The 144179-nt window shown below is 44.5% G+C and overlaps 3 protein-coding genes across 4 annotated transcripts; 1 reads left to right on the top strand and 2 right to left on the bottom strand.

The window, feature by feature from the left end:
- Positions 1-2684: 2684 nt before the first annotated feature.
- RBM17 (RNA binding motif protein 17) lies at positions 2685-19666 on the bottom strand. Of its 2 annotated transcripts, none has more exons than XM_054178234.1 (12): positions 19596-19666; positions 17922-18062; positions 16428-16544; positions 15473-15639; positions 12955-13049; positions 11940-11996; positions 8417-8558; positions 6275-6426; positions 5423-5496; positions 4963-5061; positions 4581-4653; positions 2685-4432 (listed from the first exon to the last, which is right to left on the bottom strand). In XM_054178234.1, the coding sequence occupies exons 2-12, from the start codon at positions 18042-18044 to the stop codon at positions 4329-4331; spliced, it is 1203 nt and encodes a 400-aa protein (XP_054034209.1). In that variant the 5' UTR covers positions 18045-18062; positions 19596-19666; the 3' UTR covers positions 2685-4328. The 2 variants fall into 2 exon arrangements, with proteins under 2 accessions (XP_054034209.1, XP_054034208.1); XM_054178233.1 differs by having other exon boundaries at positions 2686-4432; positions 12955-13052.
- A 22875-nt stretch (positions 19667-42541) lies between these two features.
- LOC104300072 (interleukin-2 receptor subunit alpha) lies at positions 42542-59485 on the top strand. The gene is made up of 6 exons (XM_054178918.1): positions 42542-42602; positions 53769-53954; positions 54161-54292; positions 55171-55398; positions 58052-58099; positions 59442-59485. Exons 1-6 carry the CDS (start codon positions 42542-42544, stop codon positions 59483-59485), a joined length of 699 nt encoding a protein of 232 aa, XP_054034893.1.
- Positions 59486-71615: 12130 nt separating this feature from the next.
- On the bottom strand, positions 71616-76474 carry LOC104300011 (endonuclease domain-containing 1 protein). Its single transcript, XM_009900241.2, has 2 exons — positions 76058-76474; positions 71616-72356 (listed from the first exon to the last, which is right to left on the bottom strand). The coding sequence occupies exons 1-2, from the start codon at positions 76424-76426 to the stop codon at positions 71811-71813; spliced, it is 915 nt and encodes a 304-aa protein (XP_009898543.2). The 5' UTR covers positions 76427-76474; the 3' UTR covers positions 71616-71810.
- Between the last annotated feature and the right edge of the window lie 67705 nt (positions 76475-144179).

The raw sequence follows: 144179 nt of genomic DNA on the forward strand, positions 1-144179 counted from the left end.
ATAAAGATGAATTATTTCTAACCCCTTGTGGAGACTATGTAAGACTTTTAAAATGTCTCCTTAAGTTTACACTTAAAAAGGAAATTTCACAAATACTTGCTGATAGCAGGAGAGTTGATGAGACTCAGAGAAATGAGTCCATTCTGCATGCTTGAAGAGGACATGGGTGCCATGGACTGGTTTGGTTTTGATTACTCTCTCTGGCATTTCTGTTTCATCAGAGTTTTTGTCCTGACTTATTCTGATTTATCTTGATTTATTCTCAGCTTGTGTCCTTACCTCTTGACATTCATGTTTGATAATTTTCTTCTCTATTCCTTTTGTCTGCATCAGATGTCTTAGAAACTCCTAAGATTCCCAGCTAGTTAGGCTAGTAAATTCAGCAGTTCTGGGGAACCTTTACAGGCACAGGAACCCAATTATCTATAATACCCTGGCAATTTTAGCTGTCTCTAACAAACCTTGGGTAGAACCTGCACATATAGGCTTGTCATGAATGCAGCCATCCTTGTACTGAGTTGGTATGCTCATTCAAAAGTGCTACAATAATTCGGTGATCACTCACAGGTCATCAAGGAATTCCTATAACACGGTCCCAAACTTATTCAGCACATTAAAATTTTGACAATAATAATGTTAAAGATGTTCCTTGCAAGCTCCATCTCAGATTTCTTTAATCTGACACTGAGTAGGCAACTGGCATCTGAAATTCAACAAAGATTAAGTGCAGAACAGCACACAAAAGAAAAACACAGTCATAATCTAGGCACATAATGATGGGCTCTGAAATAGCTGTTAGCACGCAGAAATGAAATGGTGAGATTGTAACAGCTACAAAAGCATCAAGTCAGTACTTCCCTGCTGCAAAAATAGCAGCCAGTCTTAACGAGTTAGGAAGAGAACAAAGCTGCAAATCATAATGCCAGTATGCAAATCCCTGTTCTTAAGACTTCAGGGTTGATAATGGACAAGGGACACCTTGTTCAGCTGACACGTCCCACACGTCCCTCTCAGCTTGCTATTAACTTCAGGACACTGTCAAAATCTCTCTTAAGTAGGCACCTAATCTAGGTTCCCAGAAGTAATGAACAGTTCATTCTTAGCCTGAGAGGAGATTCAATTATTCAGCCCATTAGAGAATCAGAGTATTTACCTGGGTAGTTAAAACATGGAATTAAAGCCCGACTTTGGAAAATCAGGCCTGGACAAAACACCAAACACTTCAATATAACTAATACTGCCCTGCCAGTAAGGTGAATGGATCTTAACAGATCCTCTGCATTTTCTGTAAAATCATGCAATGGTTGGGTTGGGATGGACCTTAAAGGTCATCTAGTTCCAAACCCACTGCCATAGGCAGGGACACCTTCCATGAGACCAGGTTGCTCAAGGGCCTGTCCAACCTGGCCTTGAACAACCTCCCTGGGCAACCTGTTCCAGTGTCTCACCACCCTCACTGTAAAGAACTTCTTCCCAACAAATTTTTTAGTGATCATAGCCTTTCAGAGCACCACACAAAACCAAAAATATATTGTGTCAAATCACTGTTACAAGGAGGTATCTTAGAAAGAGATGGGTGCACAATTTCAAGATAAACAAACAGGTAAAACTTGTTTGCTGCAACTCCAGATCAAGTGCTGCTGACGAGCCTGTTGAGAGGGCCCTGACAAATCACAGAAGGAAAAAAACCTAAAAGGGATGTGTAAGCAGGAAGAGCTGAAGCTGCTAAAAGTAATTTGAGAAACCACTAGAAATAGGTCTAGAAATAGAAACAAGATGCCAGAGATAGGAAGTAGAGAAGTAAATTCAGAACCATATTTTCAAAGGCGTGCAAGATCCAGCCATAGCTGAGAAAGCCTGAGCCAATACATCAACACAGCCTGAGAGAAGAACCTGCACTTGCAAAGCTATGCTTCTTACTAACCACATTATCTGTGACAAGTAAAGTCTGAGTAAGGACCCGTCAGTGTGTCTTTTACAGATTTCCAGACCTGTACATGTGTTTGTGTTTACTCTGGCAGCATCCACAGGACAAGAGCTTACAAACCCGGTTCCAGTATTCGTGCAGCACCCAGCAAAGGGAGTACCCACAAAGAGTAAAATCAAGGCAATGTAGGTCTGCTGACACTTTAGTAGGATGGATGCTTATGCTGCCTTAGTGACCTCATAGTACAGAAAAACACTTTTAATTTATAGCACTGATCTCCATTTCCAGGGGTAAACCTTACCTGTAAGTCTTCAACCACAATAAGGATTTTTACAACTACATGGTAGAAACTTGACAGTAAATAATTCTCAGCCAATGGAAGGCCTCTGGCTCACCAAACTGGAAGCTGCTAGTACAGACAAACAGCATTGCAGCTCATTAGAAGACACAACCACCTGTCTGTGCACCTCAGGAAATGCTTACAGCTAGTCACAGAGAACAGTGGTGTTGGCAGAAGAGCCATAAATAAACCTTGGTGCTTAAAGCCAAGTCATATTTGCAGCTAAGTTCAGATCATGCTAAATCTGTTATCAGTGCTTAACCTTCTACAGCAAGCCACTCAAATTACTTGACTTCTTATAAGCAAATCCATGCTCAGAACAGGCTCTTTTTTTTTTTGCTTTACTACACACTAGCAAAGGCCTTCAAGCACCGCTCAGGGTTAAACAGAAAATGAACAGTGAGCAAACAACTGAATCTGGATTCTGTTATTGCCCCAAGTTGTGTGGTTTCCCGTTTCAATCAGGCCAGTTCTTCACCTCTGCCACAGCAAGGTCTTCTAATAGTGGGTCATAGTGACTGCCAACAGCAGCACATGTGGAGTACCAGCAACCACTCTGTGGGAAGGCCCTGTGCTACAGGAGAGGGCAGGAAGGAAGCCAACACACAGGAGGTAAAATACAAGGGTTTTTTTAAAAACTGTTTTGTGTTTTACAAGCAAGTGTTTGTACAGAGGTTGGTGGAACACAAGCAGACAAAATAAGCAAAACACAAGACCAAGGGTTTGTCATATAGATCTGCAGCCAACACTTAATGGGCAATTAACTGGAGATATTCACAGCGTTGAGCAACTACAGGTCTATACCCCCTCCCCCCAATACATGTGTAAAACAGGAAAAAGACAACCAGCATCAGCTTTCAAACAGCTAAAATGCCCTCAGAGCTCACTTCCATTTTAATACCTGCACAATTCTAGGTGCAATGGAGCATGGGGGCAATGCCATCAGTCCACAGCCACCTATTGCCAACTCTTTGTCACACACTGCTCCCAAACAAAAAGCAAACATGAAATCCAGAAGCAGAGTGCTATGTATTATTTTACATCAGGTAAAAAGGAGTTGTAGTGTTTAGTAGTTTAGTTTGTCAACTCTTCAGGTTCTCACAGGAAAATCTTTTCCCATCACCTCCTACTTTGGAAACTTCCACTGGCACTTGTTTGAATAAAAACCCCAAACACTCACCTAACCTTGATGGGAGCAAGGGTCAGGTTTCAATCAGTTAAACAAGATGTTAGTTACCTTTGTGGGATGTGACAGTCTGACAGCTGGCCAGACACAGGAAAGTTTCCCTCAGCTCTACCTAGAGCATTTCAGTAACGAGTTGTCATCAGTTAACCCTAGACACTTCTCACAAAGCCTGGCCTGACAGCACAGGGCTCCTGCTAACAGTCCCTTAATTCTGATTCAAATGGCTAAGTATTTTCAACTCCTTCCTCCTCCCATTTCCCTGGGTTAAATGTGGATTTTCTTTCTTTCTTTCTTTTTTATTTTGAAGGAAAGACTCATTCCTTGTTACTCCATTCTGGCACAGAAAGTATTGTCCTGGAGTCAGGAGAGAACGAACTATCTGCCAGCTGTCCAACAAACCCAGATCACACGGGCGTGCAGAGACTGAGGACTTGCAAGAGCAAGGCTGTAACTCTGAGAAAGACCATCAGGGAAGAGAAGTAAACAATACATAGTTCTTTTCCAAAGCTTCCAACTTATTGTGGATGCAGCACAGGGACTCCATGATGAAGCACCAGAACAAGGAAGGCAGGAATACAGACAAAGCATCTCCTCAACACCGGGTTTGAAAAGAACGAAGTCATCTGAAAGCTCAAAATAAACCGGGATCCCCAGAGCAGGAAGCAGAATTGTGCAATTCAAAACCACACAGACGTGAATTTTGCTTTCAAAGGGCTTTATATTACAAAAAATGTAAGTCACAACGAATGCGAAAAATCCATTCAATGAGGCTTGTTTCCAGTTTGCTAGGAAAGCTACTTTTCTCTTCTGTATTCCCAGCCTACTGCTGAAAACATGATTGCCAAACAGTGACACCTTGAGCTAGATTTTTAAAATCAAACTTGCTCTGCCAGATCCAGTACTCTGAACTTGTCCAGGTTGTAGAAACAAGCCTTCACCACTCTGCCTCCAAAGTATCTTCCATTTAGATCCACAACAGCTGGAATGGAAACCCAGAACAGGTCAGCAGGCAGCAACTCAGTAAAATAAATAAACCATTTCTTATGCTAAATAGTTTAACCAGTGAGAGTGTTTACCCTCTCTAGAGAAGCTAACTGAGGTTTACAGGACACAATTTAGCATCTTACCTTTGATGGCAGATTCAACCCGTTCAAACTCCAAAAATATTCTAACAGCTTCATCATCAGGGGCACCAGGAATCTGAAACCAAACCAAACCAAACCCTCCAAATCAGAAGTAATTAGAACAGAAGCAAACCCACTCTTTTCTATTGCTGTGAGGAGGACACAATAAAAAGGTCCCAGAAGCACAATACCCAGAGATTTTCACCCAGATTCCAATGTTAAAAGCTTGTGTCTTATAGACACGGAAAATCCAGAATCACGACAGAGCAAAATACCCTGTGAGACCTTCTACTCTATGTCACTTCTCTTGGGCAGTAACAAGCCAGTTGTGAGGGACGAGTGTCCAGTTTGCTTTCAGTGCAGCCAACAAGAGATTCTCTCTTACCTCAAAGATGACACATTTCCCAACCTTGCCATATTTCTCACATTCCTCCTTAGTTTCAACTTCAAGATCTTCATCCACCTCCCCAGCACCAACCATGTTCTGAAAGTTAAAAGAAGAAACCCAGCTCACTGTGTGCAGTCTGTACAGACAAATCACAGATGCATGCTATTGTGACCACAAATACTTTAAGCTTCAGCTTATCTGTCAGAAGCCACAGGAGAAGACAAGTTCTCTCATACCAAGACAAGGCAAATGTGTAATCTGAAGCACTGTTAAATCATAGCCACATCTTGTGTCTCAGGAAGACACATATTTTCTCCTCCACATAAAGGATCATGTGGGTGCAGGCTAGAGGTGTTTTAACTGTGCAGAGTCATTGTAAAAGGAAACTGGTTGAAGTATTGCAACCAGTTGTGTAGGCTGAAAACACGAAATACAAGTTCTCTGACTCCCAACTTACCCTTAGTAAGACCACTTTAGTTGGGCATTTCAGTATCTCTGTCAATGGATTAGAATCTGCTTTCTTGCCTGTTTCTGTTATGAAGACAGAAGAGTGAATCGTGAAATGATTGAAGATTAAAGCTCAATTAACCCTTATATGTTTTTTTAAATCAAAATCTTACTGTTATCAAACAATGGACTTCTTACTGGCAAAGAACTCAGAACTAGCTATTGGAAGGACAATAAGCAGAAAACCAACTTCTACAGAATGTGAATTAAGCTACAACACTGACAATGTGCAATTTTTTTGAAGGCTATCATTCATCAGTCCAGAGTCGTATCAGATTTCCTAAGAACTAAATAACAGATCTCCTGACTTCCAGTACTTGTGCTCATGCAGAGCTGCTGTTCTAGTAAGGCTAGGCATTGCCTCTAGATGAGACAACAGCAGGGGAAAATGAGAGCGGTACCTAAAGCAAATGGTAGAGAAAAAGCCAGCAGGAGCAGAACAGATTATCCCTTGAAGGGAAAATGCTTCCAAACACTAAAGGACAACTGAGAAGCAAAGATGAACGAAGATAATTAACAGAGGATCACTTGAAAAAAGAATAAAAAGATAGATTTCCACAATCATAGAATCAAAGAATGATTTGGGATGGAAAGGACCTTGAAGATATGTAGTTCCACACTGCCTGACACAGGCAAGGACACCTTCCTTTGCAACAGGTTGCTTAAGGAGGACCACAAATCATTTTTCCAACTCTAGCTAGAACTGTCTGCAAATCAAAAATCCAGGAGCTTCCATTGAACCTGAACTCCTATTTTTCCCTGATTGCATTTTAACAAATGTATTGGTGTAGGAGAAAATTACCTTTCTCTGTAGAATCACCAACAATGATCTTGCCACCTCTTTTGCTCGTTTTCTCTACTGACAGCGCTGTGCTCAGCCCCTGTTCATGCTTTCCCAGCCCTTGGCCCTCTCTGAAACCATACTTCTGCATGATTTTATGAGCTACTGTCCCTCTGCAAAGAGAAGTATCAGTTAGCAAAGGTTTCTTACAGAAAACATTGACACTCTATTTCTCTTGAGTGCTCAAATATTCTACCTCTTCAAATCTCATTACACAGACACTAAAAACATAAGAGCTGCTACATGGCTTTACAACCTAGCAATTCCATAGCACCCTGTGCAGTTAAAAATTGTTACCCTTTAATTATAGACAGAGGAGCTGGCAGAGGAGATGACTGAAAACTCTTCTTTTATACATAAAACCCACCTTCCATCAGCAGTGCATGTCAGCACCATACACTCCACAGAATGGTTTAGGTTGGAAGAGACCTTGAAAGATCAGCTAGTCCAGCCCTCCTGCCATGGACAGGGCCATCTTTCACTAGACCAGGTCTAATCAGATTAGACCAAGGTCTGTTTAGTCCAATTTCTTGTATTTGTCAGCATCTGGTATCAAAAGCTTAAGACAAAAGGCAGATACAGAGTATCTGCTTCCCACAGAACATACTCCACTATCTACTACTTCAAAACTAGCATAAGCTCCAAAGTACATGGCTCTGCTCCCCGTCTGTGTAACACACCTGGATATCCTCAGTATTAACCTTCTCATGTTTCCAAATCTTCAAGAACAATAGGCAATAAAGCCCCCAAGTTCTTTACCTCACAAAAAGCACCTCCACTGACAGGCTTTGAAGTTACCACTGAACAAATAGATAGAATCAAAATATACCTACATGTGTTGATATTTCTTTAGAGATCACAGTGACATAGGCCAAGGAACTAAAGACATGGAATCATAAAATGGTTTGGGTTGGAAGAGAGCTTAAAGATCATCTAGTTCCAGCTCCCTGCCATGGTCAGGGACACGTCCTATTAGACCAGCCTACTCAAGGTCCACCCACCCTGGCTTTGAACACTTGCAGTGGTAGGGCAGTTCACACCACAGCAAGTATTCTCTGCTTAATCATCCCCATTTTAGCAATGGGCCTCTAAGGCCACAAAGGATGCAGGATCAGTGACTACATGACTATTTTCTAAGCACACTTACACAAAACATACAAAGGCCCATTAAAACAGGTCAAAAAGTCTGGCTATGTAATGCTGAAAGGTTAAAACAGTAAGTCACAGAATTAACAGCAGCCAAATCTGTGGTCAAAGGAAGGCAGGGCTGGTCATATTTTTAGCACTTCCTTCAGTAAAGGTCCCAGGGTGTGGCTAACTAGAGGTGGCAACAACATATAAAACGGGTCTGGGAGCGCTGAATTTGGCTATGCCTTTTCTGGACAATATAAAAAAAGAATCTCCACCTAAAAAATGCACCCAAAACTGTCTCCAAAATGGAAATGCAGTGTAGTAATGTAGTGAACTGCACTTTGGAGCCTGTGTTCACAGAGTTTTGACTACATGCAGGCTGCATTTCTACAACACCCAATGTAATTAATGAGTACCACAGCTAACCACTACACTTTTCAAATTAAGTCTCTCATAAGCTGCTTTTAACTACAAATTTAGCTTGATGCCATTGTAGCAACACAAATATTACATGTGATGCTAATCCAAGGCAGGAAAGTAAACTGACAGATTTACAGCCATAGCTGCCATATTCATGCAAACAGCTTTGAACTGTAGAACAAATAAAGCAGAGCTAAAATGACTTCCCCACTGGTCAGTGGGAAAGAAGCCAGAAGGACTCACATGCCATCTGTGTTTTCCTGTATACTACATTAGCTTGGCTTGTACCAGTTATAAACACTTTTTAGTGGAGTGTGGCTCCAGAACTCGCTTAAAAGCACAGCCTTCAACACAACCACCTCAAACAATTTTCTCTCAACTGAGTAAATCCACTGGGTGTGCTATATCCTGCCAGTTAGGACTGCGTGCACACAGACTAACCACACACATGTAATAAGTTGTGTTCTCTCTACTGACAAACTATTTTAACTTTGGGTTTCCATCAGCTTCTAAGGCCTTTTTCCACAAAATGTGTGTAAGTCCATCACTTACCCCATGTTAGCAAGGAAAGAGTTGCTAGGTCCCGTGGGGGAACGAGGTCTTTCAGCCTCATCATACACTGGAGGAGGAATAGCTGCTTTGGAGGATGGTGCCCGAGGTCTTGACTCCTCTTCATATGGAAATGATGCGACAGCTGAAGAAGAGAGACATTTGTTTGTTCAATAAAATACTTTGCATGAGCTACCTGTTTGTTATGAACAGTGAAGTACTATGCTGTCAACATAACTCATTTACAGACAGCCCTTCAACTCCAAGTTGTAGTTTTTTCTGCTTTAATACTATTTTTTAAACAAGTCTTTCACATAAATCCAAATGAGGTGGATGTTTCCTTAGCACACAAATCTTTGAGAATCAAAGTTGGGTTGAAAGGGACCTTTAAAGGTCAACTAGTCTGAGCCCCCTGCACTGAGCAGGGACATAGGATCATAGGATCATAGGATGTTAGGGGTTGGAAGGGACCATTGAAGATCATCAAGTCCAACCCCGCTACCAGAGCAGGACCACAGAATCTAGCACAGGTCACACAGGAACACATCCAGATGGGTCCTGAAAGTCTCCAGAGAAGGAGACTCCACAACCTCTCTGGGCAGCCTGTTCCAGTTCTCTGTGACCCTCACAGTGAAGAAGTTCCTCCTTATGTTGAGGTGGAACCTCCTGTGCTGCAGTTTATATCCATTTCCCCTTGTCCTATCACAGGGTGCAAGTGAGCAGAGCCTCCCTCTTGACACCCAGCCCTCAGACATTTATAAACATTTATTAAATCCCCTCTTAGTCTTCTCCTCTCCAAACTAAAAAGCCCCAGGCTCTGAGCCCCTCCTCATAGGGCACATGCTTCAGTCCCTCAATCATCCTGGTGTTGTCTGCTGGTATCCAGGGGAAAATAATCACTCTTGCAGAACTTTTTTTTTGGTTAAAACTTGTTACCTTGATGTGAGAAGCACAGATTTTCCCACCAAGCAAAATGATAATTATGGAAAGATTTCATTTTATGAAGCATTGGTGGGTTTGTTCTTTTTGCATGGAGGCAAAGCAACCCATGAACTGCAGTTGTACATTATGAAAGATTCATGGAAAAGAAAGTTATTTTTAAATCCCCTCCTTTCACCACCACCTCCCCTTGCCCACCATATCTGCCCCTTTTCCACCCCACCTGCCCCATTTTCCCCTTCCCCCCCATTCCCCAAATCCCAGAGCACCTGGGCTCTCTTGGAGTCTCCTCCCACCCCAGGTGTGGCCACTTTGCCCTCCCCACCCACTCCCCTTTTTAATCCCCCCCAGGAAAGGCAGGATCCCCAAGCTGAGCCCATCTGGGCTGAGGGATCCTCCTCTCATCACTGGTGAGTGCCCATGGTGCACACTGGGTGATGGTGACAAAAAGGCCGGGGGGCCTGGTGGCCCCCTGGTTAGGTAGGAATAGGGTTGATGACTACTCCAGTATCATCCATGGGTGCTGGCTGGGCCTCCTCACTGGGGCTGAGTTCCTTTGTGTGGTATCTGGGCTGGTTGAGGGTCTTGGCCCTGGCTCTGGGATGGGTGCAAAAATGGTGGTGGTGGAGCAGGACCTGTTTAGGCAGGGTGGAGGATGGTGTAGAGAGAGCAGGAGCTGCTTTAGGAAGATGAAGGGTTGGGGGAGGGGAACAAAGGCCTGGTGGCCCCCAGGTTAGGTAGAAGAGCTTACTGAATAGAGAACTTATTGAATGGAGAAAAGAAACATTGAGAGGCCACCTGCACTAAAATGACTTTATCCAGAAGAGAACAAGCAAACTAAAAGCCAAGTATTTCACAATTTTAAGAGATCTCACTGACAGTTTCTGAATTGAAACTCTTCCTGGGGGATGGAGATATCTTTATTGAGACAGAGATACCTCAATCATTCTAATTAGATTATTATACTGCCTTCCCTTCATGAGTCAAATAAGAAAATGTGAAGGGGAAAAAAAGCCTACAAATCACTACAGAAAAATGCAAAACACTTTTGTACCTAAGGACTTTTAGAATGACTTAATTTTAGATTATTTTCTTGTGAATTAGTGCTTGTCTCCTACCAAATAACATCCACGAGTTTTGTTTGATATTTAACATAAGGAGGGGGGAAATCCCTATTTTAGCAGCAGATGGACTATCTGCCACCCTAGTATCTTCTCACTGTTTTCAGCCTACCTTTGAGCATCAAGTAACAAGTCATACAAAGGTTTCCTTGTGAGATCATGACACATTTTGAAAGCTCTTCCTCTCAGGATATTTCCACCATTTCCAGCCTGCATTTACTTTTTCTTGACACTGCTCAATTGCTCTTAATTATTTACTTAAAACAATCTCTTTCTGTTTTTCATGTCTGCACCCTACAACTGCTTTCACAATTCTAGCATTCACTTGCCCTGCCAAGCTTCATTGTTTTTAATTTGAATCCTCTCATAAATTAGATCAGGATTCTCAAGGCAAAATGGGTGCATAGGGTTCTTTTTGTCTCATTGTGTTGTGTACATTGGTAAAAAACACTGCTCATTATTACAACTGTCAAATGCAAAACCGTTAGACATGCCAAAAACCTCACGTTTTGCTCTTACAGCAGGACTACGCCATCTAGTGGACACCCACCATCTTCAACCTGTCTTCATGGAAGGAAACCCTCCAGCACACACATCTCTTTAGGAATCATAAAATAGTCTGTGTTAGAAGGGACCTTAAAGATCATCTAGTTGCAGTCCCCCTGCCATGGGCAGGGACACCTTCTACTAGACCAGGCTGCTTAAGGTCCCATCCAACTTGCCTTTAAGTACTTCCAAGGTTGGAGCCTCCACACCATCTCTGGGCAACTTGTTCCATTGCCTCATCACCCTCATGGTGAAGAATCTTTCTTATGTCTAATCTAAATTGAGCTTTTTCCAGTTTGAAGTAATCACCCCTGGTTGTACTGGTCTGTAAGCCCCTTTCAAATTCTGGAAGGCTGCCTAAGGACCCTCCTCTTCTCCAAGCTGAACAACCCAAACTGTCTTCACAGGAGAGGTGCTCCAGCCCTCTTTGTGGCCTCCTCTGTACCTGCTCTAACAGTTCCATATTCTTCTTGTGGTGGGGGCTCCAGAGCTAGACACACTGTATCCCTCAAAAACAAATTCTGCCTGCAGTGCATTGCCCCATTCAGGAAAGATGTTTATGAAGTACCTTCTAAAGCAAAGGGTAAAGGAAAACATTCCCTCTTCAAGTGGAAGTTTCTACCCAGAGAAACCTGTCTGCAACATTTCTTCTTCCGTATCAGAAGGGAGTAACTGAACATGATTGTAACAGATCAGCTTGTGAAACCACTTCTCTAGTAACACCAGAATACTAATTTGTAACAAGGATGTGAAATGCAGCAGTGTCACAGCCTCCCCACATCAAGGAAGAACATGAGAAAGTTCTTCTGCCACGAAGAACCACATGGGAAGAGCAGCAGGGTGAGTGAGGTGAATATAAGATTGAAAGAGAAATAAAAACCACTGGTAGGGTTTGGAAAACAGGATTTTTGTGTACTTACGTTCTTTGTCCTTCTCAACAAGGGAAGTGGGTGGTGCAATGGCAGCTCCTCCCATACCTGTGAGCAAAAGGGAAGACAGCACATTGGTTTGCTAAAGCTGTGCTGCTTGGAATAGCTTCATCGAATCTCAACACAGCTGCTGGCTCCTCACCAGCCTATTCTTACCATATATCTCTATCAACAGAGAAGTAGCAAGAGAACAGTCTGGGAAGGGTCAGCAGTGTTAAACTAGAAGTGAATGAAAGGCACATCAAGGGAGTCATCATCAAACTATGGTGATGTACCACACATGGTGTCCACTATAGATGTGCTTTGTAGTATTTCAACATTAGAGGCTGAAGTGAAACAAGTCTTCAGTTTTGAAACTGCTTGACCCAAATGAGAGGGATACTCTTAAAGATCAACTATGCTTTCATTACAGTAAAGCAGAAAGCCTCTTCCATACTTTAATGATCAATATTCTAACATAGTCCCACACTTCCAAGACAAAGTAAATATTTCAGATGTTCCTTGTCAGAAATCTTATTTTAAAAACAACAGATCTGAGTTACTTACTGTAACTTTGCTGCTGAAAGGGAATAAAGTTTAATTTTGTTTATGCAAAGGCCTCTGTCATCACAGAGCCACACCTTCTACCTACCTCTAAGGGGATGCAAGTAACAAACACACAATACTGAAGTAGTGATTCTCACACTGGGATTTTTATCTCATGCCTCACTCCTTTTCTGGAACCTACACCATGCAGGAACTGAAAACAGGTACCTAAAAACTGATGTAAATAGGGGTCTTTCCACCAATAATCTGGCTGCCATCTGCCTCTAAGGAAAGAATATGTTTTGTTTTACAACAATTATGGCATAGTAAAATATTCAGTTCATTCTAAAGGCTCAGGAATAGCAGTACAGTTCTGAGCTGAGAACAGAGAAATACAGAATCCATGGAACAGGATCAGAACTGTGAATTCCTCCCCCTTTTTCTCCTCTTTCCTCATCAAAAACGTGAACAACTCCCTTACTTCTTTTTCGTCTCTCCCTTTCATAATCTTCATCTTCGTCAGAATCCGGATCTGGTCGTCTTGAAAATCCACTGGCCTCATGCCTGTCTTTACGCCTTCTAGGAGACACAGTACAGTTAGGACACAAAGCCATCAAACTTAACCTTTTGCTCTCTCCTTTGTGATACCACCTTTACAGTTTGCATTTTACTGCTATGCTCTCATGTCTTCCATGAAAGTGTAAGTAAACCCCTTCACTTTTTGCTTCCCTGCTTTTATCTTCATGGAGTATTTTATGTAAAATGTAAGATGTAAGATGAATCTAAAGCAAGATAATTTTCCACTTGTGAGCCAGCCAATAAGCATGCATGGAAATGAAGTTTCTGAATAAATCCAGTCCAAACTGACTACAGTGACTACATGTCTGCAATGGAACAGGTGTTGCATGGAACCAACAGCAAGTAACAGAGACATTAATCACCCTGCTTTGAGGGGAAGCCCTCTTAAAGCCCTCCATGGTGGGCTACACAGAGTAATATAACTTACTTGGAGTAATATAATTTACTCAAAGTGATGTAATTTAATCAGTCCATTAAAAACAAAAAAAGTCACACTTAAAGATCAGATTATTGAGACACTAACTTGGCAATTACAGTAAGGTTCAGGGAAGTCTATTACAACGTTAACATTTAGCTGAGAAACGCTGCAAGAATCATTTGCACTTTAATTGTTACTTACTGTGATCATGAAATTACTCTTTTTAATACTTTAGGAAAAAGATTTTTCTCAAAAGGTTAAAAGCACAGCCTGGGCCATAAATCACATCTCATTCCCAGCACAGCCATCAAACCCACACTAAAATCAGCGCTATGTGGAACCAGACAGAGTTTTTCAATTTTGAAATAAAAGCATCTGGTGTTCAAACACTCCAGTTGCTGCACACATCTGAGGAAGGTTTAGCTGAGATTGTTTCTTAACTTTTAAATCAGAATGTATTCAGTATTTGTCACTTCTTTCTGATTTTATATACAAGGATGATTTTGTTGGCCCACATACAAGGATTCTGTGATTATACCAGTGCGGTGAGGGTTGGAAGGGACCTCTGGGGGTCATCTAGTCCAACCCCACTGCTAAATCAGGGTCACCTAGAGAAGGCTTTAGACTAAATCACAATCAACAGTGAAGCTGTGACAATGACAGCCCAGATTTTGGAGATCCTGCATGCTAATTGAAGTAAGAGCCTCAGGCACTCCTTCTCCTCCACTACAACAACAAAGATACACCTGAGAAAAGACAGAGAAGTCCAAATGACCAGAAATACTGACTTTCACAACCTAAGCAGGGTAAAAGAGTAGCTCATTTGTAATGCACAGACTTTAGATGACTCATAATATGATGAACTGGATTGTCAATTTAGAAGAAGCAAATATAATCTTACTGCCTGGCTGGCAGATGTTTCACCACCTATCTCAGCAGGATGCAGAATCTGCATTCAACTTCCTTATTATGATTGAGGAGATTTCTTATTCCAGGGAAAGGACATTAATTAAAAATAACTAGCATTTTCTTTTGTCCAAAGACAAAGGAGTACTAAACATACAATTAACTTAAACTGAATGCAAAACATTGAAAAAGTCAATGCAACTATGCCTCCCAAAGGCTGGACAAGCTACATCTCAGTACTACAAGCCAATATGTGAATATGTTTCAGCTTTGAATCAAAAAGGACAGTGTATCACTGACTGTTGAAAGGTATTTCTGTAGTCAGGTTGTAATGACAACTGCTCTAAAACTGCAGGGTTGAAGTCTGATAATGATGCATACACTATGCAAATACTGCTTCTGCTACTGAAATTTGGGGACTTGAGTATCTCTCTGATGAGGAAAGGCTGAGACACCTGGGGCTAGTAGCCTGGAGAAGAGCAGCCTGAGAGGTGACCTTCTCAGTGCTGACCAATAGCTAAAAGGCCAGGGCAAGAGGACGGGGCCAGACTCTAGTCAATGGTGCCCTGTGACAGGGCAAGGGGCAATGGGCACAAACTAAGCACTTAAGTTCCATATGAACATAGCAAAAAAAAAATTCTTTCCTATGAGAGCAATGGAGGACTGGAACAGGCTGCCCAAAGAGGTTGCAGAGTCTCCTCTGGAGATTCAAAACCTGCCTGGATGTGATTCTGTGTGACCTGCTCTGGGAAATCCTTAGCAGGAGGGTGGGACTAGCTGATCTCTAGAGGTCCCTTCCAATCCCTACCATTCCGTGTTTCTGTTATTGTGTGGAATAATGTAAGTGTAGAAAAACTTGACACAAGTCAATCAAAGATTGAGACATGATAAATCCTGTATGTTTTGCGCTATTAGTTGATTTTAGGGAGAACACTGAAACTTTTAAATTCAAACATTGCACTAGTTTCTACAAGCATACGGTGCTCTTCACGACACCTTTAAGCATTTCCCTGAAACTTTTAGAGGGATAAAACAAAGCAAATTGATTTTTCTGTTTTAACTGTCCATATGTCAGGAGTTTAAACAAAAGCCTTACTTTTCCCTTTCTTCAATCTCCTTTTGCCTCTCCAGCTCACGCTGCCTCTGTCGCTCCTCTCGCTGACGTTTTACCACTTTCTCGTAGTCATTTGGGAACATGGGATCATACTCGTCTGCCAAAGGAATCAACACATCTCCCGCAGAAAAACCACTAGGTACAGGATCCTTGGAGGGGGGGCGGAAAAGAAAAGAAAATCCAAATCCCATCAGTACTAAAATCAATCTTTGCTTTACTTCAAGCAAACATTTCACCTTGGCTCTCACTATCTCAATTTTCTCCATGAAGAAGGAATTACCCCACTCGCTCCCCCTGCCAAAACCAAAGCACATCAGCACAGACAAGGATTTTTCACAATCCATGAATTCATTATTAGAAGTATTACAGCATCTTGCTGTTAAAACTGTGAGAGGTCCTCCCACACAATCTCATCAGTCTTTTTCATCATCTGCTATTAAAGTAATCCAACAGAGGTGCACAGACTGTTCTTTTCTCCCCCAGAAGAACTATTTCAGAACCATCACCTTGGAAAAAGGTTCAGGGAGAAAGTGTCTTTTGATTCCTTACCACAAGAAATCCATTTTCAGAGGTTAGGTGACTTTTCTTTGTTTTTTTTAAGCTGATTGTTACCCAAGTCCAGTTCCATCCATTATTTACCTGACAAAACTGCTCTCTTGCAAAGTACTTTCAAGCTGTCCAGGAGAAATACACTAGGAGTAGTTTTACTTTAACCGCACATTAGCCTTGTTAATTCCATGTTGTATCACATGGAAGACTGCAGAAAGTTGAACACTCATTAGCTGAAGAACCCCAGTGGAATTAAGATTTGACAACACATTCACTTCTTTGACCACTAGGAAGTTCAGTATAAAACCCCCAAGATACACTGCAGTCAAAGAATTCCAATTCCAAAACAACTGTTAACAGCTGGATGTTTTAGCTGTCTTGACCTTACCTTTAACCCAGCTGCTACATGAGGTGGTGTGTCTACAATCTGTCTCTCATCAGAAGAGCTACCTCGTTTCAGGTCAATCACTGGAGCAAGGACTGTTGTTTGTTTCGTTCTTTGACTCTGAAAAATAAACAAACCACAAAATGCCTAAAAAATATAGCCAAAGAGTTTTCTAAAAAGCAGTTGCAGCTTGTATCTCTCTTCCCCTCCCCCCCGAGTGTGAAAAACACTGTCTCCAATTCTTCACAGAATCACAGTATGTTAGGGATTGGAAAGATCATCTAACCCAACCCACCCCCACCAGAGAAGGATCACTTAGAATATCCAGGTGGGTTTTGAGTATCTCCAGAGAGGGAGATTCCACAATCCCCCTGGACAGCCTGTTCCAGTGTTCCATCACCCTCATAGTGAAAAGATTTTTTTCCTTGTGTTTACATGGAATTTCCTATGCCTCAGCTTCTACCCATTGCCCTTTGTCCTGGCATTGGGCATCACTGCGAAGAGCCTGGCTCCATTCTTATGGCACTCACCCTCTACATATTTATAAAAACATTAATGAGGTCACCTCTTAGTCTCCTCTTCTCCAAGCTAAAGAGACTCAGCTCTCTCAGTGTCTCCTCATAAGTCAGTGAGAAGTTACTTTGCATGCTCTAGGACACAGAGTAGCTCTTGGTTTGGAACAGGGCCAGAAACACACATTAAAAATTCAGACAATCTCTTCAGATTAATTGAACTGGGTGTTTGGGTTTTTTTCCCAAGAAGAGGCTCAGATTTAATTCTGGAAATTTACTGTTCATCATGCTTTATCATTTGATAAAATGTATGAATCTATTTTGAACTCTGAATCTTCTAATTCTATTCCTCTATTACTCTATGCATACACTGCACCTCAGAAACGTAGACACTGTATCTAATATAGCTGCCATTTGATTTCATTCATGCAGTTTTTCCCACTTATCAGCCAAATCCTTCCCTCAACTACTTTTTTTTGGATGTAATCTCACTCTAGAAGCTGCAGACCACAGAGAATGTCCTGCCCTGAACCAAGATATCAACACTGCTTAAAGAAAGAAAAATGGCTCTATCGCATTTGGAGCTCAAGGAATTAGCTTGCACTACTTCTTCTTTTGATGTACTCTGGACATGCTTTCTGCTAAAAATTCTAATGCACAATTTGCACTTTTTAGAAAAAAACAAACCAAAAAAGTAATTTAATGATCCTTATATTTTAAGGTCATCTTCGGGCTTTACTAGTTAAAAGATCTGAGGTTTGCAGCACATGTATCAGGTCTTCATTCAACTTTAATTGTGCAAGACTCTAACAAACTTCAAGAAACGTGCATCTTACCTCCTCCCCAAGGTTTTGCTGCTTTCCTTGATACAAACTCAAATCTCATCAAAGTTACCACAAACCATATCCTAAGATCACAAACTCTCCTCAATGGTCCAAACACAGAAGTTTGAACAACAGAAAAGAAAAATAGAAAGGGGCTATACCTTGGCTTGTGTGAGAGCTGCTTTCTTCACCTGCAACTGAGACTGTAGTAGTTTGAAATTTTTGGACCAGCCTTCTGTTTTAGAATCGCTGGTCTCCACTCCCAAGTCATCGTAAAGTGACATTTTCTCTTCTATTTAAAACTGAAAGACAAAAGAAAAAAAAAATCCAGATGACATAACAAACCTGTGTCAAGGTTATTTACTACTTGATCTGTACACCATATTTTTTATACTTTTTTTTTTAAAAGCCAGAGAAAGTTCATGTAACACTTTTCTAGCAAGTAGCATTTACATGACTCCAGTAAGGCTGTATAAAAGTAACTGAAAGGTAATGAATACTGTTCAAATGTTATTGGGAATTTCCTAAAATGACTTTTGCAGCATTAGCTATCAATCATTTTAAGGTTGGAAGGAGTTATGCTGCAGCCCATACCGTTATTTTGAAGTCCATGAAGAAATTCAGTATTATGCATCACACAAACCTTAAGACTTCTGAATCAAACACAAAAGAATTATTGTCTGTGATGACTTTAAAATTGAGACAAACGTATCAACATTCCAATCATCTTCTTAAATGTCACTTTTTTTTTTCATCACTGTAAAGGACTACTTTTCTCATACTAAATATACTTGCCATAGTGTTATTAAGTAACTATTTCCAACACATTTAAAGGCCTCTCAAACACACAACATGCATACACACACAACTCACATATACGAAATCAGTTAGGTAACTACATCAATAAAATGACATGAAATGCATAACTTCATCTGATATTGCATCACCAAGATCTTGACCCCACACATTTGACAGATGCTTCTGTATGTCAGGCAGGTTTCCTCAAATATGATATAATTGTTGCCACAGGCATAACTTATATGCATTTAAACCTGTGGAAAAATCCTCAGATGCAATAGTCAGCAACTATATTAGAATTCCAAACTCAGCAAAAGTTTAAAAAAAAACAACAAAAAAACCCCACAACCACAATCACTTAATCCTGGAATACCAATAACCAGGGTTCAATGAACAGAGTTCACTACAGGAACGTGGAGGCTGGAGATTATATTAAACATAAAAGCACAGGAAATGAAACATACAGGGACACATTATAACGTATATTGGAACAAGAGCACAATATAATGTATATGGGGACAAGGTGAGGACAGGGCACTACAATTCCCACCTGTCACGGGGGAGAGTACAGGTCAGGCAGCAAGGGTGCTGCTATTCTGCCATTGATCTGTGATGTATTTGGGGTACTCGTATAGATACAGGGAGGGTGCTGCCCTCGCGATAAAGGGACTTTGTGCCTCCACGCCTGGAGGGGAGGGGGTGCACCACAGCCGGGTGGGTACAAGGGAGCAAAGCAGAAGGGCTGTAACCACGCCAAAAGAAAGAGAGAGCAGCTATTTCCGTCCCCCATACCGAGAGGGGGCCAAGGCCCGGGCCGCAGGCGGGCCGCGCAGGGGGGCTGAGGCGCCCTGATCTCCCCCACCACCCCCCCCGCTCCCAAAAGGGCCTAGACCCTTTAAAGGGAAGCTGCCGCACGGTCAATGCCGCTGAAAGAGGACAACAGCCCGCCTCCCGTTACGCCCCGCCTCTCCACACCCCTCCCGAAGCCCGGCACGGCCTCTCCGGGCAGGCCGTGCCCGGTAGGGCCCGCCGCTCACCCGTCACCGCGCCACCGCCGCCGCCATGAGCCGGCCGCTAAGGCAGCCGGGAAGGACCGCCCCGTGCGGCGGCCGCGCCTGCGCACTGCAGCCCCTCTCTGCCCGGAGGCGGCCGTGCACGTCCTGCTCGGCCAATGGGCACGGAGCGAGCTACGGCAGCGCCGCTGTTGTACCGCCCCCTGGCGGCGGGAGGCGGGCACGACAATCGCTGTCCCTTTCCTCTTTCCTTCCCGCTCCGTTTCGTGCGCGCTAGCATGGCATTGGGTGGGGAGACAGGCATCCTGTCTCTGGCCCATTGCTGGGAGCTGCGGGCTGGGGGAAAAGGTGGTCTGATCCCGAAAAGGATCAGAACTGCACTTGCAGCCCTAATTAGGGTACCAGACTAACAGGGGAGCCCCCTCTTGCCTTCCTGGTGCAATGGAAGCTGGTCCTTGCTTCACCTCAGGCTGTCCACACCTCCTCCTTCCTATATCTCAGTATTCCTACACCTCAGTCTTCCTAACACATTGTTTTGGAAGACAGGACAGGGCAGGATGTAGCAAAGTGGGGTATGAGGAGGAATTCTGCAAGGCCAGGAAGATGACAGCTAATGGTGAAATTTGGGCTCCCAGTTGCTTTTGTTTTTCACAGTGTATATCCATTGTAAACAGAATCACAGAATGTTGAGGGTTGGAATGGGCATCTGCAGATCATCTAGTCCAACCCTTCTGCTAAAGCAGATTCACCTACAGCAAGTTGCCTAGGAGCATGTCCAGGTGGGTTTGGAATATGTCCAGAGAAGGATATCACAACCTGTCTGAACATCCTGGTCTAGTGCTCCATCACCCTCAAAGTAAAGAAGTTCTTCCATATATTTAGGTGCAACTTCCAATGTTCACCTTTGTGCCTGTTGTCCCTTCTCCAGTCACTGGGCACGACCAAAAAGAATCTGGCCCAATCCTCTTGACACTCACATTTTAGACATAATATATATACAACATGACTTTGAGCTTATTTTTCCTTCTCCTTGTTGGCCTGCCAATGGGGTGAGACTGTGATGCTGGTGAGGGCTGGAGTCCTACCAAATCAAGATAACCCCAGACTTTTGAGTCCTGTGAAGTGGTGGGAGATTGCAGACTCACCCTGGAGGAGCTTCTGGTTGACTGAATGAGATGGGAGTCATTCGTCTCACAGTCTGCATATGATATTTGCCAGGTTTCTGTTATGATCCTGGCAATAACCCTGTTAAAGAAGGTACATAAAACCATGGAAATAGAGGCAACCATCAATAAACATGGAGTAAAGTTTATTTTGACAGGATAGTTTAATGTCAAACAGCAAATAATTGAATGTTCCATATAGCTCACATACAGAAATCTTCATCAAATCCTAGTGGCAACAGCAATACAAACCCCCACATTAATAGTGCACTCAGAATTTGAATGATCTTTAAGAGCCATGAGGGTTTTTCAGATTTAGGAGCCAGTATCACTGCTAAGAGGAGAAGAAATAATTATTACAGCTGAATTGTGAGAGTTTTTTAGGAAATGGAATACATCGTGAAGATAGGTGTGTCCCTGTAATATGATGAGCTGCCACTGACCCTTATTTAGTTGGAGCTATAGTGGAGTTTGAAGTAGATTTAGGAATTCAATTGGCAGAGAGCAGGGTTGTATTTAAACCCAGCACTGGGTTTTCTTTGTGTTATATCACAGTTTTCCCTGACTCCTTTAGAAATCAGTGGTAGCTAGTGCAGCTACTGTCCTTGGGCGTTCAGCATTTCCAATTACTTACCAAGTGCACCTTAATTTTTGGAGGAAAAAAAATAGGAACAATAGTATGAGACTCTTCTGAGTTTGAAAGCACAGCTGTAATAAAAAAAAATTGGGAAGAAAGAAAACTTATGCTCATTTTCTATCAAGTATATTTCAAGCATCCCTATGGACTTTTCAAGCATGCTTGTTACCATTTCACTATGCTATCACTCCTGCTAATAGTGAGGTCGCTGAGTAATCATGGGTTTGCAAACTATTTGGCTACTAAAGTATTTATTGCTTTATGACATCTGGGCCTGACATGGTCTGGATTGGTTGGTTTCTCTGATTGTCTAGCTGCAGAAATAATTTTTGTTTTCTAAAACAACTTCTAAAATCCTGAATCTCTCTCAGCCTGAAGTTTATACAGTCTCATATTTTCCATGTAGCTCACCCCAGAGTTTTGCACCAATTATTCAGAGTCTTCTTTCTGACATCAGCAGGAATGGATTTTCTTTTTAGCCTGTAGTGGGCAGGTATATCTCCAGCTTGTACTGGGCACATCAGGTCAGGTGAGTTGAGGTTTCTAATAATTATGGACACTCACACCACACAATAAAGTGGTGCAAATAAGCATGCAACACCATCTGCAAGGCAAAGCACAACCTCCAACCCCAAAGCAGACAGCATTGTCACTTTAACCTCAAAGTACTACGAGCACTAGCTATATTTTAACCAGAAAGTCCTTATCTCCAGCATTGCTGTCTACTGTGCTACTGTGCAGTTTATTTCCCTGTGGTTAGCTTTAAAAAAGGTGCTAGAATGTAAAGCTACTATTTTAAAAAGGTCTGATTTCAAGCCCTTCTAGTTGTGCTGCTTTCTACTAAGGCAATCTTTCTAGGCAGTGCATTTACAGCAGACTGTCCAGAGAATTGGTGGAGTCAACATCCCAGGAGGGATTTAAGAGATGTGTAGCTGTGGTGCTGAGAAACACTGTTTAGTGGCAGACTTAGCAGTGCTGGGTTAATAGCTGGACTCAATGATTTTAAAGGTCTTTCCAGTATAAATGATTCTATGATTCTATGACAGTGTTGACATCTTTCTAACTTTGTGGAAGAAAGAAAATCAACAGGACAGCTACTAATTTTACAGTGACAGATCCCATTGAAAAAAGAGCTGGTATCCTATGTGAAAAGAATGAATCAAGTAGTTAATTTCATCAAAAGGTACTGAGAGAAATCACTGTGGATTGAAATGCTGCAGAGCAGCATGACAGTCATTGGGAAAAACTGAAAAGAGATTGGAATCTGCAAAGGTGGAAAACACAATAGTAACAGAAGAATTCAGATCTTTCTAAGAACAAGTCACAACAGGAAGGGCAAAGGCTAAACTATTAGGCCCATAAATAACTACATATTAACGCAATGAATCAGATAATTCATGAGAAGCAGCTCTTGAATAAGTCTGGAAAGCATGTTAGGTGTGGATCAAAATGTATCCATCACTGTCTGTAATAATAACTACAGTATAATTGTACACACCCATATAGGAGCAGGGAAAAAACCAAAACACAAAACCCAAAAATTTATTCTCATTACATTCAGGAAAGCTGCAGACAGGCAGAAAAATGTCACCTAGCTGCCAAGCCTAAAGGTCCCAGACAGACTGGAAATGGAGTAGACATTTGCAGGGCCATCCCCAGCACTACAAATCATGACATGTGACAGTAACTGTCTGAAATATCTTTTTCATCACTGTCTGCAAAGGAGGGGGAAGCGTTGGTCAGCTCTGTGTGCTCCAACAGGCCTTGGATGATGCTGAAGACTGATCTTCCAACATTTACTTATTTTTTTCCTTCAGGGTTTGAAACCTTTCTGTGCTGGTGTTTTACTTTTTAAATTCCTCTAATGACTGCTGTCTCAGCAGTCCTACATCTCTACCTGCCTTTCTTATCTCATTTGGCTCTACACCTTTTCTTCCATCTCTTTATCCCAATTTAGCCATTTTCCCAGCAGTTTAAAATGAGCTTGATGCACCTGGGTATCCTGAACTCCGAGGAGAGGAAGAGGATTTAGGAGGTGGGGTTACAGGCAAGAACCAAAATACTGCAGGACCTCTTGATTTTCATGCTCTTGAGAAGTGCCACCAGCCTTGGCTTGGGACATACCTACAAGCAACCTGGAAAAGGTGAACAGCCAAGGTGATAAAATTTGCTACACATCTGGAATTATTCAGGATAATCAGCCAAAAGCTGAAAGGAAAATATTAAAGAAGGGTGGATTAATGCTGGCTGGGTGATGAGGTGGCAGATGGGCCCCAGTGTTAATGAATGCAAAGCAATGCACGCAAGAGAAAACAGCACTAACAAAACACACACAGCGGCAGGCTCTAAGTCAGCTGCTTCCATTAAGGAAGGAGATGCTGCATTCATTTTGGGTAATTCTCTAGAAATGCCTACTCAGTGCTCTGAAGGAGGCTAGGAAGCAAACAGGCTGCTAGGAAGCATTAAATTAAATAAATAATGAAAGAAGAAGAGGAGAAAACGTACTCACAAATCCGACATGCACCTTTGAGTGGCCATTTACACTCCAGGGCATCTCATCCTCTCCAAGAAGCCAACCTGCCATGCCAAAACTTTAAAAAAATCAGATAATTTGACTGATAATTTTAGCTGAAGTGGACCCTGAAAGCATCAAGCATCCAAAATGGTATAGAAAAGGTAAAATAGGTAATTGTCATTTTGCTCCCTGATGGTGATCTCTAAGAAGATGTAATATGAAGTGATGCTGGAGGAAAAAAGCAGCCTATAAATACCTCACTTCTTATAATTCCTCTTGAGATTTGATATCTGTTTTTGCTGGATGTGGACCATTTGTACTGTTACAGATCTCGACTGAGCATGAGCTTTGCTAATATACCAAAGTGGCATTAGAGGGCAGTGCATAGCAACCTAACTGGAGATCTTGGGGATGGAAATCGTGGTTGAAGGAAACACACACGCACCCCCCTCCGCCCCCCCCACCCCCCGCCCCACCGACAAAACTGCTGGAAAGTAGAGTGGTTCCCACCCACGCAGGTGGACGATGGTGGGGACCACAACATGGTACAAAACCAAAACATAAGGAACTGGGCAGAGAAGAACCGATTGGATTTAAAAGGTGGTTAAATCCCATCAGATGGTGGTTTTCAGTCGACTTTACAGGTCTTAAGCAGAAAACTGACCCCACTGCACTACAGGGTTTTTGTGGTGACCCTGGTAATATCTTCACATTTAAAGGTCATCTAGTTCAACTCCCTTGCAGTGTCCAGGGACGACATCATCTGGATGTTAGGAAGAAGTTCTTCCCAGAAAGAGTGATTGGCCATTGGAATGTGCTGCCCAGGGAGGTGGTGGAGTCACCATCACTGGAGGTGTTTAAAGAGCCTGGATGAGGCACTCAGTGCCATAGGTTAGTTGATTAGATGGTGTTGGGTGATAGGTTGGACGTGGTGATCTCAAAGGTCTTTTCCAACCTGGTTAATTCTATTCTATTCTAGATCAGGTTGCTCAGAGCCCCATATAACCTGAACTTGAATGTTTCAGCGTATGGGGCATCTACCACCTCTCCAGGAAACCTATTTCAGTGTTTCAGCACTTTCAGTGTAAAGGGTTTCTTCCTTAGATCTAGTCTAAACTGCCCTTGTCCTGTTGCAACAGGTCCTGCTAAAACGTTTGCCATAGGATCAGAGAATGGTTTGGGTTGCAAGAGACCCACAAAGGTCATCTAGTCCAACCCCCTTTAAGTACTGGAAGGCCACAATAAGATCTCTTCTCCTCAGGGATTTTCAGAAAATACCTGCTTGATTATCAATGCCATGGCAAAAGGAAATATGAAGAGTGAAGTACCAGGAGAAAATGTTTCCTGGCTTGGGAAGATTGACTTTGGACTACTTAAAGGCAGAACAATCTGAAAGAATTGAAAATAGTTGGAAAGGCATTTGAATTTTTTTTTCCCCTGATAAGGGAACAGCTGAAAATTCCACTGTGGAAGCAATGAAGAAATCAGTATTTTTTTGCCGTATGTAGAATGGTGGCTTTTCTTTATGTAGATGTTACTTACTTCACATTTGTACCTAATTTCATGTTTTGGCTGAGTTCCATAACCAAAACGAGTAAGAAGTGTCTCAGAGCAGAAATATGTCACCACAGATGAAGCTTCCAACACAAGTATTTCAATATTTTTGATCACAACCAAATAAAGCTCCGTTGCTATTGACACTGCAGAGTGGCGTGTTGTTGTTTGGCCAGTGACGGGGGAAAAAAATGCTATAAATGAGGAAATGACCATTTTGTCCTACCCTCACTGTCTCAAGCTTGTTTGAAGAACTGAGAAAACATGTTGAAAATGTAACAGTGAAAATATTGCACATGATGAGACTTGGTACAGATGGGATGTCTGCTGTCACTGAGAGAAAAAAAGGGGTTGTGCTGCTCTGCTGGAGGCAGGGTTTGGATAGGAAACTATTCAGATCCTCCTGGGTTCTTTGTGCCAAATTTGCAGGTTTCTGACATGCTTAAAATCCCACTTTCTGGGGCATCAATGAAATCAGAGGGATTTCAGGAGTTTTGTGTTTGCTAAGAGTTGGACTCAGTGATCATTGTGGGTCCCCTCCAACTTGAGATAATTCTGTGATTTTGTGGAAATGAATAAGGAGTAAAAAAAAGCGAAAGAGTTAAACCTCCGTTGCCTTTGTCATCAGCTTTGGAACTAATAGGTTTGAGAAAAATTTTGGAAGCCAAGGCAAACCATGAGGGAGGATTTGAAAGAGGAGGAGAAAATCAGCTTTACAAGCTGGCTTGTCTGTCTCCCCAACCATTACTCTGTGTGCCTGTATCAGAAGCCTTCTCCCTAGTCTTACCATCTCTCTTAGTTTTCTCTTGTATGAGAGACAAATCTTGGCTGAATCACTATAAAAAAAATAAATCATTAGAATCAGAGAATGCCTCACATAGAGTAGCTTGGGTTGGAAGGGGTCCTTAAAGATCATCTAGTCTAACCTCCCTGCAGTGAGCGGGAACATCTTTCACTAGATGAGGTTGCTTCTGCACCTTTTTAAAGACGAAGTAATCAGAATGGTCATTCATAGAATGGTTTGGGTTGGAAGGGACCTTTAAGATCATCTAGTTCCAACTCCCCTGCCACAGGCAGGGGCACCTTCTGCTAGTCCAGGTTGCTAAAGGTCCTGTCCAACCTGCCCTTGAACACCTCCTGGGACAAGGCATCCACAACTTCCCTGGGCAACCTGTTCCAGTGTCTCACCACCCTCACTGTGAATAATTTCTTCTTTGCCATTAGACTTGTCTCTAGGTTGAAAGGGTTTATGTCAGGAAAGACCACTGGTTAAATTCATGGAACCTTTCACTGTGGAAAAGTGCTGGTTCCCTGTTAGAATCATTTAGCTCCTATGCTTTTCAATCCTGAGATATTGCTTCAATCTGCTGCAGGTTTAATAGTAACACTAATGCATCTCCTACAGCTTTGAGAGTCCAGCCTGAGACCACTTGAGGGATTATGGGCATCTATTCCCTGCAAATGAAAATATCTCACGTCGAGTACTCAAAACCAGAAGGAGTCTCAGACAGCAATTTTCAACATCAGTTGAAACATTTAAATGAAAGCTCCCTCCAAGGTTACAGGTAGGTTTTTTGAACTGAAACACAGTTCTGAAATTGAGATGAAATTCTAAGAACTGTGGGTTGTTACCAAATGATATCACATTGCCCTGGAAATGCAGCTGTGTTGATGATTTGCAGATAGGTAAGGTTAACCTTCTGCTTGCTGCAGATTGATATCAAATTCTTGTGAACAACCATTTCCAGTCCAAAATAGCTGAGCCCAAGAACTTGAGGTTCAAACAGAATACTGTGAGCTCCTGTAGATGGCCATTACAACACTTTCAGCATAACCAAAACTATTTGGTGTAATTGCACATCAACGGGCACTAAGATACTCACAGATAGTAACCTCCTTGGAGGTTTCAAAGACCCAGCTGAATAAAGTCAATTGGATCTTGCAACCAATCAGGTTAAGCAGCAGGTTGGACCAGTCCTTTCCAATGTGAATTACTCTATGAGTCTGTGATTATTTCTGTGGCTTTGTTACTTGCTGTGATTTCACAGAGCTGAGACAAAGGAGTGGATTTAGAATCACAGAATGGTTTAGGTTGGAAGATCATCTAGTTCCAATCTCCCTGCCATAAGCATGCACACTCCCCTAGACCAGGTTGCTCAAAGCTCCATCCAACCTGGCCTTGAACACTTCCAGGGATGAAGCATCCATAACCCTTCTGGACAACCTCTTGCTGTGTTTTAGCACCCTTATGGTGGAGAAATTTTCCTTTCAATCTAATCTAAACCTTTCAGTTTGAAACCCTTACCCCTCATCCTCTCACTACGCTCCCTGAATAAAGAGTCTCTCCTCATCTTTCCTGTAGGCTCTCTTTAATTACTGGATAACTTTCCTCTGGAAGACTGGAAGACTTTCCTCAAAGAAGAGATGCTTCAGTCCTTTAATCATTGTTGTAGCCCTTTGCTGTACTTTCTCCAGCATGCCCATGCTCTTTAGGATGGATTCAGGTCTCCTTACGGAAGTGCTGGTCTCCAGTTATGGGCGGTATTATCCAAGCTGATAATTTCACCCTTCACCAGCTTTGTTGCCTTTCTCTAGACATGCTGCAGCACCTCAATGTCTTTCTTGTAGTGAGGGGCCCAAAAATGAACCCAGTATTCAAGGTGTGCTCACTTCCCTACCCCAGCTGGCCACACTATTGTTGATCCAAGCCAGGATGCTGGTGGTCTTGGCCACCTGAGCACACTTTTGGCTCATGCTCCTATGGCTGTCATCCAGCACCTCCAGGTCCTTTTCTGCTAGATGGCTTTCCAGCCACACTGTCCCAAGCCTGTAGCATTGCCTGAGGGTGTTGTGACCCAAGTGTAGGACCCCGCACTTGGCCAGTTAAACCTCATACAATTGACCTCTGCCCATCAATTCACCCTATCCAGATCTCTTTGCAGAGCATTTCTACCCTCAAGCAGACCAATTCTCCCACCCAATTCAGTATCATCCTCATCCTTGACACTGAGAATGGACCAGTCTTGTATAAACAGCATGAGTCTGCTTTAGGGTTCAGACCCTCATCAGGCACCTGGCAGCATTTTCTCCATCTTTTTAGCAATCACATTTCCAGTCCCAGAGTAGGACTGTGTATATTTGATATATGGACATATCAGATCACATAAGATGGTCTACAGTTGCAATATACTTAATTTTATCCAGTTTTAGCTATCTGGACCCCAAGAAGTCTTCAAGCATTGGTTATGGCCATGAGGTGAATCAGTGAATCATGTCTAGAAGACAGGTCATGGAACAATACTTTCTTAAGTTGCTGGGACAGTTTCTATGTTACCCCTCATGTCTCAGGATTTATTTTTGTTCATAGCTTGAAATTTACAAAAAGGTTTCTGTGTCTTAAGGTTTTTGGTAACTCTCCAATTCACAAGAGACTGCTGAGGTAAGAAACAAAGAGCTATATGTCTATTCTCTCATGCAATGACTGGAAGTTAAGACAAGATTAAGGACAAAGGCTGATTATTCTATATATTCCTAGGTAGAAGATATTATCCTGATGATTGGAAAAGAGCCTGATTCTGAACTATATTGATGGGGAATCTAGCCCAGCTTAGAAATTCTTAAGAAAAAGCACTGGAACCGGAGATAGAGTACCCTAGGGCTTTGAGGTGCTGGAGAGTGTCCAAAGAAGAGCAACTAAGTTGGTGAAGGGCCTTGAACACAAGTCTTACAAGGAATGGCTGGGGTTGTTTAGTCTTAAGAAGAAGAGGTTCGTTGTCCTCTACAACTACCTCAAAGGGGGCTGGAGCAAGGCAGAGATGTGGGGGTCAGTCTCTTCTCATATGCAACAAGTGACAGGACAAGAGAAAACAGGCTCAAGTTGTGCCAGGGGAGGCTCAGGTTAGATATTAGGAAAAATTTGTTCACAGAAAGGGTTATCAGGCATTGGAGCAGACTGCCCAAGGAGGTGGTAGAGTCACCATCCCTGGAGGTACTTAAAAGACATTTGGATATAGTGCTGAGGGACGTGGTTTAGTGGTAATAGCTTAGCATTAGGGATGGAGTTGTGGCCTCTGGGCAACCATTTGAACATGATGATCTCAAAGATCTCTTCCAACCTCAACACTTCTATGATTCTGTGATAAAGTCCTTGATGATCTGGTCCCTTGGCATCATGGAAGGCAGATGAAGAAAACTGAACACTAAGCTTCCATCTTCTGAAATATAAAAACGTTCACCACATCTCTTGTGTTTTCCTTCTACACTCTTTTCAGTTTCTGTAAAATCAAGACCTTAACCATAAGTGAGCACTGCCCAGGTGTGTGTGAACCTTGTCCATCTCTCTGTTCCTGAAAAACAAGGAAGATATCAGAAAAAATAAAATCATCACAGTCTCTTCAGGTAACAGCCTTGTAAACAGCATTATCTCCACCATCAGAGGAGACCACGTGTGCGTAAAGGATGTGTTATCAAAAAATATCTGTAATGGTGACCTTAAAAAAGTACAAGAAGTGCTAATGAATTTCTTGTTATTTTAGAAAGGGACTTTCTTCTCTCTTGGTGTGAAGAGCTTCCTGAAGCAAAAACAAATTGAGCTCTTCTGTCTTTCTCTTTAAATATAAGGTAGAAAACTTTTTGGCTAAGCTTCTGCTCAGTTGTTTCCTAGTTAGCCAGAATTAGGAGGTCATGGTCTGAATGAAGATTTTTTAAGTCTGTGCTCAAAGGCTGCATGATATTAAGCAGGAGAACATAAAGACATCTCTGTAGCTACCATCAAGATTATTATCAACAGCTTAGAGCTATTAGTCAGGGGAAAAGGCAGGGAAGTGGCTACCCAAAGCCACATTTGGAGTTAGTGGAGGAACCAAAATTAGGATGACGTGTTCTCAGCCGTCTCTGCTGGGCTCATCCTTCTCATGCTTGTTGTCTTAGGCAGCAGTTCCTTCTTATTAAGCTCTCTCTTAGCATATCTGGTTTCTCCAGTTTGTTTACCTTGATTTCCTATTGTAAAGCCCTGTGTTGGAGCTGCGTGTTTATGGGATGGAGCCTTTCAAGGGCAGAGCCACGTTATCCCATCATGAGGAGCTCATGGTAATGCTTGTAACCTTGTCAGTACCAGCACCTCTACTTCAACAATGACGCTTTATAGGGAGTGTGAAAAGCTCAGTTTTGGCTGGGCCTAGCTGTTTGGGATACCACAGCAACCAGAGTGCAAACTAAATTGCCTTACAACTGATGCAGATACCTCCTGCCTTCTGAAACCCCAAGGAGAAATTTTTTTCTGAGTTTCTCCTGCTAAAAATCATTCCATACGTTAATGCTGGCTGGCACTGCTGGCCACACTGAGCTGTGGTGAGAAGAGGGCACTGAGCTGAAGCAAGGTCTATCCTTGGTACTTGTCCAGTTTCACCGTGTTTTCTTCTCTCCCCTCCCTATATGGTTGATTTAGCAAATCTCTAGGGTAGTGCCTGCTGAAGGCACAGCAGAAAGACTCCAAGTGTGGACTCTGGCACACTGCAAAACTTAGCAAGGTGAAAAAATGAGCAAGATAAACATAACCATGTCTGGGACAAGAACTGGAAAATTAGCCATTCATTTTAGAATCATAGCATCTGGAGCACCTACCTCTTCTAATTTTAAATGAGCTGACAAAACACTCCAAATTGAGGAGGCTTAGTGTCTGGTTTTTATTAGTCACATCAGATATTTCAGGTTTTCCACTTGCTCACAATGAAAACAGCTAATGAGGTTATTTTTTTTGTTGAGTGTCACTTTTTGTACCATGCAGGTAACAGATGCAATGAAGGTGACCATGAGGATATTTGAGCAAGGGACAGTTAGAGTCTGACTAAAACAAAACAAATCAGCCTGGGCATTCTTGCTATCTCTTCATTGCTTCAACATGTATAACATGAAGCCATGTGAAGCCCTTCATCTCCCCCCAAATCATCATTTTCAGAGAATTCTTTCTTCTAATTTGAAAAAGGGGAAAAAAAAACAACAAAAGAAGGCAACACAGCAACCAAACCACAAAACTAAACCAAACCAAACCAACCAACAACAACAAATCAACATCAAAACCAACCAAAGAACAATTTGGAATAATTTCTACATTAAAAGGAAGTTGCAGTTACAAGTGAAACTCTCAAGACAAGGAAACATTGATCTCTGGGAATGAGAAATAAATTTATCAGCTTGGAGGACACACCTTAGGACAAAGCCTGCAATTATAAGCTTAATACTTTATAGAATTCTATTCTCCTGTATAGCTGTCTGTGACTGTCAGCATGCAGTGATCAAAATAGGTAGGACTTCAGAAGGGGTGAACCAGAGGTATCAACAGATAAGAGAGTGCATGTGTGTCCAGAAGAAAGACAAAAGGCTCCATACGTTGCTTTTCTATCCAATTTGTCACCTGCAGTGTTGCTGTATCCTTTGGAAGCATGAGACTGTCCCACACATGATGGCATTCAACTGGAAGAAAGTGGTCTTCAGCAAAATTCACACATTGCTTGTGCAGTTGGGAAATCAGGTTCAAAGCTCATTGCACTCACTGTCTAAGATTGGAGTCTCAGGGACATGGCCATCAAAACCTTTTTTCAATGCTGAATGCTCTCTACTTACAGAGAGATTTGTCCTAGCCTTGGGGAGAATGTTTGAGGTCATTTGCTGCACAACCTCCAAAGCCAACCATTGTGTTGTTCCCCCGATTGGATGGATGCAAGTGATGAAACAGGGTCTCACTATCATGTGTGGACAGTTCAATTAATGAGAGTCAGAGGAGAACTTCCTCAGGGGAAGTGTACTTCTGTTGAACAGCCTGATAAATAGCTACTATGTTTTTGGAAGAACAGCTACAGGGTATGAAATATGAACTGCTTTATGGAAATAACTCCTGCACTTCATTAGCATGTTTTGCAGTCAACTTGAGCCTTTCTAGGTCACCTTTCTCCTTCCTTCTCCTCCCAAGCACCAGAGAGGCACTGATCTTCAGAGGCCCTGAATAGCACAAGTGATTGGACTGGTGTGGGTATCTTGGACCTTTCAACATTACAAATTTGTCAGCTGCAGTTTTTTGCTTTCGCCTTCAATTGATTCAGCTCAGCCCCAAAACTTACTCTGCTCCAGTATTTATAACCTGTGCACAGCCACAGAGATAGAATCATAGAATAACAGAATTGTTTCATGTAGAAAAGACTTCTAAAATCATCAGGTCCAGCTGTTTACCTAACATTGCCATGTCTGCCACTAAACCATGTTCTTCAGCACCACAGCACCACAGCTTTTAAATACCTTCAGGGATGGGGACTCCATCATGTCCTGGCCTTGACAACCCTCATGCTAAAGACATTTTCCCTAATATCCAACCTATATCTCCCCTAGGACAGCTTGAGGCAGTTTCCTCTTGTCCTGTCATTTGTCATTTGAGAGAAGAGACCAACTTCCACCTCACCACAAGCTCATTTCAGGGAGTTGTAGAGAGCAAGAAGGTCCCTCCTGAACCTCCTTTTCAAGATAAACAACCCCAGTTGCCTCAGCTGCTCCTCCTAGAACTTGTGCTATAGACCCTTCACCAGCTTCATTGCCCTTCTTTCAACACACTTCAGCAACAAAATGTCCTTCTTGTAGTGAGGGGCCCAAATGATGGGATTGGTGATCAGGTCTGGATACAGGATTGTTCAAAGACATGATAGCTCATCTGAGTTTGTGACAGTCAAAAACCACGTGGGAATTTAAGTGAGGATCCTTAGACAAAATGCGATACCTGCATCTTTGGGACATTCGGCTTGTTTGTAGCCAGCACAGAGAAGCAGACATTTCTGTAGTGGAATTTATCTCACTCAAATGTAGACATCTAAAATAGGTCATCTGAGCTGTGCCTACTCCTCTCCATTGACTGTAATGGCAGACAGGTGACTAACCCGAAAGTCCGTGTCTCAACCGACATCTAATATTAAGTGAGAAAGGGTGAAAACCACCTTGTTGATCCCAAACTGGTTTCTTGTCTAGCAATCAAGCTTCCTTCTAGAGAAAATGATGAAGTGCTCTGAAATCCTCAATAGGTTTGTTGGGTTGCTCAGAACTTTGCACCTCAAACATCCATCATGTCATGGTCATTTATTAATCTCAGTGTCTCCATCCCAACTTCACCCTTCTGCATTGCACAAATGGTGCTCTAGTCTAGGGTAACAACAACAAAATTACTCATGGAAATCTAACCCAATGGAAAGGATACCTGCCAGTTAGCTTTTTATGTAGTATTTCACCCATAAGTTTGTCTCTTCAGGTGTCCAACTCTATTGACTTGCATCGGTGCTCTCTTGCTGGTCAGAGCAATGCATAAATTGTCCCCATTTTAGATAGCCTTAATCTACGGCCCCTGGAATGCTGGTGTCACTGCAGTGTTTATGAGCAGCTGAATGGGCATTAGAAAAGAACCCTACAGAGAAAGTCTTAGAGCAACCACAGGAAAATATGACTTTAAAATTATGTCTAGGATCGTGAGGTCTGACTTTTGTAGCATAGCCCAGCCTGAGTTACTCCAGCAATAATTTGAAGGATTACTCTTGATACTGTAAGAGGCTTGGGGACTCATCAAAAAGTAGTTAAAAGTAGTTAAAAGTCCTGAGGCATGAACCTTTATTCTGCAGAGAATAGAAGGGTCAACCTTAATAATTCATGCTCAAGGAGGAAAAACTCAAATTTATCATTTTTTATTTTTCTTTTTAGCTTGGATTATGCAAAATGCATCCCGATCTTTCTACACTCAGCTTTTCATTTTCTCACTCTCTACTTCCTTCCTGAGCACCACACCAATTTCCTCACTCATGCACTAACATTTCTTGGTTAGTGGTTACATTCAGAAACTTCCAGGTTAGTGTAGCTGAAGAACATCTCTGAATATTTTGTACCACTACTGTTTGCATTTACAGAATCATAGAATCACAGAATGGTAGTGGTTGGAAGAGACTTCCAGAGATCAACCCCCTAGTCCAACCCCTCCTGCTAAAGAAGGTTCACCTAGCTCAGATTGCACAGGAACACATCCACATGCGTTTGGAGCCTCCAGAGACTTCACAACGTCTCTGGGCAGCCTGTTCCAGTGCTCTGTCCTCCTCACATTCAAGAAGATTTTCCCTGAAACTTCTTTAGAAGCTCTTCCTTTTGCATTTCTGCAAGGAAGATTCCAAATCTGTACAGCTAAGAAGTCTTTCTAACTCCCATAGGAAAGACGCTAGATTCAGGTTATCTAAGAACTGAAGTGCAGCCGTTTTCATTTATTTCTGTGGCACGCAGTTTAGCCCCAGTTCTTGGAACATCTACAACACCTTCCTATAAGGTGGTAAATTCATATCTTACTCAGCAAAACTCATACAGCTGAGGTTAGCTCTGCCTTCACCGAACCAAACCAAGGCACTGAACTGTGCCTTCCTAAATAGAAGCATCTAACCCCTAGCTAATCTGGAAACATTCAAGCTCAGAGTGAATGGGGTTCTGAGTGACCTGATCTGGTTGAAGATGTCCTTGCTCACTGCAGGGGGGATTAGACTAGATGACCATTAAAACTCCTTTCCAACTCAAACCATTCTGTGAACCTGTTCATAAACACAAAGATGATGTAGAAAGATGCTTTGTGACAGAGAATTGTAGAATGATTTGGATTGGAAGATACCATTAAGATCCTTAAGTCCAAGTCTCAACCCAGCACTGCCAGATCACTGTTAAACCATTTGTCAACACCACATCTACAGATCTTTTGAATACCTTCAGCGATGGTGACTCCACCACGTCCCTGGAAAGCCTGTTCCAGGGCTTGACAACACTTCATGGGAAGATATTTTTCCTAATATCCAATTTACACCACCCCTGGTACAACTTGAGGCCATTTCCTGTTGTCCTGTCATTTGTTCTTTCAGGTACTTGCAGAAAGCAATCACCTGAACCTCTTTTTCTCCAGGCTCAACAACCCCAGTTCCCTCTGGCACCCCTCAGATGTCTTGTAGCCTAGACCCTTCACCAGCTTTGTTGTTCTTTGAACACACCCCAATAGCTCACTGTCTTTCTTGGAGTGAGTGGCCCAAAACTGAACACAGTATTCGAGCTGCAGTCTCACCATTACTGAGTACAGGGGCACAATCACTTCCCTAGTCCTGCTGACCACAATATTTCTGATACAGGCCATGATGCTCTTGGCCTTCTTAGCCACCTGGGCACACTGCTGCCTCATGTTCAGCTGTCTGTTTACCAACACCTTGTGCAGGAGGAAGATTTCTAATGGTGGTCTTCAGCTATGCTGGAGGTCAGGTGCATCTCCTCTGACTTTAGATGCCCATAACAACAGGTATCTATGTGTGAGTTTATCTCCTAGATCCTCTTTATTTTCAACAGTGTAAACCAAATACTTAGAGGACATGATCCGTCTGACCTATTTAAAGAACCTTTTTCTAGGGTACAACCCTGCTCTGGTTGAGTCTACTTGTCTTCATTGATGGTAAAAGGAGTCTGGACAGCCAGCTAGTGTTACGACTCCCACCTTTGGTATCTAGTATCAGAGAGTGAAGAAGGCCACCTTCTTGATTAGATAAAGGCATATATTACATATCCAGTGCACAAGATGGATGCTATGTAGAGTTTCTGTCTCATTTTTATAGCAGCAAGGCCACTCTGTTATGAAAATGTGCATCTGTTCATTTAGTCTTAGACCCCAGTTCAGTTACAGAACACTTTATAATTGAAAGGCTGCCTCTTTTCTGAGCTAAAGAAGGTATAATTGGTACAAAATCCAGTCAGATTCCAAGACTGCCTGGAGATGGATTAGATGGCAAAAAAATAGTTCTAAGTATAATGCAAAAGGATTTTCACTGACTCTAAATTACAGGGTCAGAGCACTGGTTGCAGCTTGCAGGGCTGTGAGTCTAGAAAGTGAACACAAAGAGCTCAATCCTTATCATACCCTAGGCTCTAGTGCTGGAAGAAAACTTGAAGGGTCATCTAATCCATGCCTAGGCACTATCATCTCCACCTTTATGGATGTGGTTATGCCATTCCTAAGGTCATGATTCTATGACCACCTCCACTGCTATGTTGTCCCTCTCTCCATCATCATTCCTCAGACAGTCTTTCCTTTTAGGAAATATGTTCTAGATCCCCTTGTCATTCTCACTGGCTTCCTCTGAGCTGTCTTCTGCTGGGCCATATTTTTCTCACTGTGTAGTGCCCACTGCTGGGCACGGCATCCTATCTATGGCTTTATTGTCACAGCAGAATGAAGGGGATTGCTTTGCTTGTGTTCTGCATTTCAGAATTAGATATACATATTTTATGTGTGACTTTACCAACTGGTCTTTTGCATCTAAGCCCTGGTTTATTTTCAGGAGACCATTCATCTAGTGAGTGATGCCACTACTCCACTTCACAGGGCGAGTGTATTGAGGTCACTTTGAATTTCCTTCCAGCTCTCTAATATATGCATAGTCTCTCCTGGCTTGGCATCTTCTGTAAATGCAGTAAACATTGTCTATAGTCGTCAAATAGATGACTGGAAAATGCTGAATAGCCTAAGACCCACAGTGTGACCTGGGGAGCACCTTTCAATACATCTTTCTGACAGTTAATCGGTGCCACTCAATATGCTGTTCTGTTTGACACTGCTTTGAACCGTTTAAAAGCACTTTCTTCTCAGGGATTTTGCAATCAATTTTGTACTCACCTTATAATCCACATAGGTTACATTTCCTTATCTTGACAGAGAGTGTAAAAATTCTTACTAAAGCAAACAGAGAGGGTGTCTTGGGTAAGGAGACCACTACAGAGACTGCTTTAAGAGTTAACACTTCACAGAATTAAGTGTACTTCATTAACTATAACTCAATGGTATTAAAAAGGACAAATATGATCCCACAATGTACTTCACTTATCCTACAATCATAAAATTGTTTTGGTTGGATAAGACTTTTAAGATCACCAAGTCCAGCCACTGCCTATCTCCACAAATGTCTGGTGCTAAATCCTGTCCCTCAGCACCACATCTCTGTGTCTTGAAACACCTCCAGGTGAGGGGATTCAACCACCTCCCTGGGGAGCCCACTTCAGTGTTTGAGAACCCTTTCAGTGAAGAGGTTTCTTCTAATATTCAGCCTAAATCTCCTGTAGTGCAACTTGAAGCCATTAGTGAGAAGGTTAATAAGCAAGCATTCTTGCTGTGTTTGAGTTCATATTTATGTAATTTAGAGTAAATTTCTCTTTTCTCATTACAGTCCTGGTGCATGGATGGTCCTCAGTAGTCAAAGGAGAGCAAGTCTAGAACAGACCATGCAGCATATGGTCAGTCTGGGTAGTTCAGTGCTACTGGAAATCATTGAGACATTGACTCCATCTAACAAGGACTTAATTCTATTCATTTCTTCTTGTCCTGTCACTTGTTACTAAGTTGAACAGATTGATTCCCACCTGACTGCAACCTCCTTTCAGGAAGTTGTAGAAAGTGAGAAGGTCTCCCCTGAGCCTTCTTTTCTCCAGACTAAACAACAGCAGTTTTGAAATCTTCCTGCTTAGGTCAGAGAAATGATGATTGCAAATAAGAACATCTACAGAAGAAAATTAACTGGGGAAGTATGAATGAGCCCAATCTAGGCATGGCTGGGTTAATGAAATGGTAGCAGTACTCACCACATGGAAACTAAATACATGAAGAGTTTTTCAAGTAAGCAGGAAGTTCAGCCAGACATTTAGTCTCAGGAGAATAATTTTTGAAACTAAGTTTCCTCCAGGTCTGCTTACGAGACAGTTTTACTGCAATAATAAAGTGTGTGGTGTTTGATTCCCACAGGGAAATGCTTGGGAATGTTTTGGTGGTTGAATAGAATAGAACAAACCAGGTTGGAAGAGACCTTCAAGATCATTGTGTCCAACCTATCACCCAACACCTAATCAACTAAACCATGCAAACAAGCACCCCATCAAGTCTCCTCCTGAACACCTCCAGTGATGGTGACTCCACCACCTCCCCGGGCAGCCCATTCCAATGGGCAGTCACTCTCTCTGTGTAGAACTTCTTCCTAACCTCCAGCCTAAACCTCCCCTGGTGCAGCTTGAGACTGTGTCCTCTTGTTCTGGTGCTGGTTGCCTGGGAGAAGAGACCAACCTCTGCCTGCCTACTCCCTCCCTTAAGGTAGTTGTGGAGAGCAATAAGGTCACCCCTGAGTCTCCTCTTCTTCAGGCCAAGCAATCCCAACTCCTTCACAGTTGCTACAGTTTACGTGAGAGCTCAAAAACTATGCATGGCACTTTTAAGTCCAAGTGTTAGCCCAGCACTGCCAAGTCCACCACTAAATCATGCCCATCCACATCATGTCCATATATCTTTTGAATTCCTCCAGGGATGGTGACTCTACCACTTCCCTGGGCAGCCTGTTCCAGTACTTGACAACTCTTTCAGAGAATTTTTTGCTAATATCCAACCTAAATCTTCCCCAGTGCAACTTGAGGACATTTCCTCTTGTTCTATCATTCATTACTTGGGAGAAGAGACTAATCCCAACCTTGCTACAACCTCCTTTCGGGTAGTTCTAGACAGCAAGGTCTCCCTCCAGTCTTCTTTTCTCTGGGCTAGACAACTCCAGTTTCCTCAGCTGCTCCTCACAAAATTTGTGCTCTAGAACACTCACCAGGTTTGTTGCTCTTCATTGGATGAGCTCCAGTACCTCAATGTCCTTCTTGTAGTGAGGCACCCAAAACTGAACACTGGTGAGTGCCAAGTACAGGATCATGATCACTTCCCTACTCCTGCTGGCCACACTGTTCCTGATACAGGCCAGGATATTGTTGGCCCTTTTGACCACCTGGCTACACTGCTGGCTCATCTTCAGCTGGCTGTTGGCCAATACCTTCAGGTCCTTTTCTGCTGATCAGCTTTACAGCCAGTCTTCCCCAAGCCTTTAGCATTGCAAGGGATTGTTGTGACTGAAATGAAGGACTTGGCTCTTGGCCTTATTTAACCTCATCTATTTGGCCTCAAGCCATCAATCCAGCCTATCCAGATATCCTTCTGTAGGGCCTCCATACCCTCAAGCAGATCAACACTGGATTTATAAAATAAGCAAACCAACCTGAAGTTATCTACAAACTTATTTTGGATGCCCTCAATCCCCTTGTCCAGATCATTGATAAGATACTCAACAGAACAGTTTAATAAGACCTGTAAAAAGAAAATGCTCCTATTTCCCTCCATTACTTTCCAGGTTTCCACTGAGTTTCCACAGCACCTCCCCTCCTTTACTGCCACACACCTCTGTTGCTAACATCTAATGTTAATCATGTACATTATAATGCTAATTATGTTTCTTTTCTCCTAAGTCCTTGTTTTCTGTGCCTAGATAACTTCCCCAATAACCTGTCCCTCTGTTCCCACTCTCCCCATCCCTTCCTTTCTCTGCTTTGGGTCAGTTGCTTGCAGAGGCAGCATGGGTTTTCCTGGCATCATTCAGCAAGCTGAGCTATTTCACAACACTGACCTAACTAATTACTCTCACAAGAGATAGCTGTTTTTTCCCTGACCTTTAAAAGGTCTCAGTGCCAAGTTATGGGTCTTTCTCATGCAAACCGTGGTTGTAGCAATTAGTCACCTGGAGTCACCCTCGCTTCCAGTACCAATGGTCTGCACACTGTGTGCTCTTGCTAGGATGAAAACTCACCATTTCTAATAAAATCTTGGTGGCTATTATCCACCTATGCTGAGATTTGCTGCTTGAAAGCAAACAGTTGCATGAAAGAGAGTGTGTGCCTCACCTGCTGAAAAAACAGACCTTTTTTCAGCAGAAGGAAAAATACATCTTGTGGACACTCTGTACTTGCAGCCCAAACTGCTGTTCTCTGCTCAGCTTTTGCTATCATTAATTGACTGACAGGACTCTGAATAGCTGAGAGAGGAAGACTGTGATGCAAGACTGCAGAAAAATCCCCTATCTCTGTCTCCATCATGCAAAGGATTAAATAGCTTGACCAGGCAAGAAATAGAAGGAGATATTGGGAAGTAAATCCCTGCACCTCCAAAGAACAAATTCCATGGTTAGTAGGGGAAGGACAAATTGTGATTAAAGGCCTGGGATTTCTTTCTGGGCAATGTAACAAATACATTTAACCAACCCATATGGCTGCAATTCCACATATGCCATGCATATATCCAAGTATCTTGGCTAAGAGTGAAGAATTGGAGTCTAGGACTTTCAGACAGATGTTTCAAGAAGAAATCTCTCTAACTGCTTCAGTGGGCTTTGGTATGAGTGATTCCTGTTATCCTATTAAAAAGGGATAACGATTTGGTACTAAAGTAAAGGCAGTAAACATCTGTGGAGCATGGGGCATTCCCTGGGAGCAGCTGCTCCAGAAATCTTGCTTGTTCTCTGTGCCCAGCTGCATTTGAGTTTGGGCAATAATCTCCTGACCAAAACCTCATTTCCAACAGACCCTTCAAAAGGACCTGTCATCTGCATCAGTGAAGCTGAACGAGAGCTTTCATGAAAAGGGAGGTCTATCAGGAGAGACTAGGAGCTGTAGCATCTCTTTTGTCTACTGCTGTCATGAGTGCTGCTTAGAGTCTTGTATGCTCCTTTCGACATGCTGGGGGAGAAGATGCACATTTTTGCAACTTCCCGGAGATAAAGCATCATTTGCCCCCCAGAAGGTCTTATTTGGGTCTCACTCAAAAGAAGCTCCTTTGTGTCAGCTGCCTTCACAGGACCATCATCCTTACAGGTAGGAGGAACACAGATAGTAATACAGCATCCTCTGCATCTGTGGCTACTAGTGATGGATGCAGCTGTCGCTGTAGGTATCACAGCTATTTTTTTGCATGCACGTCTATCCCAACTAATTTTAGAATAGAATAGAATAGAATAGAACAGAACAGAACAGAACAGAACAGAACAGAACAGAATAGAATAGATCAAGTCCAACCTATCACCCAACACCATCTAATCAACTAAACCATGGCACCAAGTGCCTCATCCAGTCTCTTCCTAAACACCTCCAGTGATGGTGACTCCACCACCTCCCTGGGCAGCACATTCCAATGACCAATCACTCTTTCTATGAAGAACTTCTTCCTAACATCCAGTCTGAACCTCCCCTAGCACAGCTTGAGACTGGGTCCTCTCCTTCTGTCACTGGTTGCCTGGGAGAAGAGATCAACCCCCACCTGGCTACAACCTCCCTTCAGGTAGTTGTAGAGAGCAATAAGGTCTCCCCTGACCCTCCTCTTCTCCAGGCTAAGCAACCCCAGCTCCCTCAGCCTCTCCTCATTTTCTAGGTACTAACAAAAAATAATGTCTGTGGAAATAGCTGAAGGAAAATACATAAATTGTGGTCATTCCTTAATCATTTCTGGTTTTTTACTGATGTTCAGAGGAACTAATTTCACTGAAGCATATCAAATCCAGACAGTTTTGGAGCAAGAGAAACCCTTTCCAAACCTGCCAAGCCTCACAGATTTTTGGATCAAACTGTCCATCCTTCAGAAGCTCAGCTGTCACTCAGAGAAACTTCAGACATGCATACATCAAAGAGCAAATAAAGTGTGCCAAAATGACACCCCCATGGGACCTTTTTCTTGCTTAATAGAGCCCACAGATAGTGTCTTCAGTTCAATGTCGTACACTGGACAAATGTCTTACAATGATGGTCCCTCTCAAATGCCTCTCTAATCACAAATTTTGGATTGAGTGGCTGCACAAACCCCACATAATCTTGCCCCCCTCTACTGACCTCATGTGTAGTGGAACAGCTCTGGAATCAGTAGCTCTGATGTGTCAAACCACTTCCTACACACAACGACAGGCTCCACCACAGTGCACATTAAGTTTGATTTCCTGGATAAAACCTACCAATACCTGAACAGAGAGCAGCCCTTACTCTGTCTTGGGGAGCCAGCCAGCAAAACGAATCTTTGCTGACCAAAGAGCAAAGTCCTTTCTGTGCACACAGGAGGATAGTCCCCACTAGTCTAACCAGGCAGTAGAGAGCTCCATGGCTTGGTCATCACCAGCTCATCGCTTCTGAGAAACTTCACCATTCTCAGTGTTGCGGAGAAAAGATGTGAACAAGTTCCATGGAGCTCAAGTGCCTTTTGATGTGGCTCTTGTTTGGATCCGTCAAGGAAGACAAGACAGGTAAGGGACTGTTTCTGGCTCCTGGGGAGGGAAAATTTGAGTTGCTTTATTGTGGTGGCTGCTGGAGGATGTTTGCACCATCCTGACTCCTTTCAAATAAGGAAAGTTTTAAAGAGCTTAAGGAATTTGTGATTCTAAGGAAATGAGAGAAATGGGGTTTGTGCCCACAAACCATCAACTGCAAACAACGCAGAGCACTACAGGATATTTTTCATCTGAGTAATGCTTGTATCCTCCAACCCATCACTGGAACAGTGGGCAGATCAAAGCAGCCTGGTACACCTTAAGTAGCTCTTTGATTTTTTTTTCTTTTTTTTTTTCCATTTTGCATGCAGTGTTAGGAAGTATAAAAATAGGCACTGAGATATCACTATCTCTGTAGGTAAAACCGATGGCAATGCTATGAGTTAAAAGGTGTCACTATAGATACCAAGCATTCTTTCAGCCACACCTCCCAACCAGGAGTGACTATAAACTGTGAAGGAAGGCAGCTAATTAATTCAGAGTAATTTTTCATGTGTATAAACTGTAGTACTGCTTATATTTGGCTTATTTCTTGTGACAAGTGTGTGCACTGAGAAATGGTCTGGCGATATATTAGCATATTTGAATGCAAACTCTTTTGTTTAGAGGGGGAAAGAAGCCTTTCCATTCTCAACGGAAAGGCTTATGGAGATAAGTGATGTTTCTTTCTGCTGATCATGTGTGCAGGTTGAGAAGTATGAGTAGATACATGCCTAAGGCTGGTTCTCTGGTGCGACCTGCTGATGGAGCATCTCTAGAAGGGCTGTGAATTTTATTAGGGATTGGGTATCACAAAGGAAGATTGTGTTGCTTAGAACCAAACCCATTAATGCAGAAAGTGTCTTCACAAATGTTTAACCCCCAGGTGATTTTATTCTTGTTAAAGTATTTTGCCAGTAGACACTGTACCTTTTTCCTTCACGTGGTGTTTTCATTGCCAAATGGAGTGCCAATGCCCACGGCAAGCATTAAAGTGCTGCGTGCGAGAGCATCGCTGCAAGATGTTCAGCCAGGGCTATGTAAATAGGATCGGTTCTGGGATGAGTCAGGTCCCCTATACCACACTTTCTGTATTACTGTGCCTGGGACATGCTGTGAGATTTCTTGTTGGCAAGTCTCATTTATCAGAAATCTTTATGGTTTATGGAAAAAAACTGAGGGGTGTTAGAGCAGTCGCATTTTATGCTATTGAATGCAATTTAATTCTCTGATGAATGAATAAATGCATAGCATTGCATTCTTCACTGTATCACTAAGCTCCTCTTTCCTCAGCTTCCTGTAGTTATTTAGTTATTTTTAATGTCTCATCCAATATATAAACATTATATATATATATACAAATATATATATATATACACACACCATTTTGACCTGCAAATAATGCGCTAAGGTGGAAACACCACCTCCCACCAATTCACTGTATTTTACTGTAGAGATACCTCAAGTATTGTGGCTGTAAGACTTATTTCTAAATTAAAGGAATTTTTAAGTTCCTTTGCCCAGGGAGGTGGTGGAGTCACCATCATTGGAGGTGTTTAGGAAGAGACTGGATGGGGCGCTTCATTGCATGGTTTAGTTGATTAGGTGGTGTTGGATGATAGGTTGGATGCAATGATCTTGAAGGTCTCTTCCAACCTGGTCTATTCTATTCTATTCTATTCTATTCTATTCTATTCTATTCTATTCTATTCTATTCTAATTTCATGTTTAATTCCTTAGAGGGAGCACCAAGGACACCTGGGACCAGATATAAGCAAAGAAAAGGGAAAGAAGCTAGGTCAAACTGGTCAAAAGTCAACTGTACTTCACTACATACTGTGCTATGCATATTATTTTACCTTAGTCTTTTCAGCTTATCCCAGCATGGCAAGTTCAGTTTTGTAAATAGACCCTGCCATAGACGTTGCCTGCAAGAAGGTTTCTGGCAAGAATAAATATAGTTAGGGAAAAAATAAAACAAAAAGCCTTTGTTTTGCAGAACAGTTTCAATGCTAGATCTCAAAGTACTTTGGGTGGCCAAAGTTCCCTGATATGTGTATCTGGAGAAACCAAGCATGAGATGATCATTAGTCTATTAAAAATTAAGCCAGACCTTAGTGCTGAGAGAGAACTAAATGCTGATTTTCTTGTGAAGAGCATCACGTTTATCTCATTTACTCTGCACAGCAGCAGAACCTCAAAGCTGCAAAAATGGATGAAGCTGGAAGTGTGCTAGGTGAGGGTCAAATACAAGATAAAAGCTGGTTTATGCTTCTACAAACTTTCCATCTTGCTATTCATCTTACAGGAATACCCTGAATAGATTTGCAAGTTAAACCTGGAAAGGATTAAAACTCACAAAAGAACGAACTTTGTTCAGCTGAATTTCATTCACACAAGATGGGTACCAGATCTCAGTAATTTAAATGAGAGACATTTCTTTCCTATTATACTTGCATATTAGTACTTGCTCCCATGGATTTGAAATGCAATGCAGAATAAATTAAAGTTGTCAAACACATACAAGTGTTTAAGGTCAGCCCCAGAGCAAATACCTTTATAAACCTTCCAGCTACAGTGGCTTTCAGCTGCAAAGTGCCCTATATACAGCTACAATTAAAAAAATAATGTTTGAACAATTGTTGAACAATTGTGATCCTGCTGAGCAAAAGCAAATGGTACAGACAGAGATCCTGCAGTATCTGCTTCTGCCTTCAGATGAAGAAATCTTCTCCCCACCTCATCAGAGAAGAGATTTTACTTCCTCTCCTTGTATCACAGAGAAAAATCCACTCTAGCTGCTGCTAGGAAACCACTACCTTTGCGTATTGTTGCCTTCAGAATGCTGCAATTTTGGTCTCCCTGCTTTCTTCCTCAGTGTTCAGCTTTGATGCTCCTGCTTTTCGCGTTGCATCAACTGTATCTTCAAAGCTAAGTTTTGGATGTTTCCTACCTATGGTTTACATCTCCTAATCCTGGTCCTGAATCTTGGAACAAACTGGCTTGCTAAGTACTTGCTCCATCTCCTCCAATGCTTCTCCAAAACTCCCATCTCCAAAGGTGTTTCGTGACTTTCTTCACTTGACTCACTGTTCCTCAGCCATGTCAAGGTAGCAGCACTCTGTCATATGCTACTTTTTCTTTGTGAAAGTGACAGGGCTAGAGGAAATGGTTTCAAGCTGTGCCAGGGGTGCCCTACGCTGAATGTTAGGAAATACTTCTTCGCTGAAGGAGTTATCAAACATTGGAATGGTCTGCCCAGTGCAGTGGTGGAGTCACCATCCCTGGAGGTGTTTAAGCAGTGTGTGGACCTGGCACTTAGGGACATGGTTTAGTGTTGACTCCTCATTGCTGGATCAAGGGTTGGACTGAATGATCTTTGAGATCTCTTTCAAGTGGATGTATTCTGTGCTTCTGTGATTCCATTTGTAAGGTGTGAGCTTCCAGAACATGCGGCCCTCTTCATCTGGAAAAAAATTTCCTGCATTTACAAGGTCAGAAAAATCACAAATATGAGTAATTAATTTCTATCCCACTTTTGAGAGCTCCAGTGAAAATGACCAGAAGCCAAACGAGAACAGTCCTGAATCATAGAGTCATAGAATTAATAAGGTTGGAAAAGACCTCAGAGATCATCAAGTCCAACCTGTCACCCAACACCTCATGACTAAATAAACCATGGCTTCAAGTGCCATGTCCAATCCCCTCTTGAACACCTCCAGGGATGGTGACTCCACCACCTCCCTGGGCAGCACATTCCAATGGCCAATAACTCTTTCTGTGAAGATCTTTGTCCTCACCTCAAGTCTAAAGCTCCCCTCACACAGCTTGGAACTGTGCCCTCTTGTTCTGTCACAGGTTGCCTGGGACAAGAGACCAACCCCCTCCTGGCTACAACCTCCCTTCAGGTAGTTGTAGAGAGCAATAAGGTCTCCCTTAAGCCTCCTCTTCTCCAGGCTAAACAACTCCAACTCACCCAGCCTCTCCTCACAGGGCTTGTACTTGCCATGTTTGAAACTGGAAGAGTCCCAACAGATCTTTTTGCACTGTTACTCAGTACTGGGACACATGCTTGTCAAGCACTTAAATTCTTTTCAGAGAGGATATTCTCTACTTCCCTTCCAACCCAATAAAAGGCAGGGGTGAGAAAGTTCCAGCAAAAAAAAAAAAAAGAAAAAGAAAAAAAGAGGATCTCTATTTCTGCTGTTGTTTAAAAAGCTGATTTTCTTTCTCAGTAATGTGTTTTTCCCCTTAGATAAAAACACCAAAGAGGCAGGTGTTACTGAACTCACATATTTAGGTAAAAATGTAGCCAAACCTCTTCAAAACCCAAATGTCACACAGCAGACCAAGACTTTCACATATGATACTCTCCAAATCAGACTCTGTGTTCTGCTATCTAACACATACAATGGCTGCTTTTAAAGGCATTGAGCTCTGTGGCTTTACCACAGAACGAGGAAGTTTATAAACACCCAGAAACAAAAGAATAAGAAAAATAAATGTTCCTCATTCTCTATTTCATACATTTTCCACACATTGGACTGTGCTTCAGCTAATTTTCCTCCTTCTCTCTGCCTTAAGAAACACTCTTGGTGTTTTCTAATGCTCACACTTCCAATTCCACATTTGCTGTCCAAGTCCCCATCCCAACTTCCCTGTCAGGGCAGGCATGAGATTTAGCTTGTCTAACTTCATCTGTCAGCACCATCTTCATAGAAACATAGAATTATAGAACCATAGAGTCATAGAATCATAGTCATAGAATCATAGAGCCATAGAATTATAAAATAATTTTGGTTGGAAGAGGCCTTTAAGATCATCAAGTCCACTTGTTAACCCAGCACTGCCAAATCTACCACTAAACCTTGTCCCTCAGCATCCCATCTATGCAACTTTTAAATACCTCCACTTCTTTGGGTAGCCTGTTCCAGGGCTTGACAACCCTCATGGTAAAGACATTGCTCCTAATATCCAACCTAGACCTCCCCTGGTGCAACTTGAGGCCCTTTTCTCCTGTTTTATCACTTGATACTTGGGAGAAGAGACTGACTTCTGTCTTCCTCCAACCTGCTCTCCTGCCCCATAAGGCTGATCTCTTCTCCCTCACTGTTTCTTTTAAACCGTGTGCTCGGTGATTCCATCTGCACTGTATTTCTGTCTCTCACACTGCAGACTCATTATTGCTCAGCTGACTTTGTAAGATAATGTCTTTGCAATCTACAGCAGAGCTAACCAAAACCTCACAGGCAAATTACCATAAACTTCAGGTCTGCAGCCCAGCCTGACAGCTGGGATCTATTGCCAGCTTACGAATCCAAATAGACCGTAAATGACATTAATCAGAGAGGAACGAAGCAGGCAGAGCTGTAGCTAGCTTGTTAACAAACCCTTTGGGAATAGATTTGGAACTTAGAAAAAGTTCATTACCATTTCAGTCCAGTTGCTGGTATCAGTTCCTTCTTTTCACTCCTATCAGTTTCATCTTTAAGAACATGCTCTATTTAGAGAGCACATAGTTTCAGACAGCACATGAACCCCCCCAGGGCTGAATTAGCTTTTGAGGCACATCTGGAGAAATGTCTTCATTTTGTCACAGTTTGATTTCCTGGTGTCTCTGGGGACAGGCTCTTAAGGTGTCTCTTCCTTTCTGAACTGGGCAGGTGTATGAAGTGCTGGCATCTTCTACTGCTTCTACCCAGACCGTCAGAACAGCTGGTTTCCTACTGAACTCTTCTTACCACCTATGGAAAATGGTCCTATTTTTGTACCTTTCCGTGTTAACTTGACATCAGAATAGTGGCAGTGCTGGTGACATGCAGCCACATGACAGAGGAAATTTTGAGTTTAGGTTATCATGGCATGACTCACTCTCTGTGTTTACCTAATACTAAAATTACCTGTTAGAAATTTTCCCCATTCACTTCTTCTGGGCAAAATGTGCTGCCCTGATACCATGTCTAACACTGCTCTGCCACCTCAGAAATAGGCAGGAGAGCTTTGTAAGTCCTTATCCTGCCAGCACATCTATGAGCAGTTTTGTGTTGGGTCAGTAATACATCTGAATGGGGAACCTCAGGGAAGAAACCCTAGCACTGAAGGAACTGATGGTGATTTAGTGAGTTTCTATCTATCTTCTAATCCTAAATAATGATGTTAGATGCTGAGGGTAACCAAAGTCAGCCTCAATAACTACTATGTGACCTCTGACAACTTATGTGGAGGTCCCAGATGTCTCAAGACACCTCAAATGGCATCAGGAACTGTTGCTTAAGTAGGAATAGCAGAAATGCCACCTATCTTGTGGCTCAAATGACAAGGATTGCAGGTCTAACAAAACATAACAAACTTACTTTGGAGACCACACCTGAAGGTGCAGTAACTGCTTTTAAACATCCGTGTTTCATGGATGTCTATCATCTGAATTCACCAGTCTCCATCTAATTCTGGTCATGTCTACATTCACTATGTGGGAATATTTGAAACCAGTTCTAATTGACAGTTTTAATTCCCAAGCAGCTGCAAAATAGAAAGAAAAAAATGCATTAAAAAAAATCAAAGTTACTCTCCCCTAAAAATGTAAAGCGGTCAGAAATCTAGTCAAGGAGTACATCTCGGAAAAATCTTCGCTTTGAGGGTGGCAAAGCACTGGCACAGCCTGCCCAGAGAGGTTGTGGAGTCTCCCTCTGGAGGCATTCAAAGCCTTCCTGGATTTGTTCCTGGGTGATTTTTTCTAAGTGATCCCGCTTTAGCAGGGGGGTTGGACTAGATGACATTCAGAGGTCCATTCCAACCCCCACTGTTCTGTGATTCCCTGATCTATGCTGCCATTCCCCAGTTTCCCAACTTCTCATCTTTGGCTCTTTTATTATCCATGCAGCAGAGATGTTGGTCTTTAAGGTACAAGCCATGCAGTTCCCTTGAGCATGAAGACTGAATACAGTCCTAAAGATGAATTCACTCCACAGCTCATTCTGTGTAGGCAATATGGTCCAGACCTCATTAGGCCTGCTTCCTCTCTGCACCACCTTCCCATAGTATGCTAGTAGGTCCAGTGCCGTGAAACACCCCTGCACAGGTATATGCCATCACCTATTGCTCCTCAGCTTTGAGGGATACTTATTCTTCCCTGGTGGGGTTTGGAATACGACAGTTAGCTTGAAGCTGTGGTACTGCTAAACATCACAGTACTGGCTCCTCTTCTGGGACAACCTACAGCTTCCATTCTCAGATAAGCTTCACTGTGTAGTCATAATCAAGAGTTATTGCCTCATCTACTGCCAAAGTGCCTGGAGTCCTGGCTGATAATCAGAACTTGTTTGTACAAGTGTGGTACTTGCTGGCCATGACCAGCACAGGAGGGATCCAAACATACCACAAGAAAGTACAGCAGTAATACTGAGCAACATGCTGGGCACCTACCTGTTCTTGAAAGATAAGTAAAGACTACTTAAAGAAAATAACCTCTGAAGATACATAAGATAATTAAAGGCAATGAAGAGGAATAATGGCAATGCATATCTTGGAATGCCTGTGCTCATGCATGGTTCCTCCCAGTATGAGGGCTAGTACAAGAATAAACCCAAAAGCTGATGACTTCAGTCTCAAACATGTTGGTGAGGAGGTCTAGCATGGGCAAGAAGCCAATGTTTTGAAAGTTTATGAATCATGTCCAAAGAAAAGGCAGTGAAGCTGATGAAGAGTCTAGAGCACAACTCTTATGAGAAGCATCTGAGGAAACTGGATTGTTTAGCCTGAAAAAAAAAAGGAGACTAAGGGGAGAGCTGCTGGCTTTCAACAACTAACTAAAAGGAGGTTGTAGTGAGGTGAGGGTCAGTCTCTTCTCCCAAGTAGCTAGTGACAGGACAAGTAGAAAATGACCTCAGGTCATACCAGAGGAGATTCAGGTTGGACATTAGGAAAAATTTCTACACTGAAGGGGTTGTCAAGCCCTGGAACAGACTGTCCAGGAAAATGGTGTGGTCTCCATCCGTGGAGGTATTTGAAAGATCTGTAGGTGTGGTGCTGAAAGACATGGTGGGACTCAATGATCTTAAAGATCTTTCCCAACCTAAGCTATTCTGATTCTATGGCATTTGATAAGGAGAAGGTTCTTCAAAATGGGAGCAAAACATTTGATGTTAGAGCAAAGCAGCTGGAAGTCAAGAGAGGGAAGCAAACAGGAAGTCACAATGAGAGCTAGGAATTAATCCTTCCAAAAGCTTTCTGGATCACAGGCAGGAACTACAGTGGTTTAGATGTGAGGAGACAAAAATTTGAGTGCCATGAATGAAATCAAAGGGCTGGATCCTGGCAATTTTGTGCAAAATCCAGCTGCAAAGTGAATGAGTTGATCCAAAAGCTTCAGCCTGATGGATATTGCCCACCATCACCCATGTACACCATGTCTGTGCAATCCTTACCCAATGCATGCAACTACAGAAGAACCATAATTCATTTGGCCATCAAGGAAAAGAACGGTTGCCCTTTGTGATGAGTAGGTTAAATGCTGTGGGTTTTCATAAGAAGAGACTAAAGAGTTGTAAGTTTGAGTGCCTTGTGCTTAGATTCAGATCTGCAGTCTGCTTCAAAGAGGCTTTTGAAGTCTTGAGGGAAACATGCTTTCAGGGAAAGTGAGAGTACCTGATCTCAACTTGCTGCTAATCTGATAACTCTTTAATTTTAATCACCCTGACAGTCTGTGGTAAACCATGTGGTTAACTATTTCGGGTACAGCCTGCTGTAGTTTACAAGGACAATTCTTTGACAACACAGAGATACAAGGGGATTAAAATACCCCTGACACAGCTTAGCTGTTAAGGTGCTCAATACTTCTCATCGTTGCCTTCTTCAAACTTTGTCACTTTTACTCAGCAGCAAGATAATGAAAAGTGGAAAGGGCAGAAAATATCAGAGGGAGAAAATGATGGGTGGCCCTGAAAGAAAAGGGCATTGCAGGACTGCTTCTGGGAGTTGCTGATTGGATTGCTGTTGGCAAGGCATGGCTTTGTTTCAAGGAGAAGGAAATTTAGAAGTCAAGGGCAGATGTCAAATGATGAATAGCTATCAGAGATTCAAGGGCCTTTCACAGTTGGTTTTGCAATTGCTAAAGCTGTATTAATTATGGCTGTAGAAAAATATGAAGATGTGGTGAGTGAGGAATTTGGCTTGTAATAGCTGTTACTGTGATGCAGAAGCATAAAGGGCCATAGATCATGCACTCAACTGTCCCAAATGCCAGTCCTGATGCAACCAGTCTGTTCTACCTTTGAATTTCTCAGCCTTTAGGCCTTAAATAATCATGAAGCAGTGCCTTTATCAACTTCTGGGTCTCCAGCTCAGCTTCAGTGGGCTTTTCAAGTGCACTGAAATGATCTAAATTAATTCATTCCAACTGATTGAGAAGTATATTTAGATGTGATTTGTTGATGACACAGCACTTCACGTCTTTGTTTTGGGACAAGTTATATTTAGATTTGCAAACTTATTTCACAGTAAACTGCTCTTTGGAATGCTCAGACAGAACTGAGTCTACTCCCCTTTCCAATGTTTGCTTCTAGATTATTGCAACTTTTAATGGCTTAGTTTTGCTTTTTACACCTCGCTCCATAGACTGAGGGCTGCACACTCTGGTGTGGGCAGCAGCTCTACAATATGGCCTCACAATAGGGCCACAAAAGTGGTAAGAGGGATGGAACACCTCTCCATGAAGAAAGCATGAGAGAGTTGGGGTTGTCTAGCCTGGAGAAGAAAAGGCTTCAGGAAGACCTTGTAGCAGCCTTCTAGTTCTTAAAGAAGATCTATAATGATGATGGGGAGAACCTTTTTAGCAGGGCCTGTTGTGACGGGACAAAGGGTGATGGTTTTAAAATCAAAGAGGGAAATTTAGATTAGATAAAAAGAAGACATTTTTCACAGTGAGTGTGGTGAGGCAGGGGCACAGATTGCCCAGAGAGGTGTTAGATGCCCCATCCCTGGAAACATTCCAGGTCTGGCTGGACTGGGCTCTGAGCAACCTGATCTAGTTGAAGATGTCTCTGCTGAGTGCAGGGAGGTTGGACTAGATATCCCTTCCAACCCAAACCTTTCTATGATTCCATGATTCTATGATTGTATACACCTTCATTAAGAAAATGTTGGTAGTGCTTCATGTTGCCCATCTGCTGTGTGCAGAAGGAAAGGACTCAACAGCTCACATCAGGCAGATAGGCCAGATGCTTCTTGCCACCACTCCTGTCTGCTGTAGAACATCCTTGCTCCAGCATCCTTTTTCCTCTAGAAGAAACACAAGAGAGTCAAATCAACAATCTCTCCAAAGTACAAAAGTGTAGATAAATGCAGGCTTCATGTCACTTGGTGTAGATAATTCCAAGGCATTTTTCTCCATCCTGAACAAATCTATACTGACAAAATCAATGGTGACAACTAACTCCAGTATGAAGATGACTTTGGATAGTGGGATTGTTCTGAAATTAAAATACAAAATGTTCACTTAAAAGATAGAATCAATTTGCCAGACACTCAGAGCCTCTCATTGGCTTAAAGAGAACCAAAGAGGGCAGCTTTGCTACCCTCATGTTCCCTTCATGAGTTAGGCTTGCTACACTGACTTCTGGATGTGATCTGGTATTGATAAGACAGAAAGATGTGAGGAGTCCTTGATGAATAAGGTAGATGCACAGGCTGTGCAGATCCTCAGGCTGTCTGATAGGGAAATGAAACTGGTGAAGGGTGTTGAAAATAAGTCTTCCAAGGAGCAGCCTTGAAAGGGAGGCCAGGGTTGTTTAGTCTGGAGAAAAAAAGGCTGAAGGGAGAACTTGTTGCTCTCGATGACTACCTGAAAGGGGGTTGTAGTGAGGTGGGGGATGGTCTTTTCTCACAAGGCATGGCTGATAGGACAAGAGGAAATGGCATCAAGTTCTGCCAGGGGAAGATTAGGCTGGATATTAGGAAAAACTTCTATACTGAAAGGGTTATCAAAGACTGGAACAGGGTGCCCAGGGAAGTGGTTGAATTGCTATCCCTGGATGCATTTAAAAGCTGCCTAGCTATGTTGCTCAAGGATATGGTGTAGTAGCGACCCTGGTAGAGTTAGATAATGGTTGGACTCAGTGATCTTAAAGGTCTTTTCCAACCATAGTGATACTGTGATTCTGTTTGCAGAAAAATGCCCAGCTCTTCCAACAATTGAGTTTGCTGATAGTACTGCTGAAACATATCAACTGGGAACCAGACTGTATTATGAATGTGACAGGGGCTACAAGAGAAGGAGTGGCCAACACTCAGTAATTCGGTGTCAGAGTGCAAAGCACGGTGCTTCTTGGGACTACAAGGAATTCGAATGCATTGGTAAGTGATTATTTTCCTTTTTCTACACCCATCACAAAAAGTGCTCCTCCAATGAGTAAGACAAAGTGTAAGACACATCTGGGCATTGCGCTAAAAATTGTCTTTCCCACTTATCTCTGCAAATTGCAAGTTGCGACAATTCCATCTGGCCTCTCAAAGTCTGGGTGCTCTGGCTTTGCCCTGCTGTTCATCCTGCTGTAATTCAGCAAATCTAACTTTTCCCACAGATGAGAAAACTTTGTTGTCAACAGCTCCCACCACAAAGTCAGTTTTCACTCAGAAGCCAGAGAGAAAAACACCACAGAAGCAAGAAAACTTTTTGGGGTTTGAGCAGAAAGGTCAAGAGGTAATTGCCAAAGGTAAGAGCCAGTTCCTTGCTGTGACACTTCTTCCTCTGATTTCCATGGAAGCAGCACAAGAATGATGGGTATTTTTAAAATTAGTGTGACAGACAGAAAGAAACAGTTGCTATAATATCCTGGTTGAGCATGTGTAAGCATATAGTAGAATCACAGAATGGCTTGGGTTAGAAGAGACCTTAAAGATCATCTAGATCGAAATCCCCCGCCATGGGCAGAGACACCTTCCACTAGACCAGCCTAGCCTTGAACACCTACAGGGAGAGGATGTCCACAGCCTCCCTGGGCAACATGTTCCAGTGTTCACCACCCTCACTGTAAAGAATTTCTTCCTAGTATCTAGTCTAAATCTCCCCTCTTCCTGCTCAAAACCAACACCTCTCATCCTATCACTATGTGCCCTTGTAAAAAGTCCGTCCCCAGCTTTCTTGGAGGCTTCCTTCAGGTACTGGAAGGCTGCTGTAAGGTGTCCCCTGAGCCTTCTCTTTTCCAGGCTGAACAGCCCCAACTCCTTCAGCCTGTTCCCACAAGGGTGGTGCTCCAGCCCTCTGATCATCTTTGTGGCCCTTCTCTGGACCTGCTCCAACAGTTTGATGTCCTTCTTGTGTTGTGGCACCAGAACTGGACACAGTACTCCAGGTGGGGTCTCAGGAGAGCAGAGTAGAGGGGGGGAATCACCTCACTCATCCTGCTGGTCACAGTAACAAAGAGTTAGGAAGGCTTGGTATGTCCTGATTGTCCCCATTTTATATGAATCCAAATCATACTGTTGGGGGGGGGGGGGGGGGGGGAGAGAAAAAAAAGGCATTAGGTGAAACCTATCTGCTTTAACTGTGTGCTGCCTTTTGATCCCACAGATTTGTGTGGTCCTCCCAGGACTATTCCACATGCCTCTTTAAGTGTGAACAGAAAGTATTACGTGGGGCAAGTGCTGCATTTCAAATGCCAGAGCGGTTATGATAAGCAACCCCCCACCTCTGGCACCCGCATGTGCAAGAAGAAAAATGGCAAAATCATCTGGACCCACCTGGACATGAGATGCACCAACAACACCAATGAGTGGCCACCACAGACTAACAAGCTAGGTAAGATGGTTGCTGTGGTATCACATTGGTGCTATGACCTGTTCATGCAGGGTCCACAACCCCCAGCTCCTAAAGAACAACCTGCTTGGGGTTGGGAATGGAGAGATCAACAACCTTAGGGCTCTGACATTGACAGACATACCATCTCTGACTGGCGAAGATGACCTCTCTGGGGAGGACATAGCTGCATCCTGCTTTGCCTTGGGTGTCCTTTCACACTGACTGCAAAATTGCAGGGATTGATGAACAGCAGAGCCAGTCATATACTAGGAAGAGAACAGGAGAATAAGCTTTTCTCTTTCTCCTTCCTCCTGGCAGCTATAGGTCATCTGCTGTAACTTCACAGTAAGGTACTTCAGAAGGCACATCTAAGCATCCTTCATGAGTGCTCAGGGATTTAGGATCCAGAGTTTAGCCAGTCTACAGCTAAACCTGAGTCATGTGGCTCAGTTGTGCTGTTTTGAACAGAGAGACAGTAAAAAGCCCACTGTAAGCCTTATGGACACAGACCCAGTAGGGCATGCGCCACTGTAGTCTGGCAGCTTGAATTTCACTGCACAGGGAACCAGCAGGGCTCTCAAATGAAGCTGCAGAACATCCGCCACCACTACACCACCACTACAGTCACCAGGCTTTCATTACTCTCCTAAATGCCTCTGAGACAGGGGACTGTTCTGGTCTGAATTTTAAAGAGGTGGCAGCAAGGTCAGTGCAAAAACATTCTTACCACCAGAGAGAGGAAAGATCTAGTTTTCACCAGTACTTGGCCTTTAAGGGGAAATTAATCTTGTAGAACTGCAAACATTTACTGTACAGATGCCCACATTTGAGCTGGGTTGCCTTTCTAACCAACAAAGGGGAGTAGACATTGATGGCTCTGTGTTAGCTCTCATATTTCACATCTATTTTAGTATGAGATAAATTGCACTTTTGAAAGGCTTGCTTCTCCTCAGTGACTACATCAGAGTCCAGATGACTATGTAAGGGTTGGTGAGATGAATGCCAGCCCTTGTGACCTCTACCAAGCTGTGTGGTAGAGATGGATGGTTTGGGCAGCACCTTTTGCCTGCAGAGTGACCTTTGACCAGCGTTACCCCTTGTTGCTGTTCTGACCTTACTCACTGTCACTTGACATCCTCTTGTGAGTGTCAAGAGGAGGTGGCCAGTCACTTTTTAGCAGCTCCCAGTGACAGGACAATGAGAAATGGGCACAAACTAGAACACAGGAAACTTCAAGTAAATGTAAGCTAAAAGTTCTTTCCTTTGAGGGTCACAGAGCACTGAAACAGGCTGCCCAGAGAGGTTGTGGAGTCTCCTTCTGTGGGAGATTCCACACCTGCCCAGATGCAATCCTGTGCAACCTGCTGTAGGTGATCCTGCTTTGGCAGGGGGGCTGGACTAGATGATCTCCAGAGTTTCTTTCCAACCCTCACCACTGTTTGAGTCTGTGACACAGTGTTTCAGCATTAGCTCAGGTCTTTCTGCCCTTCTTCACAGATCTGTCTGTTTCCCTGTGGTGCCTGGTTTAGCATGCTCCAGGTACAGCAGATCTAATACTGCCTGAAGTTCAGAGCTTCCTTTTCAGGATAAAGGAGAAATTATTGATTTTAAAAATTATTTATTTATTTATTTATTTATTTATTTCTCCCTTATTAAAGGAGGTGGGGGTTTTGGTGTTTTGGACTTTTTTTTATTCACCAGAAAAGTTTTGGCTTACATTGCTGGGCAAAAAGAAGTCCTCTTTGAAATCATGTTTCCAAATGCTACCTTGATACCTTGAAAGTTATCCTTCACAGTCTGATATGAAATAAAGCTCATTGCTGGATCCCATTCCCTGGAAGACACAAGTCACTTCCAGCTCACCATTAACAGATATAAGATCAACACATATAGTTTCAGACTCATAGAATCATAGACCTTCTGTTGGAAAAGACCTTATAGATCATCAAGTCCAACCATTATCTAACTCTGCCAAGTCTGGTGCTAAACCATGTCTCAGCACCACACCTCTGAGTCTCTCAAACACCAACAGGGACAGGGATTTAGTCACCTCCCTGGAGAGCCTATTCCAGTGTTTAAAACCCTTTCAGTGAAGAGGTTTCTGATATCCAACCTAAACTTCCCTTGGTGCAACTGAGAGCTGTTTCTTCACATCCTATCACTTGTTACTGGGGAGGAGAGACCAATCTCCACCACACTATGACCTCCTTTCAAATAGTTCTGTAGAGTGAGAAGGTCTCCCCTGAACCTCCTTTTCTCCAGATTAAACCCATACTTCCCTCATCTGCTCTTCATAAGACCTGTTCTCCAGACCCTTTGCCAGCTTCATTTCCCTTCTTTGGAAACATTCTAGGGACTTCAATTCCTTTCTTGTAGTGAGGGGCCCACAGCTGAACACAGTATTCAGTGTGAGGCCTCACTAGTGCTGAGTACAGGGTATATTGATATCCAGGCTGGAAACATGTGTCGATGGCCAAGAAACAAGCATGGCAATTATTAAGTCTTCTGAGCTGTCAGACTCTACCCTCATCACAGCTTCAATACTAGAACAAGCCAGTGGTTTTTGCCCGAGTTTGTCCTCATCACTGCTTTGATGCTTTTTGCCAGAGGAGCAAATTGATACAAAAATCAAGATTTTTCTCTCTCTTCATAGTTTCGACTCATCCATCCTTCTCCTCATCTGTGATGCTGCCAGTGACAGGTATGCAGTTTTGTTAATTGGTCTCACACTTCACTCTTTCCCCCACAGCAGTTACTTCGCCTTTCAATTCGCTGTTCTACCAAAGAGATCCACCTCTGTTATGAGAGCTAATAAAAGTACTGCAAGACACATCTGTGTCCATGCGCTGGGTGAGAAGTCAGTAAAGAAAAGCTAGACAGAGACTTCTTAAGAGCTTGGGCTTCTTATAAAGAAGTTTTCAAAGCCTCGTAAGGGATGTAAAAGAGAATAAATCAACCAAAAGTCTCATTTTAAAATTAAGCTCTTTTTCAGATTCTTCCTATGAGACTTTCTGTGAATTCAGTGATGTCTTCAACAGGGGGGGAAAAATTAAAGTAAATATTTTGATGATGTATTTCTGTCACATTCTCGAAGGAGTGAAAAAAGATGGCACATAAAACATTTCCTCATGGCTAAACTCATAAAGTTAGATCAGTTTGAAGAGATTTTCTTCTCCCCCTTCCTCAGCTTTCATTCAGCCATTAGCTGCTAAAAGAAAAGCTGCCTCTTGGTGCGCATATGTTTAAGACTTTGTACAAGGGCTCTTGACTCCAGCTGGAGTCTGCTGACAACTGTAGCATACATTTTAATAAGGAGGAATCATGGAGTGACATAAAGGAAGGGAAGGAGGGCCACAAAGATGATCAGAGGGTTGGAACACCTCTGCTATGAAGACAGGATGGGAGAATTGGGGTTGTTCAGCTTGAAGAAGAGAGGCTCTGGGAAGGAAGATCTTCTGGCAGCCTGCCAGTACCTGAAGCTGAGGAGGTACTGTTCAGGAGGGTTTGCAGTGATAGGATGAGGGGCAATGGTTGCAGGGTAAATTTGGGTTAGACATTAGGAGGATGTTCTTCACAATTAGCATAGTGAAATACTGGAACACATTGCCTAGAGAGGTGACAGAGGCCCCATCCATGGAGACATTCATGGTCAAATTCAATGGGGCCCTCAGCAATCTGATCTAATTGGAGATGTCCCTGCTCATCACAGTGGGGGGTTGGACAAAATGATGTTCAAGGGTCTCTTCCAACCCAGTGCATTCTGTGTCTGTAAGGATGAAAATTACAAATTACACAGAGACCATAGAATCGGTAGTCCTTGGTTATTTGGCCGTGGTCAATGTCTAGTTGCCCAGATCCCCTCCAACTGGGTCCAGTTTGCCTCAGGGAGCAAAGCAACGGAGCAACATGGAAGAACTCTTGCTTCTGGGTGCAGGGGGAAGATGAGATTCTCTCTCAGGTCTTGCCTGCTTCTCCCAGCTGGAGTAACTGCAATACTTAAGCTAACACCAGGTGCTAACTGTATTGATTTTCTGGTTTAACAGCAATCTCTTTCATTCTGTTCATCATCCCTGCTGTCTTCATGTGACTTGCCAAGCAGAGAATACAGTAAGTGGGACAGAACATGGGAAATGTGAAATCTAAAAAAGAGACAATCCCTGGCAGTGGAAGAGCTATCAACTGGATCATACCTCTCACTATTGCACTGAACTTTGAATTCTTCCTCTGGTATTAAATAAATGACCCTGGATTTTGGGTTGTCTGGTTCAGCCATTAAATACTGGCACAAGAAAAGGGGGAATCAGAACTTCTGAAATTGAAAAGCAGTCTTTGTCCCAGCCAATGTGGAACTGAGAATGGCAGATCAAATTATGGGTGTAAAATTAATCCCATGGGGAAATCAAGGTTAATTATGCAAATATGTTGGTTTCAGATAGATTACGCAATCAGTCTTTTTCTCTCTGGCCAGCTTGTGGGAAGCCTGGTGGAGCATCTGCCACCACGACCATGTAATTCTTTCCTTCATCCCCCTGATTTCTCAGACGTGTCATGACAACTTCTTACTTCAGACTTATTTTAGTCTGGCCTCCTCGCTGTTTCTATTACTACAAGGAGATGCACCAAGGCTGTTCCTGTTCACAGACTCCTCAGCCTAGTTAAACCAAGATGTCCCTATTTGACAGTTGGGAGTTCTCCTTTGCTCCTCACACTTTGCTAATCTTCATTCTCATTTCTCTCCATGTTCTCAGCTGAACAGAGATGTTATTGACAAGGAGGAGGGGAAAACCTTGTGAAACAACATCAGTAGTGGTTTCTTGCCAGTTCATGATAGAATAAAGTCCTAGAAAGTGTAGACAATGCTTTGAAACATGTTTTAGTGGAAAATGCCAACCATGGTGCAGATGTCTGGGCCACTGTGGGATTTCTGAGAATATGATAGAAGAAAAATTGTCAAGAACGATCTACATTTTGCTGACACCATGGTGGAAGAAGTGATGGTATAGCCCATAGCAGATGAAATTGTAGCTGAGATCCTATGTGGTGTCTTCTGAAGAAAATACTGTGTAATTTCTCCTAGTAAATATAGAAGCCACAGAAAACTTGCCTCTTTCCAGCCATAGTAGTCTTTTTCCTGCTGTAGGAAAGACTTCTCAGGGAATTGCTGCGTTCAGATCCAAGCTCATGAAGCAATGACTTGCCACAGAAGAAACCAGACCATACCAGGAGCTCTGAGATCAGCAGTAGCAAACGAGGAGGAAGGCTGGAAATCCAGCGTGTGAAGGAGGCAGAAAATGTTACAGCTGAATTCTTATGGGGACAGAGTGACTTTCCACCTACAGAGTACGGGTGGAGGGGGTGCACCCAATCACTGACAGACAGTGAAAGAGCTCTGCCTAAAACTGCTTTCCCAAACCACTTCTCCTCCTACCATATAGCAGATGTATTGCTAATATAGCTGCAGCCCCGACCAGGAGCACGCACGAACAACTCGCCCTAGCACGTTAGATAATGGCACTGTCTTTACAACCCACACACCAGCTTCCCCACAAAGAGAGATAAAAGGACACCTGATGTCCCCTGTCCCTTCCCGACTCAGACAAGTCAAATGCAGTCAAACTTTTCTCCTCCTCACGCTGTTCTTCTTGGAAACTAAACCAGTTTACTCCCTGCATGCAAACTGAAAATTTCCCTGGACACCCTCATGGTGGGGTATATACACACATTCATCATCACCCTCCACTTCCCAATTAATTTGGACTAGCCTCTTCCAAAACAGTTACTACACTATTCCTCCAGCTCAGAAAAGGGTGCTGCAGATTGTGACAGTTGATTAATTTGACAGCTCATTTTCATAGCTGCAGAGCACCAAAGAACCTAGTACAATGGCATCTGAGGACAGACTCAGATACTTGACATATATTATTGGTAATTTGTGACGTTTGAATAGTCTTCTGTGTCTTTTTAGCCACACTTAGCCTGGTAGAATCAGGTTCATCTGGTACAATGCAGCATCTATGAGATAAACAATGAGGACTAAAATGTCTCTTTAGTAAGCATCCTATTACCTATAGGTGCGTGGATGTCCATATTTATTTATTCATGACACATGGAATCATAGAATCTTTTAGGTTAGAGGAGACCTTTAAGATCATTAAGTCCAACTCTTAACCCAGCACTGCCAAGTCCACCATGAAACCATGACAGGCTGTGAGAGTTGGGGCTGTTCAGGCTGGAGAAGAGAAAACTCCGGGGAGACCACATAGCTGCCTTCCGGTACCTGAAGGGGCCTACAAGAAAGCTGGGGAGGGACTTGTTACAAGGACTTGTTATGATAGGATGAGGGAGAATGGATAGTATCTTGAGGAGGGTAGATTTACACTGGATATTAGGAAGAAATTCTTTACAGCTAAGGTGGTGGGACACTGGACCAGGTTGCCCAGGGAGGTAGTGGGTACCCCTTCCCTGGAGGTGTTCAAGGCCAGGTTGGATGACACCTTGAGCAACCTGGTCTAGTGGAAGTCATCCCTGCCCATGGCAGGGAAATTAGAACTAGATGATCTTTAAGGTCCCTTCTAACATAAACCATTCTATGGATCTAGGCCCCTCAGCACCACACCTACACATCTTTTAGATCCCTCCAGGGATGATGACTCCACACTTCCCCTGGGCAACCTGTTCCAGGGCTTAACAATCCTTATGGTAAAGACATTTTTGACAGTATCAAACCTAGATCTCCCCTGGCACAACAGTTCCCTCAGCTGCAAACTTGTGCTGTAGTACAAATACATATACTAGTGATCTATATATAAATATAGAGAGCAAATAACTCATGTTCTGAAGGCAGCCGTTTCTTTGCCTTCACTCTAAATGATGCCCATAGTGAGCAGAGTAGCTACAGGTGCTTACACATCATATGTCAAAAGCAGTATGAAATTAATCCCTTTCTCACAATTCAGGAGGCACAAGATTTCAGTGTAGTTTTCTGTGTTGTGAAGGAGTGTATGTCTCATTTGATTTACTGTTTTGTATTCCTGCTGAGTTATTCTCACTCCGTAGCCTTGATATTTATAATTCCCATGACTTTCTTTTTTATTCCTGTTGGAACAGCACTTATTCATACTACAAACCTTTATAAAGATGGATGTTACATGCTGTTATTTTGTATGGGAGCAAGCAACAACCTGTATTTATGGGATAGATGACAAGTTTTCACACTTGTCAGCTGCTCTGAAGGTTCTCAGCAGCAGTACTAAGCTCTTCTGCTTCATTCATTAAGTGCAGGTTGCTTACTGCAGGCATACATCTGTTAAGCCCTGTGGTTCAACTGGCATGGCTTGTCCTGCTCAGGGCATTTAATCAGAGGAGGAAAATACTTCTACCATGAGCATTTTTTGAGCAGATAACAAGAGCAAAGTCATCTTTCTCCTACTTCTCCAGTGGTTTTTCCTCTTTTCCATAGCCAGCTTTGCTCAGGGGTTCTCTCTCTCTCCACATTTTGTCTTTGTTCTTTGGAAATTAATGCAGCCATGTTACTGGTAAGGGACCTGTAAGAAACAGTGGCTTACAGGGTAGACAGTTATTATGGGGTTTGATTTTCTTAGCTATCAGAGTCTGAACTCAGGTCACCTCCAGCACAGGAGCTGTAGATGTATGTATGTCATCAGGAAGCTGTAACTCTCAATTGAGCTGTACTTTACCTCTTGGTAGAGCTTGTTGGCCCTCAGGGGAAATGTTTGTGTCTGAGGCTTGAGCCTCCAATACAACAACCGGAAAACAAACAGAAATTGGTAGGATCCAGCCTGAAAGCAAACTGCCACCAGTGTAAGTCTGTGGGCAAAGGGATCGTTCTTGTGCTTTCTCCATGGCTGCTCTCATTTGTTTTAAATGAGGTCATAGAATCATGTCTAAATCTCCCCTCTTTTGTGGTGGTTAATATCCTTATTTTGTAGACTTTGATTGTCTTAGCCTGGAACAGCTAAGAAACTCTAACAATAAATCATTCTGGATGTTTGAAAGGCAGCTTGTCCTTCTTGCTATTGGCCTAAACTTTGAAAAAGGCATGGTTTATTTTCCATTACCTCCTCGATTTTAACAAAAGTTATGACAAACCCAGGAGCGTGTCACAGGAAGGTTTATTCTAAAGACCTGTGCTCCATCTCACATCACATGTGTGCTATCACAGCAGGGGGCAACTAAAAGTATTTAGACAAGAGGATCTGTTGCAATGATGTCTCCAAAATGGGTAATGGAAGAAATTACAGAATCGTAGAATCATAGAATAGTTAGGGTTGGAAGAGACCTCAAGGATCATCTAGTTCCAACCCCCCTGCCATGAGCAGGGACTCCTCACACTAGATCAGGTTGCCCAGAGCTACATCCAGCTTGGCCTTATAAACCTCCAGGGATGGGGCTTCTACCACCAGCAACTTGTCCCAGGGCCTCACCACCCTCATGGGGAAGAGTTTCTTCCTAACATCCAATATGAATCTACCCATTTCTATTTTTTTTCCATTCCCCCTAGTCCTATCACTACCTGACACCCTAAAAAGTCTCTCACCAGCTTTCTTGTAGCCCCCTTCAGATTAACAGATTTTTACAATCTAAGGGCAGTGGAGCTCACTTAGGTCTATACTACTGTATCATGGCAAGGAACCCAAGAGAAAGTGTTTTTCCTGAAATCTACACTGTAAGCATCAGCTTGCACAATGGAATGCACCATTATAGGTGTATGTTTGTAAGCTGGTCCCATCACAGTGGAGATCAGAGGAGTCTAGAAATAGCTGTCAAATGCAGGTGAACACCCACACTGAATAGTTTTCCAGATCCCATGACCCCATCAGTTACTGATTCCATTGACTCAACTGGGAGCTCAGATAGCAGCTGACATGGAAACATTTGCAGGCTGATCTAGTTGCCTAGAGACAGGTATCTGCCATAACTTGAGACACCCAGGAATGTCCCAGAGACATCTACATAGGGCTGGAAGGTACAACACAGGACCTATCGGAGACCTGTCCTTCTCTACACAGACAGATGGAAGACAAGCAGAATTACCTCACACGGAAATGTCTGCTATCAGACATCCCAATAAACGGACTGACCTCAGCTCATGAAGACTTGGACAATCTGTCATTCACATCTGTAAATGCATTGCTGAAGAAACCTGATAAGAACTTTTCCTGCCACCTGCAGACAAAATAATTTCTGAAGTTTAGATTTAAGCATGTTTTTAAGTTGCACTGAGAAATAAAAAACTATAATAGGTGAGGGTCTTATGCACAGCTACTGTCTAGTGGCCAAAAATGGCCCGTGTCTTAGGCAATTTGGATAGCAGATGTAAAGCAAGGTTGAGAAGGAGTAGAAGGAAGCAATGAAACCATACAGATCTGCCTCTTAGTCACAGCCTGAGCTCTGCAGCAACCTTCACATTTTCCAGATGTGTCTTTTTCTGTAGAAATCACAGTGTGGTAGGGCCAATGTGTGCTCACCTGTGGAGTAAAATGTCATGTGAACAAGGTCTTCAGTACTCCAGCAAGCACCAGCTCCAACAGTCATTTCCAGGTCTCTAATTGTCTAATTATTTTCTCCTCCAGCCTTCTGCAGAAGAAATTCAGGGAAGATATTCCCTAACTTGATTACATTTTTGAAGCTGTGGCATCCATACCCATACCAAATATGACCCTTTCTGTCCAGAGACTCCAGAGAGATCACCCTAACCGCGGGGAGGTCCATGTGGGAGGAGGATGTGGTCCATGCCTGCAGGGCAAACCCCTGCTGCATACATGGTTCGCGTCTTTTGTAAGAAACAAAACTGGTTCTTCTACCTGCCAACAGGCTTCACCTTACCCCATCTTCCTAACCTTTCAACCTCACAAACCTTTCAACCACATGATGTACCACCAGGACCCAGCTGTGTAATGGACAAGAAGTCCAGAAGGCACAAGGGCTTCCAAATCCACACTCAGCGCCCAGCAATGCTCAGAGAGGACTCTGAGAGGTCACTGTACATATCCTCAGAAAGCCTCCCACCTCCTCAGGGAACCTGACAGCAGCACTGCTGCAAGCTGACGAGAAAGGATCTCTGGAGTGGATGATGGGTATCAAAAAACATACTGCTTCAGTGTTTCCTGATCAAAATTCTCAGAATTTCCATTTCTAGGGGAATTTGGAAACTCTTGGGGTTTTGTTCTGATTCAGACTGAAATCACATTCAGAAATGAGAAAATTTCCTGCTCACAAGTAGCCCTGTTTTCCAGCTCACTCTTCTCAAAACCAAAGGTTTCTCTCCTACAACGCTTAGTGTTTTCATGCTTCTCAAACTCCCTCAGTCCTCAGTCAAGTCAGGACTAAGGGGAAAATGAAACTGAAGTTTTTTATGCCCCAGCACATTCAATGGAAGAGAATTTTGCCTTCATTTTATGGCTTGGAAACAGTGGTGCTGAGGTGACTTCATAAACTGGTCTCAATCCCAGTCCAGTGCTCTGAACGTTCAGAGTAAGGTTTCAAAGCCCCAGGAGTAAATTACTCTTTTACAATTTATGCATGCAGCAGTTTGTTCAAACAAGTTTTCACTTACTGCATGAAGAAAATGTGAGCAGGTTACTCAGAAAGAGATTAGAGTCAGGTAACAGAACTGGAGAAGGACGTGCAGTTGTGTAATTTGTCAGCAACAGGGAGCATATTTACATGACAAGGACGTTACAGAAGCCAACACGATACTTAGAAAGAAAACTCTAGTTCATAGTAGGAGGCCTGGCATCTTACATCTGAAAATATTAATGCCAGTGATAGTATTCTGGCATGTGAAAAAGAAATATTCCTAGCAAATACCCTGAGATCAGTGTGAGACCATGGAATCATAGAATGGCTTAGGTTGGAAGGGACCTTAGAGATTATCTACTCCAACCTCCCCACAATGGGCAGGGACACCTCTCAACTAGACTTGGCTGCTCAAGGCCTCATTTAGCCTGGACACCCCCTGGGCAGCCTATTCCAGAGTCTCACCACCCTCATACTGAAGAACTTTTTCCTAAGATCTGGTCTAAACCTACTCTCCCTCTGCTTAAAACAATCCTCCCTTGTCCTATTGCTAGACACCCTTATGAAAAGTCCCTTTCCAGACTTCCTGTAGGATCCCTTCAGGGATCAGAAGGCAGCTATACCCCACCAGGGGTCTTCTCTTTTCCAGGCTGAACATCCCCAGCTGCCTCAGCCTATCCTCACAGGAGAGGTGTTCCAGCAAGACACAATATAAACAGTGTGGTATTAATTGCCATGGTATTATTTCTTCCATATCTGAGCTAAGATTTCCATTTTGCTTCCTGCTGAAGGTTTCCTCCAAACTCAGTTTATGGCTGGTTTGGCATCATCTATGCAGGGTTTGCAGGGAGTTTGGACTCAGAGTCCTCTGGAGGTCCCTTCCAATCCCTAGCATTCTATGATTCTATACAATTTATAATATTTTTTACAAATTATTTTAATAAAAATTAGGACAAAAGGAAATGGCCTCAGGTTTCATTAGGGAGGTTTAAGTTGGATAGCAGGAAAAATTTCTTTGCTGAAAGAGTGGTCAGGCATTGGAACAGGCTGCCCAGGGAGGTGGTGGAGTCACTGTCACTGGAGGTGTTCAAGAAATGTGCAGACATGGCACTTCAGGACATGGTTTAATGGCCATAGTGGTGTTGGGTTGACAACTGGACTTGATGATCTTAGAGTCTTTTCAAAACATAACAGTTGTATGAATCTAAGTTTTTTTCTTCCCCTTCTATTTCATTTGCTACCTCTATGCAAATCTGTTCACTGACCCAGATGTTTTGATGGTATCGTTCTGCTTTTATAAGCTCTCAACAGACTCTTTTGCTGTCTTAAACCTTGAGCTCACATATTTAGGGCCCTTCTGTTTCTCCCATACAGGGTTTTGCTCTTGGAGTTGCCAACCATGATTGTAGCCCTCTGTGCTGGGTTTGGCTGAGGTAGAGTTAATTTTCTTCACAGTAGCTCATATGTGACTGTGATTTGGATTTGTGCTCGAAACAGTGTTGATAACAAAGGCATGTTTTAGTTACTACTGACCAGCACTTACACAGAGTCAAGTGTTCCTCACCCCAACAGTAAGCAGGCCAGGGGTACAAGAGAAGTTGGGAGAGACATGGCTGTGACAGCTGACCCCAACTACTAAAAGAATATTCCAGACCACATAAAGCCATGGCCATCTTGTGAAGCTGAGGGAAAAATAAGTAAGGGGAGATGAGGGATGTCTGGAGTGACAACATTTGTCTTCCCAGGTCACCATCAGGTGTGACGTAGCGCAGCTTTCCAGGAGATGGCTGAACACTTGCCTGTGGTGTGAAGTGCTGAATGAATTTCTTGTTGTGCTTTGCTTGCATGCTTGGCTTTTGCTTCACCCATTAAAGTGTCTTTATCTTAACCCATGAGTTTTCTTGGTTTTACTCTTCTGATTCCTTCCCCCATCCCACCAGGGGGAGAAGAGTGAATGAGTGGCTGTATGGGGCTGAGTTTTCGGTTGGGTTTAAACCACAACACCTTTAAATCCAGAACAGGCACCAAAGATTGGGCAGAAGATGCCATAGAGATGCAAATATCCATGATTCATTGTTCCTCCACTGAACTGGCCAACAATAATATTTTAGATATTTGGATGAAGAATCAAGAGGGAGGATTGTTGTCCAAGTCTCCAGGCTTTCCAGGTTATTTCATGACCTTGGAACAATAAAACATGACATGTGAAAACAGAGATGATGTTTGCTTTTCAATAAACTGAACATTCCTCTCTTCTAATAGCTCCTGGCAAGATAAAACAGTTGGGTTACTGAAATGCTTTCCCCCCCCCCCCCCCCTTTTATAGATCCACATTTAGCTGAAGACAGTAAATTCCCAGAAGGATCTCCTGTGAGATTGGAAAAGGATCCTTGTGGGTTTAAGCCTCATTTCCCAGGAAAAAGCCTGTCCCTGCAGGTTGAGATTAAGAGATATGCACTGCCTTGGACAACCAGCTAGGAGATCAGTTTGGCATGCCACAAACAGCACATGCTTCATGCAGAACCACACACTGTACATTTGCTGCCTACGTGAAAGGGATGGGTAAATTCAATAGCTTCAGCATGTCCAACCCAGCAGATGGAGATGGCATCTCCACCACCCAGGAGATGGCAAAGACCCAGTAAGGTGGTCCCCCCCCACCACCCTCCCCATGTGGCAGCCAGAGATGCTCCTGGAAAGCTTTACAAATAAGCATATTGTATTTACTCTTGCCAAGTGCTATAGCTGCTCAAAACCTGGATGCATCACAGGAGCTGTGCCCAGATGATTTCTCAGAGGCCAGATGATGCCATTCTCTTGGTTTTCTTGTTTCCTTCTTTTTCTTTTGGAGGGCAGGATGTGACAACATGTTGTTCAGCTCAAGGAATTTGTACCGTTGGTGGTTTTGGAAAAGGACTAAGCAAATTCCATGATGCAACCCTTTGCAGTGAAGTGAGCTTAGATGGTGGTCAGCTCTCTGGGAGCTGCATACCCATTCAGACAACCCCAATGCACAGTGCAGTGGAGCTAATGGGGTGTAGTTCCAAGCAACCTCTCACATCTCCTGGTCAAAATAATTTTTCCTTTGTGTCTAAAATCCCACTGACCCAATAGTGCCCAGGGCTCTCCCCAAAGATGGATGGACACAGAGCAAACTGCAGACTTACCTTCTCATCCCAGTGCAGCTATATCCTCCCAGCAGAGAGATGAGCTTCCCACCCCAGCAGTGACAAATACCTGATGCATGGAGAGCAGCTCTGGGCTCACCCTAGTCCATGTTCATAGCCAAGAGTAGCAGAAACCAGAGCACATGACAGATGTCAGCCTCTTAGGAAGATGCTCCTGGAGCTGGGGACATGGGTCTGGTGCAGCTCCCTGTTCATTTCCAAGTCAGGGTGCTGCAGGAAGCACTTCTGATATCTGCTGGAAGGTAACCTCAAAGCTCTTTTTTTTCCTTCCTATGTATTTTATGGACTTGCTGTGGAGGGGAGATAATTTCTGGGTATTGCCTGGGGAAAATATTGCCTGGGATAGCCCAGGGAGCTGGTGGAGCAGTGACTCATGGGAGTGAATAAGGACTGGGAGATTCCAGAGACCCTGGAAATCAGTGGGGGCAGTGCATGGGATGGGCAGTGGCAAGGATGAGTGTGGGTTTGTGCTTCAGCAGGCATGAGGAGATGGTTGAGCAAGTCAGAGGAAACCCTATGAGCAACCCCAGAGGTGTCTGCAGAGGTGCCTCAACACATCAGTGACAGCAGTCTGTGTCAGTGTTTGAAAAAAAGAAACAAAACCCCATCTGGGCAGGGGATCTGGAACCACAGCAGGTATCCAGCAAAGGGGAGTGTGGGTGATGTTCCTACCTTGTCCTCCTAAACAGCAAAATAGTCTCCTACCTCACTGAGCAACACGGCTGTCACAAAGGAGTGCTATTGCTGCTCTCACCATGACAGCTGGAGAAGACAGGAACAGAAGCCCATGATGCTAGCAGGGACAGCCCAGTGGTCTGCAGTGGAATCTGATTGCCTGTGCTCAGGTGTCCAGAACCACTGGAGACGCCCTTGGCGAATTTGTCGGGCCTCTGCCTGCTGGCCAAGATGAGCATGGGCACCCCAGGATCCTGCAGCAGATCAGCCAGTCCCAGTGGATGTCTTGCATAAATCAGGCCATCTCAAGTGGTCCAGACACTTCTGTTTATGCAGCTGAGCCACATCTGGATCTCTGTTGGCTGCAATCAAAGCTCAGATACCCACCACACACCTGCATGTAACTGTTTGACTCTGCACCTGAATTCCACCCCACATTTCTATTCAGCTTCCCAAGAGGTGAGTGATGAGACCCAGTAGGCTAACAAACAGCTCCTGACCTGAGAAGCTGAGGCTCAAGCTGGTATCTTGTGAGACAGTTTGTATGAGCTATTTGCACCATGATCCACTTTGTTCATAAACATTTGTGGGAATAGTAACTGGATTTTGATGGTGACACTTCTGCAGGTGATACGGCATCTTTCAGACTGGATTTAGACAGCCTACCTCCTACAAGGATGCTGCAGGCACTAGGGCATTGCTAGTAATTTAAATTTCAGTGGGAAGCCAATTCTGGTTTACATGTAAGGTGGCCCTCCACTGGAGCAAATAATTTATACTGCGAACTACTCGGGAACTAAATCATAAGGCACACATTGATCTTTTCCATCCATTGAATGTATTTCACAAAACCAGTTTTACATAGATCTGCAGAAAAGGTTCAGAAGTAGAGCAGAGAATGAAGTTTTCCAATCCATGTATCACAGTAATTTATTTACAGACCTCACGAGACCTGGGATGTTCCTCCTATGCTTAGTTGTATTTCTTCTTTCCACTTCCTTTCCCCCCTTTATCCTTTGCTGCTGCCATTGGTTCTGCTGCTTAGAATGTGTTAGTAGGATAAACGTTATGGGTCCTCAGCAACCTTCAGACTCTTTGCTTTTCTTGTCCCAGGGTGTATCACAGAATGACTGAATTGTTGAGGTTGAGAAGGATCTCACAAGATCCTCTAGTCCAAACCCCAGCTAGAGCAGGTTGTCCACAACTGGGTTCAGTCAGATTTTGAGTATCTCCAGGGAGGGACACTCCACAAACTCTTTGGGCAACTTGAGCCATCAGACTCAATGATCATTGAAGGTTTTTTCCAACCAAAACAATTCTGCGATTCTAGTCCCACATCCTTCCTGTGCAGGTGAGGGGCAGTTCAGCAGCAAATTACCAGTGATATCCAAGAAGCGAATAGAATAGAATAGAATAGAATAGAATAGAATAGAATAGAATAGAATAGAATAGAATAGAATAGAATAGAACAGAACAGAATTGACCAGGTTGGAAAAGACCTTTGAGATCATCGAGTCCAACCTATCATCCAACACCATCTAATCAACTAAACCATGGTACTAAGTGCCCCATCAAATCTCTTGCTAAACACCTCCAATGATGGTGACTCCACCACCTCCCTGGGCAGCCCATTCCAATGGCTCTTTCTGTGAAGAACTTCTTCCTAACCTCCAGCCTAAACCTCCCCTGGTGCAGCTTGAGACTGTGTCCTCTTGTTCTGGTGCTGGTTGCCTGGGAGAAGAGACTAACCCCCACTTGGCTACAACCTCCCTCCAGGTAGCTGTAGAGAGCAATAAGGTTAAAACTCTAATCTAAACTCCCCCCAGGATTGAGCAGCAGAGCAAACCAGCTGGAAGCTCTGCTCACCTTCTCCTCCCTTTTATCAGAGGAGAAGGTGGTCTGAGAGACAGAGGTGGAAAACCATTAGAGAAGGAAGCAGGATAGGTGCTGCACAGGACACGTGGTGAAGGCTCCCAAGCCTTTTACACCCAGGCTGTGAAGTATCAGGGCTTATTCCCGGGGACAGGCACTGTCAAACAGAGAAACCTGGTCCCTCCCATAGAGCTCAGTCAACATATCCTCCAGCTCCCCTAATGTGAGGAGCTGGACCTCATTCTTGTCATTCTCAGCAATGACCCCCCAAGCCTTCCTGTGGTTGCTGTCCACCTCACAGCAGGCACTTGACCAGATGTGGCTGGGTTTGTTTACCCTCCCTTTGGCAATATAGCTGTTCCCAGGCACAGCACCCACAACGACATAGGTGGTGTTACAGCCCTGGGTCCTTCTGATCATTATTCGCTGCTCGTAGTCGTTCCAAGCACCACCATTGAGTTTCTCATCCTGGGGCACTATGTTGGTGAGGGTGAAGGTAGCCATCCTGCTGCTGAAGTCATGGTGATGGCCATTGGGGTTCAAATGGCCGCGGTTCAAACCTGTCAGATTCTTGTAGTCTCGGAGGACAGCCTGGCTCTTGCTGAGTTGCTCTAAGCTGACGTTGTAATATTTTAAGAGGGTCCATTCCTTTTCCATAGTTTTGGGGTAAACTGAGCCCATCAGCTTGACAGGTAAAGAAGAGGAAAAGGTGTTAGTGTTGGGGATGGGAGTAATGGAGATTTCCTTGGAGCAGAAATCTGAGTGCCAAATACCCATTTTTTGTCATCTCAGTGCATGAAAATTGACAAATCAGAGAGAAATCCTAAAGCTGCCCACCCTGAAGAAGACAAGAGGTTTGGGGGAAAAAACCCCAAACCTGCTTAGAGCTTGACTGCTCTCGATTTGAGTTGTGACCTTTGAATTCCAGCCTGCAGTCTGCAGCAGGAGTGTGGGTGGATGCATGAGACAATGAGCATTTTCCACTCCCAGGTTCAAAAGGTGACTTTTGCAAGGCATCTCCTGCCACATCTGCTTTTCTTTTCTTCTTTCTCCACATCCCACACCTGCCCACAGCTCTTCCCAGTTCCTCCCATCCCCATTTATCACGTTCAGTCTACATCACCTCCATCTAACCTGGCCTTTGCTCCATCAGCCCCATTGCCACAAGACCTCTCTCAGTCTCCATGGAAGGTTTTTATGCCTTTTAAAATCCCATCTATCAACATCCTCATGTTTTACAAGCTTAGGGAAAACAAGCACAGAGGCAGACTCTTTGAAGGTTGGGTATCTTAGGGTGTCCTTGAAGAAGGACAGGATTTGAAGAGGATGAGCCATGGAGGCCACAGGACTCTCAAGAGGAGATGAGGAGGACTTAGCCCCTTTTCTTCTCCTGCTTTGCCCCTCACTTGGGAATAATCACAGATTCATACAATTGTTTCAGTTGGAAGAGCTCTCTAAGACCATTGAGTCCAAACATTGACCTAACACCGCCATGGCCATTAAACCATGACCCAAAGTGCCATGTCCACACATTTCTTGAACACCTCCAGACATGGTGATTCCATCACGTTCCTGGGCAACCTATTCCAATGCCTGACCACTCTTTCAGTAAAGAATTTTTTCCTAATATCCAACCTAGATCTCCCCTGGCACAATTTCAGGCCATTTCTTCTCATTCTGTCACCTGATACTATCACACAGAAGTATGTGTGGTTGCCTCTTCTAACCCCATACACAAGGAGACATATTGGGAAACAGATCCTAGAGTCAAGGTTTCTCTGGGAGGGCTACAATTCACTGTGAGGATGCAGCCTTTTTGCTCAGTAAGCAAAAATACATCATAGAGTGCACTGGGCTGGAAGGGACCCTCGAAGGTCATCTTGGCCAACCTCTCTGCACTGAGCAGGGACATCTTACAGAAAGAGACCTGGGGGTACTGATTGACAGCTAGCTGAACATGAGCCAGCAGTGTGCCCAGGTGGCCAAGAGGGCCAACGATATCCTGGCCTGCATCAAGAATAGTGTGGCCAGCAGGAGCAGGGAAGTCATTCTGCCCCTGTACTCAGCACTGGTTAGGCCACACCTTGAGTACTGTGTCCAGTTCTGGGCCAAATTTAAGAAGGACATTGAGACACTTGAACGTGTCCAGAGAAGGGCAACAAGGCTGGGGAGAGGCCTTGAGCACAGCCCTATGAGGAGAGGCTGAGGGAGCTGGGATTGTTTCGCCTGGAGAAGAGGAGGCTCAGGGGAGACTTTATTACTGTCTACAACTACCTGTAGGGAGGTTGTAGCCAGGAGGGGGTTGGTCTCTTCTCCCAGGCAACCAGCACCAGAATGAGAGGACACAGTCTCAAGCTGTGCCAGGGGAAGTTTAGGCTGGAGGTGAGGAGAAAGTTCTTCACAGAGAGAGTTGTTAGCCATTGGAATGGGCAGCCCAGGGAAGTGGTGGAGTCACCATCCCTGGAGGTGTTCAAGAGGGGATTGGACATGGCACTTGAAGCCATGGTTTATTTAGTCTTGAGGTGTTGGGTGACAGGTTGGACTTGATGATCTCTGAGGTCTTTTCCAACCTTATTAATTCTATGATTCTATGATCTTTAGCTAGATCAGGTTGCTCAGGGTCCCACTAAGTTTGACCTTGAATGTTTCCAGGGATGGGGCCTCCACCACCCCTCACTGTAAAGAAATCAACACAAGCATCTGCTACTGAAGTGTCCATAATGTGTCAGAGCTGATCTGTACCAGGAAGCACAGATGTGTTCCTTCTGCAGCATCACTGAAAATAAGTTAGCAATTACCAGCTTCTTAAAGGAGCTCATAAAACCCAAAGAGACCTGGTGAACCTAAACACTAAAAAGCAAACAAGCAAACAAACTCTGAAAAAAAAAGATAACAAAATCCCATATTTCACAGGTGTCTTGGGTCTGTAGTCCAGGAGGAAAAGAGAGAGATTTTCATCGCCTCTAAATAGGGAGGCTGCAGTGGTGCAATACCAAATCAGTTGCTTGAGTTGCTACAAGTAACAAGTGCAAATGGTGGTTTCCATAGCTCTAACACTTTACATATTTAGGGAAACATAGGGGTGTTGGACTAGGTGACCTTTAAAAGCCCCTTCCAACCCAAACCGTTCTATGATTCCATGACTCTATATTTAGCCTTCCTCTGGAACAGGGCATATGGCTTTCTTCTCAGGCTCATTTTCACCTAAATTCCCTACTGCTACGGTGCTCCTAGCAATTACCTGAATTTCTTCTTCTTCTGTTGCATAATTTGCTTTTTGGCTGTTTTGGGGGTGGGTTTCTTTGTGTGGTTTGTTTGTTTGTTTACTGAAGGCCTGAAGTTTGTCAGAAGGATGCCTGGGAGGCCTCTGCAGTTTGCAGAGGTCTTGTGTGTCTGGTGGATCCTTCTGAACAAAGCCTGGTGCAGTGGTGGTGAGGAGCAACTGCAGGTGGATGGACATCATGCACTTCTGATTTGGTGATACCGATCCTGCTCACTTTTCACTGCCTGGAATACCAGCTTCACCCTCTCATTACTGAGTGAGAGGGCCTAGGCTTCTTCACGGGGCCATCTCAACCAGTTCCGAATTTCTCTGCACTTTTCCCGCACTGCTTACAAAGCCAAACTGACTCTTAACTGGGAGCAAATAAGCTGTGTCAGGAATGCAAAACAGCTCAGCAGATCAGACCCCAGCACAGCTAGTCCTTCAAATTTAGCTGCTGCTGGTTGTCTTTTCCCCATCACAGCATGGAACAGGGAGGAGTGGTCATCTGACTGATTGTAATGTAAATTAATGCCATGTAATATAATTTGACTTAATGTTTCCTGTAAGGTCAATGAGGAAAAATGGGCACTTTTAGGATATGACTCATCTCATCCTCCTGCTGATGTCTCAAATGCATCAGAGGAATCATGTGGTGAAGGTGTTTGAAGTAGATAAGATGAATCCCATCCAGTAGGTCCATTTGCATGTGTGTGGGGGTAGGAGGAAAAAGAAGTATTTGGTTAAATCATAGAATTAGAGAATCTTTTTGTTTGGAGAAAAGACCTTTAAGATCAGTGAGTCCCACCCTTGTCTAACTCTACAAAGTCTGTTTCTAAACCATGCTGCAGTTCATCTTCTAGTGACTGGAAGGTGACATTAGGACACTGGACATTAGGAAGAACTTCTTCACAATTAAGGCAGTGAAATACTGGAACAGGTTTCCCCAAGATGTGGTGGAAGCTCCATCCCTGGAGATATTTGAGGACAACCTAGATGGGGCCCTGAACAACATGATCTAGTTAAAGATGTCCCTGGGCAGTGCAGGGCGATTGGACTAGATGACCTTTGAGAGTCCTTTCCAACCCAGTGCATATGGGTTGGTGTAAGAGAAAATACTCACCTGGGGCTCAACCAGCCACGTCTTAGGTCTCTTGCCAGGTCCAGGCTGGTAGAGATAAGCAGAGTACACAGGAATACGCCTGCTCCTGTCGTACAGGGTGGCAAAGTAATACTGGTTCTTATGGCGCTGGCAGATCCAGGCTGGGCTCTCTGGCTCCAGGGCTTCATTTGGGGGGGTTTCACGGAAGAAAAACTGAGGGCATGAACTTTCAAAGGATGCCACCAGCTCACTGTGTCCCAGCCAGATGCAGCTCACTAATACCTGCAGCAGCAGCAGCAACAGCATTGTGAGGAGGATTTCAAGTGAAGGGTTCTTGTTGACCTGGAGGGCAAATACAGAGGTACACTCAGCTGGAAGAAAAATCAGCATGGTCCAGAGTAATTTTTGTGTTTGTACAACATAGCTGGTAGAGGAGGAGACTATGAGAGACCAAGAAGGGTACAGGTTCTGTCCTCCTGCATGTGAAATAACCAACAAGGGAATAAGGGTGAAATCTAAAATAGGTTTTAGGTGTGTAGAAGAGGCAGCAATAGGAGAATTGAGACCCCCTGAGAAAGAATCTAAACTCACCCCATATCTAATCAGCTCACAGAGAAAAGTCTTCTTGGAACATGGTGTTGGCACAAAGCCACCTTTTACCCTGGCACTGGAGAAAAAAGCCTGAAGCAACCCAGGGCCTAGAAGCCCCTATTTCAGAACACCATCTCATTCCCTTCTGCTCTAAAGACCTTCCCACAGTGGAGGCCTGCAGCTGTGTACATACTCTGCTTAGCCACCTGCAAGGCTGAGCTGAGCTTTAGTCTTATAGGGGTTTTGGAAGGGAAATAACAGTGATGCTGTGCTTCCTACATGCCTCTGGCTCCGTACAAATTCACAGATATGCAGCTCTGTGCTCACAGCAGGATTAATCTCCCTTAAAGTTGGTCAGATGTCTAATTCAAAGTAATCCAGCTTGAGGTCCTGGCTCTCAGACAGCTGACTTTGGAAAGTGGGGGTCTTGCTGCTCAGCTTGCATTTTCATGTTGGCCAACCACAGACAATGAACTTAGAGACATGTGCATACAGAAAGGGAAGAAACAAAGCAGATGGTAGCAGGAAGCACCAGGGATGACTTCTCTATCTCATCAGCACCCTGGCTTCTGCTGTAGCAATGCAGCTTCTAAGAGGCAGATCTTCCCATGGTTGCACAGGATTTGTGCTTAACCACTTCTTTAGCTTTGCTGATCATTTTCCCTATACAGCAAAAGGCACTGGAATAGAAACTTCTATTTCTTGAGCAGAAACAGGTCCTATGAGGTGCTATTTGGTCTTTCTCAGGTGCTGACATGATGTTCTGTAGTCACCAAGATCTTTCTTTTTTTGGAGAGAAGTGCTGAAAAATTCCCTGTGATGCTGGCAGTAGCGCTGGGAGCTTTATTTCCTTCCAGATGCACAGCAGGCTTTCCCATTTTTATTGTTAGACATCCCACAGAGTGGTTTTAAAATAATTAACATTTCAAATATGGCAGACAGGACAAACAGCTAAAAGGATTCATGGGGGAGAAAGCTGCCCTGGTCTCCAAAACACAAACCACACCTTTGGCTGGAGAAGTGTCTGAGCTGAGGATTACTGAAGCCTTGGAAAGCCACCCTGCACATTTGCTCTTTTCTTATTCTTTCCCCTGATCCTCATCTATTCACTTCCATTGGATTTAGGGTATTGATCAAGAGATAACTTTGCTCTGACTGAAGATATCTGGTCCTTTATCTTTTTACTAATGTTAGATCAAGAATGTCAGCTGAAAACTGAGAAGAATGAACCACAAGAAGTGACTTACTACATTACTTTGCAGAGCATGACCATGTCTGCCCCATCTCAGGCAGGAAAGTTGCTGAGTCCTTCTTTTGCACCACCCCATACATATATCTAACTTAATATCATATATAGAGAATCAAACCTACCGTGTCAAGGAGCAGCACATAAATATGTTTTTTCACAGGACTCTGCTTGCAGTCTTAGAGTGGTTGAACTTCCAAATGCTTCTGCTACCATCTGAGCCTGTCTGTGACTTGAAGGTGATTTATATATGACTTCCAGGAAGGCAGAGTTGTTAGACTGCTCAAACAGGGTTTCGAGGAAGGTTGTCCAGGGGTGGAGCTTAGACCTGTGTTATTCCAGAGGTCTTTTGCAAGGCCATCAATAACTTGGCAAACAAAAATTATACAAGGTCTTTTACAGCATTTCTGATAAGTTTGAAGCAAGTGTGCTCTACAACTGTGAGCCTAACTCTGCCAGTGGGCCAAAAGAAGGCCCTGGAGCTACCCTTTCCCAATGCTGTAAATGAAAGACGGTGCAAAGCCATCTCCCATCTGCTTGGTACATGCAGTAATCAACAGGCAGTAGTTCATAAGATGAGTGATGTTGGTAGATCAGGTGTAAAGGAATGCCTGGCTGCACAAGCCACCCTCAGGTCAGGAGGGGACTCTGCACCCAGCATCTCCAGTGCATCTTGTGCAAACTGTGAGATTTCTGTGCTGCAGGCAGGGGCATTCAGATACAACCCACTGTCAGTGTTTGCTCTTGTCTAAGAGCTGGAACCTAGGCAACAATCCATCCTCAAAAAGGTGTCCAAGAAAGGCAGGAGAAATTGCAGTCATAGCCTCACAGAATGGTTCGGGTTGAGAGGGACCTTAAAGATCATCTAGCCCCAACTCTTCTGCTGAGGGCAGGGCCATCTTTGCTAGACCAGATTGTTCAAGGCCCCATCCAATCTGGCCTTGAACACTTCCAAGGATGGGGCTTGTATGAGCTCTCTTGGTAACCTGTGCCAATGTCTCATCATCCTCATTGTAAATAATTTCTTCCCATCATCCTCATTGTAAATAACATCTTCCTAATATCTAGTCTAAATCTCCCATCTTTAGGTTTAAAACTATTAGACCCTCATGGAGTCTTATCGTGCACTCCCTGATGAAGAGCCCTCCCCTTCATTCTTGTAGACCCCCTTTAAGTACTGGAGGGTTGCTGTAAAGTCTTTCTGGAGCCTTCGCTCCTCAAGGCTGAACAATTAAACAACAAAAAAGAAAGACAACAACAAAACCCAAACAACCCCAAGACAGAATCTGTTTTCCTACAATTAGACATCTCAGTTCACCATCAGGCATCTCCCTGTGCATCTGTTCCCGAGACATCTCATGCTGATCATTTCCCCAAAGCATCCATTGCCAGGTTCAACATTTGGCTGAGGCAGCAAGTGAGCAGCTTCAGAGCATCCCACCAGGTTTTGGTGACTATTCCAAATGGGTGACACATTGCCAGAGCTGTTAAGGGCTTCAGATCTAATGGATATAGGGAATCAGCTTCTGGGAGTGCCAGTTTATAGTGTGGTACTTTATTCCCTTTGGGAACAGCATTCTTGCTTTGAGGTTTTGATCCAAGTGTTGCCAAAAGTGATTTTTGTTTTTGTCCTGGAGTCCACATGATTTCTTTTTTTTCCCTTTTTTTTTTCTTTCTTTTTTTTCTTTTTGTTTCTTTTTTTTTCTTTTTTTCCCCCTTTTTTTTTCTTTTTTCTTTTTTTTTTTCCCTGAAGACCAGGGGTTAGCTTGTGTGGTGATAATTTACAAGCTTATTCCAGCCTTTTCTGCCTCCAAGTGTCCAAGTGTCTCACAATCTTCAGACCATTGCTTTCCTATGCTAGAATTTCTTTCCCAGGTCGTTTCTTCTGTCCTTTCTCCCCTTTAACATAAAATGTTAAAAGCTGTAAACCGGTGCAGGAAAACCCCATCATTTTCTCCTTGGAGGGAGGATGTTAGAGCTCAGCAACTGCAGCCTACCCTTTGTCTGATGTCTTTATTCTGAAGCTAAGAAAACACCCTAAATATTGCAGTCAGTGGTGGGAAAGAAGCAGGAACTTACCTTGAAGCAGAGCCTCAGAACAAGCACCTGAACCCTTGGCTCACCCTTGGATCTCTCAAGAGTCCCACTGCAATATATTCCCAGTCATAGATCTGCCTCCTTTCATCAAAAGGGAAACTGGCAGAAAGCAGATGATGTCTGTTTTTATCCAGGGGAGATTTGTTCGTGCCTGCCCAGAAATGGGGTGACAATTGCTATTTTCTGTTTCCTCAGGATTTGTCCCAAGTTTGCTGACTTGCAGAATCACGTGCTAGAAGCAGCTGTGTCTGGTGATTTCCCTTTCCATTTCCTCATTCCCCATGGGGCATTGCCACGGCTGCCACGGTACCTGCACGTGGTTCTGTTCCTGGCAGAACATCTCTGGTGGCATCAGGGTGACTGGCCTGTTTCTGAGCACACACAGATATTCTTGGTCTGCTTTTCTACAGCTTCTCACTATACCACTATAGGATCACAGGGTGTTAGGGGTTGGAAGGGACCTCCAAAGATCATTGAGTCCAGCCCCCCTGCCCGAGCAGGACCATAATGTGCCATTAGTGTGCTGAGGCTACATGTTTGCCTTTGCCTGACTGCGAAGACTTTGTAACAGGACTTACTGATGTAATCCTACAGATCCTGGGGACACACCTCAATCTCTGCTTGCTGCTGCTCAGCCACCGCTGAGTCTGTATTCAAACACACTCCCAATGTGCCCAGAAAACTGGCTGGGTGAAGACAGGGCTTTCTCCTCTTAGGAGAGTGTAGAAAGGGTTTGGAGGGATGAATACAGATCACAGGATCAATAATACCAAGTTGAGTGTTGTGGTTGACGTGCCAGAGGGACAAGGATGCTATCCAGGGCGACCTGGACAAGCTTGAGAAGTGGGCCTGTGTGATCTCGTGAGGTTCAACAAGGCCAAGACAAAGTCCTGCACCTGGGTCAGGGCAATTCCTAGGCTGAGGGACTAAGGATTGAGAGCAGTCCTGTGGAAAAGGACTTGGGGCTGCTGGTGGTTAAAAAAACACACATGAGCTGGTAATGTATGCCCAGAAAAACAATTGCATCATAGGCTGCCTCCCTGGCAGAGTTGGCAGCAGCTGGAATGAGGGGATTCTGCCTCTCTGTTCTGTTCTGCTCTGCTGAGACCCCACCTGCATTGCTGGGTCCAGCACAGGTTCTCAGCAGAGGAGAGACATAGACCTGTTGGAGTGAGCCCTGAGGAGGCCACAAAAATATTCCAAGGGATGGAAACTTTCTGCTGAGTGGCCAGGCTGAGAGAGTTAGGGCTGTTCAGCATGGAGAAGGCTTCAGGGAGACCTCTTTGTGGCCTTTCAGTACTTACAGGAGCCTATTAGAAAGATGGGAACTCTCTTCAGCAGAGCCTTTTGTGACAGAGCAAGTGATTTGGTTTTAAATCAAAAGAGGGAGATTTAGACTAGAAAGAAGGAAGAAATTCTTTACTATAAGGGTGGCAAGACACTGGCCCAGGTTGCCCATTGGGGTGGTATATGCCTCATCCCTGGAAACAATCAATACCCAGCTGTGATATCAAGCATGCAATGGCAACATAGTGCAAGTTTCCTAGAGGGCAGCTGGTGAAATCTCACGCACAGTCAGTGTGAGATAATAATATTTCTTTTTCCATCAACAAAAGCTAGCCTGGGTTAACTCTTGCAGTCATAGAATCATACAACTGTTTTGGTTGAAAATGACCTTTAAGATCAAGACCAGCTGTTAACACAACTCTGCGAGGTCAGCACTAAACCATGTCTCCCAGCACCACATCTGTAGGTCTTTCAAATCCCTCCAGGAATGGTGACTCCACCACCTCCCTGGGCAGCCTCTTCCAGGCCTTGACAGCCCTTTCAGTGAAGAGATTCTTCCCTGTATCCAATGTAAACCTCCCCCATGCACCTAGAGGCCATTTCTTCCCCTCTTATCTCTAGTTACTAGAAGAGACCAACACCCACTTTGCTCCAGACTCCTCTCAGGAAGTTGTAGAGAGCAAGAAAGTTTCCCTCATCCTTCAATATTTTTTCCATGTCATGGTTGAAAAGAAATAGGACTTGCAGCACTGTTCTAGGGAAAGTGTATCAAAGTTCAGATCTGGCTTCTCCAGCAGGATGTTCTCCTGGTATCAACCTAGGTTTTCCTTCTATCAGGTGCTACAGACAGGAGACAAACCTCCTGCTCAAAGCAGGGCAAACTATGAAGTAGCCATCCAGATACAGGGAAATACAAGAGCCTCCTACCACTGCAGTGCAGGATTTTGAAGCAGCAGTGTCAGAGGAGGGCACTATTTCTAGTGCAGAAAAAGATGTCACCAAAGCCTTTTCTTGAGTCTTTGCTCCTCACAGAAGCAGCAAATGAATAGCCAAAGAGATGTTAAATACTGGTCTTCAGAAAGGGATAAATCATAGCAGCAGGAGCCAAATGGGAATGAGAAAACAAAATCTAAGCAAGAGAAACTACTTAGACACAAAAATAAGGACATATGCCGTTGTGAGCTCTATTCCTTAGAGGGCAGCAAAGATCCTGGTATGCCGTGGCCAAAGGCAGGACCCGAAAATGTCTGGACACCTGACACACCACCCTCATTGACCTTTGTTTTTGGGAGGTAATGTTAGCAAGGGCAGATGGGATCACAGACACCTCAGGGCCAGAGCACTCTTTTGCAACAACCAGGATGCTGAGACATGAACATCTTAGCCTATAGCTATGCCAAGTATGTTCACCCTTGCCAGGTGTTCTAATGAGTGTGAGCTTCAAGTGATGGTTGAAAAACTGACCCAGACCAGACTAAAGGTTTGAGGTGCCCATCAGATATTCAACAACTGGTTCTTCTGTTCCTCCTTAGCATGCCAGAAGTGATCTGTAAGCAGCTCTGTCACAGAATCATAGAACTGTTAAGGTTGGAAGAGACTTTAAAGATCATTAAGTTCAAAAACTCACCTAGACCTCACAATCCCACCACTACTGCTGAGCTCCTACGATTGAACCCCGTCTCACAGCACCACATCCACGCATCTTTCAAATACCTCCAGGGATGGTGACACCACCACTTCCCTGGGCAGCCTGTTCAAATGCTTGATAACCCTTTCTGTGAATTTTTTTCTCCCCTACTATCCAACCTGGACCTGCCCTGGCATAACTTTAGGCTCTTTCCTCTTGTCCTACCACTTGTTGCATTTGAGAAGAGAGTGACCTCACCTCCACTAATATGTGTCTTGACTATAAAGGGCAGGTTTGGAACCCCCTTTTTTCAAATGCCTTAGAGGGAGATTTTGGGGACAGGCATCTCCTGTTATTTCTTCTTTTGTAAGATTTTAATGTAAGATTATTTCAAGATTTCCATGTGTCATAGGTACAAACACAACACTCAGCCTGGAGAAGAAAAGACTCCAGGGAAACCTAATAGCAGCCTCCCAGTACCTGAAGGGGACCTATAAGAAGGCTGTAAAGGGACTGTTTATACAGGCCTGCAGTGATAGGATGAGGGGCAATAGTTTGAAATTACAGAAGAGTAGATTAAATTGGGCAGTAGGATGAAGGTCTTTACTATAAGGGTAATGGAACTCAAACAGATTGCCCAGGGAGGTAGTTGAGGCCCCATCCCTGGAGCTATTCAAGGCCAGGCTTGACAGGGCTCTAGGCAACCTGATCCAGTGGAGGATGTGCCTGTTTACTGCAGGGAGGGTGGACTAGCTGACCTTTGGAGTTCCTTTCCAATCCAAATCATTCTATGATTCTACATCAGTATTACATCACTGCTTTTCCCATCCACATTTCCCTTCTGATCCCAGGCAAATATCCTGTTTTTTTCCCTGCTTCCATCTCTTCATCCATCAACACCCAACCCCTAGAAGTACTGGTGTGCATCTGCAACAAGGAGTTTTGCTGACTGCCTAATTCTCCCCAGCAGGCTCTGTGCTGCTGCATGAGAATCAGAAAGTGAAAATAAAGGACTAATTTTTGGTCTGCAAAGCTGAATGAAAATGAAAGAGTGAAAGTAACCACAGGCAACCTGACACCTCTCAGCTGGTGAGTATCTGTGGCAGGGTGATGCTTCACTGGAGATGAGGAGACCCCACTGCCACCTCTGTGTTACTTGCTCTGTGTGCACAGGGTCTCATGGAGTTGATATAACTAAAGATATCCAAGTCACATGCCAGCTTCTGCAGCTGAAACACGATGTATTGAAAAAATTGTTTGATCCTTGTGGGTAAAGGATGGATTGAAAACATTTGTCTCCAAAATGCAAGGATTGACATAAGTCAAAATCTAGCATGTTGCATAGAAGAATAGCTCAAGGTAAACAGAGTAAAACTCATAACGGTATCATACAATGCACTGGGTTGGAATGGACCTTTAAAGGCCATCTAGCCCAACCACCTCCTGCAGTCATCAGGGACATCCCCAACTGGATCAGGTTGCTTGGAGACCCATCAAGCCTGACCTAGAATGTTTTCAGCGATGGGGCCTCCACCACCTTCCTAGGCAACTTGTTCCAGTGTTCCACCACCCTCATAATAAAGAACTTCTTCCTAATGTCCAATCTAAATCTATTCTTCTCTAGTTTAAAACCATTGCCCCTCATCTTATCATTACACACCCTTATAAAATTCCCTTGCCAGCTTTTTTGTAGGCCACTTCAGGTACTGCAAGGCCACTATGTGGTCTCCCCAGAGCCTTCTCTTCCCCAGGCTGAACAACCCCAGCTCTCAGCCTGTCATATATATAAACACACATTCTCTATGGAGGGATTAGGCAACCTAGTAAATTTTTTACATCCTTACCTTTTTTCTGAATTTTTTCCATAAATATGATACTTTCTCCATGGCCAAGGCCAAAGGTTGTGTTGTTTGCATGGGAGATGGACCATGTTCTTTAAAGGAGAACTGCATGGTAAGGAGCCTTGAACACAAGTCTTATGAGGAATGATTGAGCAAGCAGGGGTTGTTCAGCAGAGGTGTCTCCAAAGGTGATTTTGTGTTACCTCAAACCAAGCAAATGTCAAGTGTAAAACTGTAACCCAGTTCAAACTAAAGTGCTTATTTCTCTGTTGAATATAAAGGCAGTCAAAGCACAGTCAGAGACATCTGACTTCCAGATACTTGGAAACTTTATGCAGTAAATCTACCCACTCTTGGTGACTCAGGTTTTGGGGTACATCTGGGAAAGCATTGCAGGTCAAGTCACACCATCCCTGGGGTCACAATGCCAGGTTTTGAAGCAGCTCTTTCCCACACACCCAGGAAAAAGCTCGCTTCTGGCACTGTGGTATGGAAATCAGGAGAGACTTCTGCATCTTACACCTTTTGTGGCCTAGAAGTGGTTGCAGGTGCAGCCTAGGTTAGGTCAGGGAGATGGGTTTCCCCATGGCAAAAAACTTGTTTGCTCAACGTTCAAGAAACATAACCCCATGACTCAGGCTGGTGAGGGCTGGCTTCTTGCTGCACTCAAAAAGTCAAGTGTTGAATCAATGGGGAAATTCTGACAGTGAGTTCAGGGCTGGGTGGTCAGGGCAGAAGGAGGTGTGTGCTTGTGAGCTCTTAAGGAGAAACCATGCACACTTGGGCCAAGAAGCAGAGATCACTTTTGACTAGATCTTCCTAGCAATGGCTCCTAACATGGCCTGGATCATGAAAGATTAGCACCAAAGAAGAGGTTCTTTTGCATTTTCTAGGGCTTGTGAGGCCCCTTCTTACATCCCAGTTCGCTTCTCCCTCAAAAGGCTCCCTCATTCAACTTAGCAGTACAATGGTTTCACTGTTGTACCTGAAAGAGTCAACCCCAGCCTCCAGAACAGTCAGTCATAAAATCACAGAATCATTTAATCATTTTGGTTGGAGAAGACCTTTAAGATCATCAAGTCCAAGTGTTAACCCAGCACTGCCAAGTCCACCACTAAACCACGTCCCTCAGCGCCACACCTATGGGCCATTTAAATCCCTTCAGGGGTGGTGAGCCCACCACTTTCCTGAGCAACCTCTTCCAGGGCTTGTCCACCCTTTTGGGGAAGAAATTGCTCCTAATGTCCAACCTAAACCTCCCCTGGGACAACTTGAGGTCATCTCCTTTTGTTCTATTATTTGTTACCAGGAAGGAGAGACTGACCACCACCCCACTACAGCCTCCTTTCTGGCAGTTGTAGAGAGCAAGAATCACAGTATCACAGTATAACTAAGGTTGGAAGAGACCCCAAGGATCATCAAGTCCAACCTGTCTCGACAGACCTCACAACTAGACCATGGCACCAAGTGCCACATCCAATCTCCTCTTGAACACCCCAGGGACGGTGACTCCACCACCTCCCTCGGCAGGTCTCCCCTCAGCTTCCTCTTCTGACCAAATAACCCCAGTTCCATCAGCTTCTGCTCTACACCCTTCACCAGCTTCATTGCTCTTCTCTGGACACACAGTCAAGGTGATTTGGTGATCAAATGTTCTTTCCCTGAAAACTCAGAGCACATCCCATTCCCCCTACTCCAAGCTTTGCTCACCTATATGGACAGTGGGCTACTCACCTCCAGCAAGACACAAACTTTACCTGGAAAAAAGCAGCAGCTGACACACTGCTCCAGTTGGCTGCTAGTCTCACAGAATCACAGAAGGATAGGGCTTGAAAAGGATCTCTCAAAATCAGTCCAACACCCCTGTCAGAGAAGGATCACCTAAAGGAGATCACATAGGAACACATCCAGATGGGCCTTGAAAGTCTCCAGAGACAGAGACTTCACCACCTCTCTGAGCCGCCTGTTCCAGTCTCTTCCACCCTCAAAGTAAAAGAGTTCCTTCTCATGTTTAGATGGAACTTCCTATGCTTAAGTTTATGCCATTACCTTGTCCTGTCACTGGGAGCCACTGAGAAGAATCTGGTCCCATCTTCCTAACACCCACCCCTTAGATATTTGTAAGCATTAATAAGATCTCCTCTCAGCTTCCTCTTCTCCAGGCTAAACAGACCCAGCTCTCTCAGCCTTTCCTCACATGATAGATGTTCCAGTCCCCTCATCATCTTAGTGGCCCTGCACTGACCTCTTTCCAATAGTTCTTTGTCCTTGAGCTGGGGTGCCCAGAACTGGACACAGTACTTCAGGTGAGGACTCACCAATGCAGGGAAGAAGGGAAGGCGAACCTCCCTCTACCTTGGAGAACCTCCCTCTACCTACTGGCCACACTCCTCTTAATGCATCCCAGGATGCTGTTGGCCTTGTTGGCTGTGAGGGTACCCTGCTGGCTCACGGTCATCCTGTTGTCTGCCAGGCCTCACAGACAGCAAGGGGAATCAAAGGGTAGTGAGTTGGACTGGAAAGTATCTCACCCCCTGCACTGGTTCCTCAGGTAATATGGAAGCCCCAAGACATTAAAGCAACTCTGGAGCTAGAATTTGTGCAATTTCTGTCCTTCCATCACTCAGTGACAAAAGCACACATCTTCATAAACCATAGCAACACTCACCACTGTGCTTTGATTTCAAGTACAGGCTGGTCTATACAGAAACTAATCCATGCTTTAAGAGAATGAAATATCTTTACATATTAACACAACCTGTTTATTAAGCCTCCTTTGATATCTCTTCCTGGAAGATGCATGTGTATTAGAGCCAGGATATCACCATGTACATGGACTCTTTAATCCTGTTGAGACTTGGCTAGTTTGGAAGCTGCTCTGAGATATCCTACCAAGGTGGTCTGAGGCATGGAGCACACATCTTCTAGAAGCAAGTTAAGAAATTCAGGCTTTTGGAGTATGGCAATGAGGAGCCTGGAGGGCAGCACAGTAGCTGCCTACAGCTGCTTGGAAGGGCAAAGACAGTGAAGTCAAGCTCATTGTGGCAGGCACTACAACAAAGGGCAGCAGCCACATACTGTGGCTTAGGAAGTGCAGGTTGGACAACAGGATAAACATCTCTAGGCAAGTAGTACAGTGCTGTGACAGGTTGTTGGGAAATGACAAATGATGAATTGTGGAGGTGACTCAAGGCTTAGCTGGATGAAACCCTGGCTAAACCAGTCTGGAGCTGACAGTGCTTCCGCTTGAAGGAGAAGATTGAATTAGAGTCCTCCAGCAGATGCTGCCAACCAACATTACTATGACCCTAAGACAGATGCAGGTGCATCTACCATCTTCTCCCCACACTGCTCCACTGCTCTGCCCCTGGTCCTGGTCCTAAGAGTTGTACATTAAAGCCTTTCTACATCCCAGAGCTACAAACCCCACACCACTTACCTCAGAGAGACAAGAAGGGGGCACGTTCTCAGATTCCTGCTTGTGGCTGCTGTGGAGGATAGACACCAACCAGATGAGACTCCATCAGCTCATCTTCACCCACAAGGAGAGACTGGTGATATCCAATGGTCTCTAGACCAAACTAGTTCCTCTGCTAGCCATGTAAAATCACCCCACTGCGAGCTTCAGCCCCAGGCTGGCCCTCTCTACAATAAACACAGGCTGTGTTACTGCACATTAATCAGTCTGAGGGTAATTAGCAGTTACGTCAACATGAGGATTTCCAGATGCTCTGCTGGCTCACTCCACGTGGAAATGAGGTTGTTGTTCGTGGGTGGAAGCATGTCAGATCAAACTCCAGATGAAAAGCCTCATTGCTAATTGGGAAGAGCAGTCCCTTTACTCATGTGTTGTGCCTTGGGTCATCTCTGCCAGACTTGGCATCCCTGAATTCTGTGGATGTGGCATGGCAGGAAGAGACAGCTGGGCAACCCTGATTAACCTGCTTCACCTCTAAGCAAGCAGGTTGAGGGAGGTTCTCCTCCCCCTCTACTCTGCCCTGGTGAGGCCTCATCTGGAATACTGTGTCCAATTCTGGGCTCTCCAGTACAAGAAGGACAGGGAACTGCTTGAGAGGTTACAACAAAGGGCTACAATGATGATTAGGGGACTAGAACATCTCTCTTGTGAAGGCTTGGGACATTTTATCCTAGAAAAGAATGAGGGTGAATCTTATCAATGCTTATAAATACTTAAAGGGTGGTTGTCAGGAGGATGGGGCCAGTCTTCATTCAGTGGTGCTCAGCAACAGGACAAAAGGCAACTTGAACATAGGAAGTTCCATCTAAACATGAGGAGCAACTTTTTGCTTTCAGGGTGGTAGAACACTGTAGCAGGCTGCTCAGGAAGGTGGTGGACTCTATTTCTGGAGTCATTCAAAACCCATCTGGATTCTTGATGGTTTTTCTTAGAGTGGACAAGGAGCATGAACCAACCACTTAAGCTGAGAGCATATGGTGGGAGGACAGCATGAAACCCTTTGCATTTTGAGTGCTTGAGACATAAGATGTTAATGTTTCCCAAGTACATTTCAAGTTAAGGACTATGACTTAATATAAAGTGAACAAAATCTGCTCTCTACCACCTGCTACTTTAAATTTACATTCAGAATATGAACTGAGGACCAGTGGGAATAGAGAGAGAGGGAGAGAGACAGCACTCAGACACAGAGACCCATGGTGAAGAAGGTAGCCAGGACTCAAACCCTGGCCATGAACATTTCCCAGTTAAGCTATATTCACAAGAAATTATCCCTTGAAGTCAGACTAACACAAACAATTGCAACAGTCTCTTCCTAGGTCACCCTCTCAAAATGACTCAGACTCCTCCATTTGCTCTGTTGATGGCTAAGCAGGATTCACCCTATTGAAGAACTACTTCTCAGCAGTCCCTGTAGTCAATAAGAGATGAATGCACATTTCCAGGGCATGGTTCACACCAGGCAGATGCAGTGAATGGTATGACAAAAGTGCTGATTTCCCTCTACAAGAGAGCCCAGGGTGGCAAGCTCTGGTTTACACCTCTAGGATTGCACGGGATGAGTCCCACATCAGGTTGCCATCCCTACATATATTATGTCTGTTTTATATCACCTGCTTAGCCAAAACGTAATGTAAAAATACAAGATCTATCTTTTTTTCCAAAGCCTTTTCATAGAATCACAGAACTGTAGAACTGTTGAGGCTGGAAGAGATGTTTGAGACCATCAAGTCCAATCACTTGCCTAGAGTTCACTACTGCTATGCTACTACTACTAAACTATATCACTCAGCACCACATCCACATGTAAATACCTCCTGGGATGGTGACTCCACAGCCTCCCTGGGCAGCCTGTTCCAATGCCTGATAACCCTTTCTATGAAGAAACTTTTCCTAATATCTTACTTGAACCTCCCTTGGCACAACTTGAGGCTGTTTCATCTTGTCCTGATGTTTGTTGCATATGAGAAGAGATGGATCCCCACCTTGCTCCAAACTCCGTTGAGGGAGTTGTAGAGGGTGACGAGGTTTCCCCTCAGCCTCCTCTTCTGAAGTTTAAACAACTCCAGTTCCCTCAGACATTCCTCATAAGACTTGGGTTCCAGGCCTCCACCAGCTCAGTTGCTCTTCATTAGACATGCTGCAGCACCTCCATGTCCTTGCAGTGAGGAGCCCAAAACTGAACACAGTGTTCACATTTCTCTGATGCAGAGCCCTTCCATATTCATTCTTATGACTCTGTCATGTCAATCCAGCAGGAATTTCGAGGGAGTTTCGTAACCCTCTAGGAGGACCTTTCCTGTGTGTCAGGATGTGTGTTGTGCCCTCAGGAGCACAACAGAAAAACAATCGGTGTAGCATGGACTAGGAGGGAAGGTTGCACCTTATGCAATTCAGTCTTAATGTTCTTAAATCCAGTTGTTTGATGTGGTTGGAGAAGCCAACAGAGGGTGAGGAGCAGAGGTATTTATGTCTTACTTCTTGACAAGGTTGTCTGGATGTAGAGTAGTGCCCTGCATGTTACTCAAGCCCAGAGCAGCTGTTAGCACCAGAAAATCACCCAGCATGAAGATGAGCTCATGCTAAACTAGCTCTGGGCTAGATGCAAATGAGAAGCAAAGTCAAAAGCTGTTTGTGCAGGTGACTTGCTCTGAGTCAGACCTGCTAGACCAAGAGCCAGCTAGTGGAAGTAATGGAGTAAGTAAAAAGTAATCTCTGCTCTAGGCTGACTCTTACCCCTGTGATGCAGCCTTATCCTGCAGCACCCCTCTTTCGGCCCAAATAGATGAACTCACAGGGTTGAGCACGACCCAAAAGGACCAGTGAGGTTTCCTTTGCGGCTTGATTTTCTGCTGCAGGCACCACTTCGTGAAACATAGCCACTGCCAATGGGTTGAGTAAGAAAATCCTGCTATGGATGCAGAGTTCAATGCTTGTGTTCACTATAAGCATGAGGAGAACAAGTTTACTATAAAAACGTAGCTGTGTCCATAATAAGCAAGTGGAGGAATCTGAAATGGGTATTTCCAGGAGTATGTTGACAAGATGCAGTGAGTCAAGGTAGGAGAAGGATTGCTTTTGGATAGCTTTAGAAGACTATAGGGAAGATTTGCCTTTGCTTGAATTAGAGAAAGCTATGTTTTGTCTTTGACTCTGAGGGTAATGTAAACACCTTGTAACTGAAGGAGAGAAACTAGGCAGAATTTGGTCGGATGTGTTGAAATATTGTTTGGTTATTTTGACCTATTGTATGCCTTAATTACACGTATGCCATTAGAGAATGACCAATGGGGATGTGACACTTGTGCCTTCTGATAGACTAGATAACTTTGCTGTGTAATGGAATAAACATCTGCGCCTGCTTACATCTGGTCTGGAAAGCATTGCATGAGGCAAATCCGACATCAATACAACATCTGTACTACAACAAGTCAAGACCTGTGGTAAGCTAAATTTGGCATTTCCTTTGTTTTGTGGGTTTCTGCACCCACAAGGTTTTGAAAGTGTTGCATACAGGCAGCACCCATCTTTCCAGGTAGGAGAAAGAGGCATAGGAACAAGAAAGGTTGACATATCTGCAGGTCTAACTTGAGCAGGGTGAGATGTACTTTAACAATGGGAGAATTCTTCAGTGATGAACAAAGATTTGCTTCAGAGAGGCAGAAAAGGACCCATCAGAGAAATGCTGAAACCTGCATGCAGCCAGCTCAGACCTCACCTCAGCTGGCACTTTGGTGCCTTTCCCAAGATGAGGGTTCTTCCCTAGAACGTGAAATTCACAGCAAGGACTGACTTCCAGGACCCACCTCTCAGCAGGGCCAGAAGAGGTAGCTGATGTGGTTAGAGAAGCATTGGGTGGCAGCTGCCTGATGTCTAGGCAAGCTGCAACAGCAGCTGACCTGCAGTCCACCATATGGGTCTAACCAGAAGCTGTTCCACTCTGGAAAAGCAAAAGCAGAACTATCTGCTGACACCAGTGAGGAAACCAGCCCAGCAGGCTCCCCAAAAAGGTTGTGGTGTCTCCTTCTCTGGAGAGACCCATCTGGATTCGTTCCTGTGCAACCTGTGTTAGCTTCTATGGTCCTGCTCTGGCAGGGAGGTTGGACTTGATGATCTATGGAGGTCCCTTCCAACCCCATTCAGAATGCACATAAAACCCAGAGAGTCTGATAAGTGGCAGATCCTACTAGTAATAAAATTTTGGATGTGGGGTTTTTTTTATGTGTTTCTGCATGTTTCATCTTTGGGGCTGGACCACACCTTGGTGCCCTCACTGGATCTCTAGGTTGCCTTGGTAGAAAAAGACAGATTCATCAGTTCTCTGCATGCTCTCTTATGCTCAAGCAAAGCAAACCCAAATACCACCGGCTGCATTTGGGAGTGATGCACACCAACCTCATGGCGGAGCTACTGGATGCAAAGTAGCAGTCTCGTTCAAACTGTCTAGTGTTGACATTAGTGTCTCCATAAATCTCAGGATGGAAATGACTTTGAGTAGTCTGATCTAGCACTGATGTTAGATCTGCTGCAAGCAGAAGTTTGGGCTCTCCAGAGCTTCCCTCCAACCTCAGTCTCCATGACAATCTTTCTATTCTTGCCTGGGCTTCACAAGATGTGAAGTGTAGGTTCAGCAGGAGCCAAATATGTGTCTCTCATGATGAATATGTGGACAATGACCCTGCAGGAGCAATGAATGAGGAGGCTGACCTGGAATTTGCCACCTACGTACCTTTTTCTTCAGTTTTGATCTCCTCTATCTGCAAAAATTAGAAGTCTCTGACAAAAAACCAAAACACAACATCTTTCTATGGTTACAGAAGTTGCTATCAGCCAAAGGAAGTGGAGAGGAAACAGTCAGCATGGAGTAAGTCCAACTTCAAATGTCAAAAGGCAAATCTTTAGTAAACCATGGGCATTATGAAAAAGAGCTGGAGAGTTACTCAAAACAAGACTGAGATACAGATCAATGTGGGTAAGACTGGAGCAGTGAGGAGGTAGGAAATATCAGGTTTAGAGCTTGGTTTCTATGTTCTGGTTCTTGTTTTTAAGTCAGCCACAGACCTACATCACAGAAATCAGCACAAAATTATCCTTTTCAGTTTTTTTCAGTGGTAAGAAAAGTTTCTGATAAACGCAGAGCTGTTACCATCAGCCCCAACATGGTATCCTGGGTGGTGTGCTACAGGAAACACTGCATTGAGAACATGACTCTTTCGTCTTGTACCACCCTCACATTTACTCCTGGATATTCCCTGTGGATGCTTTATATGGCAATTGAGGTGATTTATGCTTTATTTGGAAATTGGAAATGGGCAAGTTGGGGTCCTTGGCACAAAGCTGCCATTGAAATCCACAGGAGCCTTTCAGAGTAAAACTCTTCCGCAGGTTAAAAAAAGGTAACACCCCTCTTTATTGTACCCTAAGGCAACCGCTCAGCCAAATGATTCCATCACAGAGCTCATCCCTCCTAAAATCGCAGGTGCCCTCCAGCTATTCGGGTGTTACTTGACATGAAGTCTTCTGTTCGTCTGAGATTCTTTCTCTGCATGCCATGCTGTATATCAAACTTCTCTTACTGCACTTGGGAATCACTCACGTGTTCAGAAGAGAAAATAGAGGGACAGGCTTAAAGGTATTATTTACTCTCGAACTGCTCCTTCGTGCTCTGAATTATTTTCCTTTAGCATCCATTCAGGCTGCTTATCTAGGTAGCCTTTAAAAGGCTGCAAGTCATTATTCTCAGTTGTCCAAACAAATTGGCATTTGGGAACAGTCTGTCCCTGAAGATAAGTAACTAACATTTACTAATGGCGGGTAAAACCTCAGAGATTTGTTGGTTTCTTCACCAGTCACAGATTGATTTTTCTAGTAGAAGATGAACTTCAGCCCAAGTTACCAACACTGCAATTACTATTTTTCATTATTATTGCAATTAATTGTAATTAATAGCTGCATTTATGTATCTGAAAGTGACCTACAGAAAGGCTGGGAAAGGACTGTTTAGAAGGGCTTGTAGCAAAAGGATGAGGGGCAATGGTTTTAAATTGGAACAGGGTAGATTTAGATTGGACATTAGGAGGAGGTTCTTCACAATGAGAGTAGTGAAATACTGGAACAGGTTGCCCAGAGACATGGTTAAGGCCCCATGCCTTGAGATATTCAAGCTCAAACTTGATGGGGCCCTGAGCAACCTGATCTAATTGGAGATGGCCCTGCTCACTGCAGGGGGGTTGGACAAGATGATCTTTAAGGTTCCCTTCCAACCTGACACATTCTATGAGACCATGATTGAAATAATGTTACATAACATTATGGATAAACTGTAAAAACAAACAAACAAACAAACGAAAAACAGCAAACCAAAACAGTATGGAGAATTTCTTTACCTACCTTCTGCCCAGTGATGTTCAAAGGCAAAACAGACACAAGCTATTGAAACCTCTGGGCTTTTACATTTCCTGACTATGTTGTTTGAACAAAACCCATCCTGAAAGTTCCACCTTTCTAGCCTGAAAGCTGGCAGGGTCTCAGCAATCTACACCAGCAATCAAACACAAGGCAACCAAGGGTTTGCTTTCCAGAAGCAACTATTTTTAATATGCACAATTCTGTCAATCTCATCCAGGGATGGAGATGCCACACAGGAGGAGGAATGCCCACTGCAATGCTCCCTGCATGGTGCTGAGAGGTCTCCCTGCAAGAGGGAGCTTTCCCCAGGAGCCACCATCTCTGTGCTGCTTTGCAAATGGGAAGGCAAAACGAGGATATTTTTTGGTCTTCTGATTTTTTTTTTTTTCAGGAGAAGCAAATCTACCCTGCTCAGTGTCAGCAACCCCAGCACAGGAAAGGAAGTTGTGTTCAGGTTTTGTATGTAGGAAGTGGTACGACACTCCCACATACGCAGCAGTTACTGAGACCACGGCACCGTGGCTTTGGCTGGGGTCCCAGTTGTCTTCCATCCTCACCCCAAAGCACAAAAGCTCTTTATCTCTGAACCAAGCTACCCAAGTCAGCAAGAGATGAACTGCAACTGGGTTTTGCTGGCAAAACATGCTGCTGTTCACCTTACTTGCAAGCACAGGGGAAATTCTTCACGAGAAATGTCAGACCTGGTCCTCCCTTGACTTGTCTCTGCTGATCAGAATAACACCCTGTTGCCTGCCTGAATGGGAGCCAGGATTTCCTGAGCTCTGAGCTCAGCTTTGACAGAGACTACCCAAAGCACTGCTGCTGTGTCCTCCTTTGAGCTAGAGCAGAATTAATTCTGGTCAGTGATTTGACTTCTCAGCTCAGCCTCTTCTCAGGAATCGCCCTTGCTGAGGTTCAGGGCTGCTTCTAGCTGTGAGAATGCTGATGGGAAGAGTCACTGCCAAGGTCTGGGCTGCAGAAAGGCTCCTGCTTAGACTTGCTCCTGTGCAGACCAAGGTCTCAGTTAAATCTTGTATCCTACGCTGGGTACAGTAAGAGCTGGGACCTACAGGGAGGAGTGGACAGGACAGGTAGCCCTAAACTGACCAATAATGGATTCCATCTCATGGATGTCAACTTCAATATAAAGCTGAGCCATCACCATGGTCTTTTCTCCAATGGCCAGCATCAGAGGAGGACTCTGTCCATTCTGCCTTCAATCCCAATACAGTTCTATAATTCAGTTCCCATCTACTGCTGAATCCCCACTAACCTGTCCCCAGCATCAGTGGTGATGGTGATGTCGTTGCCATCAGAGAACTGAGTTCAATTTGGGTTTGTATCTATTTGTATCTATTTGATTTTATTATTGTTTTCATTAAAGCTGCTTTAATTTCTTTCCCAACCTATCAGGCTCTTCTTTAATTCCTTTTCTCTTCCTTTTGGGAAGGCAGAGGGGTTGATACAGCACATATGTTGGTGGTCCAGCCCCAACCCTTGACAGCTGCAAACTCCTAAAACATCTGCTGCCACATCCCTACCTCAATACAACCATCCTAAAATGCTTGTAATGTTGGAAATGCCCCACACAGCACAACTAAGAGGGGTGGAAAAAGATACTTAGTTCATCACCAGTCTCCAGAAAGGTTCCACCCAAAGCACACCATTTCTGGTGGCTGCCTCTTCCATCTACTCACAGAAACTTATTTACTGTGGATTGATCCATGTGACTGTGCAATGCTTGTCTCCCTGCATTATCTACCTGCCTTGGCTGACCTTGCTGATGGATTTTTCTGCTACTGTAAACCCTAAATGACCTTGCCATTGGTGTTGCTGAAAGGTTCATTCTTTTTGTTTGTTTCTTACTTTTCTTTGTTGTTTTGTTTTGGGTTGGGGGGAGGTGAGGTGGCTCATAAACTGGATCAAAGGTAGTGCTCAGAGGGCTGTGGTCAGTGGCAGAGAATCTAGTTAGAGGTCAGCAATAAATGGTGTTCCCCAGGGGTCAGCACAGGGTCCAGTCCTGTTCAGTGTCATCATAGAAGTCCTGGAAGAAGAAATAGAGAGAACTCTCAGCAAGTTTGCTGATGACACAAAACTGGGAGGGGTGGCTGACACACCAGAACGCTGTGCTGCCATTCAGTGTGACCTGGATGGGCTGGGGAGCTGGGCAGAGAATAACCTTATGAAGTTCAACAAGGGCAAGTGTAGAGTCTTGCACCCATGAAGGAATAACCCTGTGTATCAGGACAGACTAGGGGCTGACCTGCCAGAAAGCAGCTCTGTGGAAAAAGACTCAGGAGTCCTAGTGGACAACAGGATGACCATGAGCCAGCAATGTGCCTTTTGGTCAAGAAGGCCAGTGGCACCCTGGGGTACATCAAGAAGAGTGTGGCATGCAGTACGAGGCAGGTTGTGCTCCCCTTTACTCTGCCCTGGTGAGATCTGATACTGTGTCCACTTCTGGGCTCTTCAGTTCAAGAGAGACAGGGAACTACTGGAGAGTGTCCAATGGAGTGCCACAAAAGTGATTAGGGGACTAGAACATCTATCTCTCTCACAAAGAAAGGCTGAGGAACTTGAGGCTTTTTTAGCACAAAAAAGACTAAGGGAGAATCTTACCAATGTTTATAAATACTTCAAGGGTTGGTGTCAGAAGGATGGGGCCAGTCTTTTTCCAGTGGTGCCCAGTGACAGAAGAAGAGGCAATGGGCACAAACTTGAACTCAGGAAGGTCCATCTAAATATGAGGAGAGACTTCTTTACTTTGAGCGTGGTAGAGCAACAGACCAGGCTGCCCAGAGAGGTGGTGGAGCCTCCACCTCTGGAGTCATTCAAAACCTGCCTGGACACCATCCCATGCAACAACCTGCTCTGGCAGGATGGTTGGACTACATGATCTCCAGAGGTCACTTCTAACTTGTGTCATTCTGTGATTCTGTGATCCAACAGTTAGTGCATCAACACTTCAAAGAGGGAGGTGGTCAACCTTCCTGTGCTCCAAGCTGCAACTCAGCACAGTTCCACAGTTTCATCATTGAAACGATTTCTTACACAAGACAGGTAACAGGGGAAGTAATGCAGGCATGAAGTCTTTATTTGAGGTCCCCAAATCTTCTCTTTGCCTTAGTGAATGATTTTATGGCTAACTTTTTTTATTTATTTTTTTTCCCATCTGTTTTGGAAGAGTTTTGAAAACTGAGATTTGCAAATGCTTGCAGCTAACCACAGGTGTGCCTGTGGGCTTGGCTTCTTTCTCAATCTAAAATAAACAATAAGGAGATCTTCAGGACAGAGATCTCTGAAGGAAAAAAAGCAACCTCTCTGAAGGAAAAAAAGCAACCTAACAGGTACAACGTATCTCAAGCTCTTCACTGATCTCAACAACAGGAGACATCATACAGAACGTGGAAACTAGGCTAGTTTGAGCCTCCTTGTATTAAGCATTCTGGAACTAAACCAGAAAGGCCAGAAGATAACACAAAACTAATTTTGGGCAATGGAAAAACATAATAATTTTGTTTAGAAAAGACCTTTAAGATCATTGAGTCCAATGATTATCTAACTACCAAGGTTGGTTCCTTTATATGTCCCCTGACCATCACAATATAACCAGGAGGAACTCTGATCTGTTGCTCATTGCAGAAATTCGGTGTGACTCCTGCAAAGGGGAAAGCCCCAAGAAGCAGACAGGAGAAAGGTTTCTTTAACTTTCTGGGTACTGGAACAGGCTCTCTGGTAAGGTTGTGAGGGTCTCCATTATGGGATGTCCTTCAAGTAAACCACAAGTATAATTACTTCTGGGGTTTGGATAGGAAATGAGGCCAGCCACATGCCTTGATCTCTAATCTTATGACTGTGCTCGATTTTGCTGTCGTTTTACTGTGCGCCTGAGATCTAATGACTCGTATTTTTGGAGATGTTTTCCACCCACCACTAAGCCATAAAACTGAGCCTTGCTTAGTTACCCTGAAAATTACTAACTAGTGAAAATGTGTCTTGAAGGTGGGGAAGACTCCACAGCTGCCTGATTAAACAACATCTGATGTGCTTCTGACCAATATCCTTCCAAAATGTTAAAAATGGAACAATTAATCCCTGAAAGTTTCTTTCAGCTTAATGTCTTTGCAGCTGCCATCACATCCCTGTAGATTTGGTCTTTAGCTGAGGGAAATGAAGTTCTGCAGCTCATTTGCATCTCTCCCAGCTGCAGTGATGGGCACATTTTTTGTTGTCCCTGAGTCCTCTGAGGAAGGTTCAGCAATGAAGAACAGCTCTGAGCTCTTCTTTCATTTTAACCAATCTTCTTAATGTCTGGATCTGCCCAAGACACCAGTCTCTGGTGTCACTTTCATAACTCCTTTCTTGGAACAAAAGACTGTCCACCACAGCAGGTGAGGAAGACACTTACTTTGAGCAACAGATAGAAGGAAGTTCTCTTCCCCCTCTATTCTGCCATTGTGAGACCATATCTGGAGTACTGTGCCCAGTTCTGGGCTCCCCAGCTCAAAAGAGACAGGGAAATACTGCAGAGAGTTCTGTGGAGGGCTGCCTTAAGAGATCAGCAGAATTTATTCACACTTTATTATCCTTTGAGCCTCAGCATTCATTCTTCCAGAGGTGGAAGGTCTGTGGGACAGGCAGACCATGGCTGCCCCTCTTTGTGGCAGGCCAGCAGAAGCAGGTTTTGAGCTCCAGCTTTCTTGAAGTAAGCCCAGTTCTGGAAAAAAGAAAAAAAATCAAGAAACTTTCAGCTGCATAGCACTGAGTTGTTGGGCCACTTCAAGACATGGTTTAATTGCTATGGTGGTATTAGGTCAATGGCTGGACTTGATGATCTTAGAGGTCTTTTGCAATCAAAACAATTCTATGATTCTGTGAAATTCCACTCCCTTCCTCAGTGCTTGTTTCAATATAAAGTAATTTAAATGAAAGGGACCAATGGGAAAAGTGAAGTACAAAAGCTCAAGGGGAGCACAAATGGAGAAGAAGGACAGCTGTCTTTTTGGGACAACTGTTGAGGAAGAAGATTGGAAAATGGTTGCAATTTGTGAATGTTTTGAGGAAACAAGACAGGTGGTTCAAAAACCACAGAAAGGACCTGCAGGAAGGATGTTTTGGAGGAGGAAACAAGGCTGGATGCCATGAATGAAAGCAGAGTTCCAGGGACCCAGAAGTTGGGAGAGAAAAATTTCCTTCAGCACACAGGATGGGACGGCTTAGGATATATGTGTGGGCCAACACTTATGGATGTGTTGAACAATGGCAATGATGAAAGGGTGGATTAAAATGAAAGCAAGCTCCCATCTTGAGTGTCCAGGCAAGGTGACACACAACTCCTATATTCCCTGAATTATCCATTACTTCAGTGGAATAATGGGCAAACAATGTTGTAGGACACAGTGTGCAGCACTTTAGTGTAGCCAATTCCTGCTAATATTTGACCTCCAAACCCAGAGAGATTGCAAGAAGTGGCGGTTCCTGGACAACAAAGACAGCTCCAATCCTGAGTGTCCTCACCCCATGGTGACTAAAGCTACCTGGGGCACAGGTGAGTGCACATACAATGGAAGTTAAGTTGAGAAGATGCTGGGATTTGAAGACCAAAACTCACAGAGGAGCAGAAGAGAAGGAACCCACAATGCTCTGCATGTGCTAGAGCCTGTGAAAGGGATCTGCTGTGTCTGTGTTAGGTGGTTTCTCACTCAGAGCTGAGGGAAATGTATGGTTGCAAATCACTTGCTGGGTAGAGGGTGTCATAGAGCTACTCATGTGACTAAGGCTGATCTGCTTCTGATGCCCCACTTCTAAGGTGGAAGCAGAACAAAGGGCCTTATTTCTTCTTTGATTCCTGGAAAGCATAAAGGCAAAGGAGGGCTTTTCCCCCACTGCTTTCCAGAAGACAGACACTGCTCATACATGTCTTTCTGAAGAAAGGAAAATCCTCTGCACATGGTCATGCTCAGGGAGGAGAAGGAGGACAGGGCACAGCCTTGGAGCCACTCATTTTAGAGAATCAGAGAATGATAAAATTATGGAACGATTTGGGTTGGAATGGTTTGGGTTGAAACTCCCTGATCTGAGCAAGGATATCTTCAACAAGATCAGGTTGTGCAAAGCACATCTAATCTGACCTGGAATGTTTCCAGGGATGAGGCACCTACCACTTCTTTGGGTGACATCTGTCAGTGTTTCACCACCCTCAGCATATTCTTCCCTAAATCTAGTCTGACTCTCCCCCTTTTAGTTTAAAACCATCACCGTCACAACAGACCCTGTTCAAAAGTCTTCCCCCATCTTTCTTATAGGCCCCTCTAAGTACTGAAAGGCCACAATAAGATCTCCCTGGAGCCTTCTCTACTCCAGACTGTACAACCCCTAAATCTCTTACTCCAGTCATTCTCAAAGCAGGCTACAAAGTCAACTATCTCCAGTTATTACAGCACCATAACTGAGACAGGGGTCACTGGCTGACACAACACCATGTTGCAGCTCAGCACCCAGGGGTATTCTTGGAGGCTTTTTGCACCATGAAAGGAGGGATGTGGATCCATGCACCACACAAAGACATGACTAATGTCCTACATGCATGCAGATGCTCACTCAAGGTTCTCACCAATGTCTGTGGCAGTTTGGCTCACTTGTGTGCATAGGAAGAGTGTTTTTGATAGGCAGCATTTGTCCAACACTTTATCTGCAGCATTGCCTCAGAAGGATTTGGACTCTGAATGCTTGAACTCTTAGTGATATTCAACGGCCAACACACCTACCAAGAGCAAACCTGGGCCACAGATGGGAAGTGGAGGAAAGTTTTCCCTCCCATGTTTTCTGAGCTAGAAAGAGCTCTAGTCATGCATGGGAAACTTGCTGACTGGGGGCACGTGGGATTATCAACAAAGATGCTTACAATGAGAAAGTGAAAAGCAGAAGATCACATGATGGTTTCTTACTCCTAAGTGTAGAAGAACAGCATATTTGCCTTTCAAACACTCTGGCACAGTGAGGGGATGGGAGCAGCATGGTGCCCTGGTAAGCTGTTCGGATCTGCCCAGTGCTGGCACTGAGAGAGCAGCTCCCGGGCATCATGCCTGGCCACATCCTACCAGGCAAAGCCGTGCCTGATGTGGTGTGCCAGGCTGCTCTAAATATCTGAATCCTCTTGGGAGGAACCTCAGTTCCCAGTTCTGCCCCTTTAAGGGGACACCTTCCCAGGGAGAAAGAAGCACTGATTGTTTTTATTTGGGCAGGGGACAGATGAAGCCCTGTGGGCACTGTGAGGAAGTCCCTCTGCTAGCCTGACCCTGGGGTTCATAACCTTGGTATGAATAGGTGGTTAATGACACAGTCACTACACAGTGAGGGAACTGGTCTGCCTAGCTTTTAGGACCAGTTACAGGTTGGTTTAATCTTTACTGAGAGCTTCAGTTTCAGGGAGACGTGACGCTAGCTGGGGTGTCTGTTGTCATGGCATTATATGTGTGGGGCTTCAAGACTTGGGTAGAAACCATAAACATCAGTTTGTTTTTTCTTAGTTTAAAGCTTGTTTCTTCTCCAGTTCATCTTCCTCCTCTTCCCTTCCCACATTCACCTCTGCTTTCCTGCTTGTAAAGGTTTCCAGGCACTTGGAAAAAAAAATGTGGGCATACATTCCTTGTTCTGATCTCTTTCCATGCAGTGCTTGAAAAATCTGCTCCATGAAGTCTGGAGAAAGCTGCATGAGGTGAGAATGGGTGGGAATAAAGCAGCTGAAGATGAGATGGTGTTGGTTCATGATTCTTCTGGCCATAGAACATAAACACAGAAGAATCTGTAAGAGCTGGGGGTTGCTGTTGATGGGATCAAATGTGGCCCACTAGCTGAGTGTGAGAGGAACTGGGAGAGGAACTGCTGGACATCCAGTGGTCTGGTGTATTTGCAGGTAGCCCTCCCTCTAAGTGCCTGTTTTGTGGCTCATGGCTGTTTTAAATAAGGTCAGGGCTAGGTGTGGAGTCAGACTCCACATCACATTGGCAGTTGGAGATGTTCTTGGCAGCTGGAGATGTTTTTCCCTTTTAGGATTAGTAGAGCATGCCTCAAACTCGTTATATTCAATCACTTATGGTGTCACAGGCAACACAAACACCTCCTTTGCTGGGGCTTGACTGGGGTTTGGATTTTCTGGCTTGATGCATGAAAAGGAATCTCAAAACCAACTTTGCCCTGTCTATTCAATGTTCATGGACTTCCTAGTGAAGAGGAGGCTCAGGGGTGACCTCATTGTTCTCTACAATTACCTGAAGGGTGGTTGTAGACAGGAGGGGGTTGGTCTCTTCTCCCAGGCAACCAGCACTGGAACAAGGGGACACAGTCTCAAGCTGTGCCAGGGGAAGTTTAGCCTGGAGGTGAGGAGAAAGTTCTTCACCGAGAGAGTCATTCATCATTGGAATGTGCTGCCCAGGGAGGTGGTGGAGTCTCCATCCCTGGAGGTGTTCAAGAGGAGATTGGACGTGGCACTTGGTGCCATGATCTAGTCCTGAGGTCTGTGGTGACAGGTTGGGCTCGATGATCTTTGAGGACTCTTCCAACCTTAGTGATACTGTGATACTGTGATATGTGGTGTATGAATGCTAGCACCACACATCAATGCTCTGTAGTTTCTTCTGTGTGCTCCAAGGGGAACATTGTGGTGCAGCACCTGAGAAAATTCTCCTCTCAGAGTGCTGCCTGAGGATCACAGTTATTGAGCAGTTATTGTGAGAACCAGGAGGATGGTTTAATGTCATGATTTGGTTTCTACAAACATCATCAACATCTACGACTTCAAGAAGAAGATAGAGTTGGAAAGGAGAATGTCTGTACTGGAGTGAAGAAGAGGAAGGAGCAAAAGAGATGAAGGTTCAGGAATGAGAAGGTTGGATATCTAAAAAAAAAGCCTTTCCTCATGAAATAAAAGCATTAAGGTTGAGACTCACTTGGAGATTAAAGCCTTCTGTGTGTCCCTACATAGGTGTCTCCATGTGAGTTCCCACCATGGCCAGAGAAGATCAAGATCTGTCAATGGATGTGAGTCAACTGGCAAAACACAAAGGCACAGCTGACCACACACAAGTGTCTGGAGTTGCCCAAGATGCCTCAGGAAATCTGAGATGTCCACACAAGCCCAGCAGATATAACACAGGATGTGTAGAAACTCATGTCTTCTCCACTGGCAGTTGGAGATCAGAGGCATCTAAAATGACCTCCTTATAGGCAGCAAAATCACATCAATGTGACACTTCCTGAACTTAGTGACACTTGGAGATACTTGTTTATGTCTTTGTCCCTCCCTTCACCCACAGCCATTGAAATGGACCAAGAAGGCTCTGTCACTGGAGCAGAAAATAAGGGCTTTCTCTGTTTGACAGTTGAGTCCTCAAACTTCTCTGACAGAAACCAGAAGAGCATTAGTTTTTCCAGCAGTACTCCTGCCTACTGTCGCAGGTCCCACGGGTCACTCAGCATCAGAACCAAGAGACATCAAGGGTTTGGTTTGACTAGGGAGTAGTAGAGAGGCTGAAGCAGCCCTTGCCACGTGCTACTCACAGAGGAGTTTATTCACTACAGTATGATACCACAGAACCAGGCTTTGACCTGCTCCTTCTCAAAAGGCAAAAAAAGGTTCATGTGCCTCTTTCTGGAAATAACAGTAGCTGCACTTGGGTTTTGCTGCAGGATTTTCTCACCAACACAGAGAATAGAAAGTTCCTTTGTTAGCACTTCCACTTCTTTGTTCTGCAGTCACCACTGGAGCCATCACATCCTTTTTTGTCTGTCACCTGTCCACTGCTGCCCCACTGGACTATAATACCCTCTGGCATCACAGGGACCTTCACTTCTCAGAAACAAAAGACAACATTATTTATTTCCAGCTTTCCCCAACCATGGCATCACCACCTTCAGCCCAATGTATAACCAACAAGCTCTTGACCACAGTGCTGCATGTTTCTGCCATGGCTCCACTCTGCCACTAACCAACAGGAGAAAGATTTGTAAGAAAGAACCCCCAAACCACAAATATTTATTTCACAGCACGATGGAATTAAGTTTTCTGTCATTACAAGGTTTCCACTGAGTATTTAACCCAACAACAGATGGGAATAAACTTGCTGGTGGTTCTTCATGGAGATGCCATCATATGCATCCTTGTCTGCACCTGCCCCATGGCTTACACAGCCTGGGCAATGACTGCTGTGTGCTGTGCTGGGACAGCCTTTTTTGAGGAAGAGATTATTGCTAGTATCCAACCTAATATTGTCCTCTTTTGTCTTCTGCTGACATCCCACCTTCCTCCCATGAAATCTGGAGGCATCACATTAGAATAGAATAGAATAGAATAGAATAGAATAGAATAGAATAGAATAGAATAGAATAGAATAGAATAGAATTAACCAGGTTGGAAAAGACCTTTGAGATCATCGAGTCCAACCTATCATCCAACACTATCTAATCAACTAAATCATGGCACCAAGCAGGCTGGGCCTGATCCCTTGGCCATCCTGTAAGTGCTGTGTGATTGCACTCGAGATGACCTGTTCCATAATCTTGCCTGGCACTGAGGTCAGGCTGACAGGCCTGTAATTCCCTGGCTCATCCAACCGGCCCTTCATGTGGATGGGTACCATGTTGGCCAGCTTCCAGTCTTCTGGGACCTCTCCAGTGAGCCAGGACTGCTGAAAAATGATGGGAGAGTGGCTTGGCCAGCTCATCTGCCAGCTCTCACAGTACCCTAGGATGGATCCCATCCGGTGCCACGGACCTGTGGGGATCCAAGCGGCCAAGGAGGTCTCTAACTACTTCCTCCTGGATCATAGGGGAACTATACTGCTCCCTGCCTCCATCTGCCAGCTCAAGAGGCCAGTTGTCTGGAAGACAACCTATCCTACTATTAAAATTTGAGGCAAAGAAGGTGTTAAGTACCTCTGCCTTTTCCTCATCTTTTGTTACTATTTTCCCCTCGGTGTCCACCAAGGAGTGGAGGTTGTCCTTGCCCCTCCTCTTGCTATTAATCTATTTATAGAAGGATTTTTTTGTTGTCCTTCACAGCAGAGGCCAGTCTAAGCTCTAAATGGGCTTTTGCCTCTCTGATGTTTTTCCTGAATGGGAAATTCCATGGGTTACCTCACCTTCCTTCCAAAGATGATACACCCTCTTTTTTCCCCTTAATTCACCCAGAAGTTCATTGCCCATCCAGGCTGGCTGTCTACCCTGGTGGCTCATCTTCTGGCACATTGGCACAGCCTGTTCCTGTGCCTTCAAGATTACTTTCTTGAGGTAGGTCCAGCCCTCCTGGACCCCTTTGTTTTTAAGAGCTGTTTCCCAAGGAACCTTCTGAGTTAGTTCCTTAAGTAACCTGAAGTCCACTCTCCGGAAGTCCAGAGTGGAGATTTTGTTGCTGCCCCTCTTAGCTTGAGAAGATATCCAGAAGTCACCTCCAACCTCTACCATTTTGTGATTGCAATTTCCCAGGACAGAGCTCCTCTGGCATGGTCTAGCTAACAAAATGCCCTGAAGTTTCTCCACAGGAGAGATGGGATTGAGAAAAGCAGAAAATTTCCCTCTATTTTGTCAAGCTGGCAGAGAACACTAGTCCTGCACCAGCCAAAGCAGCAAGCCTTGGCAGTTCTTGGCTGCATGACCTGCTGTGGAAGCACAGCAATGATGGAGGCTTGTACTGATACAGGCAGAGCTCCGGCAGCAGGATTCATTACTGAACTAAACCCCCAGCAGACACTGGGAAAGAGGTTGACTTTGTGTCAAAATGACATCAGAAGCAGTAGACAAGTGGAGAAATTTGCAGGCTGTGTTTATTTCTGAACATGTTGGGAAATTACCCTGATCTGCAGCTGATGGACACTCAGGGGAAGCTTTCCCCAGGGATGGGGATGGGCTTAAAGGTGGGCTGTGGCCAACACAGCCCCACGGGAGAGCTCTCTGGGTGTAGGTGGAAGCAAACCCAGAACATAGTGGGAGGAGGGGAATCCTCCACATCTCTAGGGGCAAAGGAGGAAATGACTTCTTTGGTTGCTTGTCTTCACAGAGAAGAAAACCTGCAGGTCTCAAAGCAGCTGGTTTGGAGAGCAGCCTCCTCTGTGGGTGGTGTGGTTTCCATGAGCATGTTCTGCATGTTCCCCAAGGGCACTGGCAGCACCACCAGCATTGAGCACAGACACCACTGCTGTCCCTCCAAGGGCAATTAGGGATCCTCTTCCCTTCCTGCCACCTTGTGCCTCCCTTGTCCTCACACACCCAGTTCCTCTGGTTAACCCACTACAGGAGGGCTCTGCTCCAGCCAGGGCAGTGGCAGAGGGATGCTCTGCCTGATGAGCATGCTGTCCCCACGGGCATTGCATGTCTCCCCTGCAGAGCCAGTAAGTCTTCAGCCAACCCTGCTGGTCATGATCCTGAACTATGGTGGGACCTTGAACCCCATGTCAGCCCTCAATGCCAGCTCACAGACAGTGAGAGGCACTGGAGAGAGGGGACATGGGACCCAGACCCCAAAGAGTAATAACTGGTCAACGTGGACCAGCATCACTTCAGCTGCTCCCTTTCCCTGTGGCTTTCATCCATCACCCTTCACTGGAGCTCTGCACAGTCCAAGGTGAGGAAGGTGTCCCCTTTCTCCAGAAGTCAAATATCCTCCGGGTGAGCGCTTCTGCCCACTGTTTCCACACTGCCACCAGAGCAGTGATGCCAGCAGTGCCAGACCAGCTCCCTGAACACAGTTCTGCTTCCCTCTAGTGACAACGTGGCCTCATATCAGCAGAAGTGAAGGCTGCAGCAGCAGCACAGCTCCATCTGCGGAGACTTTGACCCATTGAGATGTGGTCCTTGGGCTTGGAGCCCTCACTGCATGCCTCAAGGATGCATGGTGGGAACGCCCCCATCCCCACCGAGTTGTGTAGAGCTTCACACAAAGCATTCCGAGTCCACGTGAACCATGTTCATTACTCTGCCCATGGCCTCTGCCCATCCCTGTTCACAGGCAGTCACAGTGCTGGGCTGTTTGTTCCCCTGGGAGAGGCTGAACTGTGAAATAGTGATTTTGAGAAGAGCTGCACAGGGGACAGCTGGTGGGAGATGTGACCCCTTCACACACACACATATGAGCCCACCTCCAAACAAAGTCCTATAACCATCTGTGCCCATATAGCCCTTTCCCTAAAATGGCATCATGGAGCAGTTATGAGGAGATGGGTTAGGAGGAAGCAGGGACAGAGCTGGACTCCAGTCTGGTGCAGAAGCACTTATCTGGGAAGAAGCATTCCCAAATGTCTTCCTTTTTGATGAAATACCTCAACTTGTTTCCAAATCATTGTTCTATTGGTCTATCTATGTAGGATTTCTCCTACAGTGACCAAAAGCACCCATGTCCTGATAACAAATCCGTGCTTTCTGCAATCCCTGCGATGGTTCTCTGGAGACTGCTTTATCCCAAAGCTTCTGTGCATGTGACATTTTCCTCGAGAAATCTGTTTCTCTCCACAATTTTTCTAGGCTCTCCTCATCATTGTACATTATGTATTCACAGCCACAGCATCTAGACTGTTCCTCTAGGAGCTTTCAATGCACTTTCTATTAGATTCAGCCATCCTCCAAGGTTATTCCACGATCCAAATCACGGTCTCAACGCCTGTTGGCTCTGTGATGCTCTAAGTGTGCCTCATCCCATCTCCAAACCCTATTTTTTTTGGAGCTCAGGGCGTCCCTGGGACCTACTCTCCATGATATTAGAAAAGTCCTGGCAGTCAGGTGAGGTCCTGGTGACTGGGAAAAGAGAAATGTTGTGCCCATTTTTAAAAAGAGTAGAAAAGAGAACCCTGGAAATTACCAACCTGTCATCCTCACCTCTGTGCCTGGGAAAATCCTCCCAGAAGCTATTCTAAAGCACATGGAGGACAGGGAGGAGATTCAAGCATGGCTTCTCCAACCCAGTGGCTTTCTGCAACGATGTAACTACATCAATGGGCAAAGGAAGACCAAAAAATGTCATCCGTGTTGACTTCTGTAAAGCCTTTGACAGAGTCCCCCACAACATCCTTCTATCTAAGCTGGAGAGATGTGGATTTGATGGGTAGGTTGTTCAGTGGATAAGGAATTGGTCAGGTAGTGGTCAGCAGCTCTATATCCAGATGGAGACATGCGACAAGTGGTATCCCTCAGGGGTCTGTATTTGGACCACTAATGTTAAATAACTCCATGAATGATATAGAGAGCCAGACTGAGTGCACCCTCAGCAAGTGTAGAGGTGATACCAAGTTGAGTGGGTGTGGTTGATAAGACTGAAGGATGGGATGCCATCCAAAGGGACCTGGACAGTCTGGAGAAGTGGGCTCAGGAGAACCTCATGAGGTTCAATAATCTGGAGTGCAAGGTCCTGCACCCAGCTCAGGGCAGTCCTCATTATCAATACAGGCAGCATTGGGGCTGGACAGGATGACTTTTGAGGGTCCCTTCCAACCCAATGCATTCTGTGACTCTGAATGCCGCATCACTGCCTCTGCATTTGCAGCCCACTTTTCCTAGCCTCCAATGCTTTGTCATCCCATCACTCAGGCACAGGGACCCAGATGCTCCATGTCCCCATGGCAGCCCTGCACCACCTCTCTTTAATGGACACATTCATGAATCACTGCACCTGGTGCCTCCCATAGCTGGGCCCCAACACCACAGCTTGCTCACCAGTGATTTATCTGCTTGCTCACGTTGTCCTTGCCTTTTGGTTGGCCAGTTATGCATATTTGTTCTTCAGGAGATGACTTCCTTTTGCCACATCATTGATTAATTCTGCTTCTGCTTGCTTTTCTGCTTCGTCACTGCCTTGTTTCAGGAAAAGGGGCATTTCATGGTGGTGATTCACTGCTCAGGAGCTTTTTCTGCACATTCAGTCCATCAGTTGTCCTGTCCTCTCCCCTCTGTTGCTCCCTCCCCCAATTTACCCATTCCTCAGAGCAAACAGATTCACCATTGAGGTTTATTTTTGGCTTCCAGCTGTTGGCTTCCTCACAGCTGCCTCAGGCTGGTGTGCTCCTCTCTGCTCTCCCAGCACTGCATTTCTCCTCATATTCCTCCTGCTGATACTCCTGACCAGCCTTCTTCATTCTCTTTCCCTGCTTTCTCCATCATGCAATGCTCAACCCTACTGAGGATAATCACAATTCAGAGGGCAGCAGCACTATGGGGGAGGTTTTGCCCAGCAAATATTGGTCAAGCATTGGAACAGGCTGCCCAGGGAAGTGGTGCAGTCACCATCCCTGAAGGTGATCAAAATGTGTGCAGACTTAGCACTTGGGGACATGGTTTAGTGGGCATGGTGGTGTTGGGTTCCTGATTGGACTAGATGATCTTAGAGGTCTTTTCCAGCTTTAATGATTCTGTGAAACGGTGTCCAGTTCTGGGCTCCCCTGTTCAAGAGGGACAGGGAACTACTGGAGAGAGTCCCATGCAGAGGCACAAAGAAAATCAGGGGTCTGGAGTATCTGTCTTACAGGCCTCTGGAACTGTTCAGCCTGGAGAAGACCAGACTGAGAGGAGGTCTTACAAATGCATATAAATACCTAAAGGGTGGAGGTCACGAGGATGGGGCTGGGCTCTTAGTAGTGGCCAGTGATAGGATAAGGGGCAAGGCATACAGACTAGAACACAAGAGGTTTTACTTGAACGTAGGGAGAGTATTCTTTCATTTGAGGGTGATGGAGCATTGGAACAGGCTGTCCAGAGAAGTTGTGGAGTGTCCTCTAGAGACTTTCAAGACCCACCTGGATGCATTCCTGTGCAACCTGATCTTTAGCAGGGGGTGGAAGTAGATGATCTCCAGAGGTCCCTTCCAACCTCTACCATTCTATGATTCTATGATTTGGAGGCAAGAGATGTGGGGTGAGCAGGGCTTCAGGCCCAGCTGCCATCAGCTTCTGGGTACCAGGTTTAAGGGCTGTCACCAGTTCCTTGATCCAGGCTGAGAACACAGAACAGCAGGTTCAAACCCATCTGCAGGTATGCACCCACGGGTTAGCACTCAATAACCTCCCTTGCTATTTATCTTCTCTCCCTTGTCTCCTCTGTGTTCAGAAGGGATAAAAGTCAGTATCTGTGATTTAACCAACCTGTCACTATGTGCAGAACATCTTCTCAGTGCCAGGGTGGCTTTGACCATTGGACTCAGGTCCCCACTAGCTCCTGCCTGTGAGTTGCTAAAATCAGTGCAGTCACGGACTTCTGTGGCGGGGATTTTAGGCAGCTGATGCCAACTGCAGTGCCTAAAGCCAAAATGTGAGTCTGTAAATCCCCAGCTCAGCTGTTCTTTAATCTCAGAGGCGTCTCAGTTCTGCAGATGCCCTTGGCATGAGGATGATGATGGCCAGGCAGAAGGCCATGTCGTAGGCATTGCTAGGGACCTCCATCTGATCCTTCCCCTGTGTCAGACCTTCCTGGATGTACAAACTCATGCAAGGCCTCAGAAGAGAGATTTAGCCACTGGATGCTTTCCAGGCCACCCACCTACAGGAGCTGTTGGACATGGGACTCAGTAGCAGTAGGCAGACAATGACCCTCCTCACTTGAGTTACATACTGAGCTCAGGTTTACCCCTTGAAGGGTTGTTTTTCTAACTTCTCACTCTTGGGGCTCTCCTTCAAAATGATTCCCATTTTTGAGACTCCTTTCTGCAGTGTGGACCCCAATCCTGGGCATAGCATCCCTGTTCCTCTCACCACAGGCTCTCCCTGCCCTGATTTATCACTCACTGACACTAACCCTTAGCTCAGGTGGTGCGTGTGTCTCCCATCTGGATACTTACTGACCTACTCTATGAGTCTGGGGCATTTTCCACTTCCTGAGTCCAGGTGCTCCAGCCTTGGAGCTAGTCTCAGACCATGTCAGCTTTGCAGCTCTGCAAAGCTCAAGTTTACACAGCTGCAGACACCAGGCAATTCTTCTCACTCATGCCAAAGAGTTTTCCTTCCCTCATTCCACCCAGCAAACAGGCTCTGCTGTGATTCAAGCTCCTTCTGGGGCTGTATGAGCTAGCTAGAGCACAGCTCTGATCACAAAGGGACACTGCTAGCATCAGACCCCTTTTGCACCCCATTTGCAATCACATGTGTGCTGTGTTTGGTTTAACATGGTCCATGGAGATGTTTACAACCTTCTCCTGAGATTATCATTTAGAGCTAAGAAGCACCTTTTAGAACTTGGATTACATTCCAGGAGATGCTTTCAGGTTTGGAATCATGTGAAAATGAGCTGCATTACTTTGGCTTGCTGTGGTTTGGTCTCCACCAGCGTGTGCTACAAAGCACAAGTTGCCATCATCTTCCCATCACCTTCCGCTTTCTTCCCCAAGCCTGCATCAGCTCTGCTGGGAATCTGCACAGATGCTTTCTCTCCACTAGGTTGCAGCATTAACTTTTATTTTCTATCTTTGCCAAACCAAGAGAATACGTCTTCCCTCCCCCCCCCCCCCCAGTTTTTGATAGAATTGTTTTAATTGTTGTTTTAATTGGAAAAGATCTTTAAGATCATGAAGTCCAACCATTATCAAACTCTACCAAGACTGGTGCTAAACCATGCCCCTCAGCACATCTCTGAGTCCCTCCAGGGATGGGGATTCAACCACTTCCTTGGGAAGCCTGTTCCAGTGTTTAAGAACACTTCCAGTGAAGAACTTCTAATGTTCAGCCTAAACCTCCTGTGGTGTAACTTGAGGCCATCCTATCACTTGTTACTAGGGAGAAGAAACCAACCCCCACCTGGCTATAACCTCCCTTCAGGTAGTTATAGAGAGTAACAAGGTCTCCCCTCAGCCTCTTCTTCTCCAGGCTAAGCAACCTCACTTCCTTCAGCCTCTTCTCAGAAGACCTTTTTACAGGCAGCTCTGCCTCATCACCCCTGCATGCCCTCATGTCCTCTGCATGAAGCTTCTGGGGGCTGGTGGTGACTCAGTGCTGCTGGTGGAGTGGTTGGAGGGATTCCCTTGGGGTCCTTTCAAAAGTGAAGGGTTTCTATTTGCATCTAGGCTTGTCCTGTGCACATTCATTGTGAAACTAAAAGTGAAAAGAAATAATGATCACCAATTACACTGCTAGTAGGAAGCATGAAGGGGTCAGACGAAGGACCGCCAACACATTCCCTGTTACCTCGCCTTCCAGACAGCTCTTCCTCCCTGGTGTCAATGATGACTGTGAAGCTGTTGCTTCTAATTCACAGCTTCATACTCATCTTCTCATCCTGATGCTTCACAGATCTTACTAAGGTTGTGCCAAACTTGGTCAAAACCCCCCAAAGGTCACAATGATATTGGGGTTTTCATGCTACGTGCAATGTCACCATGGGGACATCAGTGGGAAGTTACTTGCGGTCTGTCACTGCTTGGCCACGAATATGCCAGTGGGTTGAATGAGGCCTGAGACTTCCTGGATCAGATCTAATGGGAAATAGCAATCACAGCATGATAGGGACTTCTGGAGATCTTTGCTGAGTTAACAGCAAAGATGATCTTAAAGGCCTCTTCCAGCCAAAACGATTCTATGAAAACTTCCTGAGAGTGAACCAGGCAGAGGATGGTTTCCACACAGAAGAATGCAAATGATGTTTCCAGCTCCTTCCTCTCACACAGCCCTTCCACCCCAAGACCAGCTGTAATGGCAGGGTGTGATGCTCTGGATGCTCACTCATGGATGTGGCTGGGTCTACCATGGCATCTAGGGCATAGATGCCTGCTCCAGGGCTTCATCTTACCCCAGTTTAGCACTCTGGAAAGCAGTGGGAGCTACCATCTGGGCTCCTCCATGTGCACAGACCACCACCAGCACAGAAGACAGCACTGAGTCCCATGGGAGATGCTTGTGGTGGGGTGACTCATCCCTGCAAGTGTCCCCACACGTCTTCTCTGCTGTCCTGGTTTGGGGAGAGCAGAGCAGGGTTTGAAGGATGGGTTTCTGTGCCTTTGCTATGAGCAAGTGGCGCAAATAGCAAGAAGAAAGCCCTGAGCAGTCCTGAGGAGGCTGCTAGGTGAGCTAAGAGCTGGCTATGAACCCCCAAAGGGTAGTTGCAGAGACACAGCCAAACTTTTCTCCACTGTGCCAAACTGTGACAAAACTGGGGCTTGGGAGGCTCAGGGTGGATGTAGGAAAAGCTTTCATTGTAAGGTTCTGCTGCCCTGGGACAGAAACTCTGAGCTGGTACACCTTCCATCCTTGTGCTTTTAGGACTTGGCTAGATGAAGTCACGGCTGACAGCCTGGCTATGGTCCTGCTCTGAGTGGGAGGCTGGATTTGAGATGCTCTGCCTTTGACCCAACATTTCTACATGCTTTGGTTTAAAAATAATTGGGTTTCCTGCTTTTGACTGTCCTCGAGCCGTTCTTGTGTTGTCCCTGCAGACCTGAGCTCTCCTGCATGCCTGCTTACAAAATAATGATGTTTCCAACAGCAACACAGAGCTCCAGAGCTGAAGGAAGCAGCAAGGAGGAGTGCAGGAGTCCCCTGTGGCAGTGGGAAAAGCCCAGAGAGATGTGTGCAAGGTCCTCTTCAGAGTCATTCAAGCATTGCTCTGTGATGACTCGCCATCCCTCCTGCCCCCAAGTCCTTCTCAGCTCCCTCCTACTCAAACCCACAGCCCAGGGGCCTTTCAAGGTCTCAGCTCAGTGGTGCCTTGCTCCTCTGCTCCTGTCCTATACTTGGGTAATATCCTTTGCATGTTCTCCAGCCACTGGCTAAAGTGGTCAAATGAATCCTCCCCAGAGACAGCCAGGGACATCACCAACAAATTGCTTCCTTTGCCAGAGCCAAATGCAAGGTCCTGAGTTTAGAGGGTATTTTCAGGTGTGGGACACAGATTGTGGTCATCCAAAGCCTACCTGGACAGAGGACTCTGCAGGAAGAACTAAACAGTGGATGTGCTGGGACTTCTTGCTTGGAGGGCATCTGGGACAAAGGAGGTTGTAGTGAGGTGGGGATCCCAAGTAACAAGTAATGGGACAAGACGAAACAGCCTCAAGTTGTGCCAAAGGAGGTTTAGGTTGGACATTGGGAACAATTTCTTCCCCCAAAGGGTTGCCAAGCTCTGGAACAGGTTGCTCAGGGAAGTGGTGGAGTCACCATCCCTGGAGGGATTTAAAAGATGTGTAGATGTGGTGTTGAGGAATACAGTTTAGTGGTGACCTAGCAATGCTGGGTTTATGGTTGAACTTGATGATCCTAAGACTTACCCAACCTAAACAATTCCAGGATTCTGTGTTGTATCTGCAAGTGAGTGTGGTGTGCTTGGGGCAACTGAAAGCACAGAGTGTTCTGTACTGCTGGTCCTCAACAGCTCTATGGTGTTGGTAACATGTCACAAGGAGCACTGTAGCTTCACCATCAGAGTTTTCCTGGTATTTAACCAACTCCCACAAGTACAAGCTATTCCCAACACAACAAATACATGCTGGGTACAGCTGCCAGTACTGCTCACCCCCATGTCCCTCTGCCCTCCCATGGCTCTGGTCTCTCCTCTACACACAGCTCTTCCACAGCCACCTCTGCTGAAGCATTGATGGATCCAGACCTCAAGTACCAAGCCCATTGTGGAGGTAAAAAGCAGTTTTTTCTGTCAGAGATGCATCTTCTTTGTGCTGTGATGGGGTCTGTGGAAGTCAGGGAGGGGAGGAGAGGTGAAGAGTGCTCCACATTGCTCATGTGTACTTTGGCTTTAATGTCCTGTTATTTCCTCTCAGACCTGTGGCTTTTCACCTGCAGTGACCTTCCCTGACTCCTTGTTTACCTTGCAGGGAAAAGGAAGGCTTATTGCTCAGAGTGGAGTTCAGCTACAGCTTTTCAGCCAGCAATCAAAACACTTGAAACCTAAGAGCAGCATTTGAATTTAGAACTCACCATTCGAGGGCCCAACAGGCAGAAGTTGGAAGAGGGCAATAAATGAAACAGGGGGGTGGAAGGAAACAGAGAGGCATGAGAGGAATCTGTGCTTTGAACAGAGTCCTGAATATCTTGCACTGGCTACTTCAAACTGGGCACCCAAAATAGATTCTTTGACCTTCATCTCTCCACGCTTCCCTTCCTAAAGCAGAAATGACAATAGAGCTTCACCAAAAAACCCCAACCAACCAGGTGTCATCACAGTAGATACCTTGGACAAAGCACTGGATGCTGCAGAGTGAAGGATGAATGAGGGAGGTGATTCTTCCCCCTACTCTGCTCTTGTGAGACCCCACCTGGACTACTGCATCCAGTTTTGGTGCCCCTAGCATTAAGAGGGACATTGAACTGTTGAGAGTGGGTCCAGAGGAGGCCACAAAGATAATCAGAGGGCTGGAGCATCTCCCCTATGGGGACAGGCTGAGAAAGCTCTGGGGCTGTTCAGCCTGGAGAAGGCTCTGGGGAGACCTTATAGCAGCCTTTCAGTACCTGAAGGGGGCCTACAATAAAGCTGGGGAGTTTTTACAAGGGCTTGTTGTGATAGAATAAGGGCCAATGGATTGAAGCTTGAGGAGCAGAGATTTAGGGAGAAATTCTTTACAGTGAGGGTGGTAAGACGCTGGAACACGTCACCCAAGGAAGCTGTGGGTGCCACCTCCCTGGAGGTGTTCAAGGCCAGGTTGGATGAAGCTTTGAGCAACCTGGTGTAGTGGAAGGTGTCCCTGCCCATAGCAGGGGAGTCGGAACTTGATTATCTTCAAGGTCTCTTCCAGCCCAAACCATGATTCTATGAAGAAGGAAAAAATAAACCCAATCCATGGCTGCTCACCAAGTGAGTACCACCATCATGTGCACAAGCAGGGCAGCGTCCTGTGGGAAAAAATAGCTTCCTGTCATGTAATTAGGGATTGCAGCACAGGCACCCACAGAGGCTACGTGGGCAGCCTGAAAACAGGCATCTCCTGACCTCTAAATGCTTTTTCAACCTTGTCATTTATGTTGTTATTTTGAAGTGTTTCATGCACAGGACTGCTCCACTACATGAAGAGCATGGCTCTGTGTGTTGCAAATGACCCCTTCTAGCAGAGGGAGGCCTGGCATGTATCTACGCTGAAGCAGGGAGGCTCTAAGCTCTGGTGTCAGGAGCTCCAAGTTTTGGTGATCATCACAGAATCATGGAATGGTTTGGGTTGTAAGGAACCTTACAGATCATCTAGTTCCAATGCCCCTGCCATGGGCAGGGACACTTCCTACTAGACTAGGTTGCTCAAGGCCCCATCCAACCTGGCCTTGAACACTTCATCCAAAACTTCCCTTGAGCAACCTGTTCCAGTGTCTCACCACCCCCGCTGTAAAGAATTTCTTCCTAATATCCAGTCTAAATCTACTCTCTTGCATCTTAAAGCCATTGTCCCTCATCCCATCCCTACAAGCCCTTATAAAAAGTCCCTCCCCAGCTTATAGGCCCCCTTAGGTACTGGAAGGCTACCGCGGGGTCTTCCCTTAGCCTTCTCCAGGCTGAACAGCCCTAGCTCTCACAGCCTACTCCCATGGGGGAGGTGCTCCATCCCTCTGATCATCTCCACGGCCCTCCACTCCCAGCATCATTCACTACATCACATGGATCTCACTGCTAATGCTCTTTTAGATTTATGATATTGTGGCCTCCACCAAAGCTGGCCTCACTGCTCTGGTTGGAGGTGACAGGACAGCTAAATGCACACCGGAGCAGCATGGCTGTTTGTGGAGCTTTGCTCCTTTAAGCACATGTGGGAGGGAGGATTGGTAAATCCTTGGACGGTTTTTCATCTTGCCTCGACTGGGCTGGGCTCCGGGCTCAGTCTGTTGTCTGGTCCCTTGTCATAGATGCTGTTGTAATGATTCATCCATCTGGTTTTCTGGGAAAAGAAAATGAGCCAGGGAGATGTTTCTTCTTCTTCTTTTTTTTTTTTTCCTGGCTGTATCTCTCCTGAAATGTTTACAACCTCGCACCCACTGGAGCCGGTGGAGGGGAAGAAGTTTTGCACCGTGTTTGTGGCTTGCTGGAACAGACAGAGGAGCATCGGGGAGCCCATTCCCCAATGCCAGGACACGATGGTGATGGGCCTGTTTCCAAGAGCAAAAACGATCTAATACGACCCACAAAGAGATTCACGCTGTCTTCAGTGGGTGCACTGGACACCACCTCCTGTAGATGCACTCTGGGGACCGTGTTTGCTCCTTCATCAGGCTCCCTGCCCATCTCAATCCCTCCAGAAATGATGTGGGATGAACCGCAGTGAGGAGGCTTGGAAAGAAATCCAGGCGGAAAACATTGACACTGGAGGGATTCTCACTGGGACTGAACAGCTGCTCTCATGAGGGGTGTATTTTATTGGAAATTAGGTAATAATACAAGGAAAGGCCCTTCTGAGAGTTCACCCTGGGTGATGTTTAGTCTCAGAGCAGAGTGCAATAAGAAGCCACGCTTGTTGGTTTGTGGATTAAGAACCAGTACTCCTCTGGGGGTGTGAGACAATGCATCCATCCAGCTGGTAACAGCAAGGTGACCCACTTCTTGGGGTGGCAAGTCAACCTCTATTCACCAACAGCCATTGTTGAAAACAAAGCCAGCTCCAGTGATCTTTTCTGTCTCCCCCTTCTTTCTTCTGGAAACCATCTTCCTTGGTCCCAGTTTGGTTTGAGGTTAGACTGGGAGTGCAGCAGCTTGTCTGAGAGCAAATATTCTTCCATTCAGACACATATGAACAAATTTCCATCAAATGGGTCACTTATCAAAAGTTTTACTTTTTCTATGCTACTGAAGCAAACCTTCCTGTGACAAATTCCTGCCTTGATGCTGGCTTCATATCCGAGCACTGCTGTGAAAACCAGATCCTTTGTGAACCCACCAGCGCAGGAACTGCCCTCCTCGCTGGTCCAGCATCCTTCCTCTCTTGTCCCCCCTTTTTTTAGACCTAACACCTTTGCCTTACCAGCCTTTACTCAAATTCTCCCATTCTGTGATTTCATCCGAAGTGGGTGGTGAGTTCACTCTCCCCCGCAAGCAGCCTCTTCACAACGGCTTCTGGGATCTCTGCCAGCTTCCCTCCACCCACAGCCTCTCCTGCTGAAGCGAACCACGCAGCTCCTGCTGCTTCTCAGGCCAAAGGAGGCATCTCACAGCTGGTGGGCTGGCTTGGGGAGAGAAAGGGGAGCCATGGAGCAGCTCACTGGGGCTGTGAGTCCCCACCTACCCTCCTGTCCTGGCACTTTGCAGGGGTAGACATCTCCACACTCTCTATGCACCCAAAGGAAGCCCCCAGCCTTCCTCCCAGGAGACAGCGCTGGGTTATTGAGGTGACTCTGGAAGCCCTGACAGGACACTGCAAACAAACTTAGTTTAGAAAGCAGCTTTGGAAATTCAACACTGAATGAAAACTGGTGGGGTGTTTGTTTTCTTAGTTACTTGTGTGGATTTGAGCATTCCCAGCCCTTGCTAATGCAGGAGCATATCTTTTCCATTTTGAGGGTGATGGAGCTCTGGACCAGGCTGCCCAGAGATGCTGCAGAGTCTCCTTCTCTGGAGAGATTCAAACCCCAGCAGGATGTGATCCTGTGCAATGTACTCTGTGTGACTCTGCTTTAGCAGGGGCATTGGACTAGATTATAGAATCACAGAATGGCTTAGGTTGGAAGGGACCTTAGAGATCATCTACTCCAACCTCCCTGCCATGGTAAGGACTAGACCTGGCGGCTCAAGGCCTCATCCAACCTGGCCTTGAACACTTCCAGGCAGCGGCCATCCACAGTCTCTCTGGGCAATCTAGACCACAGTCTCACCACCCTTGTACTGAAGAACTTGTTCCTAAGATCCAGTCTAAACCTACTCTCCCTGAGCTTAAAACTGTTCCCCCTTGTCCTATTGCTAGACACCCTTACAAAAAGTCCATCTCCAGCCTTCTTGTAGGATCTGGTACTTCAGGTACTGGAAGGCAGCTGTATAATGTTCCCCCGGTCTTCTTCAGGCTGAACAACCCCAGCTCCCTCAGCCTACCCTCACAGCAGAAGGGTTCCAGCCCTTGAATCATCTTTGTGGCCTTCCTCTGGACTTGTTCCAACATCTCTGTGTCCTTGTTATGATGGGGACATCAGAACTGGATGGAGTATTCAAGGTGGGATCTCACAGGAGAAGATTAAAGTGGAAGAATCACCTTTCTTGACCTGCTGGCCACAATTTGCCTTCTGGGCTGCACGAGCACACTGCTGGCTCATGTCAAGCTTCTCATCGATCAGCAGCCCCAGGTCTTTTTCTTCAGGGCTACTCTCAACCCACTCTGCATCCAGCCTGTATTTGTGCCTGGGACTGGCCCAACCCAGATGCAAGGCCTTGCACTTTGACTTCTTGAACCTCATATAGTTTGCAGTGGCCCGCTTCTCAAGCCTGTGCCTGAATGATCTCCAGAAGTCTTTTCCAACCCCCACCATTCTACAATTCTGAAATCAGGTGCTGAAGTCCCACAGCTTCAGAGACGGAGGACCTGAACAGCACACAGAGAAGCGGGTTCAAACTGGGTTTTGAAATTACATCTGTGAGAGTGTGGAAATTGAAAACAGAGCACAGGACAGGATCTCAAACCTCTCGGGTTCTTCCCTCCCCTCTTTCTCATTTGCTGTGGTTTGAAAAAATGAATCTTTTGACTATTCCTCCCGATGCCATTTCTGGGCTGGCAGCCTAATTCCGACGGCGGTGATTTATATACCCTTAGCTGAGAACACAGCGCACAAGTACTTCGCTTTTTCACTTGCCCTTTCCAAACGCTTTTAACGATCTGCTTCCTCAGGCCTGTTTACATTGGGGAAATTAAAAGCTAAGTAGCAACTTCATTACCAAGAAGAACATCATAAAAACTCCACAGTTGCCCCCAAACAGCTCAAGACAGGCGACAAACATAGCCATGCTCTGGTGCGGCCGCTCATCCGTGGGAAGGCTGCTTCATAAATTATTCATGAGTGTCCTAACATTTCCAGGCTAATCTCAACTAAAAAGTGTTGTGGGGATTTTTTAGTGTGTGGTTTTTTGGTTTTTTTTCTTTTCTTCACCATCAACTCACTCGTAAGTTTTCCAACTGGAATTTTGATTTGCACAGTGAAATCTGCAAATTTCCTTGCACTGAAGGCAATTTCTCTTTCCTTCACAAAGGCTTCAGTTGTGATTTGAATTTTCACATTGGAAATGTAATGGACAGTCTTTCCGTGACAGCTTTTCTGAAAGCCTGGGAATTTGTAACTTCCATAAATGTTAAGTTTTCCCAGATGTGATTTGGAGCAGGTTCTGATCTGTAAACACTTCAACACCCTTTAACAGGTAATTACAGAATCATAACATCATGGAATCATTTTCTTTGGAAAAGACCTTAGAGATCCTCAAGTCCAACCATTAACCCAGCAATGCTAACTCCACCACTAAACCTCTCCGCTCAGCACCACATCTACACATCTGGGCAGCCTGTTCTAATTTTTGAAAACGTTTTGAGTGAAGAAACTTTTGTTAATATCTGACCTAAACCTCCCCAGGCACAACTTGAGAGAGTTTTTTTCTTACTCTACTGCTTGTCACTTGGGAGAAGAGACTGACACCCACCTTGTTCCAACCTCCTTTCAGGTAGTTGTAGAGAGCGAAGTCTCCTCTCAGCCTCTTCTTCTCCAGCCTAAACCTCAGTTCCCGCAGCTGCCCCTCACAAAACTTGTGCTCTAGACTCTTTACCACCTTTGTTGTCCTTCTCTGGACACACTTCAGTGCCCCAAAGTCCTTTTTGTAGGGATTCAAAACTGAACTCAGTATTCGAGGTACAGCCTCATCAGTACTGAGGCACTGCCTTAGTCCTGCTGATCACAGTGTTTCTGATGCAAGCCAGGATGTTGTTGGCCTTCTTGGCCAGCTGGGCACAGGCTGGCCCATGTTCAGCCGGCTGTCAACCAGCACCCTCAGGTACTTTTCCACCAGGCAGCTTTCCAGCCATTCTTCTTCAAGCCTGGAGTGTTGCAGGGGGCTGTTGTGACCCAAGTGCACTTGGCTTTGTTGAACCATCACCAGCCCAAGGCATTTCAAGTAACAAAGAATGATTTGGGAAACTATCAAGCCATTCTTCTCCCAGTGTGTTCCACAGCAAGGACAAGAAAGACTAATGATTAAATAATGGCAAAATCTAAGAGAAAATCACTTCGTGGTCCTCCTGAGGCTGTTAAAAGGTTGGCCAACTCACCTGTGCTTCTGCAACTGCCAAGCTGTTTTAGGATTGCATCCTCCACAGTAGGATTTGAGTATCTTCCAAGCAAGATCATTAATTATAACCAAATCCTACTGGGTTTTATGTTACCACCTCAGCAGGCAGTAATGTTATGGAAGTATGAAAAGTAATGCTAGCAGAAGAAATGAACTCAGCAGAAATGCCTGACATTCCCTGGTGATGTCCATGCACTGCATGGAAAACTGTACCATAGTTGGCTTCTCCAGACCATGCTAGGATGGCCCTCCCAACCACTTCATCCCAGCCTGTGGTGCTCCACAGGAGTGCAAGTGCCTGCTTGGCATCCAGCCAGAGATGTGCAGGGCTTGACATGTTCATTGTTTTGGAAAGCAAAAGCCCAAGAAAACTTCTCTGCTGCAAACACTGCTTGCACCAAAATATTGAACTCAAATCTGTGTGATTCCAAGGCTCATTTATCCTTTTTATGGCAGTCGGCCATTCAAAAACTGTGCTCTGACACAGAGACACTGATTTTATGGACCCACCAAATTAGCTGCTGCCATTGCAGGTTCTCCAGAGAGGAAAGCCTGAGAATCACAGACTCACAGATGTTTGGGCTGGAAGGGATCAACCACCCTGCAGTCAGCTGGGGTATCATCAGCTAGATCAGGCTGCTCAGAACCCTGAACAACCTGACTTTGAACATTTCCAAACATGGAGCTTCCACCACCTACTTGTGCAACCTGGGCCAGTGTTTCACCATCCTCAGCATACAAAACTTCTTCCTTAGAGCTAGTTCTAAATCTTCCTCTTTTAGTTTGAAATTATCACTCTTTGCCCCGTCACAATAGGGCTCCTTTAAGTATTGAACGGCCACAAGAAGGTCTCCCTACAGCTGTCTCCAGGATGAACAATCCGAACACTCAGCTGTCATAGCAGAGGGGTTCCAGCCCTCTGATCATTTTTGGGGCCTCCTCTGGGCCTGCTCCAACAGGTCCATGTCCTTCCTGTGCTGAGGACTCCAGAGCTGGACACAGCATGAAAAGTGAGGTTTCACCAGAGCAGAGGGGCAGAATAATTTCCCTCTACCTGCTGGTCATGATTCTGAGATGGCAGGACAGAACATGACTCAAACACCTGGCAGTCCTGGTAGCAGACCAGGCAGCCACACATCTCACCACAGACTACAGTAGGAATGCAAGAGGAAAAGGGAAAGGAAGATGGGAAAAAATGTTGCCTCTTAATTGCAAGGTGCTGAATTGGTCCCACCTCCTGAGCAATGGTCTGTATCCACTACATTAACTAGTATGACCACAGAGAACATCTTTCTGCCTCCTCCAACAGCAAGAGTGGGAGTCTGTAGCTGGAACAGCTTTTATGCTTTGAATCCAAAAGCAGTGGATGTTCCACGGAGAGATGCACCTGCAGCATCTGATGGGCACTGCTGGAGAAGTCACCAGTTCAGTGAAGCATCAGAAAACAGGACAGCTCTCTGCATGTCCTGAATGACACAATAGCTTAAGTTGCTTTGCCAAAGCTTTATGATTCTATTCCATGAAGTCTTGCTTCACTCTCCTCCCTGGATCTGATTTACCAGAGAAGGATAGAGAAATTCTAACACTATTTTTGTCAGGATTACCCAAGCAAGTAAGAATTTGCTCTCCTGGACTCTTTAAACTGCTGTGAGCTTTAATAGCCTGGTTTACAGCACAGCAAAGCTCTGCCAATGCTGATGCTCCATATTCAGCAAAGGTCCCAGCTGGACTTGGGCTGCAGTAAAAGCCATGCTACCCAGATTTATTCTCCTGGTACCTCTGCTGTTCATTACAGCACTGGAAATATGAGGACATGACAGCTCCTCACAAACAGGTTACTTTTTGGCTACCAAGCCTCAAACTGGCTTAAAAGAATCAGGAAGCATCTTGTAGAGTAACACAGTTTTGTCTTATTTCCTGTTCTGCTCTTTTAGAAGCATTTTCTGTCTGCATGTTTTATGAAGTAACAGTAAGGATTAAGCTGCTGTAAATTATGGTTCTGGCCCTCCAGTTATTTGCCATGAAAACAAAGCAGTTCTCTAACACCATCCCAGCTTCTATTCAACATCATCAGGAGACCTGCCCCCCAGATTTCCAAGATGACAGATTTCACAGAAATCTAGAGGCTAGAAACTTTGAGATTATGATTCAGGATCATGAAACCATAGAATGTTTTGGGTTGGAATGGACCTTTAAAGGTCAACTAGTCCACCTACCCCACATCTTCAACTACATCAGGTTTCTAAGACCACCATCCAACCTAACCTGGAATGTTTCCATGGATTCTGTCACCTCTCTGGGAAACTTATGCCAGTGTTTCACCACCCTCAGCATACAAAATTTCTCAGATCTAGTTCTAAATCTCCCTCTTTTAGTTTCAAACCATCACCCTCTGTCCTGTTACAACAGGCCTCATCTTTGCTGAAGGCCCACTTTAAGTACTGAAAGGCCACAGTAAAGTTTCCCTGCAGCCATCTCTTCTCCAGGATGAACAATCCTAACACTCAGCTGTCATAGCAGAGGGGTTCCAGTCCTCTGATCCTTTCTGTGGCCTCCTCTGGGTCTGCTCCAACAGGACCATGTCCTTCCTGTGTTGAGAACTCCAGAGCTGGATGCAAGAAGGGCTGGTTGGATGAGCCAGGGAATTACAGGCCTGTCAGCCTGACCTCAGTGCCAGGAAAGATTATGGAGCAGGTCATCCTGAGTGCAATCACACAACACTTAGAGGATGGCCAAGGGATCAGGCCCAGCCAGCATGGGTTTAGGAAGGGCAGGTCCTGCCTGACCAACCTGATCTCCTTCTATGATCAGGTGACCCGCCTGGTGGATGCAGGGCAGGCTGTGGATGTAGTCTACCTGGACCTCAGCAAGGCCTTTGACACCGTTCCCCACAGCAAACTCCTGGCCAAGATGTTAGCCCATGGCTTGGATGGGAGCACACTGCGATGGGTTAGGAACTGGCTGGAGGGCCGAGCCCAGAGAGTGGTGGTGAATGGTGCCACATCCAGCTGGCAGCCAGTCACCAGTGGTGTGCCCCAGGGATCAGTACTGGGCCCCTTGCTCTTTAACATCTTTATTGATGATCTGGACGAGGGCATCGAGTCCATCATCAGTAAATTTGCTGACGACACCAAGCTGGGGGCAGGAGTTGATCTGCTGGAGGGTAGAGAGGCTCTGCAGAGGGACCTCGACAGGCTGGGCAGATGGGCAGAGTCCAACGGCATGAGATTTAACACATCCAAGTGCCGGGTTCTGCACATTGGCCACAGCAACCCCATGCAGAGCTACAGGCTGGGGTCAGAGTGGCTGGAGAGCAGTCAGGCTGAGAGGGACCTGGGGGTGCTGGTTGATGGTAGACTGAACATGAGCCTGCAGTGTGCCCAGGCAGCTAAGAGGGCAAATAGCATCCTGACCTGCATCAGGAACAGTGTGGCCAGCAGGAGCAGGGAGGTCATTCTGCCCCTGTACACTGCACTGGTTAGGCCGCACCTCGAGTACTGTGTCCAGTTCTGGGCCCCTCAGTTTAGGAAGGGTGTTGACTTGCTGGAACGAGTCCAGAGAAGAGCAACAAAGTTGGTGAGGGGTTTGGAACATAAGCCCTACGAGGAGAGGCTGAGGGAGCCGGGATTGCTTAGCCTGGAGAAGAGGAGACTCAGGGGTGACCTTATTGCTCTCTACAACTACCTGAAGGGAGGTTGTAGACAGACGGATGTTGGTCTCTTCTCCCAGGCAAGCAGTACCAGAACAAGAGGACACAGTCTCAGGCTGCACCAGGGGAGGTTCAGGCTAGATGTTAGGAAAAAGTTCTATACAGAAAGAGTGATTGCCCATTGGAATGGGCTGCCTGGGGAGGTGGTGGAGTTGCCATCACTGGAGGTTTTCAGGAGAAGACTTGACAGGGTGCTTGGTGCTGTGGGTTAGTTGTTTAGGTGGTGTTGGATTGGTTGATGGGTTGGATGCGATGATCTTGAAGGTCTCTTCCAACCTGGTTTATTCTATGTATTCTATGTATTCTATTCTAAGTACTCCAAGTGACAACTGAAATTTATGCTTGGGGTAGCAAAATGAATTAGTTTAATGCCCCATCAATAGGAAAAGGCTACAAACTGCCAAGATATTGCCAAACTATGTTTCACAGATTGCAATGTTTCAAGATTGCACTGGGTTGGAAGGGACCCTCAAAGGTCATCATGTCCAACCCCCCTGAAGTGTGCAGGGACAACCCCAACTAGATGAGGCTGCTTCTATTGAACATTTCCCAGTGCACATCACCATTCTCCCTTTCTCAGCCCACCAAAAAGCACCTTTTTATGTGAGTCCAGAAGTGTGTTTAGAGGAAGAGTAGCAGTTATTTCCAGTATTGTTTTTGGCTCAGTCCAAGTATTTACTTAACACCATTCCAGAAAACTCACAACTCCACAAACTTTGCTGATCAAGGAGCAATCTCCCTGCACACGACATTCTGCTGCAGGGGATCAAAAAGCAGGCTTGCAAACAAGTAGGTTGTTAGCTGCTGTCATACCTGATGAGTGTTTTGAGACTGGTGCCCTTTTCCTAAGCACTGCCTTGTATCTAACTCTGACTGTGTGACAGGGAAGATTGTCTTCTAGTAGCTTTACTCTGTAAGAAGTCCAAGACATGAGAGCAAAGAGGATCAAAGCCACTACACATAGTTGTCCCTCACATACAAATATTTTACACTGAAATACTTGCTTTCATGGAGCATTTTTCTTATTCTCCATTTTCTTTCCTTTCTTTCCCTTTTGCTGCTGGTAAAATCCAACAAGAGTAGGCCATGAAGATGGTGCTGGGTGCTTTTCAGTGGTGGGCAGTGATAGGACAAGGGGCAGTGAGTACATACTAGAACACAGGGGACCTCACTTAAGGAGAAACTTCTTTATTATTAAAGGGTGACTTCTTTACTTTGAGGTTGTTGAGAGTGTCCTTCTCTGGAGGCTTTCAAAACCCACCTGGACATGATCCTGTGCAACTGGCTCTGGATAAACCTGCTTTAGCAGGGGGAGTGGACTAGATAATCTCTGAAGGTCCCTTCCAACACCCACCACCCTGTGATCCTATCATTCTGTGACATATCCCTATAAGCACACAGGCACACTAGCAACAGCATTCACATCGTAAAAGCCTTTCACAAACATCCAAGCCCTTGGCAGCTGTTTTTTCTCGCTATATGGCACAGAGAAAACTACTACTGCTTAGAAAGCTCTAGATAGATTTCTTTCTAAAGAGAGAAAATTACTACAGCTTAAAACCCTCTGACATTTCAATAGACATAATTAAAACTTCAATAATCTCCTTCTGCTGTTTTTGTGTGATCCCTTTGTATTACCTTGCAATCAATTCCTACCTTAAGATCATTTTTCCTGCTAACAAGTTTCCTTTCGCTTAAAGCAATCCAGAGGTTTAGATCCAACATTAACAAATATGGTACAAGCAGTTAACTCCAATCAAATTGATCTCTCATTTGAGGACTTCACACAAAATCATTTAAACAACAGACTGCGTGGGCATTACTTAAGCAGTGGCTGTACTTAAAACATGATGATTAGAATCACAGAATGGTCTGAGTTGGAAGGGACCTTAAAGATCACCTAGTTTCAACCCTCCTGCCATAAGCATAGACCCCTTTCACTAGACCAGGCTGCTCAAATCCCATCCAAAAAGGCCTTGAACAATTCCAGGGATGGGACATCAACTTCTCCAGGCAATCTGTTCCAGTGTCTCACCAAGTACAAAAAGGCCACAATAAAACCTCCCCAAAGCCTCCTCTTTTCCAGGCTGAACACTATCAACTCTCTCAACCTTTCTTCTTGAGAGAGGTGTTCCTACCCTCTCCCAATTTTTGTGGTCTCTCCACAAAACAGGTCCACCCCACTCCAACAAGTCCATGTCTCTCCTGTGGTGAAGATTCCAGAGCTGGACCCAGTATGGCAGGTGGAGTCTCAGCAGAGTGGAACAGAAGGGCAGAATCCCCTCCCTTGAACTGCTGCCCATGCTGCTTTGGATGCAGCCCAGGATACAGAACCATAGAATGGTAGAGGGTGGAAAGGGACCTCAGGACATCATCTAGTCCAATCCCCTTGCTAACACAGGTAAGCCTACAGCTGGCTTCTAGTCTGCCAGCACGTTACTGGCCCATGTTGAGCTCAACCAGCAGCCCCATGTCCTCCTCCTCAGTACTGCTCCCAAGCCCTTCACTGCCCAGTCTGTACTGATAGTGGGGGTGGCCCCAACCAGGTGCAGGACCTTGAACTTGGCATTGAACTTCATGAATTTTGCATGGGCCTACCACGCCAGCCTGTCCCTCTGGACGGAAGCATTTTGTTCCAGCATGCCAACCAATTACTTCTAAGTCATGTGTTTAGTGTAAGACTTTGTACAACTTTAACCTTGACAAGAAAACCTGTCAACCCCCCCTGCCTAAAACATTCATGTGATGTTAGCTCTCTGTATCGTATCACAAAAACATATGCTGCCAGCCACTCTACATTTTCAGTATTTTAATATTAAAGGCTGACCTTGAGTCTTTTGTTCTGAATGCAGCACTACCCACTTCTCAGAGACTAACATAAAAATGACAAGTTGGGAGGGTGGATTTCACAAAGGGATGGAAGTGAGAGACTAGAAAGAAGCCACTGCCCTGAAAGGACAAAAAAGCCTCAAAAATGCCCTGAACCAGACAACGGGGCAGGAGCCAGCAGGTCTGGCTTTTCAGGAAACTGCCCACGTTGCCCAGGCTTGTCTGAACTTGTCCTGGGGTCCAAGTGGGCAGGATGTGTGCACCTTTGTGTGGAGAAAACCCTTTCTATAGGTTGGTGTCAGGTTTTTCTCTCTTTGTTGTCACTGGCCATCATTGTCTCGGGAAATCTAGAAATACCAGCCCACAGAGACAGTGCCTTGCCTTGCAATTGTCCAAACTCTGGGAGAAGTCACAAGCCTTGTTTGGAATCCAAGCTGCCCTTCACTTTACCCAGAGACAGACTGTAAGACCCCTTGCTGCATGTGTTGTAAAGCCCAGGAGCAGGCAGACGTGTCTGGGCTGAGAGACGAACCCCAGGAGGAGCTGAGAATCCCTGGGACAGTTTTGTTGTGTTGGAAGATACAACAAGCACCGCTGAGAAGATTGCAGCTGAAGAACCTCTCCAAGTAGGCAAAGCTGACAAGCCCTGCAGGCCTCAGCAGCAACCTCTTTTCCGCAAAGCTTTCAGCTACAAAGCCTTTGGAGATAAATCCTGTGTGTGCTACAGCAACAAGCTGCAGAAGCCAACAGAAAGTGAAACTGTGTTCCTGCAGCTTCCACATGGTCAACACCATTTTGGTTTAGTTAAATCCCCACGTGTGCTGCAGGGCACCACCACCAGTGAGTAATTACCAAATCTGATTTTCATAAGCATCTGTTAACGGTCTGTTGCCCTAGAGAATTCTAGAGTCCCCCCCTACCATGTGGGTAATCTCTGGCATGTTGATGATGTTCTCTTTTTTTTCTTTGCAGTTTAAATTGCTGTTTGTTGTTTCTGGATTTCTGCTCATATTGTTTAAATTGTTACATGTTCCTGCTGGTGAGATATCTGTTCCACAACCGAGTATTTCGAACCAGTAAACAGGTTTTATTAATATTTTCTGTGGGATTGTTTAAAATTAGTAAAGTTATTAATATTTTTATTAACCATTCTGCTTATTATTAATAACCTCCATACAATTGTAACAGTCACATACCTTGCACATCAAGTCTCTTTTGGTTTGTCCCTTAGTTAAACAGAAATTAAAGTAACAGAAGTGTCTATGGATGAGAAGAGACAGGAAGGGGGAAAACATAAATTAGTTACCAACAACCAGCCACAACCTTAAAAGTGTCTCTGAACACTCAAAAGCAGCTCCAGCTGTTTCCAGCCTGTAGCTGTTTTTTATTTGCTCATACAGAAGAGTGGTGAAAGGCCAGAGATTGCTGTTTCCATGAGTACATGAAGGAAAACATCTCCTGCTACAGGGATGCCTTGCTGTAGGTTGGTGTTATTAGCTCCTCAAAAGCTGCATGTTCTGTAACAAGCTGATTGAAGGATGAACTTCAGACATTATCTTCCTGGATAATGAGATCCTGCTGCAACTGGGGACACAACCCACACTCCAACTCCCTGCTTCTGGCCAGTTGTGTTTCTCTGAAGAGGTGGATTTTCACAGAACTTCTTCGCTATTCTAACGTCCTTGGGAAGATGACTCAGTTTTGTGGCTTACGTTGGTAACGGCAAGAGAGAAGAACGCAAGAAGCTCTTGAAAGGCTGGGAATGAAATCTTTCACAAGATTGCACCTTCAGCACGTCTGGAGTGCGGTAATTGGAGAGTGGAAGGCTTCCTGATGCTGACTCTTTCTTCATGCCTCACAGCCAGATCAGTAAGCCAACAGGGTATGTTTTTATCTTTGGGCTTAAGTCCATAGCAATACTGAGAGAATCATCTCCCTTTATCTCCACTCTCAGTACTGTGTGGTTTTCCACACTAAGCCAAGTCTTTACACAGACAACTCAAGTCGAGACCCCATGTTATGTATTTTACATACTCTCATCTACTAGAGATTGTATCTTCTCCTAGGAGAAATGCACAGCTGTATGAAAGCCCCCAGCAACACTAGAGTTGAAGCATTTAGAATTTCTGGATTCAGCAATTTCATACTTTCTTTTCAGTCCTAGGTTCTCTTGGGAGCCTCTGGTATCAAATTCACAAGGAGCAATTCCCCCATCACTATAACCGATTTCAAATGGTGCTAGAAAATATTACTGACTCTGAACACCAAAAGAAATCAGTCATCCTCTAAAGGGGTTACTGAGATCTGCAAGGATGAAGAGTTAAGTGCTGGCCAGTGTTTTATAGTGGAGAATCCCCAAATTCTAAGTGTTAATTAATTAAACCTGTAGCTAAAAAGTATTATATATATTACTAAAATGCCCATAAGAAGACAATGATTTAGAAGATGAAAGCTGGTATAATATTGTAAAGTTAATCTTGGAACACTTGAAAGTTCTCTGAATTTCAGCAGCTTTGGCCAATGTGACCTACCCAGTGTGTTCCAGTTCTGACAGATGCTGGTTCTGGCCATTTCTGTTGAGCACAACAGCTGTATCAGGCTACCAACTTGCAAACTGAGCACTGGGAAGTTGTCACACAACATAAATAAGCACATTCAAACATGCCAGATGTGCCACAATGAGAAAGCAAACATGAGGCATAAAACAACATCCAGAACTTCCAGTGCTTCATTTTCAAAGCATCTGCCTTAGAATCTGTTGTGTGTCTTGTATGATACATGCACAAAGTATTTACAAGAGCAATAAAAACTAACAAAGCCCTATCTATGTAAGGCTGAAACAGGCTTGGAGTTGAGAAGGAAGTGGAGCAAATGGAATTCCTCTGCTTGTTCTTCACCATGTTGTACAGATGAGTTGCTTGCACTCATTTACTTGGTGCATTAAGGTCAACATCTTCAGTATGTTGCTGCAATGCTGTTTTACTTTTTAGCACTGTTTATGTCTTCTACACCTTTCTCTGTTCCCAAAGTTCTGGTCCACCACCCACAAACACTACAGGCACACTGTTGCCCAGCAGTATTACAGCAGATTGGAATCACACATTGCATTGCTCTCCCAAGAGTCATCTAGACTGCAGACTCTGCAGTGCCAGTCTAGTGATGGTCTTTGGCAGTGGAGCCAACTGTAATGGCAAGGAAGAACTTGACCTTCTCTTCTCCGCTGAGGATTCCAGGGATCTGTTTCACTGATGAAGGCAGGCATTCTTCCTCCAAGAACACTGATTTCAAATGGTGCTAGACAATTAATAGTTAAATCTAAACCACCATATGAAACCAGCTTCCTGAGGGAGCTTGTTTCTAGCTGTGATGATAGTCTTGTAACAACAAACTGGAAACACCACAGAATACCTACCCCAGTTGGTTTTCTTTTTCCTACTACATATTTGATTTTTTTTCTTATTCTTACTCTTGATTCTGGTCTGAGTCACCAATGTTCATTTCTGTTTTCCATTACAGTGCTACCAACCAAAAGAGAATTGCTTACAGCAGTATCACTCCACAGAATTGTTTTGTCAAGCTTGACAACATGTACAAGGGTTTAACCAGGAAAGGAGGACCTTCATCCTGCTTTTGTTACTGTCTTCTATGAACAGATTGTGTCTGCTGAGGTCTGCCCACAGCAGACTACCGTCAAACACGAGGGAGGGAAGTACTGCTGCAAACTCCCTCCACTGACAGCAAAACAACATCTGAAAGCTCTCCTGTGAGATGTTAACCTACCTTACGTTTAACAGCAGCACCAGAAGCAGCAGCATATGACAGAAACTACATATAAATATCTAAATGCTGAATATTCAAAAGGTCATGTGGACAGTCAGGAAACAAGCCCACCTCTTTGCTAGCTCCCACTGAGGTGGAATTTGCAACATCAGAGAAAAAAACTGCGTGCCCCAAACTACTGACTGCCTTAATTATGGACTCTTCAGAACTGGCACTTACCACCTGGTCTCAGCACTACTTCTAAGAAATCTGACACAGGGTTTTTTCCTGGAAGTCTGCTCCTGAAGTACGTTCTAGACAATTTACTCCCTTCAAACAGATGTATTTTTTTTTTTATAACCTGTCTGCAACTTCTCATCTCAGCTGGCAGAACAAACACACCCAAATCACATCTGCAGAATAATGTCAAGCCAGTTTGGAGTGTTTGCACAGACTGCAAGGCTCAGCCATGCTGATGGTGACATGTTCTCAGAACTGCTTGATAGGTACATCACGGCCTCTCAGCAAGGAACAAATTACCCACAGCAGCAGCATGGGCACAAGAGGCACAGAGTGTTTCAACGGCAGGGCAGAGGGGAGGCACAAGGAGACAGTGTGTCTCATGTGGGTGTCCAACTGTGTTGTCTGAAGGAAAAACATCCAACAGAGCAGGCTGGGGTTCTGGAAGTGGGCAGCTGCCTCAGTTACTGGAAGAGCGCTAACTATGCCAGGCCACATCAGCGTTGGATCTCTTATGCACGGTTTCTGTCCAGAAAGTGTCCGTGTGGAACAGAGCAGTCGGGAAGCAGCTTGGCCATGAGCAGCAGGACTAAGCTGGACTGGGGCTTGTCTCCCTGGGCTCTGCCCCGAGCATACAGCTGTCTGGGAGTCTTCCATGTGGGCACAAGAAATGCTGATGCATTAAAATCAAACAGCTTTAGAATGTGGGCAGGACCAAACCATTTCCTCAAGCCATATAAAAGCCTTAAACTTAGCCTTGCTGTGGTGTAATCAAGAAGACTGATGCATCCTGTGGCTTAATACACCTGGTGTGCAGTGTACCTGCCTCTGGAAGTCCTGTGAATGCCAATTTTAGATGATTGCAATCATCACCTAGGATGAATCTATCTGTGGTCTCCTGAGGACAGTCAAACACTCTCAAATTCCTCCTCTTCAGCAGGCAGGAAACTATGTAAAAAAATGAACTAATTACATCTGTTTGTAAGGTTTCACCACCTCTAGAGATGCATCTTTTCCTCTATTTATCACAACGACAACAAAACCAAACTAGCTTAAGACAAGAAACCTCACTTCTAGATGGCTGAAGACAGAGTAGAGAAATATCAAGTTAGTGTGGACAGTTCCCATGAGGGTATCTGTCAACAGCACAGCTAACACAATCCTCTCCAAGAAAATCTTCATGAGAAAGTCCAGGAAAGCTGAAATCCATCTGTGAAACAACGAAAGCAACAGAACTTCACCACCATTATCTTCCCCGGACAAGGCAAGGCTAATTTATGCTCTGTGCCTGTACAGTTGCATTTGTGATGTAGGCGGGATTTCACTGTAGAATGGTTTGGGTTGGAAGGAGCCTTAAACATCACCTAACTCCAAGCACCTTGCCGCAGGCAGGACACCTTCTACTAGACCAGTCTGCTCAAAACCTCATCCAGTCTGGTCTTTTAACACTTTCAGGAATGAGGCACCTGCAACCTCTCTGAGCAACCTGTTCCAGTGTCTCGCCACCGTCAACTAAAGAACTTTGACGCTGAGGTCCAGATGTAAGGCTCCGTCTTTACCACTGCATGGACCACATCTCCATCTGACTACCCAGAGAGCAAGGTCTGTTATTTAGTATCATTTGCACTTTTGAAGAAAGCATTTTTCAAAACTTGTAATAACTCTGCATGTTTCTAGAACACAGATAATGAGAAACATTCCCACATTGGGGCTGCAAACTGTCATTTCTAAATTGGAGAAACAAATGAACCTCAGATTCAGAGCTATTGTACTTCTCCACGATGCCTCCTTCTAGCTATGTCCTCTAAGTTTTAAAACATTTTCAGATCTTGAACTGGTTTGTCTGTCCTAGATTTAATGGTGAGAGAAGCCAAGAGCAATTTTCTGGTTTAACTGGAAAGGAAGAAGAAGAACATAGGAGACAATGTCTTTACATTCATGTATCTACTTACGAGTAAAGCAAGAGCTTGGAAAACAGGAAGAGCAAACCCAGAATTCATAGACTTCAATACAAATTTTAGATGGAAGAGTTTCTGATCACAGCTTTGTTTCTGTAGTTACAAACTAACACTGCTGTAATCTTCCAGAGAAAGCTATGGGAATGACACATCAGTGACTTAAGTCCTGATCTAAACCACTTCACAATTCACATTTTTATTTGACATGGAGGGGCTTAGTTACGGATTAGTTACATGAGTAAGCAATTAAACCACTGCAGGATTTGAGTTTACGATGACTTTGCTTTGCTGTTGGGTAATTCTAGTGATCACAGGTGGTTCTCTTGTATTCAGACACCTATCAGATAATTCCCTCTCTTCCAGTGTTGAATCCCTGCAGGAATGAAGCACTTGGAATAATATGTGAATTGTGAACCATCATGGACCTGCTGGAGTGGGTCCAGAGGAGGGCCACAATTTTGACCAGAGGGCTGGAGCACCTCTCCTATGAAGACAGGTTGAGAGAGTTGGGATTGTTCAGTCTAGAGAAGAGAAAGCTCCAGGAAGACTATAGCAGCATTTCAGTATCTGAAGGAGGCTTACAAGAACAGTGGGGAAGGACTGTTTACAAGGGCTTGTAGCACTAGGACGAGGGGCAATGGTTTTAAACAAGAGAAGGACAGATTTAGATTGGGCATAAGGAAGAAGTTCTTTACTATGAAGGTGGCAGAACACTCAAACAGGCTGCTCAAGGAGATGGCGGAGGCCCCATCCCTGAAGAATTTCAAGGCCAGGCTTGACCGGGCTCTGAGCAACATTATCTAGTTGGGGATATTCCTGGGTACTGCAGGGGGGTTGGGCTAGATGGTATTTTAAGGTCCCTTCCAACCCAATGCATTCTGTGATTCTTTGACTGCAAGCGACAACTGTGGGCACTTGAAATCAGGGACAACCAGAGAGAACATCTACTGGGAGCAACTTGGAAAGGCTTCCAACTGGACCAACGATCCTGTAAAAGAAATGGGTAAAAAAATAAGTCTTATTGCTTCCTTGCCATGCTCTGCCATTACGGGAGCTGGGTAAATGGATTTAGTTAGAGCTTTCCTTGTGACAGCTTTACGACCCAGCTATGACAGGCTGAGAGCCCAAGTCAGCCTGTAATTTGCAGACAATAGCCTGTGAGCAGGTTATGTCTGACAAACTGCTCAACTTACTGCAACTTTCTAAATTCCCTTTTTTTTTTTTCCCCATTTTTAACAAAACATGGAGCCAAGGGAAGATGACAGATTGACAACTCCACAGAAAGCCTCTGTTCAAGGAAGGGCTGTATAGCATGGGAAGCGATTGTGTGAACTTCCTTGGCCATGTATCTCATTTATGAGGTCTGCAGACACCCTATGGTATGACTAAGATTGAGGAACCATTGAGAAATCGTCTGTCAGGTGAAAAACCAATTAGTAGTAACTGCAGCGAGGAAGAACTGCCTAGCAAGACAGAAATTGAGACTGTGAAGTCAGTTACAGATGTCTTTAAGGCATTTTTTTCCCCTGGTCATTTTCAACTTAAACCACAGCTATTGAGGAAAAGCTGCTTCATCTTTTATTTTTCTTCACCATCAATCCCCCAGCGTTTTCAGCACCAGCTTAATGAATTCCAACTATCAAGAGAGCTCATCTGCTATGCAATTTGTCTTTTTTTGTTCCCTTCACTAAACAAGCAGGAAAAATGTTTTTAATTTGCAAGGCTGAATAAATACCTACTGTGTTTGCCAAGGCTTTATTGACATTCATAGCTGTCCACAAAGCTGACTGACTTCTCACAGAGACAGTTTATCTCCACAAGAAAACAGCCCTGCCTAAGTAAGACAATGTTAATCTTTCAAAATTAAGTAAAAATAAAATTACATAAAATAGTGAAATGCAAATGAAAGAATAAAAATAATAAATAAAAGTAATAATAAACAATTGAAATTTTAAAAAATTTAAATATTAAAAACCTAAAATAAAAACAGAATAAAATGAAATAAAATGAGAAGCAGCAGTTCAATAAATAAGACTGTAGCTACTGAAATCCCTTCAGACAGGATATGGACCCAGCACAGATTTTTGTGGACAGCAAAATCACTTAACAGCAGGGACACCCACCAGTGCTCAGTGCTGCCTCTGCTGTTTACCTCACCTTCAGCTGCACCCATACAGTTGGCCATGGGCAAGCTGGCTCAAATGTCTGCAATTCAAAGGGGGAAAAAAAAGTGTTTCTTTTCTTGACTAGGTTATTTTCAGTCAGGCATCTGGTTTTCCACACGTTCAGGGAAGACATGGCACTGCATTGCCACTGAGCTGGAAATGAATGGCTGAGGGTAGTCAGAAATTTATTAAGCTGGCACTAGCAAAAGACATGAACTGTGGAATTACACCTTGGATAGCATCAAATCCCATCTCCCTTGCTCAGCTGGTCATGTGGAGTTGAGATGAGTTTCAGCCTGCAATGAAACACAGTTCTTGAACTTTCACAAGAAAATCGATACACCAAACTTTGAGATTCTCACTCAAGTTTTACTAGGAATTTATAAAAGGTCCAACCTTCCCTGCAGGCCTGCTGCCTGGCTTTTTCTGTTTAAATTTGTCTCCCTTTTGTTATCTTAAAATTGACAATGTACTAGAAACAATCAAAGCCTCCACAGCTGGAATTTAATATGATCAGAAGTCTGCTGTGGCTTGACATAAGCAGGTAAGAAGCAGCAGTCATTTGGGAGAAATCAATGCCAAAACATTACTGCCAAAGTCTCCTACACCACTAACACCTCACATAGCTTGCTTTCCTTCCTGTGCTTTGTTCAGCTCTACTGAAAAGAGCAACCACATAAAGCAACCTAGGGAACATTCCTCTAGAACAAGCAAACAGCCTTCAAATAAAGACTGATATCTTCCACTAGTGAAAGATCCAATTTATCTCTTGTATGCACAATAACTTAATCCTTTTAATTTCAGAACCTTCTTAAAGCATCTTATACAGGAAAAGTCTGATGGCTGCAAGGTATTTCAAACACCAGCCAACACAATGGAGGGACAAAGCAGATGGATTATACCTCAGGAAAGACCAGTCTCCACCATTTTCTCTGTGTGTTTCTGGATCAGGTCATTATTGACAGGTTTGTTCTCAGAATCTGGAAGGAAAAAAAAACAAAACAGAAGCTGTTTGAATTAGTGCCCTCTTTGTGCTGTTCTTCAAAGAGATAAGTTAAAATGCATCTTGGTAATTACTCTTCTCTTCCTCCAGCCTTTCACAGGCTTTTAAACAAGTTATGGCTCCTCAAAATATGAGCAGGCAAATTAAGGTCCATCACTAGAACAACAGGTATCATTTTTCCCTAGGGAAGGAGCAATTCTTGATTAGAGCTTCAAAATTCATTGCAAGAAAATGTTGTCTTTGTTTCATACAGAAGTATATGGGTAGACACCCCCTGTAAGGCACCTCCTGGCAGAACCTCAAGGCGCAGCCCTCCTACACGCTAACTCCACGGCAGTGGGGAGCCACCATGCCACAGGGAAGTAATTCTTTGTGGAGGAAGGATCTCTGGCAGGTGCCAGAGAATCACCTACTGCGTAAAGCAAGGTCCTTGACGTACAAGTTGTCTCACATTTACTCTGAACTCTTGTTTTGAAACCTCTTCAGGCTGATTTGGGGGATTATTAGAAAATAGAAATCCTAAAAATACAAAAGCAGGCTTATCAAGCTGGGGGGAAAAAAACAGTAACACGTTTCTGTGACAAAGGCTTCAGGGTATGAATTATGCATTACTGAGAACCAACTTCAATCTGTATGGGAGGAGGGAGATTTCTGTGCATCCAAATTGGAGCACAACAGGCACAAGCTGCACTGCAGGGAATCACACACAGTCCTGTACAAACATTATCAATATCAGCATCTCCTTTTTGCCCCAGTATTATTTGGTGTTCATGAGAATTTGAGGCAGAAAACAGCAAAATAACCTGCTAACTCCTTGAAATCAGTCATCATCAAATTCAGAAAGGGTACTGAAACCATAAGAAAGCAGGAATGGTCTGGTTTCAGCCTCTCTCTATTTCTGTCCTTGTTCCCACTCTGTGCCCATCACCATAGCAGCTGACTGCTCTGCTGTCAAACAACAATCTTCGGGGCAGCAGAGGCAGGAAGATACCTTTTTATTTTCTCCCAAGGGGATCACTATTTGCTGGATAAAAGCAGATGTTATATGTTAGAAACTGTACAGGACAACCACAGTGAATAGCACAATTCCCTGCTGTCTTCTAATGTATGTTAATGAAGGTATACTAATGAAGTAGCCACTCACAACACTACTCAGTTGCTTGTTCATGTCTTTATGTTATCAGCCCCCGTTGGTTTTTTTTCATTCCCACTCTGTCTTACACATACAGAAGTACCTTGCTGGGATCTAGGAGGAAACTGATGACCATTAGAAAAAAATTAATCAATTTCTTCAGCTTCAAATATTTCTTTTGGCTTAAAGCTTTTGGAATCTGAAGAGTGATGAGCATCATTTTTAGAAACCACCCTGGCAACGTAGCTCTTACATAAGTTTCAATAGAAGTGCTAATCCCAGTGCTGCACAGCAATGCCCCTGTCATGAAGCACTCAAAAATTACACCTACTGTTTATATTCTTGTGCTGTGCATTGTATCACATCCACTTAGGTCTCTACAAAGTGAGCCCTCAACAGCAGGCACCTGCTAACTTTCCTGCCTCTCTGCTTATCTTCAGCACTGGATTTATTTACAACACACTACATAAATCATCCTGCTGCTTTGGCTGTCAAAGGATGAAAGGTGACCTGGAAAGAATTGGTTTTATGTCTTTCAAAAATAACAATAAACACACATGAAAACTTTTATTTTCCTGTTGCTTTTTTGTTTGTTTTGTTTGGTTTTTTTGTGGGGGAAAGGAGGGGGTGGGTGGGAGTTTTTTGGTGTTCTAATACAAACTTAAAATTCTGCCTACTTTGAAGGACTCCACAATTACCAAGGAGGAATAGAATTAAATTCATCACACAGACAAAAAGAGGAACATCCACCACAATCGAGCAATTAAGAGGGACATGGAACAAATCACAATGCTCCAAGCATGATTCTTTTAATCCCAACTGAATTCCCATGCCTGACAAAGAGATGAGTAAAGCCTGAGACCTGTGGCTGTTTAGACTGGACAAGAGAAGCCCAAGAGGGCATCTTAACAATGTTTGCAAATACCTGACGGGTGGGTGCCAAGAAGTAGGGATCAGACTCTTTTCAGGGGTTTCCTATGGTAGGATGAGGGACAATGGATACAAACAGTAACACAGGAAGTTCCTCCTCAACATGAGAAGAAACTTGTTCACTGTGAGGGTGATGGAGCACTGGAACAGGCTGCCCAGAGAAGCTGCAGTCTCCTTCTCTTAGAGCCTTTCAAGACCCATCTCGACACTCTCCTGTGTGACCTGCCCTAGGCGATCCTACTTTGGCTGGGGGCTCAGACTCTATGATCTCTGAAGGTCCCTTCCAACCCCTACCATTATATGATTCTATGATTTTTTGTTATGGTGAAGAAGCAAAAAATCAGAAATCCAATTTTCAAAGCTATCCAATTCCTCCATACTGGTGCTGCACGGCCACAAAGATAATAAATGCCAGATATATTTACAGAGCTTTTTCAAAGCAGGAAACACAACCAATGCAGGGAGACTTCCATCAGTCCATTGGAAATGGAAATTACTTATCTTCCACTTCACATGTATTTATAAAATAGGGTTTCCCTCAAACACCATGTTCCTCCCTTGGCACATACAAATTGTTCTCGTGAGATCAGTGCCTGGAATTTACAGAATGGTTTATTTAAATGGATGCTTGCTTCCCCCCCAAAAATAGAAGGAAAGCAGGAAAAGGTCAAACGGCATTTCGGATCACCTGGTTTCATTACAGACTGAAAGACATTACAGGAACATGGCTGCCAACACTTACACTACTGCAAGGTTGACGCCAGTGTTAGTATCCCAAAGCCATGAGCTGTCCACCTCCTTAATCAACAGAAGATACAGAACCACTCAGCAGCGACACATTTCTGCATCTTCTTGGTTAGGCCAGGCTATGTCACCTAACTGAAGAGCTTGTTTCTTGTGGCTTTGAGAAGCAAGGGATGACAGATTTGCCCTAAGATCATAGGATTGTTTTGGTTGGAAAGACCTCTGATATCAGCTGGTCTGTCAATCTAGCACCATCATGCCCACAACCACATCTGAAAGTGCCATGTCCACACAGTTCTTGAACACCTCCAGGAATGGTGACTCCATCACCTCCCGGGGCAGCCTGTTCCAATGCCTGACCATTCTTCCAGCAAATAATTTTTTCCTGATAGCCAATCTGAACCTCCCCTGGCACAATCCATGGCCTGTTATGTTGTGCTAGAGACTGGAAGAGGCAGAAGATGCATGCTGAACAATGGTGGTGAAATACTTGCACAGGTTGCCCAGAGAAGTGGTGGAAGACCCAACCATGGAAACATTCCAGATCAGGTTGTTTGGGGCTCTAAGCAAAATGATAGTTGAACCATTCTATGAGCATCCAAATCAACCATTGAGCATCTGGCAGCGCTGTAACTGATTCCATCTGCCCAACCATGCACAGCTTGGAATATTTACTGATCCTTACTCCTGAGCTCCTTTTACTGCTCATTTTCTGTGTTTAGCTACTGTTACAGGACAAAACACATCATCAGGACAAAAAGAGACAACGTGCCTCCAATAAACACTGATACTGGCATACACCATGAAAACTACAAAACTAATTAGAGGAACCACCCCGCAATGCTCCACACATTAAACACAAGAGAGGGGGAAAAGCAGCTGCTGGATTTTGAAAACAATTTTGCTTTGCAGGGTAGGTTTGGTTTTAATCTGCCATAGCTACTAAACAGCTTAGTTGTATTACAAAAACATACCTCTATCTACTAGAAAGACACAACATACATGTCCATTGTACTGCATCTTATTTGTGATCTTAATTAAGTTTTGCTTCCCACAGCTGGCTCCGTTTTTAAGCTACAAATGAAGTCAGCATCTCCTAATTTGAGCATTCAAAGCAGGAAGGTAAAATTCTGTTTCTAGTCTTTATTCTCTGGGACCTGAGCAGCTCAGTTTGTGTACATTTTGAAGCTATGCAGATATTCACCTTCCCAATGATTTCCAAGTGAGGGACTGTAAAGCTGCTGTAGCAGGGCACAGACCCTATCATGGACCATCAGCTCGACATAAAACAGAATAAAGAGTTTGGTTCCTCATTTACTACCTGAGGCAAGGAAAAGAGACATAAAAAAGCCCAAAGAAGCATAAGGAATAATGAAAGAATAAAACAAAGGCAGATTAACAGCCTGATGGCATATCTAGGCATCATAACAAGGTATTGCTTTAGAAGAGAGGCTTAAATAAAAAGGTTGGCTTGTGGCACTTACAGAGGGTTATAGCATGGGAGAAAGCTGCTTTCTGTGGCAACAGAGCTGAGCTGCAGAGCTGATTGCTATGAATTCACATGTGTGCAAGGCAGGCAGGCATCTCAGGAAAGAAATAAAATGATGCAGAGAGGTGCGTATCTGGAACCCGACTGCACGGGGGCAGTCACCAAATCTGTGTTTGCAGAGGAAATCTGGAAGAGAGAAGACGCAGGATGAGCACAGAGAGAACGTCATTGTGTACGCTGAGCATTTTGTGGCCTTTCAGTGCTTGAAGGAGGTGTTTGGGAAGATGGGGACAATCTTTTTAGCAGGGCCTGCTGTGACAGGACAAGGGGTGATTATTTTGAACTAAAAGATGGGAGATTCAGACTAGATAGAAGGAAGAAATCTATTACCCTGAGGATGATGAAACAGCACCACAGGTGGAAGAGGTAAAGACCCTGGAAACATTCCAGGTCAGGTTGGATGGTGGTCTGAGCAACCTGATTTAGTTGAAGATATCCCTGCTGACTGCAGGGAATTTGGAATAGATGACCTTTAAAGGCTTTAAGGCCATTATCTGAGTAAGATTAAGAAAATCACAAAACCTGCCAGAATTACAGTCACTTAGGATGGAATCTTGAGCCAGACAGCATGATTGATGGTGCTGAATGTCTGACCAATGAAAACAGCTAAGAACGACTTAAGAAAAATCAGCTAGAAAATTCAAAGTTTCAAATGAATTCCAGAGGCAGACATCAGCATGGATACGGTGTAGGACATAATCACAGAGGAGAACCCCAAACTGCAGATGACTGGTGTTAACTTCTACTTCAAAAATGTGGCCATTAAAATAGGCTGAGGAAAACTAAACCCAAAGAACCCCCCTAGTGATTTAATGAAGAGAGTCAGCTCTTTATTCTGTCTGCATTTGAGTTCTCCTATTTGTAACAGACATCACTCAATTAATTCCTCAATTAGTAAATGAGTTCAGTTAGTTCACAGTGTGCAGTTAATTTATTCTGCTGTGTTAACAGGCACATCCTAATGTAGTATTTTCCAAATTCTATTTCATTTATTAGACATGATGAGAAAAGAAACTTGAAGGCAAAGATCAAAACTGTTAGCAAAGAGAGATGAAAAACTTGCTGAGATAATAGTGAACAACATAGATAGCTGCAAGCATCTGCCAGCAGGGTCCATTCTTTGCCCAGCAGCTTTAACCACTGCCTTGTGGTTAAAACAGGTCTGAGATGATGGGGCCATGGATTGTGTCCCCACAGCCACATTCCTGCAGCTGGACTTGGTTTTCGTTTTGTACTCCCCCTTTCAGCCCCTTTCAAGTAGCTTCATCACAAAATTCCTTTTTGATGCAACTGCTTTGGATTTTTCTGTGGTTTTAGTACTGGCCAAGGAAATCCACTCAAGATTATCCCCCCAATTGTCAGCTGGAGCAACTGCGATGGTTAAGAGGATAAAGTGGTCCAAGTGATGACAGGGTAAGTAAGTATGCACTATGTGATGCCAGCTGCAGAGGTTCTGACAAAATAAGGTTTAAGGGAAAAAAGAAAAAGCTTGAAAAGTAAAAAAAGACTTAAAAGTAAAAACTGATAGTCATTTGAACACAGCAGGTGTTCATGAGTTCACATCTGCCCAAAGGCAAAGCAGGATCTAGCAGAACTCTGAATGGGTGCAGGATGATGGTGTCAGGCAGCACGCAGAGAATTCTGCACATGGACCAGTGTGAAGGTGGAAGCAGCACCTTGTTAGACATGATCTACCCCTCAGCAACAGCAACGCTCTTATTAGCTTCCTTTTAGCATGGGGAGAAAACATGAAGGATTTAGGCTTAGCCAAGAAAGGCAACAAGGCTGGTGAAGGGTCTAGACAACAAATCCTCTCAAAAGCAGCTGAGAAAACTGGGGTTGATTAGCTTGAAAAAAGGAGGCTGAAGGGAGTCCTTCTTGCTCTCTACACTCCCTGAATGAAGATGGGAGCAAGGTGGGGGGTTGGTTACTCTCAAGAGACACCAGGGGAGGTTTAGGCTAGACATCAGGAAAAAATTTATTCACTGAAAAGATTGTCAAGCCCTGGAACACGCTGCCCAGAGAGGTGGTGGAGTCCCAGTCCCTGGAGGAATTTAAAATATGTATAGATGTGCTGAGGGACATGATTTAGCAGTGGACTTTGTAGTGCTGGATTAACCATTGGACTTTTATCTTCAATTTCTCACTAAAATGATTCTATGGTTTTATGAAGGGAAATCAGCTGAGCCCTAGTAACAATAATAGACTCCTATTAAAGCCTCATGAACAACAAAAAAAATTAAGTAACAAAACCCCAAAAAACCTTTTTCACATGCCAGCACAAAACACACATGACTGGAACTTTGGGGAATCCAGTCCTTCTGAACAGTGAGTGATGGAGCCCTGAGCAATGAGACA

Source organism: Dryobates pubescens, chromosome Z (assembly GCF_014839835.1).
Source record: "Dryobates pubescens isolate bDryPub1 chromosome Z, bDryPub1.pri, whole genome shotgun sequence".
NCBI classification, from domain to species: Eukaryota; Metazoa; Chordata; class Aves; order Piciformes; family Picidae; genus Dryobates; species Dryobates pubescens.

Excerpts from the sequence above, each read along its gene's own strand:
- RBM17 (XM_054178233.1), bottom strand. The coding sequence starts at position 18,044 with ATGTCACTTTACGATGACTTGGGAGTGGAGACCAGCGATTCTAAAACA. Across the intron at positions 8,559-11,939 it reads TGTTGAGAAGGACAAAGAAC|CTGTCGCATCATTTCCATAT; the intron begins GTAAGTACACAA and ends TCTCTTCTTCAG. Across the intron at positions 6,427-8,416 it reads TCTTTCCTTGCTAACATGGG|AGGGACAGTAGCTCATAAAA; the intron begins GTAAGTGATGGA and ends TTCTCTTTGCAG.
- LOC104300072 (XM_054178918.1), top strand. The coding sequence starts at position 42,542 with ATGGAGCTCAAGTGCCTTTTGATGTGGCTCTTGTTTGGATCCGTCAAG. Across the intron at positions 42,603-53,768 it reads CGTCAAGGAAGACAAGACAG|AAAAATGCCCAGCTCTTCCA; the intron begins GTAAGGGACTGT and ends TTCTGTTTGCAG. Across the intron at positions 58,100-59,441 it reads TGTGATGCTGCCAGTGACAG|CAATCTCTTTCATTCTGTTC; the intron begins GTATGCAGTTTT and ends CTGGTTTAACAG.
- LOC104300011 (XM_009900241.2), bottom strand. The coding sequence starts at position 76,426 with ATGCTGATTTTTCTTCCAGCTGAGTGTACCTCTGTATTTGCCCTCCAG. Across the intron at positions 72,357-76,057 it reads CGTGGCTGGTTGAGCCCCAG|CTGATGGGCTCAGTTTACCC; the intron begins GTGAGTATTTTC and ends TTACCTGTCAAG.